The 144,179-nt window shown below is 42.2% G+C and overlaps 1 protein-coding gene across 8 annotated transcripts; it reads left to right on the top strand.

Moving 5' to 3' along the window:
• The first annotated feature begins 25,649 nt into the window (after positions 1-25,649).
• On the top strand, positions 25,650-78,926 carry TRIM36 (tripartite motif containing 36). 8 transcript variants are annotated; one of them, XR_006281464.1, is made up of 11 exons: positions 50,304-50,663; positions 51,477-51,714; positions 63,965-64,308; positions 67,136-67,282; positions 68,868-68,963; positions 71,324-71,577; positions 73,114-73,238; positions 74,181-74,474; positions 74,803-75,100; positions 75,611-75,835; positions 76,505-76,641. XR_006281464.1 is itself a non-coding variant. In XM_038403128.2 (10 exons), the coding sequence occupies exons 1-10, from the start codon at positions 25,960-25,962 to the stop codon at positions 76,857-76,859; spliced, it is 2,214 nt and encodes a 737-aa protein (XP_038259056.1). In that variant the 5' UTR covers positions 25,650-25,959; the 3' UTR covers positions 76,860-78,926. The 8 variants fall into 8 exon arrangements, 7 of the variants coding, with proteins under 7 accessions (XP_038259056.1, XP_038259057.1, XP_038259059.1 ...); XM_038403128.2 differs by lacking the exons at positions 50,304-50,663; positions 75,611-75,835 and adding an exon at positions 25,650-26,022 and having other exon boundaries at positions 76,505-78,926; XM_038403129.2 differs by lacking the exons at positions 50,304-50,663; positions 75,611-75,835 and adding an exon at positions 25,684-26,022 and having other exon boundaries at positions 63,983-64,308; positions 76,505-78,926.
• Positions 78,927-144,179: the final 65,253 nt, after the last annotated feature.

The raw sequence follows: 144,179 nt of genomic DNA, 5'->3' as shown, positions 1-144,179 counted from the left end.
CTGGTTCCGAGACAATTAAGTAAACTGGAAAAAAATTTTAAATGACAGGCTTAGTTCAGCTAATTTAAAGGTGTTTTGTTAGATACAGCCCTGTGTTTACATGGTGCGCCACAGTAACCTTTATTTTAGCAAAAACCTCCCTTCAATCGTGATTTTTGTTTTACAAAAATAAAACAACTTCTCACTCTGGGGAATCAACCTCCATGTTGACTGTTACGGTATTTTAAAAAAACAAAAATAAACACCCTTTAAATGTAAACTCTCATTGCAGATGCTCATCAGTGTTTAAACGCCATATCATCTTATCTTTGTAATTTACTTTTGGTGCTTGGTCTGTCTATTCCTACACTCAGTATTTTTAAAGCTAGTCTAACTGCTGGTGGGGGTGTTCTTCTTCTGGGGGAAGGGGGTTATGCACTACTGAACTAAACAGCATCTAGGAATGAATATGTGAGTAGTATTACAAATGGGAGGGAGATAGTTTAGAAAAAAGCAGCCATCTTGAAATTACAGTGTACAGTCTGAGCATACAGCCTTGAGAGCAAGTTAATCTCCTGAGGCTCAGAGGCATGCAGGCTGTGCAGCATCCTCCCTAAATAGCCTCTCAAATATGCAGCTGCCCAGTGGGGCCAGAGACAGGCTGTGTCAAGAGCTGAATCCGTAGGAGGATTTTAAATATAGTCCCAAGGCTTTCCTTTATACACAGAGCTACCACAGTGTGGTGGTAACATTTGGCCCAGGGTTGCCTTTCAGTTTGCTATATTGAGACATATATGGACCATGCAAACTATTAACGCTACCAGGCTTGAAGTTCCTCTTTGCCTGCTGTTCCTCTCCAATGACTCCATGCCTTGAGGATTTGTTTTCATTGTAACTCCACTAGCAAACCGCTTCTAGTCACAGAGCAGGGGAGCTAAAGTACAAGCAAAACCTGTAGTGTGATTGTGGCCTGATTTAAAACAATAAAAAAGTATATACAGTTCTCTAACAACTAGGGGGCAATTTGCCAGTGTACCATACCCTCCCCCATCGCACCATTTGTGAACCCCACATTTGAACTGGTTGGGAATTTTTCTACACCAATTTGTCAAAAGCAAACCTTTGTGGGAACAAAAAAAGAAAAGGAGTACTTGTGGCACCTTAGAGACTAACAAATTTATTAGAGCATAAGCTTTCGTGAGCTACAGCTCACTGCATCCGATGAAGTGAGCTGTAGCTCACGAAAGCTTATGCTCTAATAAATTTGTTAGTCTCTAAGGTGCCACAAGTACTCCTTTTCTTTTTGCGAATACAGACTAACACGGCTGCTACTCTGAAACTTTGTGGGAACATGTCAGTTTTGATTGAACTGTCTCAGGTCCAGGATGCATCCGATGAAGTGAGCTGTAGCTCACGAAAGCTTATGCTCTAATAAATTTGTTAGTCTCTAAGGTGCCACAAGTACTCCTTTTCTTTTTGCGAATACAGACTAACACGGCTGCTACTCTGAAACAGGTCCAGGATGGAATCCTTGTGACAGAATGCAGCTACCAAAGGTAGTTAGGAGCCCAGTAGTTAGGGACCTCCCCTAGGATGTGGAAGACCTAGGTTCAAGTCACAAAATCAGGGTGTTGAACCTACTTTTTCTACAGCCCAGGTGAGGGGGCTAATCACCAGACTATCCTGGGATGGCAGAGGCCTCACTGGAGCTCTCCTGGGCCCACTCCCACATACTGTGCTGGGTAGTTTGTTCCTATTAAAACACAGAATCCAAGGGCACATTAGGGCCAGCCGTAACTCTGGCTAGAGGGTTCCTGTATAAAATATTAAGTAGGGTGCTATCCACTTCACTCTTCTGCTATGCCTGGATGCCATTAATTCTCCATTGCCATGAAAATTCCCTAGCAATCTCCTCCCTGCAACCCCTCTCCAGGTGGTAGCATGCCCTCGTGCCTACCTGTGACACCTGGTGACCCGGCGCATAGGCCAAGAAGCCATAGTAGGGAGCGTGCAGTTGCCCATAAAAGGAGTCAGGAAGGGCAGTTAGGCAATTCTTGTCTGTGGCTTGCTGGCTCTGGAGGCAGATGGGGCTGTGGAGCAGAAACCTGGGCAGGCAGTCTGACCAGCATGTGAGAGGTGTGTAGCGTGGGTCCCCAGAAAGTGCCCTGTCTAAGGGCACCGGCAAGCTGTGGAATGCTGCTGGAGACCAACAGTTCCCAGAGTTTCCCTTCTAAAAAAGGAAACAAAATTCTACAGCAGCTGTTGAGCAGATACCAAGTCTGGCCTGGATTCCCCTCTCGCTCATTCCTTCTCACCAGTCTGCTCTCGCTGCAGCTGGAACAGCTTTGCTAGGCGTCTGGGCTGATGCCATGCTCTGTGGCGACTTGAAGCAAATAGGCAGGTGAAGGAAGGGTTGGTTTTTTTCCATCAGAAACAAGTGGCCTGATCACACTGGCTGTGCTAAAAAGCTTCTTTGTCACATAGCACTAACAAAAAAAGTTTCAGACACTGCATAATGGCAAGAGCCTCCACGGAGATATTTAGGGCAGGTCTGCATGAGAAACTTTTGATTTATGATTTTTTGCAAAATTTCTATTCTGGAAAAAAGTTCTAGTGCGGATGCAGTTACACCACCATAAAAGGGCTTTAGCCTGTACAGCTTATTTCAGTAACTGAACTGTTATAAGCTATACCAGCACAACCTTCTTTTTTCTCTTTTTCTTCTGATATAAGCTATTTACACTAGGAGGCTTTGCCAACACAGCTATCCTGGAAAACCTTTTCTAGCACAAACCGGACCTGTGTAGAACACACCGCTAATATCCTGGTCCTTTAATGTTCGTCTTAGTTTGCATTGGAAGCCCAGCACTTTGTCACAACTATTCAAAGAATGTATGTTATAAAAATGTTACCGACGATCAAGCAAGAGAAACGTCGTTGTTGTTTTGTCCCGTTCTGTAACCTGTTTAACGCCTTTGTTTTTGTGTGGTGCTATGAGAGCCCTGAGGGAACAAACCCATGCGGAGCAGTTAATGAGTCTGACCCACACACAATCAGGCCTAACACCTCTGAGCTTAGTGGAGTTACACTAGTGTCAGCCTGAGGTAAGTCAGAGGAAAATCAGCCCCATTAAATCTGGCTCACTTGTCAGGCAAACTTTTGTATGGGCGTTGGAAAGGAAAGTTGATGGCAGAAGAGCACGAGGAAGAAAAAAAAGATCTTGGATGCACAACATGGTATCCTGGGTGAAACAAAAGGATTATTCAGCCACAAAGAGCGTAGCAGAGAATTGCACAGAATGGGCTATCATGGTTGCAAATCTCTAGTAATGGAGATGCCACATAAGAAGAATACAGTCTGTCCAGTTTTATTCAATTAATATTTTTTAAAAGCCCTATATACCTGATTTTCCCTTTATACTGGCAGACTTTACAAGCTAAAGCTGCCACATAAAATGGTTACATATTCATAGTATGCATGGTTACATGCTTCGGCTGGTTCCTTATAAATATATAATGACATATTGAAAATAATGCATAAAATATTAATAACAGTCTACATACTTAACCCATATTTCTGAAATGAACTTGTTCCCAGGAGCATGTGATACGGCACGGCAATGTCACATAAGACAGTCTCAGAGGAAACCACAGACCATGTTTCAGTGAAGGAAAGGAGCAGCCTTTACAGTGATTTTCCTTTTCATAGATTCATAGAATCATAGAATCATAGAATATCAGGGTTGGAAGGGACCCCAGAAGGTCATCTAGTCCAACCCCCTGCTCAAAGCAGGACCAAGTCCCAGTTAAATCATCCCAGCCAGGGCTTTGTCAAGCCTGACCTTAAAAACCTCTAAGGAAGGAGATTCTACCACCTCCCTAGGTAACGCATTCCAGTGTTTCACCACCCTCTTAGTGAAAAAGTTTTTCCTAATATCCAATCTAAACCTCCCCCATTGCAACTTGAGACCATTACTCCTCGTTCTGTCATCTGCTACCATTGAGAACAGTCTAGAGCCATCCTCTTTGAAACCCCCTTTCAGGTAGTTGAAAGCAGCTATCAAATCCCCCCTCATTCTTCTCTTCTGCAGACTAAACAATCCCAGCTCCCTCAGCCTCTCCTCATAAGTCATGTGCTCTAGACCCCTAATCATTTTCGTTGCCCTTCGTTGTACTCTTTCCAATTTATCCACATCCTTCCTGTAGTGTGGGGCCCAAAACTGGACACAGTACTCCAGATGAGGCCTCACCAGTGTCGAATAGAGGGGAACGATCACGTCCCTCGATCTGCTCGCTATGCCCCTACTTATACAACCCAAAATGCCATTGGCCTTCTTGGCAACAAGGGCACACTGCTGACTCATATCCAGCTTCTCGTCCACTGTCACCCCTAGGTCCTTTTCCGCAGAACTGCTGCCGAGCCATTCGGTCCCTAGTCTGTAGCGGTGCATTGGATTCTTCCATCCTAAGTGCAGGACCCTGCACTTATCCTTATTGAACCTCATTAGATTTCTTTTGGCCCAATCCTCCAATTTGTCTAGGTCCTTCTGTATCCTATCCCTCCCCTCCAGCGTATCTACCACTCCTCCCAGTTTAGTATCATCCGCAAATTTGCTGAGAGTGCAATCCACACCATCCTCCAGATCATTTATGAAGATATTGAACAAAACGGGCCCCAGGACCGACCCCTGGGGCACTCCACTTGACACCGGCTGCCAACTAGACATGGAGCCATTGATCACTACCCGTTGAGCCCGACAATCTAGCCAGCTTTCTACCCACCTTATAGTGCATTCATCCAGCCCATACTTCCTTAACTTGCTGACAAGAATGCTGTGGGAGACCGTGTCAAAAGCTTTGCTAAAGTCAAGAAACAATACATCCACTGCTTTCCCTTCATCCACAGAACCAGTAATCTCATCATAAAAGGCGATTAGATTAGTCAGGCATGACCTTCCCTTGGTGAATCCATGCTGACTGTTCCTGATCACTTTCCTCTCCTCTAAGTGCTTCAGGATTGATTCTTTGAGGACCTGCTCCATGATTTTTCCAGGGACTGAGGTGAGGCTGACCGGCCTGTAGTTCCCAGGATCCTCCTTCTTCCCTTTTTTAAAGATGGGCACTACATTAGCCTTTTTCCAGTCATCCGGGACTTCCCCCGTTCGCCACGAGTTTTCAAAGATAATGGCCAAGGGCTCTGCAATCACAGCCGCCAATTCCTTCAGCACTCTCGGATGCAATTCGTCCGGCCCCATGGACTTGTGCACGTCCAGCTTTTCTAAATAGTCCCTAACCACCTCTATCTCTACAGAGGGCTGGCCATCTCTTCCCCATTTTGTGTTGCCCAGCACAGCAGTCTGGGAGCTGACCTTGTTAGTGAAAACAGAGGCAAAAAAAGCATTGAGTACATTAGCTTTTTCCACATCCTCTGTCACTAGCTTGCCTCCCTCATTCAGTAAGGGGCCCACACTTTCCTTGGCTTTCTTCTTGTTGCCAACATACCTGAAGAAACCCTTCTTGTTACTCTTGACATCTCTTGCTAGCTGCAGCTCCAGGTGCGATTTGGCCCTCCTGATATCTTTCCTACATGCCCGAGCAATATTTTTATACTCTTCCCTGGTCATATGTCCAACCTTCCACTTCTTGTAAGCTTCTTTTTTATGTTTAAGATCCGCTAGGATTTCACCATTAAGCCAAGCTGGTCGCCTGCCATATTTACTATTCTTTCGACTCATCGGGATGGTTTGTCCCTGTAACCTCAACAGGGATTCCTTGAAATACAGCCAGCTCTCCTGGACTCCCTTCCCTTTCATGTTAGTCCCCCAGGGGATCCTGGCCATCTGTTCCCTGAGGGAGTCAAAGTCTGCTTTCCTGAAGTCCAGGGTCCGTATCCTGCTGCTTACCTTTCTTCCCTGCGTCAGGATCCTGAACTCAACCAACTCATGGTCACTGCCTCCCAGATTCCCATCCACTTTTGCTTCCCCCACTAATTCTACCCGGTTTGTGAGCAGCAGGTCGAGAAAAGCGCTCCCCCTAGTTGGCTCCCCTAGCACTTGCACCAGGAAATTGTCCCCTACGCTTTCCAAAAACTTCCTGGATTGTCTATGCACCGCTGTATTGCTCTCCCAGCAGATATCAGGAAAATTAAAGTCACCCATGAGAATCAGGGCATGCGATCTAGTAGCTTCCGTGAGTTGCCGGAAGAAAGCCTCATCCACCTCATCCCCCTGGTCCGGTGGTCTATAGCAGACTCCCACCATGACATCACTGTTGTTGCACACACTTCTAAACTTAATCCAGAGACACTCAGGTTTTTCCACAGTTTCGTACCGGAGCTCTGAGCAGTCATACTGCTCCCTTACATACAGTGCTACTCCCCCACCTTTTCTGCCCTGCCTGTCCTTCCTGAACAGTTTATAACCATCCATGACTGTACTCCAGTCATGTGAGTTATCCCACCAAGTCTCTGTTATTCCAATCACGTCATAATTCCTTGACATCACCAGGACCTCCAGTTCTCCCTGCTTGTTTCCAAGGCTTTGTGCATTTGTATATATATATCTATGTATATTCATAGATACTAAGGTCAGAAGGGACCATTCTGATCATCTAGTCCGACCTCCTGCACAGCGCAGGCCACAGAATCTCACCCACCCACTCCTATGAAAAACCTCACCTATGTCTGAGCTATTGAAGTCCTTAAATCATGGTTTAAAGACTTCAAGGAGCAAAGAAGCCTCCCTCAAGTCAACCATGCCCCATGCTACAGAGGAAGGTGAAAAACCTCCAGGCCCTCTCCAATCTGCCCTGGAGGAAAATTCCTTCCCGTCCCCAAATATGGCAATCAGCTAAACACTGAGCATATGGGCAAGATTCACCAGCCAGATACTACAGAAAATTCTTTCCTGGGTAACTCAGATCCCATCCATCTAATATCCCATCTCAGGGGATTAGTCCTATTTATCCTGAATATTTAAAGATCAATTACTTACCAAAATCCCATTATCCCATCATACCATCTCCTCCATAAACTTATCAAGTAGAATCTTAAAACCAGATAGATCTTTTGCCCCCACTGCTTCCCTTGGAAGGCTATTCCAAAACTTCACTCCTCTGATGGTTAAAACCTTCATCTGATTTCAAGTCTAAACTTCCTGGTGGTCAGTTTATACCCATTTGTTCTTGTGTCCACATTGGTGCTGAGCTTAAATAATTCCTCTCCCTCTCCTGTATTTATCCCTCTGATATATTTTTTCTTTTCTTTTGCATCTCTAAGGTTGGCAGTCTAGAAATGGACCAAGATCAGAACAGTGGATCCAGACGGTCAAAATGATCTGGATCCAAGGTTCATGGCTGACCTTTATCTAGAATAGGTTGAACCAGAATTCTGGATCCTGATGCTCCAAAACTTTACGTATTTTCAATCCAGCTGTTAATTTTGCAGCACAAGTCCATCTTTGCTTTGAACATGTGTAAATCAGGATGGGGAGGGGAGGTGTCAGAGACTAGGTATCAGAATGTTCATGTCTAAACAGGAAACATTTCTTTCTATTATGTGCCATCAGTAATATGAGGGGGTAGAAAGCACCACTGATGCATTATTTCATTAGCAGTACTTTAGTATTACATGAACCGGAGTCCTCATTTCCAATGTTTAATGTTCTTGCTCTTTTTGCCGGTTCCCATCAGGGTGAAATTATGGGTCTACCCTTACACTGATGTGTAGAATACAGACACTCCACTTCCAGCTAACCTGGGTGTAAATAATAGAGTAGACAGTGAGGCATGGCTTAGGTGAGTAAAGTAGCATGTCCTACACACATGAACCCCCCATTCACCTATCTATATGCCCAAGCAGTGCCTTCCACATCTACATTGCTATTTTTAGCAGTGTCGTGTCCAGCTGCCACACCACAACACAGTCTTTCCATACTGCTGGAGCTTTTCACTGCAGTGTGTAGTGTGACAAAGCTCTGTCCTTGCCTCCGTGGGTCCCACGTTTCCTGGCGGATTTCGCTAGCCTCAGAGGCTCACTGTGACCCTCCACGTAACCCTTCTTTCTCTAGAGACAAGGGTCACAGTCTACTGAGCCATTTTCATCATAAGCCAGCGAGGGAGGTGAGGAGAAGTTATCCTTCCTTGCACAGTCTCTGTTGTCTCCCAGTCTCAGTGATTAAACAGGGGGCAAAGGTGGGGGGGGATCCCGGGCCCACCCTCTACTCCGGGCTCCAGTCCAGGGACCCTAATAGTATCAGCTATGGAAGCTGACCTTTTAGAAACATGACATGTACAATTCCCTGGGCTACTTCCCCCACAGCAGCCCTCACTTCCTCAAGCTCCACTTTACCCTTACCTCAGGGCCTCCTTCCTTGTGCCTGATATGGTGTGTACTACTCAGCCTCTTCAACCGCACAACTTCTTCCCACAGCTCCTGACATGCACACCCACCTGACTGACTGGGAGGCTTTGAACTAGTTTCAGCCAGCCCCTGATTGGCTTCAGGTGTCCCAATCAACATAGCCTTCTCCCTGCCTTCTGGAAAGTTCTTAATTGGCTCCAGGTGTCTTAATTGACCTGGAGCAGCTTCCATTTCACTTAACCTGGTACCAGGGATTTGTTTATCCTCAAGTTAATATATCTATCTCCCACTACTTTTCTATAGCCATCTGGCCTTGCCCCGTCACATATCTCCCCCTGCTCAACACCATAGAGTTGGGCAACTTGGGATGCCAGGCAGTATGCTCATGACAGATCATCAGCATTGCCATGGTGGCATCCAGCCCTGTGCCATATGTGGAACTGGAATGGTTGGAGGGATAAGAACCACCTGGTGACCCTTGCATTCTTTTCCTTATTCCACTGCATCCACTGGAGGGGTGCATGGTCCGTCACAAGAGTAAATCGCCGGCCTAAGAGGTAATAATGCAGTGTCTCCAAAGCCCATTTGACAGCAAGGCATTCTCTCTCGACTACTGCGTATTTCTGTTCTCTTGGGAGAAGCTTTCTGCTTAGGTAGAGGATTGGGTGTTCCTCTTCTCCCACCATTTGCGACAGAACTGCTCCCAACTCCACCTCGGAAGCGTCTGTTTTTAAAATAAATTCTCTGTTAAAGTCTGGGGCTATGAGTACGAGGTCATTACAAAGGGCCATCCAAAGGTCTGTAAATGCCCCCTCTGCTGCATCGGTCCACTTTACCATGTCTGAACCTTGGGCCTTCACCAGGTCTGTTAGGGGACTTGCCCTAGTGGCGAAGTGGGGAATAAACTGTCGGTAGTAGCCTACCATGCCTAGGAACGCACGGACCTGCTTCTTTCAGGTCGGCTGGGGCCAGTTTTTAATTGCCTCTAGCTTATTCGTTTGGGGCTTCACTATGCCTCTTCCCACGATATATCCCAGGTACTTAGCCTCTGCGAGCCCTATGGCGCATTTAGCGGGATTAGCAGTGAGGCCAGCCCACCTTAAGGTGCGCAGTACTGCCTCAACTTTCTCCAAGTGGGTTCCCCAGTCTGGCATATGGATGATGACATCATCTAGGTATGCAGCTGAATAACTAGTATGGGGGCGCAGCAGCTTATCCATGAAGTGCTGGATGTTGCTGAGGCCCCATGTAGCCCAAAAGGGAGGACGGTGTACTGGAATAGCCCATCCGGGGTGGAGAATGCTGTCTTTTCTTTAGCTTCTTTTGTCAGATCCAGTGTAGTCAAGAATCGGGCACTACCCAGTCAGTCAACCAGTTCATCGATGCGTGGTATGGGGTATGCATCAAACTGGGATATTTCATTCAGTTGGTGAAAGTCATTACAGAATCTCATGGTACCGTCAGGTTTAGGCACAAGAACAATTGAACTGGATCACTGACTGTAAGATTCTTCAATAACCCCTAATTCTAACATTTTCTTTACTTCAGCCTTGATTTCCTCTGTTTTGGCTGCTGGGATTCGGTAGGATCTCAATGTTACCTTGTCTCCGGGGGTCGTGTGGATATGGTGATAGGTCTCAGTCGTCTGCCCTGGTTTTGTAGAAAACACATTTCTGTTGCGATTAATCATGTTGGCTGCCTCGATCTTTTGGATCGGCGTCAAGTTGAATGATATCCTCACTTGCTCGTATAAGTTATCCTCCTGGGGAAGGGTCTCCTGCATGACTAAGCATGCCTCTCGATCATGCCAAGGTTTTAGATGATTGATGTGGTAAATTTGCCCCACTTTCTGGCGGCCTGGCTGCCGCACCTTATAGTTCACCTCTCCCACGGCTTTGATTATTTCGTAGGGTCCCTGCCACTAGGCCAACAGTTTACTTTCTGCTGTGGGCACCAGTACCATCACCTGATCCCCTGGTTGGAACCGTTGAAGCTTCGCTTGGTGGTTATAATGGGTTCATTGGGTCTCCTGTGCTCTCTCCAAGTGTTCCCGTACAATGGGCGTAACTCGGGCTATCCGATCTCTCATCTGCAGTATATGCTCAACTATGTTTCTTCCGGGATTTGGCTCCTCTTCCCAGGCTTCTCTGGCTATATCCAATATGCCCCAAGGGTGGTGCCCATATAGTAGTTTGAACGGAGAGAAACCCATGGAGGCTTGCGGAACCTCCCGGATGGCGAACATGAGGTAAGGCAATAGGGTATCCCAATCTTTCCCATTCCAGCTCACCACTTTCCTGATCATGGCCTTGAGGCTCCTATTGAACCTTTCCACAAGGCCATCTGTTTGCGGGTGGTATACAGAAGTCCACAGGGCTTGTACATGGAGCAATGAACGGAGATCTTTCATCAACTTGGACATGAAAGGTGTCCCTTGATCAGTCAATATCTCCTTGGGTAGCCCAACCCGGGCAAAGATCTGTACTAGCTCCTTAGCCATTGTCTTGGAAGCTGTGTTGCGCAGGGGAACAGCTTCCGGGTACCGGGTTGCATAGTCCAGTACAACAAGCACATGTTGGTGGCTCCCAGCTGTCTTCTCTAGGGGCCCTACCAGATCCATGGCTATCTGTTTGAAAGGAACCTCTATTATTGGAAGAGGCATCAAAGGAACCCACAAGTGTGGGCGAGGGCTATGTAACTGACACTCCGGACAAGAGGTGCAGTATCCCCAGACATCTTCATGTATTCCTGGCCAGAAGAACCTCCGCAGGATCCGTGCTTGGGTTTTCTCTACCACTAGGTGTCCTCAAAACAGGTGACTGTGGGTGAGACTCAATATGGCTTTTTGATTTTTTATGGCACCAGAAGTGGTTGTATCTCTTGCTCCTGCATTTGCACCACGCGGTACAGGAGATCTTTCTTCACTATAAAGTAAGGTCCGGGACCCTGGACCTTCCCATCCACGGGTATCCCATCGATCTTGGCCACCTCTTTCCTGGCGTTATCATATCTGGGGTCCTCCACCTGGTCCTGCCCAAAAGTCTCTCTCCAGGGACTAACTTGCCCAAGCTCCCAGGGGCCGGCTTCTGCTTCTTCCAATGGCTCGCCGCCGTCATGGCTGGGGGCAGCTTCTGGCTCACCTTCTGTGGTGGAAGTTTTTCTGTTGGCTGCTCGCATCCATCTGCCTACTAGAGAGGTCTTCTGGCCCTGGGTCAGGATCCGGGTTCCCAAGGCCTTCCTCTCTCTTTTTTGTCTTCCAGGTCTTTTGGGGGACTGAGAACAGATCCTGAGAAATCTCAGCGAACATCAGGGGTTGACATTCCCCGGTGACAAGTTGCTGTCCTCAGGGTCCCCACCTCCCTCCAGCCTCTCCGGGGGGAGTAAATTATCAAACCCTGGATAATCCCTCCCAATGACTATAGGATATGGGAGTTTAGGAACTACGCCCACAGTCACCTCAATGGGGTTTCCCTGAACCTGTATCTCCGCTGGGATGGTGGGGTAATGGCTCACGGCCCCATGCACACACGTCACTGCTACGCATTTGGCTTGTAGCAGCTGACTCTTTTTTACCAGCTTACCCGATATGAGGGAGATAGGACTCCCAGAGTCCACAAACGCTGTAGTCTCTGCTCCATTTATCCTAACTGGCCTGATGTAATTATGCGGGGCTAATGCGACCCCCACTAGGTGGATAAGGGAGCATGGAACCTCCCAATCCCCCAAGTTACATTGCATAGGCTCCTTGGTGCTGGGATACTGTGCTGCTATGTGTCCCCACTCCCCACATGCATAACATCTATAATTGCTTTTAATCACTCCCCTATCCCGGGGGTTAGGGGGTTTAGTCCCAGAGTTCCCCCCACTCAGGCCAATCCCTTCCTTCTGGGGTCCCTGCTGGTTTTTGCCCCCCCCCTTCTTCCACCTAGGACTCCCCAGTGGTTTGGCTGCCCAACCTTCCAGGGTTGGGGTCGGGTGTTTGCTTCGAAAGAGGCCTTGCTTGGGTAGTCAGGTCAGTTCCCTGGCTGTCATTCGTCTTTCTACCAGTGTGATCATCTCGTCGTACGTGGACGGATTGTTCTGGCCTATCCATTTGCGGAAATCTGGCGGCAGTCCCCGCATGTAATGGTCTATGACCAGGGTTTCCAAAATCTCCTCCAGCCTGCACATCCCCGGCTGTAACCACTTCCATGCAAGGTGTATGAGGTTGAATAGCTGGGACCTCGGGGGTTTGTTCTCCTGGTATTTCCACTCATAGAACCTCTGGGCCCTTACCGCTGCCGTTACCCCTGATCGTGCTAGGATCTCTGCCTTCATACGGGTATAGTCAGTGGCATCCGTGGCAGACAAGTCAAAGTAGGCCTTCTGGCCTCTCCACACAAAAAGGGGTGAGAATGCTGGCCCACTGTTCCTGGGGCCACGCCTCACGCTGAGCAGTCCTTTCGAATGAGAGGAGATATGCATCTACGTCATCTCCTGATGTCATCTTTGGCAGACAACCAGTGGCCCTCAGGATTCGCGTCCAGTCGGACCCCCGGGCCTGGGTGGTGAGGATCTTCAACTGGTCCACCACCTCTCTCAAGAGGGCACGATCTTGGGTCACCTGGCTCATCAATAACTGATTGGTTTCCTGTTGTAGTCGCATAGACTCCTGTTGTGCCATTGCCTGAACCCAGGTGGCCTCTTGCTCGGCTGCTGTGGCTTGTACCAGAGCTCTTACCATCTCCTCCATTGTGGTATAAAGCAAACAAACAAAAACCAAACCAAAACAAAAAATCCAAAACCCCAGTGCACTTTTTTTTTTAAACCTCTTTCTTTCGCCACTCTGTGAACGAAATCCCACTTCTAAAACCAGCTGTGACCAAGCTCTGTCCTTGCCTCCGTGGGTCCCACGTTTCCTGGCGGATTTCGCTAGCCTCAGAGGCTCACTGTGACCCTCCACGTAACCCTTTTTTCTCTAGAGACAAGGGTCACAGTCTAGTGAGCCATTTTCATCATAAGCCAGCGAGGGAGGTGAGGAGAAGTTATCCTTTCTTGCACAGTCTCTGTTGTCTCCCAGTCTCAGTGATTAAACAGGGGGCAAAGGTGGGGGGGGGAGCCCGGGCCCACCCTCTACTCTGAGCTCCAGCTCAGGGACCCTAATAGTATCAGCTATGGTAGCTGACCTTTTAGGAACATGACATGTACAATTCCCTAGGCTACTTCCCCCACAGCAGCCCTCACTTCCTCAAGCTCCACTTTACCCTTACCTCAGGGCCTCCTTCCTTGTGCCTGATATGGTGTGTACTACTCAGCCTCTTCAACTGCACAACTTCTTCCCACAGCTCCTGACATGCACACCCACCTGACTGACTGGGAGGCTTTGAACTAGTTTCAGCCAGCCCCTGATTGGATTCAGGTGTCCCAATCAACATAGCCTTCTCCCTGCCTTCTGGAAAGTTCTTAATTGACCCTCGGTGTCTTAATTTACCTGGAGCAGCTTCCATTTCACTTAACCTGGTACCAGGGATTTGTTTATCCTCAAGCTAATATATCTATCTCCTACTACTTTTCTATAGCCATCTGGCCTTGTCCCGTCACAGTAGCTACACCTGTAGTGCCTGTACTTTACACACCATGGCAAGTATAGACCTAGCCTAAAAAAATAAGCTCTTACTGCCTTCCATGGTAATTGGTGTTGAAGGTTAGTTCGAGTTTGGTCCCAGGTATCCTTCTGGTTGAAACTTGCTTCATGTCCACACATGACATACCGTCAGAAGCTGTTTGAAGTGTGTTCAACAGCTGATGTCAGGTCTTGCTCATGGTCTAGGCTCAACTCTGGGTGGTGATGGGACAAGTGGCTCTAGGTGGTGATGGAACAAGTTGGCTTTCTTCTCAATGTGGATGGGAAGTCCAACCCATGTCAACTGACTTGATTTATCTGTATCCCCCATCTGTACTATATACCCCATGGCATGTGACCTGCAGAAACAGGAAGTATCTACTGGTATTTATTAAGTAGACACAGCATGTAGCTAATTGTCAGCATTCGCTTCTCTTTGCAGCTGATCTGAACTTAACTGATGAGCCAACTGACCCAAGATCGAAAGAAAGACCCTAACTGTGCTGTGGAGCAATATGATATCCACAAGCAGCGAGCCTATAAGAAAATTTTAGATGCAATGCCTGGTTTGTGGAGTTTAAGATGTGCCAAGCACTCCTGGGAGAAGATTAAAGCATTGTAGAGTTGGTGCAAGAGATTCCCTGACACATTAATCATGGCTCCAGTATAGAAAGATCTTTCTTTATGTCATTAACTGAATGTAATTTGGGGACTTAAAATACCAGCTAAGTCTTCCTGCATACTGAAGAGCTCCCAGCTCCTGACCTCTTGTGGGAGTGTAGCTGGGAACTTGTAAGAGCAGGATTTTATAATTGCACTGTAAGAATTAATGTACGATTTGATTTCATCCTGCTAGCCACCCTTGTTGAATAGCAAAAAGGAATAACCCTCTGGGACTATGAGATTCTGTTTTCCATATGCATTAAAAATTGGGCCCTCTTTAATTCTTTGTTTTAAGGTTTACTTAGTAAGAGACAGGATTCTGTATTGTGTCTATGTTAAGTAGATTAGAGGAACATTGAAGGCCTGGGTCTCAATGTAAATTGTCTTGGTTATTGGTTATAAAACTTAGCAAGGCTTAATTTGCAATGCCTTTTTGCTAAATATAAAATACTGTACTACTGTTTGTATTCTCAAAGTCTCTGTAAACGACGGGTTGGTCTCTGTAAAAGACTGTTTGTGGAATGCATGCATCAGGAAAAGATAAAGTGTGAAGGCCATTGTTAACCAGATGGTCAAGAAAGGAGGAGTGAAGACACTTATCGAGATTTGTTGATGCCAAAGAACCATCAACAAGCATCCATGATTGAGGAAGGACAGATTGATGACCCTGAGGTGGAAGTTGGCACCCCTAAAGACAATTGATTAAATCGAAACCAGGACAGGATGACTCTCTCAGAGGTGTCTGAGTGCCTTCCATGTAAAATCAAAGTGCCCAATGGACTTCTTTTACTCCATTTTTGGGGTAAAATCTCTGCTTGGAGTTGGGTTCTTGCTTTGGATTTTTTAGATTTTTACCTAATTTCCTTTTTTGGAGGAGTGTGGCAGGAGGGGCTTGGGTCGAAGGGGAGTGCCAGTGTTGGGGGTGCCATTTTTATGGTGGAAAGGGCTTTTTGAAGAGATGAATCTTTAGGAATTGATGTGTGAAAAGCACAGTAAGATCCTTACATGAAAGTCACAAGTGTTAAATATTGTACATATCCCCAACTGATCCCTGCTCCAGTAAGAAAGGGATTTGGGGGGAGGGAGAAGAAGTAGATGCTAAAGTAAACAAATGGCTACTCTTAGCTTCCTGACAGAAGATAATGTATATGCATTGATTGTTTGCTGAGAGTCTCAAGTTAAGTGTATTGCTTCCCCCTTCTCAGAAGCATGGATCAGATAGAAAAAAATAAAATCTGACTATGGCATTTAGAAGAGATCAGTATAGAGCAATAGCCAAGGGACTGCACTGCTGGTGGAGTTTTAGGCTTGCCCACCTGAACACTGAGCTTTTGATGGAGAATTTGGGCAAAAAGCACATCCTGTATTTGTAAAACTTCTCCTGAATGTAATGGGGGCTCTTTATGTGCCATTGACTCTTGTTTCAGCTGCTGGCAGTTTCCATCTACTCCATTCCCTGTGGAAGGGAACAGCTTATGTAAAATTCATAAACCATTTACCTCATTCTTTTTAGTTTTGCTTGATTTGGACACAAACCCATAAAATCCTTCTTTGAATGTATCTAGGAAAATAAAAGCAAGTTCTGTTTCTCACCAGAGGGATCAGCTCTTGGCTGTGCGTAGCTCTTTTCGATGGTTTCTAGTGTTTGTTGGTCTAACAGTACAGTGTAATGCTGAGGTTGTTCCCATTGTACATTTAAAATATTGTTCTACCGTCCACAATCTGATCTTTCTTGTTGTATCTCTTTTCCTGGTATTTGAACCATTAACAGCATTTTCTTGCTGTGAGATGAAGAGCTAGTACCTCATTGTCATATCTGTCTCCATCTTTCAGTTTCATTCTCAATTCCTTCCTCCCCTATTCAGTAACCATATAACTACTTTCCATCTTTCCTTAAATTCCTTTCCATGACAGTGGATTGTGTATATTATGTTGCTGCTTGCATCACTGGTTCCAGCCACTCTCTTAAAGGCTCCTCTTCCCCTCTCCTCCCTCATGTAAGGACTGCTAGCGACATGAAGCCCTTTGTGCAGATTTATATGGGAAGACCCGTAGATGAGAAATGAGACCTATATAATGGGTATGTGCACGGCTGGATTCACAATCTAATGAAAAAGGGCAAATACCTAAGAATCCTAGGAGACTAAAAAAGAAAATAGTATCAAGCTTCACTGCCCAGATTTGGTTCAACAGCAGAAACTCAAGCAATGGAGAGACCACCAGCAATCCAGAGCTGTCCTTGGAAACAAAACATATTTTACAGGTCAGGAAATACACATTCCCTTTATACATTAACTTCCACATTGATGCACCGGGACACATTACTACTTTATGCTACACTCGTAAGATTATGATAAGGAGGCAGAGCTTCAGATGAGGTAAATTAGTTTATCACAGCTGAGGATCTGGCCCATGGTATTTATTTGTATGCATGCCATTTCAAGGTCTAAATGATACCAAGCAAAGTGAAACAGTTCACTGTTGATTTGTAACATAAATTTGTGTGTGTCAAGTGCTAATGAAAGGTGCTGGATTATCACCCACAAAGCTTTTGAAGAAAATTAGGACGCCGGTTCCACAGAGGGGAAGAGTTCCTGGGGACGAAGCAAAAGAACGAAAAAGCTGAAAGACAAATTCCTACTTATCTCACAAGTCAGTTTCTATGGAATTAGGTTGGGGTTCTGACTCCTCAACCATTTGCATAAGGTGGCCCTGCCCCACATCTGATTGGCTCATGGACACCTCCCCTCCCACCGAGGAATAAACAACAGCTAGAGCAAGTGATATTACGAAACCACAATATTTTTAGCAGCTGGAAATGAGACGATCCAGCTCTATGTGAGCACCATTGAAAAAGCTTCCAGCTCCAGTAGAGAGCCACGGAGCTAAATCCTGCTGTTTGCTGTGCTGGGTATACTGAGGATGAGGTTGTGCAAGAGGCCAGAAGGTGTTTTTTCCACCCCAGCAAGCAGCAGGTTCTAAACACCTGATCTGAGTGTTCTTAACAGGTAATAAGCATGATAGAGTAACTGCAATACCTGAGTGATGTTTCCATTGTGCAGAAGCACGCAAGTGAGTATTTGACTGCACAGCTTTGCTTACATCATCCTGATCTCACTTGCATATGAATAGGTGTGCATGGGAAATTTTTGGTCTCTTTCAGTATTCTACTGTATGAGTCTATTTGTGTCAATGTAGTGCTTGTGAAAGGGGTTGAACTGAAAACCTAAGACACTGACAGTCTCTCTTTAATCAGAAACCAGATATATCCTTGCCATCTGGCCAGGACCTGCCCTGACAATATAACTCAGCCTGGATCTGGGTCTCCCACCGCTCAGGTGAGTGCTCTAATCTCTCTGGCCAATGATTTTTTCATTATTTATTCACAGCGGAACAGCTTCAACAGGAGAGACTGAGGCAGCCCCACATCAGACTATCCCATAGCTCAGTGGTTAGGACACTCGTCTGAGAGATCATAGAGCCCTGTTCAAATCCCTTCTCCCCCTTAGAAAGAGGAGGGATTTGAACAGGGGTTTTCCTCACCCCACATGAGTACCCTAACCACTGGGTGAAAAGTTATGAGGGAGGGCTGTCTCTCCCTCCCAACCTCCATTTTGTGTAAGCTCACCTACAAGAGCCCAATCAGTAGGTGAGCTCTAAGCATGCTTACAGGACAGGCTCTACAAGTGAGTTAGGCAGAGGAACACCTATCTTCCCCAGGTTTGTGCATTGCTGTGGGGCTTAGGCATGTGGACACTTGGCATGGGGCTGCGGTGTGCACAGGCACAAACATTGGCACCTAGGGAAATTTTACTGCAAATGTTTAGGTGTCGAGCAAGTTTAGGTACCTACAGAGATTGGGGCAAGTGAGCGGGAGTTTGGCAACTCCCAGCGGGGCCTGATTTGGGATTTAGGCACCTAAAGTGGCAGGTGCCTAAGTCCTTTTGTGAAGCCAGCCCTAGGAGACTGACTTACTGCAGACAGTCGGCTCCCTTGAATCAGTGCTGAAAATGGTTTGTACTTGTGCAGAGAGAGTTCTTGAAGCTAGTCAATCTCCCAATATAGATAGGACTCAGAGGCAATTTCCTAGCATGGGTAAGGCTTAAATGACAGTTATGGTGGTAATTCTTAAAGGGTGGATGCTTCTTGACTGGGAACGAAGTCTTTTCAGACAGCTGATAGAAACTTTCAGTCATTACCAACCTGGGCCAGGTTTAAACCAGCAACTTATAAGTGAAAGCCTCTCTAGCCCATTAGTGATCCTTTGATTTAACTGGTTCCCTGATCCCCTTAACCAACCAGGCCTTTTGTTTTCATTGTATTGATATTTTGACTTATTTCCTGGGACTTTTTTCAATGTCATTCAATTCTGGAAATCAAATTGAATAAATATTGCAGCTCAACTGAAAAATGCTCAAGGTAAGAAGTAGGTATTTTGTTGTAGAAAACAACTGGTAAGAGGAGATTGTAAATTATTGTCTTCAGTATTCTGAAGTGGTAACAGCTGTAAATTCCTTGGCTTTTCCCAACGCTTATCATTACTAAATCGATCAAAGGTGCATTTTGATTATCATTCTGGACACAGACAGCCATGACACATTATAATCTTCCACAGCCCTGCATTTATTCAGTACTTGCTTCAGGACGAAATTAATATCCGAAGGCTTGATCTACCTGGAAAACTTATATCAACATAGCTACAGCCCTCAGGGATGTGGAAAATCCACACACCCCCTGAGCACTGTAGCGATACCAACTTTACCCCCAGTATAGATGCAACTAGGCCAATGGAAGAATGCTTCTGTCAACCTAGCGACTGTCGCTCATGGAAATGGGGTTCCTACAGTGATGGACACGCCCCTTCTGTTTATGTCTATGCTAGGGGGCTATGCCGGCAGAGCTACAGTGCTGTAGCTATGCTGCTATAATCCCCATAGCGTAGACATGGCGGGAGTCAGAATGATGGTTGTATTACCAGTCAGGTGTCCTTTTGAACAACTTGCTGTCCTGGGAGCAACATACTCAGTTTTTAACTCCATGTAATGCTTAGGAAAAGGAACTATAACAGAAGGTGGAAGTTTGCCATGGAGATGGTTTTTACTACTACTTACTGAGTTGCAGGGGCAGCGAGTTGTATATGGAGGGAGGAGGTGCGTGGCAGCAACCCACCCTCCTCCGGTAGGCGACTCCAAGTTGACTCCGGGGGGCTTATCCTGGCTGGACCTCCTGAGCAGCAGCCTGGGGGGGCTTGCGTAAGTGTTGGGCTGGGGAGGGCCCCTCCTCCCCCAGAGCTCACTGCTGCCAGTGGGGAGAGGGCTGGGGGAAGTCCTCCTCTCTGGCCCCCCACCCCAGTGCAGCCTGCCTGCTGCACCCCAAACTCCTCATCCCTGGCCCAGCCCCATGACTTACACCCCCTCCTACACCCTAATCCTTTGGCCCATCCCAGAGCCCAGACCCAGAACCCAAACTCTCTCCCGCATCCAGCACCCCACACCCCCTCCTGCACCCTAACCCCCGTCCCAGCCCAGAGCCCACACCCAGCACTCCCTCCCAGAGTCAGCACTCCTCCTGCACCCAAACTCCCTCTCAGAGCCCACACTCTGCACCCCAACCCCCAGCCCAGAGCCTTGCACCCAGCACCCAAACTCTGTCACAGAGCCCACACCCCTCCTGCACCCAAACTTCCTCCCAGAGTCTGCACCCCAAACCCCCTTACACACCCAAACTCCCTCCTAGAGTCTTAGGTGGGTGGGGGGCAGGACTTGGACCCATTTTAGGCACCACCAAAAATTATACAAACCTGCTGCCCCTGCTGAGTTGTAAAGAAGGTACTTGCTACTTAGTTAGATCAAAGAAACAAAATACCTAGCATAATGTTAAATTATGTATCAAGTGCTTCTCAGCTGTATTGACTGATGACAGCTCTTTCCTCCCTTTCCCCCACGTTGTTCGTTCCTAAACTACAGTCACAAAACAAATACATCAGATGCTGAAAGTACATGCCTGTATTCAAATAACAAGCTATTTGCTTCATGAGTTATCTGATATACACTATCTGGTAAGAGACACACCTGATATTTATACATGTGGCCTGGTTCCTGAGAAAGAAAGGATATATTGTTTCCATGAGTAACCTGTAGAAAGGACTGGGATCATGTTACTACAGGATCAGAAAACACGGAAAATACAGCTTCTGAACAGATACATTCTAAAGGGTATCTGATAACAGTGCAGTATTTGCACCACAGAGGGGCTAGATGGGCTCGGTGGTATACAAGGGCCAAAGAGCTCCTTTTGGTGTGGAAGGGAGCAAAGGTGAGCGAATAGGCCCTTAAACCAGCCAAGAGAAGGATGTGTTGGTTACTTATTATGCCCTCCTCCCTGTGATCTTGGGGGGTTGGAGGCAGGAGGGATATAAGATTGGAGAGGAAGGAAATGTGGAGCCAACTGCTCTCTGCAATGTGCTCCTCTCAAAAAAAAAAAAAAAAGGAGTACTGGTGGCACCTTAGAGACTAACAAATTTATTAGAGCATAAGCTTTCGTGAGCTACAGCTCACTTAAATATCAGATTTACTAGCATTTAAATCGCCACTGGCTCCTGCTTACCTTAGCAGAGGGGGAGACAATGGCAACATAATTGCTGGCTGACTACATGAATGCTCCAAGCGCTGTGGGCTTTGGGAGCTGATTTCCAAAATCCCCTGGGGCTCTGCACCTTGCCTGTGCAGATATATTCCCAGAAGGAGATTCTGTTGGGTTTTCTGCAGCTTTGTAGTAGCAAAGTTTTCCAATCACTCTTTCCCCTTCTATGAGGGCAAAATATAGGCCTGTCTGTGGTATCATTGGGATATCTGGGTTGGGAGCAACCTCATTATTTCTATGCCTTGGGGCCAAGACAGTTGTAGCAATCCAAATCTGATGGAAGGGGAGATTGACATTACATTACGCTTTGACAGGTTTCAGAGTAGCAGCCGTGTTAGTCTGTATTCGCAAAAAGAAAAGGAGTACTTGTGGCACCTTTAGAGACTAACAAATTTATTTGAGCATAAGCTTTCGTGAGCTACAGCTCTCACAAAAGCTTATGCTCCAATAAATTTGTTAGTCTTTAAAGGTGCCACAAGTACTCATTTTCTTTTTGCCATTACTCTTTGGTATCCCCTAGCAACTGATTGTTCACTCTAACTATGGAATGGGTGCAGGGATTGTTCATTGCCTCCATGTGGGAGGAGTTATGCAGAGAATTAGATTGGAGCAGTGGGTGAAAATGCTACAGACTCTTCTCTGCTCTTGAACCTTGACTATCACCTTTCAACAAACAGAAAATGTGTAGCCAGGTTCCAAATAACTGACAGCTGGGTTATTACTGAAATTCCTGGCAGTGTTGGCCCAACTATAATTACAACTTGGTGAGCTTGTGCACATTATATTATTGAGAAAATGAACATTTGGACATCAAATTATTTATCTTAGGCCAAATCCTCAGCTGGTGTAAATCAACATAGCGCCATTGGAATCAAATTGGAGCTAGAGCAATCTACTTTAGCTGAGGATCTGGCCCCCATGTTTAATCACATATGAGACTGCTCCACCATTTATCATAGTAAAATAAATGGAGTGATGCAAAGTTTTATGGAGAGCTCCCCCACATCTCTTTTTGGTGTGTCCTGGGCCTGTCTGCGTCTGTGGGTAAAGAGAAAAAAGAAGCCAAATTTCCAGACCTTCCAGGCAGCCTACCCAGCTGCTGCACAAGTAGAAAGGAGTGACCAATCCAGCTGATTTCCCATTCCCCTCCAAATGAGAGGAAGAGAGAAAGGTACTATTGCTAATCTAACTCAAAAATCACCTTGAAGTTCTGAGAGACCAAGCTGATGGCATGTTGATGTATGCACAGATGTTACTCAGTTAAATGTGCACTTGGTTACAGTTACTGAGGCTGTGCAGCAATCTGAACATATTAGCAGCCAAGAGAACACTAAGTTGCTGGGAAATAACCCATGTAGCCACAGAGGATGCTTCTGAAAACATGTCACACATGCACCTTACCTGTTTTAGACAGGAATACTGTCTTTCCAGGTATCAGAGGGGTAGCCATGTTAGTCTTATGCTCAAATAAATCCATTAGTCTTTAAGGTGCCACCGGACTCCTTGTTGTCTTTCCAGGACATTGCAATTACCTCTGGCTCTGATTCAGCAGAAAATATCCAAGCCCTTCTGACTTTTGCAGACCTCAGAACACAACGGCTGCTGGCTTCCAACAAAGCTAAATTACCCAGCAGAAAAATCAGCCTTGGGATGAATAATTAACCCCCCTAACTCTTGCAGGCCAGTACTGAGGAGTTCTAGACTTCTGCTTAGAGGAGAACAGCTCATAAATCTCCATTTCCCAAGCTCTGTGACTACCTATACTAGGATCAGTCCCCACCTCATCATTGGAGTGGCACAGACTGGAGGAATTCCTATAATACTAGAGCAGAAATAATTCCTCTACTTGGAGGGGACTAGCACTCTGAGCTTTCATGTGAGGAGAATATAGGGAAGATCTTTCTGCCCCATCATAGTTCTGCTGCTGGTTAGAGTTCTGCCTATAGCAGTGGGAGGGTGAAGTGGGGCTTCCCCCATCAGAGGTACTGCAGCTCCTGTGACAGTTTGAGTTATGGAAGGTCACCCTTCTGGCTTCCTGCTCCCTGGATCATGAGTTTTACAAGGTGGAGGAGATCTTTAAGGCTATTTCAAGCCATGTATCTCCTTTCCATTTATTTCTTTGCTAATGTAATTTAACATTCAGTCAGCCAGGGAAGAAATCCCCTATGTTCTGATATTCTCAGTGAGACACCCAATGCAATTCTAATGAGCCTGATTACCCAATGTGAACATTTCAGCAGACCTTGCAGAATCCATCTTAAGCAATTTCAAAACACCCCCTGCTCCCCGGTGCCAAGATACAACATAGTGGGATCTCAGTTACAAAAAGGAGCTGCTTTTCCATCTCAGTAATGGACAGGAGTGCAGCATCCCTCTGGGCTTCCTCCACGGTGACAGAAATATGAAAATTGTGCAGCCATCAGCTGAATTTTGGGACACAGCAGGGAGGATCATGGGAGTCTTACACCTCCACCCACAGTTCCTCCAGCCTCATAGACCTATCACATAAACTGGCATGAAAATTGCCTAAACTGACACGAGTCTGGGATCTGTGCCCAAATTGTAGTATGCTGCAATTAGTTCAGCAGAGCCCTGTGTGGGCCTATGGCTCAAATACAATAGTTTACACCAATACAAGTGTGGTCATGCACACAATTAGTATAAATTACATCCATATATGCTATATCAATTCAGTTTTGGGTATAATCAAGTCCTCTCCTGCCTTCTTCCCCCTTTCCCCCCAAAGGCACAGATTTTGGAAAACAAAGTAGAATTGTGGGAGAGCTGCTGTTATTTTGTACCCCCACATACCGACCCACTTTAAACCTAGTGTCAAGTTACTCCCTTTGAACAGAGGCATATAAACATCAGGAATATATACTATGTCTTCGTAAATCACACCTGGATCCGTTTTACAAACTAGGAAAGAACATCGGTAATTTCTCAGGCGAAGAAAGACAGGTGAGATTATAAACTGTCATTATCAGATATGTCACTATCAGATATTTTTTAAAAATCACAAATATTTGTTCTTGGAGGCACAAATGTTTTGCAAAACTCATCAATAGAAAAAATTGTTAACTACTTTTTAACTTAACTGAAATATTTTTGTTTAGATTTAAACATTACAGAGTTTGCAGCTTCCACATTGCAACAGGGTTCTACAATGCAAAAGAACCAGAAAGAAAAGCTGATTGTCCTTCAGGAGTTGTCTACATGGGGAAATTGATCCTCCCAGAATAGTCCCCCATGTGCATACTCTATTCCAGACTAAAAATCACTTTATTCCCAAAGAATTAGTGGGTTTTATGAGTGCACTAACTAATCTGGAATAAAATTACTTTTATTATGGAATGAGTGTCCACACAGAAACATCCAAAGAGTTACTGTGGAATAGCTTTTACAGAATAGTTTATTCCACAGTAATCATTCTTGTCAATTTCTCTGTGTAAACAACCTATTAGGTCTTGATTCTGTAATCAGATTGATGTGAGTGATCCCCTGCTTGTGTGTAGTTCGCCAGGGAGCAAGGTTCATTCTGGTAGATCTAATTGCAGCACTGGGGAAAAAGGGTTTTCAAAGCTGCCTCACACTTTAATATCTAAACACAGCTTAAGGTATGCTTTAGGCCCTGATCCTGCAAGAACTTATTCACATACTTAAATTTATGCACTCCGAGAAGTCCTGTGACTTTGGTGAGACTGCTTAGAGTGTGTAAAGTTAAACAGGTGCATATCTTTGAAAGCTGAGGGCGTTAGTTTATTTTCCTTGTCCAAGGTGAATTAAATGCTAAAAGTAGAGAAACAGTATTAATGTAAAAAATAAATCCCATTTAAAAACCCTCAGTTCTAATTACCCAATGTAATACAGATAATTAATTGATTTTTAACCTGACAATGTCATTTAAAAATAAACTGTTCAGGAATATCTTTGAAATCTTCAGTCTGCTCTTGCATGTAACTCTTTACTTGAGTTTATAAAATCCCATAGTCTATTACGTTTTTTAAAAATTAACCTCTCTCAGTTTTCCAAGCAATACTGCCTTTGATGTAAACGATTAATACAAACCTAGCTTCATTCATTAGACAGGCCTAATAGGCTGATTTCCAGCGATGTCCTAGTATTTGCTGGACCTACTTTCCAGATGCCCTGGCCTGTTTCATTTGCTTTGCGGTGCATCGTTCCTTTCTTTTGTTTGTTAACCTAAACATAGGCTGATTGTTTTCGGGGACAAGCCTTGGAAGACATTCGGAAAGTTCCAAACGAATCAAAGGGCTGCTAGAATAAACCAGATCTGAAGACGAGATTAGACACATTTATTCATGTTACCCTCTGGAAATTGACTGGCTTGGAGATTTGTTGTTCCCAGCTGATGAGATATACCCCGCGGGGGGGGAGGCGGGAGAGAAAACAGTCAGTCTCTGTAGGCGGAGCTTGCATGTCCCGAGATCGAGTTCATCTAATGACATTCTCACACCAGGCAGCGTCTCACGTTTTCCCCGTTAGCTCATCTTCTCCTGGAGCGCAGCGCACATAGAATCAATGAAGAGAGCGCAGCTCCCTCCTTTCTTCATTCCTCGATAGCGCGCCGGGCGCTCTCTCTCTTTGGCAAAACTCCGGCCAAGACCAGCGGCGAAAGTCAATGGTGTCGAAACCCGTTTGCCCTTGAGGAGTTTGCTTCCTCGTTTGTCTTTGTTTGCGTGCGTTTACTAAGCATGTGTGAGTCAGATGCAGGGAGTGAGTTTGCCTACATGATGAAGTTGATAGAAAAAGGCAAGGTAAGGAAAATGGGCCCCGGCCACGACGCCTCGGAAGGCTATTTTGGGTAATCCCCCTGCTGGGAGACCCTGGGAAGGCACAGCGTGTCGGGGAGGCGGCTGTTTCCCCCATTAGAGCTCCACTGGGGATGGCGGATAGATTTGACTGTGCAAAGTCAGGACATGTAGGCAGGGCTGGGTTTCGACTCGTCAGCCGTAGCTTTGCCTTCGCTCGCAGAGCATGCAAAGCACAAGGTGTGGGGTAGGGTTATTTGCATTCCAAACGCTTCACCTGGCGAGTTGCTGCTAAAGCCTGGATTAGCTCCAACTCCAGCGGCTGATTTCCGTGGGGGCTTGAGCGGAACGAACGGTCTGTCCGAGCACAACCAGATCGCGACTCAAGCGTGAAGCTGATGGGATGAAACTCAGTCCCTCGGGCAATGGGTCCGAGGTCTCCTCAAAGCCCGTGGACAACGGGGACCCCTCTTGATGGGCAGTCGCAACCGGCACCAAGGCTTGCACTCCTTACGAGTTCACGCGATCGGGACGCCTTTTTTTCTTCCCCACGCTTTCTCTGGGCGCTGCATGGTGGCGCCTGACGGGGAGGGCGGAGAAAGGACCCCTCCAGGGCTGCCGTCTAAACTCGACTCGCGCCTATCGAGCAGCTCAATTAAATGCAGCCGTGCCACTGCTTTGCGAGCGTGAGCGCCCAGCGCCGCCCGGCCAGCTGCTGCCTGGGGCAGCGTCCGCTCCGCCTCCGGCTCCGGCTCCGGGCTCGCCCTTAGAATCCGCACCCAGGCGTCAGCCCCGCTGGGGGCGCCGCGGTGCGAACAGGCCTTCGGCCGCTGCGAGGTGACTCCGCGAACGAGGGCTTCCCCGCCCGCTCAGCGGCTCTCCCTGGAGGGAGGCTGGGCGCGGGTCCCCCCCCGGGCTGAGGCAGGCGCGGGGAGGGGGATTCCCCGGGCTGACTTTCTTTTCAAACCGAGACCGCGCGGTTGAAACTGCCGTGGGTCCGCCCCGACTCCCCCAGCTCTGCGAGCCGCGCGTCGGGCGCAGGGGCAGGAGCTCGTCCCCAGGAGCTCAATGGGAATGACGGGAGCTGACACAGCGGCCGAGAGATGCCGTCCCGCCCAGCGCCCGGGTGGCGCCGGAGGCAGCTAGACCCTGGGTGCCCCAGGAGATCGGGGTCACGCATGCTGGATCTTTCAAACCCCCGCAAGCTCCCAAGGTGTCGCCTCATTTTGCTGTCGTCTGACTGATGACGCAGGAGGACTGAAAAGATGTACGCACATGCTTCACTTTTTAACCCTGTGACTAGTCCCATTGAACTCAATGGCCGTGCCTACACTGGGGGGCAAGGTGTGTTTTTAATGCTTGTTCTACTCCTAGGGTGGACCAGGCAAGCTGTCCTTTTCATAGGCTGGCCGGGGGCGGGTAAACCCTAGGCTCTGCACTGGTGTGCACCTTCCCTAGCTAATGTGTGAAAACTGCAACTTGCCTTGTCTACGCTAAGAGTGTAGCATGCATTAAAAACACACTTTCCCCGTCAGGTAGACATGGCCTGTGAGGGCACTCACATGCTTGCAGTTAAACGTGGATAAGCCTTTTCAAGATTGGGGCCTAGGCCATTAGTAACACACTAAAGTATTTGGTCTCTGAGGGCTGATGGACCCAGCTACATGCTCAGGGGTGTGAAAAATCCACACCCCTGGGCAGATTGTTAAACCAACTTAAATCCCCATGTAGACAGCAACAGGTCGAATTCTTCGTTGACCTAGCTTCTGCCTGTCAGGGAAGTGGATTACCTGTGCCAATGGCACAGCCCCTCCCCTGGGCATAGGAAGCATCTGCACTGAAGCACTAGAGTGGCCCAGCTACAGTGTTTTAAGTGTACGCAGAGCCTTAGGCTTTTATCTGGACTAGTCAAAATTCTGACATTGACTTGCTGCCTCATCATTCCCTTACTGCAGTGTGTGCAGTGTATAATCCTCAACGGAACAAAAAATGAATGTGGAATTGTCAGGGATGTTCTCATTTCAACCCTTTGGGGGAAAAAGAAAAGGAGTACTTGTGGCACCTTAGAGACTAACAAATTTATTAGAGCATAAGCTTTCGTGAGCTACAGCTCAATGCATCCGATGAAGTGAGCTGTAGCTCACGAAAGCTTATGCTCTAATAAATTTGTTAGTCTCTAAGGTGCCACAAGTACTCCTTTTCTTTTTGCGAATACAGACTAACACGGCTGCTACTCTGAAACCTTTGGGGGAAGGGGCACTAAAATTGGTGAATTCTTCTCTGAAGCAAATGGTTGTTAAAGATCTCTGGAAGAAAAGTCTGTGTAATGATTATAGCGGGGCGAAGGGAGCTGGGAGTTGGACTTTTTGAATTCTATCTGCCTGTGCCAAATTGTGGCTGTGTGTGAGATAATGCAGATACTAACAGTGGCAATGCTTTTTTTAAATGCGGTTGTTGTTTTTTTAAGGCCACAATTGGTGTGGTAATGCTGTAGTAGAAAGATAGCCATGCAGCGGGAAATGATTCAGAACTTGCAGATATGGCTTGGGAGACATGGCAGTGTCTGCATCTTCTAAAATTTTACAAAACAAAAAACCAAACCCCTCCTTGTATGTGATTGACTGAGCGATCCTTGCATTATCATCACATCTGACTTGCTTTCCCCAAAAGCCTATGCCATGTTTTATGATAGTTTAACTATCTAAAGTACTGGGTGTGTTTCAGTCTCTGGAGGGGATATTTTTCAGTCTCTTCCTCTTTTTATTCTTAAGGAGTGTTCGACTCTTTGTACATACTCAAAAGTTTTGTTTCAGTTATCTTTATGGCATTATTTTTTTCTCTGGTATGATAGCTGTAATTATTAATGTTTGGGGTGAGGGAAATTTCTCTGCCTCTGGTACAGTTTCCATTTCTCTGGCCAGTACTATGAGCCCAGCTAAGGGGGATTTGTGCCTGGTGCTCTATGGCTCAGAAAGATAATTCTGAAGACAAATATTTGCCGGTCATGGATCAGATTGCTCTAAATGATGTGCATAATAATTGTTTCCAAGGGAAGGAATCGCCTCCTACCCTTGAACTGTCCTGTAAGCAGTGGTTTCCCCAGGAATTGAAATTTGGGGGCAGGGGGGGCGTCAGGGCCGCTGAGGGGTGAGACTGAGGGTGAAGATGGGCTGTATAGCACCATAGTAAACACTGAAAAATGTTTCATGAACATTTTATTAGATTTAACTCCTGTTTTAAAATCATCACACAAATTAAAGTTGGCTACTCTAGCCTTCTGTGAAGCACTACGTCTACATCCTTCTTGGTTTCTTGCTATAATTTTGCACAACTCTGTTAATGAACTTCTTGAATGCAGTGGGTTCATCTTCAGTGGCTTCTCATGTGTCAGGTACTTCCATTCCTTCAATTGATATGGTCATTAGTTCACTCACATGATCAGGCAGAAGGTGACTTCTTTCAGAACACACAATTCTAGTCAATGATGAAAAAGAATGCTCAACTGTAGCTGTTGTGACTGGAAGTAGCAAGAGATGAATTCCTACTTCTTTCATCCCAGGAAACATAGCACAAAGATCAGGTCAAGCCACTAGTAATGATGGTAAAGAAGAAGTTGAAGTCAAATCTTCATTCATTTGTCGTATGATATTCCACTCTGTGTTCAAATTCTCTATTCTGTTCTGGTCACATGGCAGCCTCATTGCTGGTAGTGCCTCACTCCACTCAACTGTCAGTGTTTTATAGGACAGGCATCTGTAAAAGCTACATAGAGGTTGTGTAGAATCTAGAAGTCGCGGTTGCAGATTTTTAAGAATCAAGTCTGTGTACTTTTTCAGTTGTCTTAACAAACACTTCTTGTCCTCTTCACTTAAGGATTCAATATAAATGCCTTCATTAGTCAACTTCTGGATTGAAGTCTTTGCTTCTTCCAGTACTTCTTCAATGGATAGCTCTCTGATTGACCCAAATGTTGCTTCTGTTGCTGGACAAAGGTCTACTACTGTTTTAGCAGATGCCTGGATGGCATTGTTTAATGACCCAAGTGGTCTCAAGAGTAGACTTAAGAGAGCGAGAATGGCAATAGTCTTCTCTGAATGTAGTAGCAAAAGTAATCCACCAGCCTCAATCCTTAGATCCATGCCATCTTGGTAGATACTTTCCAAAGCCAGTAATAATGGCTGGATTAATTAAGATGACAGCCAAGGATCGCTCATGAGAAAGCCAGAAGATTTTTCCAGGTTGGACTAATATGAACTTCAGTCCCAGTGTATCTTCTATATTTTCCAAGATAGTCAGTCTTTTTGGATTCTTGCTGAAAAAAAGAATATAATGAAGACATTAAATTTATAGCTTTTTAAATGTCTTTTGAAGATTCTGCAGCTTGTACTAGTACTAATTGGAGTAGATGGCCTCTGCAGTGTGTATAGGAGAGACTAGGGTTACACTTTTCTCTGAGCAAAGCTTGTACTCCACCTTGTCTTCCAGTATTAAGTTTGCAGCTCCATCAAATGCACAAGCAGCCAACTGTTTGGGGTCCAATTGACAAGCATTTAACTCTAAGATGTGGGTTGTCACAGATGCAGCCAATGTGTCTTCTATAACTTGCACATCTAGAAATGCATCTACTGGCCTACCACTGACATCAACATAATGTACACACTGACTTGAATGCACCAATGCAAATAGGCATCATCAGCCATGTATGCAAATTTTTTGAATGTGGTGAGAGAGTTCTTCACTTTTTCAACTGTTGAGTTTTTCCACTGTTGCACCGCATGTTTCTAGCCAGTCAGTTGAGTTTCTTGCAGAAAGATAGTGAGCATTTGCTGGTCTTGTTCGGAACCAGTGTTCAACGACAGGATGAACAAGTGACAATGCACTTAACATTGGCCTCCAGTTTGCAGTGTGTGGTATCTCTTGCTTAAATAGAAAGTATGATGCCACAGCCATGTCTGTTCGCATGAACTGTGTTGTGTTTCCAGCATTCTTAACAGCATCATTAAGTACTCCTTAAGTGGGCTTTGAAAGTGGGCTTATAAGGCTTTCTGCATGTTGATGCACTCCAGAGGCCTGATGTTTTGCTGCCCTTTCATGTAGCTTTGCTGATCGGTCTGACAAACCAAGCTCCTCCACTTTTACCAGTTATAGCATTGGGAAGCTTTCCTTCTTCATAAACTTTTTTGCAAGAGGTGCACCAGGAGCCATCTTTTGTAACTTCAATAAATGGGAGCACTTTGACCAAGAAAGGTCGGGAACTGCCTGTAGGTTTTGGAGACACTGTTTCTTCAGTAGGTAGCTGTATTTGTGCTTCGGGCTGGTCGAATGTAGATACGCCACTTGAACCTTCAGATGACATGTTGCTATATTCTTGGTTCTTGATGTGTTCTTCACCTTGGTTAGTTTTTGAGGCCTTCGAGTGGAAAAATTGTTGTATTGTTTTTTGTCTTTTCATTTTCACTTTGACCTGTAACATTTTAAAGAGATATGAATAAATTAAATGTTTTGTTAGGATAATACAAATTTAACATAAGGATAATGCAAAATACACCAAAACACATAACAGATCTAGATTTCTAAAAAAATATACATTTAAAAAAATATATTTAATTTAAATTGACTTTTGAAAAGTAAGCCATCATGGGATAAGAGGGAAGTCCTCTCATGGATCAGTAACTGATTAAAAGATGGGAAACAAAGGGTAGGAATAAATTAACAGTTTTCAGAATAGAGCAAGATAAATAGTGGTATCCTTGAGGGGTCGGTATTGGGACCATTACTGTTCAACATACTCATAAATGATCTGGAAAAAGGGGTAAACAGTGAGGTGGCAAAATTTGCAGATAGTTAAGTCCAAAGCAGACTATGAAGGGCTACAAAAAGATCTCACAAAACTGGGTGACTGGGCAACAAAATGGCCGATGAAATTCAACGTTGATAAATGCAAAGTTATGCACATTGGAAAACCAGAATCTCAACTATACATACAAAATGATAGTGTCTAAATTAACTGTTAACACTCAAGAAAGATATGTTGGAGTCATTGAGGATGATTCTCTGAAAATATCTACTCAATGTGCAGTGGCAGTCAACAAAGCAAACAAAGTTGGGAATCATTAAGAAATGATTAGATAATAAGACAGAAAATATCATAGAGTCTCTATATAAATCCATGGTACATGCACATCTTGAATACTGTGTGCAGTTCTGGTGACCCTATCACAAAAAAAAATGTTAATTGGAAAAGGTACAGAGATGGGCAACTAAAATGATTAGGGGTATGAAACAGGAGGAGAGATTAAAATGACAAAAAGAAAAGGAGTATTTGTGGCACCTTAGAGACTAACAAATTTATTAGAGCATAAGCTTTCGTGAGCTACAGCTCACTTCATCGAGCTTATGCTCTAATAAATTTGTTAGTCTCTAAGGTGCCACAAATACTCCTTTTCTTTTTGCGAATACAGACTAACACGGCTGCTACTCTGAAACCTGTGATTAAAATGACAGGGAATTTTCAGCTTAGAAAAGAGACTACTAAGGGGGGATATGATAGAGGTCTATAAAATCTTTACTGGTGTGAAGAAAGTGAATAGGGAAATGTTATTTAATCCTTCACATAACACAAGAACTAGCAGTCACCCAATGAAATTAATAGGCAGCAGGTTTTAAAAAAACAAAAGGAAGTACTTCACACAACACAAAGTCAACCCATGGAACTCTTTGCCAGGAGATGCTGTAAAGACCAAAACTACAACAGGATTAAAAAAATAACTAGATAAATATCTGGAGAATAGGTCCATCAGTGGCTATTAGCCAGGATGGGGAGGGATGCAACACCATGCTCTGAGTGTCCCTAGCCTGTTTGCCAAAAGCTGGGAATGGGCAACAGGGGATGGATCACTTGATGATTACCTGTTCTGTTCATTCCCTCTGGGGCACCTGGCCTTGACCAGTGTTAGAAGACAGAATACTGAGCTATACGGACCATTGGTCTGACCCAGTACGACTATTCTTATGTAAAAATTAATTTATAATAATAAAAATGTTTAGTTCAGAAACTCCCCAACATAATGATCTGTCAAGATAGCAACAATGTGAGATAACAACCTTGGCAAATAATGCACTTTAAAAACCTTGGCCTACTAGGAAACCTACTTATATAAGTTTCCATTCCCAGTCACAAATCTAGCATTCTGGAGCAAAGTCACTAAAATTTAGTTCAACAAACAAATATTTATTTAACGTTCCCCTCACTTTTCCCTCTACCACACCCCACTCACCGGTGTTGTCTTTGGTCAGTGGAGACTCAGAGTTCAGAGGTGCTTTCATGTGACTACACCTCCGAGGTGGGGGACAAGAAGGCACCTTGCACATTCCTCCAGCTGCTCACTGTTCGTTCTGGCCACTGTTGCTCGTTGTGCCACTGTTCACTCTAACACACTCTTGCCAATGGCCTGCGCAGTCACCTTCTGCTGCCACTGTGACCTCTGTGAGTTGGTCTCTTGAGGTTGACTCAGTGATTTCAGCTGAGCTCTCAGTGGGGGAACCTCACTGCTAGTGCAGTTTGGGCTATCTCTTCCATAGAAACACTGTCCCAGAGCAGGTCTAAGCACTTAGATCTGATTATCAGTGATTTTAGCTGTAGCGGTCACTTAACAAAACAAAAGATTATCTATGGAGCCTAATCAGCTCTGTTTTTAAACAGTGGAGAGGGGCAGGTCAAATCGTACTTGTGACTCAAGCAGACCATCAAGCAAAACACCTGTCCCCACCCTCTCTTGATGCCCTCAATCAACACAGGCTAAGTACAGTTCTTCTGCCCTTTACTCATACAATAGGAATAACAACATTTCATTACCTCCCTGCATTCAAGTGATTTGTAACCCAACCCCAGCCAAAAACTATCACTTTGGCAACACAGCTGTGTTTGCTGGATACCTAGGTAGATTAGGTGTGAATGTAAATACAATCTGGTCTTGAAGCCTTCCCCCCCCCCCCCCCCAGCTCATCACTAGCTGTCAGGGAGAGCTCATTTAGACTTTGCTTACAAATCATAATTTCAGGTTTCAGAGTAGCAGCCGTGTTAGTCTGTATTCGCAAAAAGAAAAGGAGTACTTGTGGCACCTTAGAGACTAACAAATTTATTTGAGCATAAGCTTTCGTGAGCTACAGCTCACTTCATCGGATGCATTTGGTGGAAAAAACAGGTGCCACAAGTACTCCTTTTCTTTTTGCGAAATCATAATTTGAAATTGTTAGGTTGGCCAACATCACCGAAATGAATGCACTGACATTGTCATAAAAAAACAACAGCTGTATAAGGAAGCTAGTCTATGTTCATACTTTTCAAATCTAATATATTTTTTCAGATACACGTATTTTATCAGACACTGTATATGCTTTTAAAGTGTGTATTAATGCTTCAATTTCAATTCAAATTTCCAGTCCGTCACTAAATTGGCATGTAACTAGTTCACAGAACTGGGGGGAGAGCGTTGGGGAAATCACTGCCTGTAAGGGTTTCATTTCTATCCCCTCCTCCACAAATGATTGTTCTGTGCTGGTAACTGGTGCCAAATTGTCCCATTACATCTATGCAACATGTACTTCAGTGGGTAGCATAGCGTTGAGTGTCAACATAGAATTTGATGGCTAATTTCACAAAAAGTCGTTTTACACACATTATACTTGACTTACATGGGGAGTTGGGATTCGTGAAGAATGTAAGATTGGTAACTTTTCATGCATCCTCTGACCTCTTGATTTACAGGCTTTTCTATGACAGGTTTCAGAGTAGCAGCCGTGTTAGTCTGTATTCCCAAAAAGAAAAGGAGTACTTGTGGCACCTTAGAGACTAACAAATTTATTAGAGCATAAGCTTTCGTGAGCTACAGCTCACTTCATCGGATGCATTTCGATGAATGCATCCGATGAAGTGAGCTGTAGCTCACGAAAGCTTATGCTCTAATAAATTTGTTAGTCTCTAAGGTGCCACAAGTACTCCTTTTCTATGGTAGTCATCACAATCTCTGGGTACCTCACAATATGTCTGTAAGGTCGGGAGGCTAAGCAGTCTCCTCATTTTACAGCAGAACTGTGGCAGAGGGGAAATGGTTGATCTTCCTCCAGATCTCTTGAGTCCTGGCTCAATGTCTTAATCACAACACCATCCTTCCTTGCTGTCACCTGTCTCATCTTCAGTAAACATAATATGCTAATGATATATCAAATCTCCTTTTTGTTACTGTCCATTATATGAAATACCACTTAGCAACAGTGGCATGTGAAAATATTTAATAAAAACAAATCTCCTCCCCTGCCCATTCACAAAATTGTCTCCCATTTATAGATCAGTTTTTTTGTTCTTATCTGGAATGGCTCTTGGAGTTCACATGGTGCCAGTTCTCTAATGCAGCGACATAAATGTTTAACACTGAGTAATGTAAAAAATATATTTTGTGTAATGGCATAACTAACGTCAGTGCAGCTCTGGAAATAGTGTTTAGTGCTGACCCTGCTCCAGTTAATGTTTTCTTGCCTGGTTCTATAAGAGGAGACTATAAATCAATGAAAAATGTAAATTATATTTTAGCTTATCCATGACTATTTTTAACTGTAGATTTTTGTTGTTAATAAGGGGCACAAGATATATAACACTTTTTGGTCAATTCCCCAGGCTCTTTTCTTCACTCCTTTTTACTCCACTTTTTTCTTTCTTTTATCTGACTCTCCAGAGAGCCTGTGATTCATAACAAGCAGCTTTAAAAATATTGGTTCTAGACAAAACACTGTACAATAAAGAATACTTTTAAAAAACAAACCAGAAACCTTATTAGAACATGATCGCTTTAAAACAGTTTAAAAGGCATTTGGACATCAGGAAACTCATAATTCAGGCTCTTCAAATAACCTAAACTCTGCCTCTGTAGTCCTGTCTATGATCCATTCCTGAATAGTGTCTGTATGTACATTGATAACTATTTTATGGTGCAGTTCTTGCTTAATTTTAGGAGAAGATATAGTTATGGCTCTGTACAGTGGTACAAAAACTGAGCTGTGTGAGGAATTGACAAGAGGAAGTGTAATAGGGTTTATTAGCAGTCATATAGCTCAAGCTTCATAGCGCTCTCTTGTACAGCTATTTTTAGAGTGTAGTGCCAGCCCTGCTAGCCAAGTTTGTTGACTCAGTCTGGGAGGCTTGCTCCAAAATTCTGTGTAAACACATTGACTTACTTGAATTCAACAGGAGTTACTGTTTTGTGTGTGTGTATGTGTATATATGTATTATCAGACTTCAGATGTTTCTTTCTATCAGTGGGTGAGTGTTTGAGTTGGTGGCCTGTATGTGATGAGGGTTGGTGCTTTATTTTAGAAGAAGTTATATTATTTTAAACAGCACCCAAAGGAGCATTAGTCACTTCCCAGATGGATTTTTGTCCTGTTCTGAAGCGCTTACAGGAGCTAAGGACATGATGTGACAAGGGAAGACAAAACAAGGATGAGGTAGTAGGAATAGAAAAGCAGTGATAATCCCATCAGTGGGTATCTGTTGTTTGGTGATTTATGCACATTTTATGTCTGGTTTTATGAGGTCAGGATTAAAGTTGCTTATTAAACCTTAGTTATGAATTTCCCAGGCTTCAAAATGCTTTTAAAATAACTACAATGATATAAGTGCCATTACTTCTTGGCAGATCGAATTCTGCCTTAATGAAGTGTATTTTGGTTTGGATGTTTTCTTAAAATTAAAAGTGGCTGCGTTTTCACAATATCTCTTACATTTGTTTGGCAAGTGAGCACATCAAGCTCCAGGTGATGTGTAGAGAAGCAGCAGCCCCAGCAGATCTGAAGCTCTCGTCCATCGGACCTGTTGTATTCTACTGCTCCCTGGATCACTTGGCACAGCAAAGTGAGGCAGCTGCTGCTGTTCCCTGGGTTGCCCTGGATGTGAAGCAGGATGCTACAGGTTTGGAGCAGAAAAGATGTGCTGAACTTCTCTTTTTTCTTCAGAGTAGTAGAAGCATACGAGCCAGTGATTAATTTGTAATGAAAGAGATGCCTGGGCTCAAACAATTAAGTACTGGGGTTCAAGCAATTTTTTTACATTCATAACGGATACAGGTTTCAGAGTAGCAGCCGTGTTAGTCTGTATTCGCAAAAAGAAAAGGAGTACTTGTGGCACCTTAGAGACTAACAAATTTATTAGAGCGTAAGCTTTCGTGAGCTACAGCTCACTTCATCGGATGCAAATGCATCCGATGAAGTGAGCTGTAGCTCACGAAAGCTTATGCTCTAATAAATTTGTTAGTCTCTAAGGTGCCACAAGTACTCCTTTTCTTATAACGGATACAGCAAGCCCAGAGGTGCTGGGGCTATGAACTGCCAAACCTAAAGATGCTGTGGCTCATCCCTGGCTCAAATTAAGCCCTGATACCAGCTGCATTACTTTCCTCATAGTTGAAGAGGGTCATAACATTCTGGGACTTTGGGAAGCAGAGACCTTAGTAACTGTGCAGGTTCCATGGTGCTGTATCTGCACCAGTTAAGAATGTAACCTTGAACCTGTGCAGTTCAGATGAGAAAATTTAGCAGAGTTTGTAAGACCAACTAGGGCTCAGGTCCTGTAGCACATCTCTGCTCCTAGAGATTGAGTGGCCAGACCCAAGGAGAGTTTAGAGCCTATAAATGGTTTAGTACACTAAGAGAGCCATAGAAATTAAAACCTTTCCTGGCCATGTCTACAATATGGTGCCATAACTATGTCAGCATAACTCCCAGCATAACCTCCTAGTGTAGATGAAACCTACAATGATGAAAGGGGTTTTTTCATTGCTGTAGGAACACCACGTCCCCAAGCAATGGAAGTATTTTTCCACCATCTTACCTGTATCTACACCAGGGGTTAAGTTGGCCTAACTACACCACGCGAGCATGTGGATTTTTCACACCCCTGAGTAGTGTAGCTATGTTTATCTAAGTTTTACGTGCAGTCCAGAGCTCTCATTCTGTAGATCTCACATTTTTCCACCTTGTATTTCAGAAGATGGCAATTCTGGGAAAGGGTGAAACTGATGGTTTTGGTGGTTGGCTGCATGTATTAATCAGAAATCCATTGTTGCCTTTAAATTTTATTTTAATTTTGCAGTGCCTGATAAAAACAAGATCCCTGCCCTGAAGAGCATGATATAATTCAGCATGATACAACTAGTGAGGGTCATAAAGTGAGGAAGAGGAGGATGACTCCACAACACTTGAGCTGTTTTGATGGTTAATTTTTTAAGATTGTCTATCCTCCTTCTCATTAGCCATAGTCTCCATCGCATTCAATGTGGTCAGTGAGGTAGCTTGGCAAATGGACTTTGGGCATGTTCTAAGTGTTAGGGACAGCATGGAAACAACTTTTGAAGGGAGAAGCTGCCCAGTGTAGGGGCTTGGCAGCAAGGACAAAGTATTTGACTCTCATGGTGCATTGCTGTGGGAGGCAATGAAGTAACTCAAAGGTAGGTGGATGAGAAGGTCGAAGTAAGGAGCAAAAGAAATTACTTTGGTAGCTACAATTTGGATGGAATGGAGTGGGAAGATGTTAATATAAAAAACAATCTAGGATTATGTTTGGTTTAGTTTGTTTGTTTCTACAAAACATAGCTATTGCAAAGGCCCTCTGAACTTTGGTTGGGTGTTTTAGACTCTGATAAACTAGAAATAAAGACCTAAGCACTGCATCTGTGCTTTGTGGGTGCCGCTATTCCTTCTGGAGTTCATAAAGTCACCTGGAAAGAGCTTGGAAATTAAAATTTTATATATATATATATATATATATAAATCACTTCTAAATTAAGAATACCATCTATAACAATTTCCAGGCACAATGGCTTTATTTTGAAGAAAAAAATTAGAGAAGATGAAAAAAATTGCATGGTTAAACTTTGAGTTATTATGGGAAGCTAGTTACAGCCTTCACGTGACAATGGCTGTGTATGTATAATAATAGACTAAGCAAACATTCTCTAGAACAGTGATTCCCTTTCCTCTTAACAACCAAATAATGATATTTATCTAAATATATTTGTGTGTGTATGTTATAGCAAAACCTTATTCATTCTTCTCTCCTTATTTTACAAAGCACTTGTCCACTCTTCAGAAAAACACAACTGAAGGATAAATATCTAGAATACAAAGACTAGCCATACTCCCCAAACCAGTTATATCTCCCAGACTAAAAATAGCACCTTTAGCAAAGCCACTCTAAATAACTTTCCTTGCTAGGTTAGCCTGCATCCTGAAACCCCTACATTTAGGAAAAGCCCAGGAAAACAAATGAGCTTTGATGTATATTCTGAAGCTCAACTTCTTTGGACCTAGGGATGTAATCAGCAGAATTGACAATTCGCAGAGAACACTAGCCTCCTTATTTTTAACCAGCGAACTCTGAGCTCAGACTCTATCACATCCATCCTGATTGCAAATGCCATAGTATTGCACAGAGGGAGAGGTGTGTCTCTAGTAGCCAAGTCACAAACTGTTCTAAGATCTCTGGGGCAGGGACCATCTTTGTGTTGCATGTAAAGTGCCTAGTCATGGACAGAGGTCTTTAGGCACTATCGCAATACAAATGAAAAACAACGTAGCTAAATACTTTAATTTACTTAAAACTAGTACCGCATATCTTACCTGAAAGCCAGTGCAGACCAGTGCTTGGGAGACCTATTGTGAATTAGTGAACAAGTTAAGGACATGGGAGGGAAGAGCGAGGATAATGGATCATAAAATGTATTTCAGTTTAATTGTTCTGCCAGTCAAGCATCATGGGAATACAAGGCACTCTGGCTATACCTCCTGTGCGGAGGGGCCAGCATAGCTAACTCTGTGCTGCATAGGGATTCCCAAGCCCCAGGGACTCCCATTAGGATAGCTTTCCAGTTTTTGGTTGGCCTTTCTACAGAGACAACTAACGAAGCCACCTACTCTGGTGGTGGTTTTCTGACTAATTTATTTAGTGGCCCTTCCCTTCCCCTGCCCCTTCCTTTTCTTTCTCAGTGATGCAGGAATATGAACAAAAATGGTGCAGGGGAAACTGCCCTGATAATGCAGTAGTTCTGGAGTCAAGGGATGTCAAAAAGACAGTAAATTAGGTGTCCGGAGGGGTTAAAGGGAGAACATGTGCTTCTCCTTTCCATATCTACTAATTGGAGCCCAGGCCTCTCAGACCTTTCATTCATGCAGTATCTTAATAGGCTGGGGAGACCCGGCTAATTAAAATCCTGCTCTCAAAAGCACTCTGAAGTCAAAGTAAACAAGCACACAAACAAGTTAATACCTTAATGATCTATGATAGGATTGAACAAATAGTCACTCACAAAATCATGACAATAACAATTGTTGGCACTACAATGCAATCCCGAGGTGGGGTATAGCCTTATCTACGCAAGCAAAATTAACAGTTGTTTGTAACAGGTGTTGGCAAGGGGTACCTGTGAACTAGAGTGGACTGTGTTGTAAGTGCAAGCGTTGCCAAGGCCAAACCCTGTTCAGTACAATTTCAGAGATGATGGCAGTGCTGAACAAGTTTTGTTCTTGGCTGCAGCTGATAGTTGAACCGATTTCAGTCACAATTCAGTCACAGCTGTTGTTAGCAATAAGTACTCTTGCTAGTGTAGACAAAACTGGGTGATGCTTTCAAAGACTAATTCAAAGCTCTGATGGAATATGCCTATAGAGTCAAGGAATTCTTAAATTGAAAGGATAATGCAGTTATTCATAAATTTCAAAATTAAATCTTAATTCATGGTTTATTAGCCTCTTGGAAGCTTGACAATAAAACATTTCCTCACTAACCTGTTTTTCCTTCCTTGTCTGTGCTATAGGACTACATGAGATTTGGCCAATTGACATTTTCCAGTTAAAAAAGCATATAAAAATTAGTAACAGTGTCAATGTCGGTAACTTTAAGTACAACATTCTGGATTTTGTTAGGAGGGTGGCTTACAAAGTGAACTTGAAATAAAATGGCTGTATTTGTCTTTTAAATAAATAAACCATTTCCCTCTGTTTTGAATGTAAACATTCCTTTGCAATGCTGAAAATGCAAAAAGATCACCGCTGTGTTCACCATTTCCAGCAAATGCAATTTACCAGTCAAATTTCATTGTTCAAGCTCCGTAAAGTAAAAAGTAAATAATGATGAAAAGCAAATTACTCTTTAAATTTTTTTGGTATTAATGAATCATCTCAAGTGGCATTAGTAAAATCATTAAAGAATTTTTGGGAAAAAACTTACCCGACTATCTTGATTACATTCTTTTAAACTCACTTTACTTTGTGTTTTTTTGTGTATGTAACATATAGGTCAAATGTAGGGCTTATCAAACTTGACAGCCTTTTACCATTGAAACTCGGGCCATAACTCAATCTATTTAATTAACTAAACCTCTTTTTATTGTGTGAATTAAGGACATTGTATGTCTTAACTTTGAATTTCCTAGCTAATGCGTTTTTTTTTCCAGAAGCTTAATTGTACATGATCACAGATGGTATTGTTTCTGCCCCTCCCCCAATATCTAAAGATGCTAATCCATATTATGTAGGGGTTTAATTTATTTTTTTTTTGTCCTGGATATGGGTGGAGAGGATGTATTCTGCATATTTTCAAATGGAAGCATGTTGGAAAAGGAGAAGGTGAGAAACACACAAACCTCTGGGTTTTTCAGCTATTTATCTGAAAGGCTCTTAAGTAAAGTAAGCTGTCATGGGATAAGAGGGAAGGTCCTTTCATGGAGTGGTAATTGGTTAAAAGATAGGAAACAAAGGGTAGGAATAAATGGTCAGTTTTCAGAATGGAGAGAGGTAAATAGTGGTGTCCTTCAGGGGTCTGTACTAGGACCAGTCCTATTCAACATATTCATAAAAGATCTGGAAAAAGGGGTAAACAGTGAGGTGGTAAAATTTGCAGATGATCCAAAACTACTCAAGATAGTTAAGTCCAAAGCAGACTGTGAAGGGCTACAAAAGGATGTCTCAAAACTGGGTGACTGGGCAACAACATGGCAGATGAAATTCAGTGTTGATAAATGCAAAGTAATGCACATTGGAAAACCATAATCCCAACTATATATATAAAATATATAAAATCTCAACTATAAATATAAATTAGCTGTTATCACTCAAGAAAGAGATCTTGGAGTCATTGTAGATAGTTCTCTGAAAATAGCCACTCAATGTACAGTGGCAGTCAAAAAAGTGAACAGAATGTTGGGAATCCTTAAGAAAGGGATAGATATTAAGACAGAAAATGTATTGCTGCTATATAAATTCCTGGTATGCCCACATCTTGAATACTGCGTGCAGATATGGTCACCTCATCTCAAAAAAGATCTATTGGAATTGGAAAAGGTTCAGAAAAAGGCAACAAAAATGATTAGGGGTATGGAACAGCTGCCATATGAGGAGAGATTAATAAGACTGGGACTTTTCAGCTTGGAAAAAGAGATGACTAAGGGGGGATATGATAGAGGTCTATAAAATCATGACTGGTGTGGAGAAAGTAAATTAGGAAGTGTTATTTACTCCTTCTCATAACACAAGAACTAGGAGTCACCATATGAAATTAATAGGTGGCAGGCTTAAAACAAACAAAAGGAAGTATCTTTTCACACAACATATAGTCAGCCTGTGGAACTCTTTGCCAGAGGATGTTGTGAAGGCCAAGACTGTAACAGGGTTAAAAAAGAACTACATAAATTCATGGAGGATAGCTCCATCAATGGCTATTAGCCAGGATGGACTGGGATGGTGTCCCTAGCCTCTATGTCTGACAGAAGCTAGGAATGAGTGACAGGGGATGGATCATTTGATGATTACCTGTTCTGTTCATTTCCTCAGGGGCACCTGGCATTGGTCACTGTCGGAAGACAAGATACTGGGCTAGATGGATCTTTGGTCTGACCCAGTATAGCCATTCTTATTTTTTTTATCCATCCAACTGCCATTAAAGAAGAGAGAACTCCTGGCCTGTTCCTCCCCGCTTTTCTAAAATTACACTCCACATTTCTTTCCAATGCCTTGGATGACATACATTTGATGCTCTTTGGGGCAAGGACCATGTCCTTTTTTGGTGACTGGAAAACACCCAGTACATTTTTAACACAGAGTGCACCTTAATATTTGTACATCACATTGAATATCTATGTTTTAAACACCCTGAGGTTTTTTTCTGCAGTAAACTTTTTGGGGGAAATCTCCCACCAGAGGTAGCAACAGCAAGCATAGGTGAAAACAGGACACAGGTTTCTTTACCACTGTTGTCCAGGCTTGTTCTAAGCAAGATGAGCTGGCCTGGCACAGAGTGCACCCTCTGTTTTTTCCTAATCTATCCTAATGCAGCAATGGTGGGAAACTTCCCAAAATAATCTAGCATGGGCACAGCCTATGAGGCAGATAATCTTATCCCCTTATCCAGATAAGAATTAGGACCTTTTCTATACCAGAAAAATGACCTAGTTTATTATTTTTTTTAAATCAGTTTAACTAGACTAGTGCAAATCCATAATGAAGATGCACATAAACCAGGTTCAATCCCACCTTAAATTAATTAAACTACTGATTTAAGATAAATTGATACGAACAAGGGTCAAATTGGATTACATGTCTCTACTTTAGAGTTTAGCACTGGTTTAAGTAGCTCAGTGTAAAAATTAATTTAGTTTAAACGGATGCACTTTTCTAGTATACAGAAGGCTGAAAACACAGTAGTTAAGTGCTTTTCCCATTGTCACAAAGGGAGTTAGTAGCAGAGGTGGGATTAGGTGGGAATTCTTGATTTCTAGTTTTGGACACAATCAGTTTAATCACAGGTTTCAGAGTAGCAGCCGTGTTAGTCTGTATTCGCAAAAAGAAAAAGAGTACTGGTGGCACCTTAGAGACTAACAAATTTATTAGAGCATAAGCTTTCGTGAGCTACAGCTCACTTCATCGGATGCATTTGGTGGAAAAAACAGAGGAGAGATTTATATACACACACACACAGAGAACATGAAACAATGGGTTTATCATACACACTGTAAGGAGAGTGATCACTTAAGATAAGCCATCACCAGCAGCAGGGGTGGGAAAGGAGGAAAACCTTTCATGGTGACAAGCAAAGTAGACTAATTCCAGCAGTTAACAAGAATATCAGAGGAACAGTGGGGGGTGGGGTGGGAGGGAGAAATACCATGGGGAAATAGTTTTACTTTGTGTAATGACTCATCCATTCCCAGTCTCTATTCAAGCCTAAGTTAATTGTATCCAGTTTGCAAATTAATTCCAATTCAGCAGTCTCTCGTTGGAGTCTGTTTTTGAAGCTTTTTTGTTGAAGTATAGCCACTCTTAGGTCTGTGATCGAGTGCCCAGAGAGATTGAAGTGTTCTCCAACTGGTTTTTGAATGTTATAATTCTTGATGTCTGATTTGTGTCCATTCATTCTTTTACGTAGAGACTGTCCAGTTTGGCCAATGTACATGGCAGAGGGGCATTGCTGGCACACGATGGCATATATCACATTGGTAGATGCGCAGGTGAACGAGCCTCTGATAGTGTGGCTGATGTGATTAGGCCCTATGATGGTATCCCCTGAATAGATATGTGGACAGAGTTGGCAACGGGCTGTGTTGCAAGGATAGGTTCCTGGGTTAGTGGTTCTGTTGTGTGGTGTGTGGTTGCTGGTGAGTATTTGCTTCAGATTGGGGGGCTGTCTGTAAGCAAGGACTGGTCTGTCTCCCAAGATCTGTGAGAGTGATGGCTCGTCCTTCAGGATAGGTTGTAGATCCTTGATGATGCGTTGGAGAGGTTTTAGTTGGGGGCTGAAGGTGATGACTAGTGGCGTTCTGTTGTTTTCTTTGTTGGGCCTGTCCTGTAGTAGGTGACTTCTGGGTACTCTTCTGGCTCTGTCAATCTGTTTCTTCACTTCAGCAGGTGGGTATTGTAGTTGTAGGAATGCATGATAGAGATCTTGTAGGTGTTTGTCTCTGTCTGAGGGGTTGGAGCAAATGCGGTTATATCGTAGCGCTTGGCTGTAGACAATGGATCGAGTGGTATGATCTGGATGAAAGCTAGAGGCATGTAGGTAGGAATAGCGGTCAGTAGGTTTCCGATATAGGGTGGTGGTTATGTGACCATCGCTTATTAGCACCGTAGTGTCCAGGAAGTGGATCTCTTGTGTGGACTGGTCCAGGCTGAGGTTGATGGTGGGATGGAAATTGTTGAAATCATGGTGGAATTCCTCAAGAGCTTCTTTTCCATGGGTCCAGATGATGAAGATGTCATCAATGTAGCGCAAGTAGAGTAGGGGCATTAGGGGACGAGAGCTGAGGAAGCGTTGTTCTAAGTCAGCCATAAAAATGTTGGCATACTGTGGGGCCATGCGGGTACCCATCGCAGTGCCGCTGATTTGAAGGTATACATTGTCACCAAATGTGAAATAGTTATGGGTCAGGACAAAGTCACAAAGTTCAGCCACCAGGTTAGCCGTGACAGTATCGGGGATACTGTTCCTGACGGCTCGTAGTCCATCTTTGTGTGGAATGTTGGTGTAGAGGGCTTCTACATCCATAGTGGCTAGGGTGGTGTTTTTAGGAAGATCACCAATGGACTGTAGTTTCCTCAGGAAATCGGTGGTGTCTCGAAGATAGCTGGGAGTGCTGGTAACGAAGGGCCTGAGGAGGGAGTCTACATAGCCAGACAATCCTGCTGTCAGGGTGCCAATAAATCAGTTTAATGTATTTGTTCCTTTTTTCCTCTCCTCCCCCCCACCCCCCTTTCATGCCACTCCCTTTTTGTTTGCCCCTCTTCCCTTTTTGGGACAATCTTGAATTCCAGTCTCTCACTCCAGGATACCAGCTGAGAAAAGGTACCTCACAGTGCTCTTTCAGATGGTTATACAATGACATCTAGTGCTTTTCTCCCCACAAACTTCTGAGTTCTTGCCAAGCTATTTTTTCAGCACAATACTCAGTCTTGAACTTCCACTAAACCACAGAAGGCCCATCCTGCTGTAAAGAAGAATCATTCCTTTATTGCTAGTTGTTCCTTAGCTACAATGATAAGCGCAAGGTAGTGCTTCTGTACTGATGTTAGTAGGATGAAACTGAGAATTCTATCACTATAGGCATCACTGCTCTGTGATTGGTTCACACTAAGGACGTACATTGATCATAGAACCATGATGCCTACGCTGGTAGAATTTTCAGTTTCATCCTAGACAGTCTTTATTTAAATGCTTTTGAGATGTATGATGACCACTAGAAAGTGTACCTGTGTCTCTCTTCCTCCATAATATAGTATACCGTTTTCTTGGAGAGAAAATGTTCTTTATTTGTCTCTGTTGCTGATAGAGCCTCAATTCTATCAACATAAGGGTTTTTTTGTGTTTGTTTTTACTGCACCCCATCCCTGCAGTATCTTAGCACTTTGCTGTTGTCACTCTAATTGATACAAAGTCTCTGAACTCATAGAGTGGCTACTCTCCCTTTTGGTGTTCTTGAAGTCTGCTTGGAGTGGGGTTCTATTTTTTTTTTTGAATGGGGAAGGAGAGAAAAAAGTAGGTGAGAATGGTTGTTGAGAATGTCGGTTTTGGTCATGATGGAAAAATGTGATCAAGGAGAGAGGTAACTGCAGTTACCTCAAGATGGTCAGACTCTAGTCACCTCGTCTCCTGATTTTTACTCCACAGCTGGATACCTTTGGTAAAGGCCCTGTTTACACTAAGGAATTTTACTTTATTAAGTTGGGTTTGGTATGTTAAAGGATCAAGCTACACTAGTGTAAGCACTGCTTTACACCAATGCACCATGTTTATGGTGCAAGCCCTTAATGGTATAACCAACATCAATATCATTAGACTGGTGCAAGTTTATTTAATATAGACAGGGCTTATGGGCTAGTTTACACTGGAATGAATTGGACAAATGAATTGTAGCTCTACAGTTTTTCTTTGAAGTCTGTTTTTGAATTTTTGTTGTCGAAGGATGGCTACTTTTAAATGTTACTGAGTGTCTAGGGAGATTGAAGTGTTCTCCTACTGGCTTTTGTATGTTACCATTCCTGATGTCTGATTTGTGTCCATTTATTCTTTTGAGTAGAGACTGTCTGGTTTGGCCAATATACATGTGCCAGCAATGCCCCTCTGCCATGATGGCATATATCACATTAGTAGATATGCAGGTGAATGAGCCCCTGTTGGTATGGATCATATGGTTCAGTCTTCTGATGGTGTCGCTAAAGTAGATATGGGAATAGAACAGGCAGCGGGGTTTGTTACAGGGATTGGCTCCTGAGTTAGTGTTTCTGTGGTGTGGTGTGTAGTTGCTTCGGGGTGGGAGGCTGTCTGTAAGTGAGGATTGGCCTGCCTCCCAAGGCCTGTGAGAGTGGGGGATCATTTTCCAGGATAGGTTGTAGATTGTTGATGATGTGCTGGAGAGGTTTTAGCTGGGGTCTGTACGTGATGGCCAGTGGTGGTGGTGGTGGTTTCCTTTTTGGACCTGTCCTGTAGTAGGTGTCTCACCTACTCTACTACACTACTGTCTCACTCTGTCAATCTGTTTCCTCACTTCCCCAGGTGGGTATTGTATTTTTAAGAATGCTTCAAAGAGAAACTGCAGAGCTACAATTCATTTGCAAATTTAACACCATTAATTTGGGCTTGAATAGGGACTGGAAGTGGCTGGCTCACTACAAAAGCAATTTTCCCTCTCTTGGTATTGACACCTCCTCATCAATTATTGGGAGTGGAACACATCCACCCTGACTGAATTGGCCTTAAGAAAAGGAGTACCCGTGGCACCTTAGAGACTAACAAATTTATTAGAGCATAAGCTTTCGTGAGCTACAGCTCACTTCATCGGATGCATGAAACTGCTCACGAAAGCTTATGCTCTAATAAATTTGTTAGTCTCTAAGGTGCCACGGGTACTCCTTTTCTTTTTGCGAATACAGACTAACACGGCTGCTACTCTGAAACCTGAATTGGCCTTGTTAACACTGGTTCTCCACTTGTAAGATAACTTCTGTCTCTTCATGTGTCAGTATATTTATGCCTGCATCTGTAATTTTCACTTCATGCATCTGAAGTGGGGTTTTTTGCCCACAAAAGCTTATGCCCAAATAAATCTGTTAGTCTTGAAGGTGCCACTGGACTCCTCATTGTTTTTATCTATTCCAGAATAGCTCTCTGTGTGTGGACATTCTTACACTGGAATAAGTGTGTCCACTTGGGGAGCTAATCCAGTCAATTTCCCATGTAGACAAATTCTATTTACCTTGTCTTCAACTCTCACCTGTATTTCCCCTCAGTTTTATGATCTGCATTGTCCCAGCGAAGTGCTGTTGTCTTGATGGTTCATAAATAGAGATGTTGAGTAAAACTTTTGGAAGTGCATAAATGCCATTTTCAAGAGTGAGATTGATATTTAGGTTCCTAAAGCTAGATTTCACGTGATGTAGGCACTTCTGATAGTGTTACCTGTGTACTCTAATAATGCAGCTGGAATCTGATCCATTCCTGGCTCTAAAGATTATGATTAAAGCCTTGAACAGGCAAGGGTGGTGCAGTAGGAGGGAGGTACTGGAGTGCAGGCTGGATGTGCCCCTGGCAGCATAAACTATGCAAGCACTAGGCAGCTGCATTTTGCACCAGCTGGAGCTTTCGCAACCTTGGCAAATCTGCAAGCCTGCTACCACCACCTGGAGAATTTGGCACTGAAACACAGTGTTTTTGACAGGTTTCAGAGTAGCAGCCGTGTTAGTCTGTATTCACAAAAAGAAAAGGAGTACTTGTGGCACCTTAGAGACTAACAAATTTATTAGAGCATAAGCTTTCGTGAGCTACAGCTCACTTCATCAGATGCATTTGGTGGAAAAACCAAAACCAAAACCAAAGTTTTTCCACCAAATGCATCCGATGAAGTGAGCTGTAGCTCAGGAAAGCTTATGCTCTAATAAATTTGTTAGTCTCTAAGGTGCCACAAGTACTCCTTTTCTTTTTACAAAGTGTTTTAAAATGTAGATGGGAGATGTTGTTTACTTTTCCTTCTGGCACAAGGTAGTATTAAGGTTTTTCTAACTGTGTGCAGAGTCACAGATTTAGGTACTTTATTGTAGTGTACACCTGGAGTATGTTAATATTTAAAGAGTTGATACTGTGATTAACTGAGTAACATTTAAAGTTTGTATTGTTCTATTTGAAAAATACTTAACCCTTCCCCGCCTCCGCTGAAAACAAATACTCAAGAGTAAACGGAGAGGTTGGGATATTGAGGTGTGACTGTCCCATTCTGTACCTAGGGTGACCAGATGTCCCGATTTGATAGGGACAGTCCTGATGTATGGGTCTTTTTCTTAGATAGGCTCCTATTACCAGCCCGGCTCGATTTTTTCACATTTGCTGTCTGGTCGCCCGCTCTGTACCACCTCTTCCAGTGTGACTTTTCATTCTTTTTAACAACCTGTTGATCACATCTCACTTCTTCCCTTGTTGCTGGAGTTTAAGTCCACTGCCAAGTCTCTCATTTACAGGGGGAGGAGGGGGAAAATCCTTCACCCAGGATGGCTTTTAAGGGAAGCCAGTCTGGCCTTGGTCTCCTGCGGGGGGGGGGTGTCTGAGGCCGGGTGAAGCAGAGATTCTCCTGCCCTCCGCCTGCCTGGCGGGGCGCGGCACTGGGGCCGGTCCCTGCTGGACAGCGCCGCTCCCCGCCCCCCCGCCCTCCGCTCGGCTGGGGGCGGCTCGGGTGAGGCGAGGGCCGCGCTCCCTCCTCCCGGACAAAGGTGCCAGGTGTCGCCCCGCCCCTCATTGTGCGGTGGGCGCGTTGCCAGGCCGCCCCGCCCCGGCCCGCCCCGGGCAGCTGCTGCACTGTCTGGGAGCCCGCCGCCGCCGCCGGCCCCGCCCGAGCTCAGGCGGCTCCAGGATGGAGGGCGATCGGCTGGAGCCCGCTGTGAGTGCGGGGCGTCTTGCGGCCCTGGCTGCCGGCTCGGGGTGGGGGCCGGGGCGGACGGTGGGTGCCCGGGCGCGGTGAAGGCGGGAGATTCCCCCAGCCCGCGGGGCTGGTGGACGCCCCCAAACTTTCTGCCTTTAACACCGCTCCGCCCCCCCCCCCCCGGAACTGCAGCGGCTGCCCCGCCGCACCCAGCCCGAGAGCTGCAGGCGGCGGCGGCGGCGCTGCTCCCTGGAAAGCTGGGCGCGTGGATTGCGGGCTTTCTGCAGACTCATCCGGCTGCCGGTCTCCGCTGGGACTCTGCCCCCGGGAGGCGCTGTCAGGGCCGCCCGGCCTCGCTCCCGTCTGACAGCCCTGCCCGGAGAGCGCCCTCCAGAAATCCCCCCCCCTCCCTGCGGGGTGGCAGGAGAAGCCTTTGTTTTGGGGGAGCGAAGAAAGGTTGCCCATGACTCGCTGATTCTTTAGCAGCCGAGCTCTCTCCTTTCCCCCACCCCACCCAGTTCCCAAAGCGCTATTGCGAGGGCGTTGCAGAGCGTTTCTCCTAATGCATTCAACCAGGCTATCATGCACTTTGACTGGACTGGAATTGGGACAAGAATCTTCTCGCTCCCCCCCCCCCGCCCCCGCCGCCTCCTTGGAAACAATGTGCTTTCGTGTGTTCTTCGTGATTGTCAGGGACTTGGAAGAAGGGTAAACCCACCTATGGAATGCACGCTAGAGAAAAGCAAGCTTAAGTAGATGTGTGAGGAATAGTTTGTCCAGAGCTACTTATTGAGAACTTGGATCTTTCTTAGGGAAGACGTTTTTGTAACCAAATATACTGAAATGAATTGAATAATGCAATTGATTAACAATTCTTTATAGTAAAGTGATGATACTTTCAGGTAGTTAAAGCATAAATACATGGCTTTTACTTTTTTTTTTTTTTTTTAAAAAAAGCCCCATGCAAAACCTCATGTTTTCAGGATTGTTAAATTTTTCATTTTTTTTTAAATGTCATATTACAGCTCTGATGCAGATTATTGTGTAAAGCAGGAGAAGTAGAACTAAAAAGTTGAAATTGACTCCACAGTTTCACTTTTGCTTACTATATTTACTCTTTGCACTCCTTTTGGATAATAAACAGGGTAGGTGTGGTGAAAGAAATTTAGTTTCAAGCCTTTAAATGTTAATCTGTGGTGTTAGCAATGTAGATAGGGAATCTGGTATTACAGACTTTTATGCCCTTTTAGAAGATGAACTTCAAAGCCAAGAGACAGGAACTTTATGATTAATTTAGAAAAACAACTCCTCTACTTTGTTTTTACAGTAGACTTCTCATTTTTACTGAGGACCTGAGATGCAAGCCTTAGCTTTGTTGTGCTTATATTTTTGAAGCCATGTTCTTTTTCTGATGTAAGATGTAAAGGTAGTTTTGAATGTTTGTATATAACGTGAGCCTTACTGGCTCAGTTTCTGATCTTGTCTTAATTTTGCTTTCCTCCTCACCTCTCTCTTTTCAAGGTTACCATTAAGAATATTGAACGAGAGCTCATCTGCCCATCCTGCAAGGAGTTATTTACCCATCCACTGATCCTCCCTTGTCAGCACAGTATCTGTCACAAATGTGTAAAAGAAATTCTCTTCTTCACGCTTGAAGACTCTTTCACTGATCTAGGCTCTGAATCCTCCAATCAAAGTAGCCCTCGTATTCGAATCCATTCTCCTAGTTTGGATAGAATTGACAGGATTAATAGATCAGGTATGTACCAGAATATTGTGTGTGCTCTGGGAATTTCATGTAGAAGACTGATTTAATATGAATGATCTTTGCCTGAGTAAAGGTTTTCATCTTGATACTTTTAATGTTGAATGTTGTCACGTGAATAACTTCAGAATGGTTTAGTTTTCAGTCTTTGTTTACAGCACGCACAAAAAAATATTGGACATGGGAATGTTCTATTGTAAAGTTGTTACTCTAGTGGACATATATAAAATTGTTTTTTAAAAACAGTATCCTGTAAATTGGTTCATAGCTATTATTTTTCTGATGCTAAGTTACCCTAGTCACTATGGCTGTTTAATGTGACATAATCTTAGGTATCTTTAGAAAATGCCATGTTTTTTGTTTGGGTTGGTCTCCAGACTTTATGCTGCTCACAGTCTGGTGGCTTAGGTTTCATTTGGAGTCTTTGGTGCAGCCTTTCTAAACTATATATCTCCTTTTAAAAATAATAATAAAAGGAAATTCTTCTTCACTTAGAGCACAATCACCCTGTGGAACTCCTGTCCTGAGGAGGTTGTGAAGGCTAGGACTATAACAGGGTTTAAAAGAGAACTGGATAAATTCATGGAGATTAAGTCCATTAATGGCTATTAGCTAGGATGGGTAAGGAATGGTGTCCCTAGCCTCTGTTTGTCAGAGGGTGGAGATGGATGGCAGGAGAGAGATCACTTGATCACTCCCTCTGGGGCACCTAGCATTGGCCACTTTCAGTAGACAGGATACTGGGCTGGATGGACCTTTGGTCTGACCCAGTATGGCCATTCCTATGTTTGTTTGCTTCATTCATTTCACTAAGGTATATTAGTAGATTACTTTCCGTATGTAATATCAGAACTCTTCAAGCACACAACTTTGCAAGAAGATTGAACCAGAGTTCTCTGTGTAAAGTACCAAGGAATGCTTAATTTCCGGTAGCTCTAACTGTTATTTCATGTCTGACTTTATCTTGAAGATACTTACCTTAATCTTATTATTCAATTAATTAAATATTCATAGATATTAAGTGAAAGAAATACACCTTATTAAATGTAAATTTAAGTAAGTGTAAAGCTTGAGAAAAAAGTTTCAAGGCTTGGCTACGCTTCAGCTATTCTGGAATAGCTAACGCTTTGGAATAACTCTGCGTGTGGACACTCTTATTTTGGAATCAGAGCGTGTCTTCTTGAATTAGCTTAATCCACTTCCAAAGTGGATTCCCTTTAAATTCAAGCCCTACCTTATTACTGAATAACTTTCATGTGTAGATAAATCCTAAAACTTGCATCTCAGGTTTTAGCAATGTTAATTCCTTGTCTTTCATTTCTCAAGAGCAGAAACTCACCATCATCTTTTAAAGAACACTTCAATTGGGACTATGGCTAGTTATACCTCTTTGTGTCCTCTTTCCTGCCCCACCCCCAAAAAGTGTAGAGTTTGAGCAATATGTTGCACACCTGGATTCGCTAATTAAAAAAAATCCTAGTTTGAGATTAGTTACCCTCTAATATTTTATATTTTGGCTTGCTGTCGCCCAGGAAGTGTCCAAGATATTTAGTCTTGGAGACATTCCTTGGTGCTTGTTTTGCAGGGACATGTGAATTATAGTACCTCTTTACTGGCACATTGTGTTCACTATAGATTCGTTGAAAATTGCCTTCAGTGAGACATTATCCTGCACTTCAGTGGCTACCAATCCTGTTAGTTATAGTAATACAGTAATTTACCATCTTCACATTTTGTGTACTATTGTATCCACACCAAACACAAACAAAAACAAACTTTTTAAAAGAACACTTGGGTTGCAAAATCAAGCATGTGGAAGATAAGAAATGGCAGAATGAAGTGTTGACCATACAACCTTCATTGGGCCCCCTTGTGCATATGTACTATGATACTGTCCGTAATTACATGACCACATACTATTTTATCCATAAGATGCCTGCCTCGTTCAATGTGCAGGATGAACAGTGCTCATTGAATGGGTAGTTTATTCAGTATATAACCTCGTGCACTATTTGCCACGTGCCATCCAAACTCTGCACTGAACACAGAATTATTAATTTCCTCTGGAACATTTTCTGTGGTACTCTCATCATAGTACCTTGGTTCTTTAAAAACATCTTAGTTATTTACAAATATTAATTAATTTAATCTTTACAACACTTATGAGGTGAGAAGGTATTTTCATTCCCATTTTACATATGAAAGTCTGGAAACACAGAGATTACAGTTTTGTAAAAAGTGTAAAAAAGTGACGAGTAATTTAGGGTGCCCAATTTGAGATGCCTAGGAACTGATTTTTCAGAGTACTGGGTACAAAATGCTAATTTATATGCAAAACTTCCATTGACTTTGTAATGCTCCCAACGGTGGCCCAAGAGCATGAGTACCAAGCTCAGGGCAGACTTGAAAAAACAGGACACAAACCCTAAATTGGTTGCGAGTTCTAAATTTAGATTTCCCCAACCAACTGTACCATGTGCAAACTCTTCAGGCACATTAACAGCCTTAAATAGATTCACAGACAGTCCCCGGGATATTCCGGTCTGTTTTGTCACCCTGGTGAGTGAGTCTATTTCCATGATAGATGGTCCTTAAGACCAAGAATCACAGCAATATGAATTCCAAGTCCCGAAGGACCAGTCACTTACCCAGGTCAATTGAGCCTTGGATCTCACACCAAGGACAACACTTATAGCCAGTCCTATAATAACCTATATGAAGATTTATTAACTTGCCAATAAATTTCACCACGCATACACAAAGCAACGAAAAAACATTTTCATGAGCAATAATAGAAATTGAAAGATAAGCAAAGTAAGAAAAATAGTGCCTGAGAACTTACTAGAGTTTGACATAAGGCTATTTGTATATTTTGACATATGATGTTGATAATGTTGTGAGTTAAAGCTTTAAATTTTAACTTTTTTGAATCTCGGCATCTACAGTCACTAAATAATTGTCTGACCCTCCCCCATAATTTCCTGCAGCTGTGAAAACTTAAATAAAAATAAAAAAATGCTCAAAAAATAACATAAGAACAGCCATACTGGGTCAGACCAAAGGTCCGTCCAGCCCAGTATCCTGTCTACTGAAAGTGGCCAATGCCAGGTGCCCCAGAGGGAGTGAACCTAATGGGTAATGATCAAGTGATCTCTCTCCTGCCATCCATCTCCACCCTCTGACAAACAGAGGCTAGGGACACTATTCTTTACCTATCCTCGCTAATAGCCGTTAATAGACTTAACCTCCAGGAATTTATTCAGTTCTCTTTTAAACCCTATTATAGTCCTAGCCTTCACAACCTCCTCAGGCAAGGAGTTCCACAGGTTGACTGTGCTCTGTCTGAAGAAGAACTTACTTTTATTTGTTTTAAACCTGCTGTCCATGAATTTCATTTGGTGGCCCCTAGTTCTTATATTATGGGAACAAGTAAATAACTTATTCATTTTCTCCACACCACTCATGATTTTATATACCTCTATCATATCCCCCCTTAGTCTCTTCTTTTCCAAGCTGAAAAGTCCTAGCCTCTTTAATCTCTCCTCTCATGGGACCTATTCCAAACCCCTAATCATTTTAGTTGCCCTTCTCTGAACCTTTTCTAATGCCAGCATATCTTTTTTGAGATGAGGAGACCACATCTGTACGCAGTATTCAAGATGTGGGTGTATCATGGATTTATGTAAGGGCAATAAGATAGTCTCCATCTTATTCTCTATCCCTCTTTTAATGATTCCTAACATCCTGTTTGCTTTTTTGACTGCTGCTGCACACTGTGTGGACGTCTTCAGAGAACTGTCCACGATGACACAGAGATCTCTTTCCTGATTAGTTGTAGCTAAATTAGCCCCCATCATATTGTATGTATAGTTGGGGTTATTTTTTTCCAATGTGCATTACTTTTACATTTATCCACATTAAATTTCATTTGCCATTTTGTTGCCCATCGCTTAGTTTTATGAGATCTTTTTGAAGTTCTTCAGAATCTGCTTTGGTCTTAACTATCTTGAGCAGTTTAGTATCATCTGCAAACTTTGCCACCTCACTGTTTACCCCTTTCTCCAGATCATTTATGAATAAGTTGAATAGGATTAGTCCTAGGACTGACCCTGGGGGAACACCACTAGTTACCCCTCTCCATTCTATAAAAAAAACAAATTCTGCCAAGCCCCCCCCCCAATATGGCTGTGACAGGGTCGGGCTAGATGGCTATAGGAGAGTAATAGAAGGCAGATATATTAGCCCCAGACTAAGTAGGTCCCTTTTCCCTGGGTAAGGTAACAGGGAAGGTTCCAGAACAATCAGAAACCTTCAGGAGACAATTAAGACAGGCTGATTAGAACACCTGCAGCCAATCAAGAAGCTGCTAGAATCAATTAAGGCAGGCTAATCAGGGCACCTGGGTTTTAAAAAGGAGCTCACTTCAGTTTGGTGTGCGTGTGAGGAGCTGGGAGCAAGAGGCACTAGGAGCTGAGAGTGAGAACGCGGACTGTTGGAGGACTGAGGTGTACAAGCATTATCAGACACCAGGAGGAAGGTCCTATGGTGAGGATAAAGAAGGTGTTGGGAGGAGGCCATGGGGAAGTAGCCCAGGGAGTTGTAGCTGTTGCACAGCTGTTCCAGGAGGCTCTCTAGGCAGCTGTATTCCACAGGGCCCTGGGCTGAACCTGGAGTAGAGGGCAGGCCCGGATTCCCCCCAAATCCTCCCAACTCCTGGTCAGACACAAGAGGAGTCGACCTGGACTGTGAATTCAGAAAAATGGCCAAGCTGAGGGCTGCCGTGAAGCTCCAAAGCGAGCAAATCTGCCAATAAGCGCAAGACCCACTAAGGTAGAGCAGGAACTTTGTCACAATGACATAGTCATGATTAATTTAATTATTTATTAATGTGAAGTAGTAAAAATTAGTTGCTGTCTTGACCTTCTAACTCTTTTTTAAATACCAAAAGCAAATTGGTTTCTATTATGGAGCTATTATCTGCACAACTTACTTTTTACAAATGCTGTTTGCTATAATAATGCCAAAAATGTCTGAAATTGGTAAATGGTTTATCCTCTAACTTAAATAGTACACAAATGCTTACTTTAAAAATTCTGGCCTTAATTTTATGGATTGGAGAGTTTATGATAATTTAATGACTATAGGGGTGGCTTATAATTTAAGTGTAATGCCATTATACTACAAAAATCCTATCAAGTGTTTAAGGTTCCAATGCTGTGTAAATGATGAATGATTCTGAAATACAGTAAAAGAGAGCTTGATTTTTGTTTTTCTCTCCCATTTATGCATATTAGGAAACTAAACATTTTTTAATTTCACCTGGGCACCTGGCAACTGCAGTGCAGAAGAAAAGAGTTGCTGCTTTATCTTTTGTAAACCAATGTTGACTTTATTCTTTGTTTCTAAAAACAGCTTTCTGTTCATTGTTCACAGCCACACAGCGGAGGTCTTTTGGGTGGAGAGGTAGAAATGCTTCACTTCTTGTATGGCTGTAGATAGTGTAGTATTTAGATCTTAATTTAAATAGAATTGGTTAGCATATAGTTTTTAAATATCAGTGTCCATCGGCTAAACTTTTGTGGACTTGACCAAAGTTATGGAAGATTTCTATCTGAAAAACTTTTAATTCTTTTCTGCAATTGATCTGAAGGTCAACTGGACTAAAACCTGTAGAATGTTTTTTTTTTGTCGGTGTTGCTCTTAATTTCTGTAATTTAGACAGAAATTTTTGGATGGTATATTGTTTTTGTTTTCCTAAGGAATCATTTCCCCAGAGGCTACAAAACCAGTTTCCAGTAAAACTGATAGTATTTTTACTTTAATCTATCTACTATAAATTATGGTCAGTTATAATCTTTTCTTTAAAGGAAAAATAATGGCAATATAAATTTGTAATCCATCACAAAGAAGAATGAATAACTAAACAGTTTTTTAAAGGTTTCTTATGTATAGGGTTGCCACTTTTCTAATGGCTGGTAACTGGACTCCCGAGGTCCCACCCCCTGCTCCGCTACTTCCCCTTCCAGCTGGGCGCTCTCTGCTACTGGGCTTGGATGAGAGCTGCTGTAGCCTGACAAGGAGCCTGCCTGCAGGTAGAAAGTAGCCCTGGCTGAGCAGGGGCTAGCATGGGTTAATGACCCTGCACCTCTCCCCGCCCTGTGGTAACTGAACTTTTGGTGTCCGGTCAGAGACTGCCAGGTCCCCTTTTTGACCAGACTTTATGGTAGAAAACCGGGCACCTGGCAACCCACAGTAGCACCGGGACACACAAGCCAAAAACTGAACTGTCATGGGTGGCAACCCTACTTAAATGTAATACACAACTACTAAAGAGGAGGCTGCCATCTTGCCAGTCTGATGAGGTAGTTTTGGGACCCAGGGAATGAATCTCGGCCAAGGAAAATAGGAGACTTCAAAATGATATACCAATATCCAGTGGTGTATGTCCTTTTGTTTGTTTGTTTTTTAGAAGGGCTTTGGTTATACAACTTCTTCAGACATTCAAATACTGAGATGACTATTCCTGTCACTTCCAAAATGTTGAGCGGAATTAATGCTGGGAAGTAGTAGTGTAATAGTAGCTTTTTTTGTGATATACCAACACTCATCACCGGGACACTGAAACATTGACAAATACTCATTATAATTATGAAAATTCACTTGTAGCTTTCTTAAAGATACTACATGTAGGTGATAATTGCAAATTGCTGTTTGTAACAGTACATTGTTATTTAGGAATTCAAGTTTTTAGATAGTTTCCTTATCAAGCTCTGCTTTAGTTTCTCTATATACCAACCCCCCCCCCCCAACATTATTATCATTATTATTTAAGTTATAATATAAATATAATATTATTTATATTATTATTATATAAGTATTATTTTATAAATGTTCAGAGTGTTTAAAGGAACACTGTGAATCCCAAGTATAACCAATTTATAAAAAAATATATAGTTTGTTACTAAACCTGCTCCCTAGTTTCCCTACCAATTTTTGTGGTTTTATAATTGCACTTTCCTGTCTTGCTAAATAATCCTTTTTGTTGCTGTGTAACAGACCCACACACACGGGAAGCACTGAAACTCGCTTATTTAAATATTGTCAAATGCACAAAGTAAACAGAAAAATGGAGAAATAATTTGTTGTTCTTGCAAATTATAGTACACCTTTTGTAAGAGATTAAATTGGGTATATACTGTTGAAAGAGAGAGAATGAATGGATTTCACGAAATTATGAATCGAATCCAAACATCCCATTAAACACACACATCTAAAAATCAAACTGGAGGAAAAAATTAATATAACTTATTTCACTCAAATGTTTAGAAATAAGATATGGAATAAATTATGAAGGATCTATCAAAACAGAGATCACCATCAGTTTGCAGGCAGTTCAAGTCTGCAAAAAAAAAAAAAAAAGCAGCATTGTCAAAAATCATAACTGAAAGATTTTAAATTTATGCAGTACCTAATATGAGTGAAGTTATGTTTTCTAAAAAGAAAGGAAAGTCAATACTTAAAACTTTTTTTCTAAGAATCTTACAAAAATGCTAACTGGGTGGGAGGTAGAAATATTAATTCATTTAAGAAGTTTGTAGCTGAATCCAGTTGACCTTTAAAGTATCTTTTAATCTTTTTAACCCCTCCACAAATTCAGTCTTCATATCCACCATAATCACAGAATGCTGGTGATATCATATTTTATTTGAAAAACACAAACAAGCAATTTATATTTTTAAGGTGCATTATCCCTTTTCTGGTTTAACTGCCATATATTATGCTGTTCCACATTGTGGAGTAGCACGCTCTCTTAGAGGAAAACATTATTTTAAAAAAAGATTTAGATAAAATGTGTGCAATTTTAATGCCTTGACTTACTACTCATGTTACTAAACATAAGCATGTGCTTAATTGTTGGCAGGATTTGGGCCTAAACTGCTTGCTAAGAGAACCATATTTTTATCTTTTTAATGGAGTTAGAGAATCTGTAGAAGTTAAACTCTAGCCATGGGACATGTGAATTGGTAGGATATCGTCTGCTTACAAGTAAGGCTATTTATTAGTAGTGCAGGGTTCTGTTTGTATAGTATCCTGAAAATGTAGAGGTAGAAAATAATAATCTTGATAGTGTATGAATATAAGTAGGAGGTATGTGTAGAATTGATGGGTAGAAGCTGGATTTGTAACATGTAAGAGATGGCATAGAGCATTCTGGTTCGCTTTAAAAGAAGTAATCACAAAAGTTGAAGTGTTTTTATGAAATTATTCTAGGCATATTCTACCTTTTTGTATATCTGCAAAATTTAACTTTTTGCTTTTGTGAATGAGGGTGGAAGAGGAACAGAACCCATCTCATTAACTATAATCTATTTATCTGCCTGGTTATTCACCACACATTGCTGTTTCAAAGATGGAGTAAATTTGATCAGAATCTTACCTTTGTAACAACTATATTGACTTAAAAAAAAAATGGAGAGAGCAGCCATTAGTAGTGATGAGGCTAATTCTTCATGTATCTAAACCTATTTAGCATATGGTGCTATTTTAACTAGCAAAAATTCTCTTGTTCCCCTCTTAAGAGGGCTTAAATGCCATGTAGTCATAAGTCTGAGAAAAATCAAATTATTGGAGTAGATTTAACAAAAAGGGATGAAACATCTTTTTAAGATCTTTTGGATTTCCTGGACACTGAATGTGGTGGTCTAGGCATGGTGTCACCAGTATATGTGTAAAGCATGTAGTCATTACCATGCTCTGATTTTGTGTTTTAAGTGACAAAATGAAAGGCCACAATTGGTTGGCAACTAACTCGCTGTTGGGTTAAACAAATATTAACCCCACTTCTGTGTGTCACTTGGTCCAGACTTCAAAAGCATGCTATTGGATAAGAGTTTGATTGTTCTGATTTTAAACTTGACCACTGCACCATGGTTTTTTCACCTGCTCTTTTGCTTTTTGTCATTGTACATTTAGCTGGCATGTTAAATTGCTCATGTGCTGTGTTTGTACAAGCTACCATTATTTTTCATTATTTATTTGCTTTATTAGTGAGCATAAGTATTATCTTACTTTTAGCGGCTAATCTTCACTGCATGGTTTGAATGCTAAATAATCCTCCTTCTCAGGCCTTTCCTTGAAATGTCTGGAGAAAGTGTATTATTCAAACTTGTGTATATGTCTGGGCATACATTTAAATAAGGCTTTTAAATCAGTACTGTTTTCATCCATTACATGTGTGTGTTGCTCAACTGTGCCAAGTTACAGGTGTTGCAGGGCATCCAGCTTGGGTTATTAAATTCACTTCAAGTAAGTACCCAAACACTTTGGATTCCTTTTTTGGCCAGAAATCTATGTTTGCCTTAACTACACTAATCAGTTTAATTGTATTTATTCATAAATCTGAGTTGGCTATCTTTCTGTAGGCTCTCTAGACAGAAATACAGAACCTACTGAATTGGAGATCACTGTCTGCTTGTGCACACTTGCTCACTATATGGGCCTTTCACTTCCTGAAGCGAATACATACCTGCCATACCGAACATGTTTTGAAAAACAGTTCCTTCACCCTAAAGCAACGGTTATAAAAAGTTCCTGGTGTGAATAGTTTTAAAGAAAGATAACAGAATGCTGGAAGTTGCGAAGAAAATTCTGACTTGGTTGGTATAGTAGGGGCAGCTATAGATCAGCACCACTAGATAGCTTTGCATGTAATGGAATCTTAATACTCGAGGAAAACTTTCAAAATTCTGTGAAACTATATAATTTTTTCTGAATTAAGGCAGCTGACAAAATTCAGATATTGTCTAATTTCCTTTTAGAAAATAGTTATTCTTGAAAAGAATTAAACACTTTAAAAGAGCTTAATAAATGACAAGACACAGAGCATGAATACTATACTGCGCTACATTGGCACAGCTGCACATCTGGTGAAGAAGTACTATGCTGTCCGGAGAGCGCTGTCCCATTAGCATCATTATTCCACCTCTGCGAGAGGAAGAAGCTATGTTGGTGGGAGACACTCTCCCTTAGAATTTGATTGTATGGCATCCAACATATGCATAAGAAGAAAAGAGGAAATTGCCTTAATTTACAGTTGCATGAGCCATAGCAACACAAATCTCAGAATTTGAAAACATTTTTGAGAAAAGGGTGGCAATGCCATGCTCTAGTTACAGAAGCATCACTTTCAAGCTTACTGGCAGGAGAAGGAGGGAAGGATATGCACCATGCCTAAATGCCAGTTTAGTCAATTTTGAATTTAAATAAATTGCCTCCTTTTGACTGATGCTCCTATTTCTTTGTTCAAGAATGAAATCAATTAAGTACTTCCGGTCTGAGGTTTTGTAGGAGTGTTGAGCTATCTCCAGGTTTTGCAGACTCAAAATGGAAACCAGCTGTGTATGTGTGTGTTTGGTGAAGTTAGCCACTTTATCCCAGTCTTTGAACAAGGGAAGACTAATAGATATGGAGAGAAGGAGCAGGGGAATTCTTGGGTTTTGTGTACAGTTATTTGATGCCATACACTATATTCCCTGACTAAAAGTAGAGCAAAATTCCTTTAAGCCTAAGTAAGCTGATATATTCTTTAATACAGACTAGATGAAACTATATTAAACCTGCCAAAAAACAGATACCTCTTCTTGGTGCTGGGGTTCCCCTTGACTGGTAACTGAAGCCATGAAAATATCCAATCGATTGAAACTTCTATCATTATAGGACAGAACATTACTTCTTGCCAGTAAGAACTCCTTTTAGCTCTCTCTCTCCACCCAGGGACTTGGAGCTGTTGTTTCATTTAACCTTACTGGAAGTAGTCTTCCTTTCACAGAGATGGTTCTGACACCCTTGTTTAAAAGTGCTATATTCTGAGCGATTCAGCTGGGAAAAGCCAAATCAGTCTGTGCATGTTGTGTTTGACTGGCGATTTGGTTGGGATTTCCTAGTGTTCTAAATGTCCAGCTTGTCTTGTTTTGTATTTGTCTCTCCACTTGGGATATGTTGCAGCCATAACAAAACTTGTAAAAGCTCAAATTCAACTATATACATCTGGGAACAATGCAATCTCAACAATGCTTTAATCTCAAAAAGTGAGAATAAAATCTCCACTTTGAACATTTTACAAAAAATCCCACATCTGTATTTGGACAGAGTCACCCAAACACTAATGTGGATTCCAGAAAGCGTCGGAGAATCTAATCCTGTGGTATCCAAAACTAGATTTATTATCGTAACTCTTGGTCTGTTAGTGATTGGGTTTCAGCTTGTCACATTCATGTAATTACCATGTAAATTTGTCAAATTTAATAGGGTAGATATGCCCTTCCCGTGTAAAATCAGACAAGTTTAAGTAACTGGATGGAGTGCATTTGTGCCAGAATGACTTGCCACCAGGAATGAATATAGACCTATTAGGCCATTTTCCCCCTCATGCATAGTTCTGCTGAGATTAATCACTGAATCTAACTGGTATTGTCTTTCAGAATGACTGGAGCATACAGTGCCTACTTAGAAGAAAAAGGCATGAGTATAGCACTATTGACATATTTTACTGTAGCAAGAGACAAAATTGCAACATTGCAGCGCTGGAGTCAAAATTGTTAAATATTTTTGCCACAAATTCATTTGGAATTAATTTTTTACTTACTATGTCTTCTGAATCCAACCAGGGCCATGCCTTGTTTGATATTAATTTAAAAAAAAATTGTCTTTGGCTTGACAGAATTCACCTGAATATGTATTATGCCACTCTCAATGACACGTGTGCTAAAGTAGCTCAGAATTTAGGCTCGTGGATTCCTATGTTAGGTGACAGGTTTCAGAGTAGCAGCCGTGTTAGTCTGTATTCGCAAAAGGAAAAGGAGGACTTGTGGCACCTTAGAGACTAACAAATTTATTTGAGCATAAGCTTTCGTGAGCTACAGCTCACTTCATCGGATGCATTCAGTGGAAAATACAGTGGGGAGATTTATATACATAGAGAACATGAAACGATGGGTGTTTCCATACACGCTGTAATGAGAGTGAACACCCATCGTTTCATGTTCTCTATGTATATAAATCTCCCCACTGTATTTTCCACTGAATGCATCCGATGAAGTGAGCTGTAGCTCACGAAAGCTTATGCTCAAATAAATTTGTTAGTCTCTAAAGTGCCACAAGTACTCCTTTTCTTTCTGTCTTAGGTGCTGTCTTTTCCCCCTTTCCTGTCCTAATCATTCTTCCTATTATGTTGTAACTAAACTAGGACTTGCCATCTATGCAGGCTGGAAACGCAATTCACTGACTCCTAGGACAACCATTTTTCCTTGTCCTGGCTGCCGGCATGATGTGGATCTGGGAGAACGTGGCATCAATGGCTTATTTCGAAATTTCACCCTGGAAACTATTGTGGAAAGATACAGGCAGGCAGCCAGGGCAGCTACTGCTATTATGTGTGATGTCTGCAAACCTCCACCTCAAGAATCTACAAAGAGTTGCATGGACTGCAGTGCAAGCTATTGCAATGAATGCTTCAAAATATATCATCCTTGGGGAACTGTAAAAGCCCAGCATGAGTATGTAGGACCAACCACTAACTTCAGGCCCAAGGTAAGTGGTTTTTAATCTGGCATACCTTGCAGATCTTTTCATCTCTTGTATCTGACCTGATGCTGCAGAGCAAATGTTGCCCATAAAAAGTAATTATCTATCAGATAATCTTACATATTGATTTCCATCACAATCATCTATTAAATGAGTTGTAAGATTTTTGCATTAAAGTTATTAATCTGGTGCCAAAGAAGTAGGTGTTGACAAATGCAGGAGTAACATATTGGAAGTGGACCATAGACTTTGACTGCATCAAATTAAATGTGTTGGGTGTGAGCCTATCAGATGAAGGTATGGGGCTTTTTAAGAACAAGGTGTTAATAATTTTAGTCTGTTCGTGGTCTTAAATGTGTTTTTTAAAAAAATCATTGCAGCGGGTCTTTTCTAGAAAAACAGCACAATAATAATAGAGTTTTGTAGCAATAGTTCTTTCTTTCTCTCTCCTCCTCTGCTGCTTTCTTCCTGCACTCTTAGTGGTAGCAGAAGTGAGTCCCTGGCACAATTTTGTGGTAGGTGTGTGGTGGAATGTGTGGTTCCTGTGTTGAATTTAAAACCTAAACTGTGTAAATGTCCCCATTTGATGACTTCGATCACAACTGCCGTCCTTCCAACATAAGACAGCTGGACAGCACGTAACAATCATCTTTGTAGCTTATTCGGTCCCTACGAACACAAAAAATATTGCTGAATTTGTGTAGCTCTTGTGTCTGTGTACCCAAGGTAGTGTAGTACTGCTTTCTTAAAATATTAATCTACTAGTTCAGATATTAATCTTCTTTAATTTGGTTCACTATAGGCTGAAAGGCATGTCTAATTTGGTCCAAATATGCATGCGTCAAGTAATTGATCTAGAGAAAATGTAAAGTACTTATAAAATCAGGGAGGCAAATAGACTTACAGGTGTGGATTTGCTTTTTATGTAAAGGTTTGCATCATCTGCAGGCTTTATGCTAACAGCTACATATTTTCTATTAGCAGCTCTTTTAAAAATATATGTTTAAACTTAAGCAGGACTCTAAGGTTAAAATCTAGTCATGTTTCTATATTCTAGAAAGTCAAGGCTTAGCAGCGAAGCTGAGTTATAGTTCTGCAGAAGTTTTGTGTAATTTGAAACCAATTAATGTTCTTTCAGATTCTCTTGCTATCCAGACTACTCTAGCTGCTTCTATTTTGTTATAGTTGTTTAATCTTTCTCCTTTAGAGAAGCAGACTGATCCAAGTTTAATGCAGATGGAAATCCTGAAATTATTAAAAATTCTGTTTTTAGTATTGTAGGGTTAATTTAACTTAATATGATTTTTTTAACAAAATAGTCTCTCCAAGATTAATTTACATGAAAAAAATTAATAGTATTCCTGCAATCTAACAGAAAATCCAGAGGTACAAAACTATGTAATTCAAATAATAACGTAAAATAGGTAATTGAATGAAACAAAACTTTGTTTGCATGTTTCTTACTATACTTTTTTTTTTTTTTTAAACTTGTAAAGACTTTGTGAATGTTGGGAAGAAAAACTCACTCTCTTTAAAGCCAAAGTGGTGGGTTTTTTTGTTGTGTTTTTGGGGTTTTTTTGAGCGAGGCATTTTACTGATTTAAAAAAAAAAGTTTTTATTTGTGATGTCCATTTTAAAAAAAAAATAATCTTTGGCTCTCTAGACTTGGTATTCTGATCAATAATCAACAAATGTTACTTAACTCTCCTCTAATACAGGATATCATTGCATCAAATTCTTGTCATTTATCTAAGTTCAATAGATGTTTTAATTTATTTAAAAAAAAAAAGACTTTTGACGTCTTTCTGAATTCTTCCATATGTTCTGATGAGTATAACTGTTTATAAATATTACATTTTTGTTTTTTAAAGGATTTAAAGTTTAAACCAGATCTCTCTTTTGCAGGCAGAGGCAGTAAGTGGGAAAAGGGTGCTTTTGGGCCTCTAGCCCTTGATATATTGTGTGCGCATATGGTTGTGACATATAAGAAGAAGCTTTGACAATGAAGATAGACATGTTCTTGAAATGTTTTTTTAATATAGTTTAATGACTCTGGCTTAAACACGTCAAATTATTCAGGCTTCCCTCTGAGAACAGACCAACATAGCTACATTAAAGCTTTTGTGATGGCCTTGTTGAGGGGTGCCAGCACTTTTATGTAAGATTTAAATGTGCACTTGCATCACATGCTTTGTTAGGCCATAACCTTAATGCGTGAAGTATTAGTCCGCTAAACAATGTTCCCAGTCATCTATTTGATTAATTTAAAAGTAGACTTGATAGCACTTGGTGATGTATGTGGTGGGGATGAGAGAAGCATATACTATGATTGTTCCTGAATTGGGAACATCCGGCTGCTAATGTCCTTATGAATTCAATCCTCATATTTTGAGGTTTCTTTAAAAGAATTTTATTAGGGCTTCCCTTCTTTTTGCCAGCCCAATAGTCTGTAACCATAGAATCCTGAATATTCATACTTCTAGCCTAATGAAATTGTCTCAGTAGCACCTTTGGTAAACAGGTTGCCCTCTTCAGTGAAAAGACTAAAGAAGATCAAAGTTGATACTTGGAATTCAAAAGTAAAAGTTTGCTTCATTTGAGGACTGCACCCCTTGCTTATTTCACCTCTGTTCTTCTATTCACAGGTCACTGGGTAATATTTCTTTTCCCTCCTCCTGATATCACTTGCAATGGATTATAAATAAGATGAATGCAAATTATTTGAGTTTGCACTAAAGTCCATGAACGATAGGATTGTTGTTCTGTTATACTGTATCTTAATGATCTGTTAAATGTTTTTTCTGAAATATAGTTGCATTCTTATTTTTGGCAGATCTTGATGTGTCCGGAACATGAAATGGAGAGGGTAAACATGTACTGTGAAATTTGCAGAAGGCCAGTGTGTCATCTTTGTAAATTGGGTGGGTCTCATGCAAATCATAGAGTAACAACCATGAGCACTGCCTACAAAACTCTCAAGGTAAGACTAAATATCATTTCAGTTTGTCCTAAGAAAGCAGTGTAAGGTATTGCATGTTATAAACACTCTCAGACTTTTTTGCATTTAGAGGATGTTGTAGTTAATGCCTTAACCATGTGGCTGTTGCACAACAGAACATGATGATGTAACTAGTTTTTTCAGTCATATGAGTGGGTGTTAATGTCTATCTAAAACAATAAATTACATACTCTGACTCATTTAAAATGATAAACCTTATCTACCCATCTTTATAAAATGTTTCAGTTAATGTTTCTTTTAGCTCACTGTAAAGTACAGACTTCAAAAAAGTTAAGAACATGGCACTACTGACCAGTTTAGCTCAGCCCGCTCTAGCTATTCTGGTAAAACAGTCTCTTGTCTTATGACTTGAGGAGGAACTGACTAAAAAAAATCAAAGGTGCAAATGGAATTTCAAATGATGAAATTGTTTCTTAAATAGTGAAAAGCAAATGTGTCTGATAGCTGAAGCAGGTTCTAGAAGCCTAAAAGAACCACAAGTTAAATTAAATCAAAATTGAACTACTTTGCATAGATGTAGAACTGTAGAGCAAATTTAAAATATTTGTTTTTCCTTTTTTGTGGGGTAGGGAAGTGGGAGTGTTGTTTCTGAGCTACGTGGCCTAAGATAGGGTTCTTTTTTCATTCAATTTCCAGCACTGGCTATTTATGTCACACTATCCTTGCAGTATTTTCAACTTTCTGGTTCTGGTGAAAAATAATGAGGTGCAGAAGCAAAATATTCAGAAACTCCAAACAGCTCAATCTTAATTAGTCTTGGAAGATTTTTATTGGTAACTTTTGGTTTAAAGTCAAATTCACTGTGTATACAAATCAATGCACAAACTTCCAGTGATGATGATCACAATTTACATGTAGGCAAAGAATGAAAAATGCTCCTTGGAAATTTACTAGAGTTTAATTTAAGGACAGTTTGTGTTTTTTACAGTTAAAAATTTAACTTTTTGAATCCCAGTGTTTACTGAAATTAAATTATTATATGACCCCCACCCCCCAGTAATATCCTGCAACTGTGAAAATTTAAATAGATAAAAATAGAAATGCTCAAAACTAAATGTTGATAGTTATCAAATAATATAAAAAAGTCAAATTCTGCCAGGCCTAATCATCTTAATTACCTTAGTGTTTTTAAGATCTTATTTATATAAATGAAATATACATTTATTAGTAATTATCACAAAGACCTTAAATCTCACTCTTCAGGGTATGAGAGAATTGGTTTCTGAGGTTGGGAAGAAATGTCCTTCAGTGGTGTGTGTGGAACAGTATAGCATGAACTTAAGTGCATTATAGAGATTTTTCACCTTCTTTGGAAATATCTGACACTGACTACAGATCACCAGGTAGGGTTGATCAGTGATATGTCGTTCCTGTAATCTGTTGCTTATATATAATCCATGGCTGGCTGTTGGGTTTCTGTAAATAGGTAAATTTAACTGAACAACCCAAATTGAGTATTGGATGTCTTGTAGATGACTTGCGTGCACCAACTGCCAATGTAGGTATATTATCCTGTTTCCTCTAACTTACTATTCTATTTCTACAGGAAAAACTTTCAAAGGACATAGAATACCTCATTAGTAAGGAGAGCCAGGTGAAAGGTCAAATTTCTGAACTGGGTCTTTTAATGAAAGAAACAGAGGTAGGAATAACTTATTGGTCAGATTTTGTTATTAGATGGTCATTCTCATTTCTTTCTCTCTCTCTCAAAAAAAAATTGTGCTCTTATGTGTTTTCTTTAGACTGTCATCTTCTACATTGTAAATAAAAATTGTATATGTTCTTCAAATTGGGATGAACAGATGCTTCAAAGTAGAACTTCACAGTGTGAGTGACATTGCACAAAATAATCAAAAGTTGCTTGGCTGGAGTTTAAACCATTTTTTGACTAATGTACTAAATTTGAATATCTGATCACATCCAGTGATGAGCTGCCAAAATCTTAACAATGGGTTCCCTCCTCACCCCATGAGGGGGTTGTTGCCCATCCCCACCCCCTGGGACTCCTGCCCTATCCAACCCCCTGCGTTCCTTGACGCTCCACCCCGGTCCCCTGACTGCTCCCAGAACCGGGCAGGAGGGTCTTGTGGGCCACCATAGTGGGTGCCCACCACCCTTAAGAGCCAGAGGACCTGCCGGGGGGTGAGGTGGGAAGTCCCGGCGGTGCTTACCTGGGGCAGCTCCCAGGAAGCATCCAGCAGGTTCCTCTGGCTCCTAGGGGTGGGGGGAGCATAGCTGAGGGGGAGCAGCCGCTCCCCCCCGATCACATCAAAAGTGGGCCTTAGGAGCCGACTCTGTGGGTGCTTCGGGGCTGGAGCACCCACGGGAAAAATTTGGTGGGTGCAGAGCCCCCACCGGTAGCTCCCCACCCGGCCCCAGCTCACCTCACTTCCGCTCTGTCTCCGCCCCTGAATGCGCCGCCCCGCTCTGCTTCTCCGCCCCCTCCCCCTCCCGGCTTCCCGTGAATCAGCTGTTCGGCGGGAAGCCAGGGAGGGCTGAGAAGCAGGCGGCGGCTTCCCGCTCAGGCTGAGGGTGGCGGAGGTGAGCTGGGGCGGGGAGCGGTTCTCTTGCATGCCCCGCCCCCCCAGGTTACCTGCTGCGGCGCGGGCAGCCCTCCTTGCGCCCCCCTCACCCCAGCTCACCTCCGCCTCCCTGGGCCTGAGTGCGAAGCCGCTGCCTGCTTCTCAGCCCATACTGGCTTCCCATGCAAACAGCTGATTCGCGGGAAGTCTGGGGGGGTGGAGAAGCGGGGTGGCATGTTCAGGGGAGGAGGCGGCGTGGAGGTGAGCTGGGGCCGAGGGTGGGCGGGGAGCTGCTGGTGGGTGCTCTGCACCCACCAAATTTTCCCCTTGGGTGCTCCAGGGATGGAGCACCCATGGAGTCAGCGCCTAAGGTGCCACTTTTGGCCGGTTAAATTTAGAAGCCCGTTTAGAACCGGTTGTCCCTTGTGGAACAACCAGTTCTAAAAGGGCTTCTAAATTTAACAACCAGTTCTAGCAAACCGGTGTGAACTGGCTCCAGTTCACCACTGATAACATTCCCTTATGCTATATATTTTTCAGGACAGGGAATGGCTTCCAATCTGCATTGGGTCCCCATTGAGCTAGAAATTTATAGGTGCTATGTTCTATAGATAAATAGAAATAATATTCAATGATTGTCCTGCAGAGAAGGAACTTGATCTAATAGGTCTCTTCCATCTTAAATTTTAGTTAGACTATAATACAGTCAAAATTAAATTTAAGGAAGTAACAGAATGAGAAAGTAGGAAGTTCAGGCTGGGGAAAAAAGCTTACATATGAGCCATAAGGGGCTGAGAAGAAGCTGGTATTTACATAAGCAGAGAGAGTGTTCAGAGAGAATGGAAAATATAATAGGTCCAGGAGTTTTCACTTACCATATTTTAGGAAATCCAGCTTTAGTGTCTGTCTTGGGGAAATATATAAACTTAAAGAGCCGCTGACACCAGGAAATTTTTTAAAAATCATGTTTCTACTCTCATATAATAGAAATAACTCTCCATTTACATGGGGAATATTCGTGAATATTAGCTCTAAGGAAACTTCTTAGTGTTCTCCAGGGCTTAAATTATTCCCCTCTCAAGTACATTTGTTGAGCTGCCATCACAGAAGTTGTTCACAAATCAGTTTAAATCCTTGTGGGATGATGTGGGTGGAGAAATGCCTTGTATTGGTTCAAGGGTTTGCATTGGATGAGCAGAGAAGCATTTTCCTGTCCATTCATCAAACTACATTAGAGTTGTGAAATTGTCATGACAATTTCCCTACTCAGGCACAAAATCTACTCAGTTGCTCTCTATGTTGATGATGAAAATACTGACGTCTGTTTTGCCTAGGCAAAACAATTTGCCATGAATGAGTAGAACTTTGCAATGCTGTTTTGAAAATTTTTCATAAAACATCCTATTGCTTCCCATAAGATTTCACAGTACTACAGAATGAGTTGTGTTGTTTTTTAAATGCATTTTGTATTTTGTAATAGTGCAATGGTGAAAGAGCTAAAGAAGAAGCATCTAGTAACTTTGACACGCTGTTTGATGTTTTGGAAGAGAGGAGATCAGCTGCTCTGAGGGCAATTGAGGCTTCCAAGAATTTAAGACTAGAGAAACTCCAAACCCAAATAGAAGAATATCAAGGACTTCTGGAAAACAATGGTCTTGTGGGATACGCTCAAGAAGTGCTTAAAGAAACAGACCAATCTTGCTTTGTTCAAACAGCAAAACAGCTCCATGTTAGGTATTTAATTATCTTACATTATAAAAGAGTGTTTTAAAAGTTTTGTCTTAATTCTATCATATTTTTCACATGTATTAAGATAGTGCTGTTTGTTAAATAAAATTTTGGATGTAGCTGATACTCATTGTATAGAGGTAATTTAATGAGTTCAATCTTACTGAGGTGGCAATTCTTAAGTTGCATTGTAATATAGGAAACAATTTATGGAGATGAAAAGTCAGAAATTCATCCCTTGCAAAACAACAAACAAAGTGGAACACTGTTGGATGAATACATGTCCCGCTATTGGCGGGGAGACTATATCTTGAATTTGCAAAGGTATAGACTTGATGATCTAATAAGTATCTTCTGCCTCTAATCTTTTTGATCCTAAAAGCTGATCTCCATTAGTGGTAATGAATATTCATCTTGTTCTTTAAGCTGCTTTTGTGGAGGCATGTTTACACAAACTGAAATGTGTAAACAAAAATATCAGTTTTAATTTACCTCTTTAGATTTCTCTGTCACGGTGTACAGTGTTTGAAGTTTTTGGGTGAAATCCTGGCTCCACTGAAGTCAATGGGAGTTTTGCCTAGGACAGCAAGACTTCACGCTTTGTATTTTAATGCTGTTTTTGATACACTACAGGTCAGAGTAGAGAGAGAGACGAAGGAGCTTTAAAGAAAAGTTAGGTGCCTAAGACCAACATTTTGACACTACTAGCATTCACAAAACCCCTCTTCCGTAGGTGCCTAAGTTCCCTATATGTCTAAGTTTCTGCTGGTGGGTACATGCAAAGCCACCTAAATCTTGACAGTACTGAAAAATTCAGTACCTAGCTTACACTTAAGTCCCGGTATTCCTCTGCCTATCCCTTCTTGAAAGGCCCAGTCTGGTAAACATGCTGCTTCTGGCCTGGAGTTAGGCATCTAACTCCCTTTTGAGGGGCAGGGCTTAGACCTCTCTCCTTAGCATTTGCTGTCAGCTAGCTTAGGTGGCTGCCTGCTTAGCATGCTGGCTTCTCTGAATCCCTAATTGGGCACCTAACTGTCCCCATGCGTTGTATAGGGAGTCTGGGGTAGTGAATTCCTCTAGGTGCCTTTTAGGAAGCCTAGAAGTTAGTTTATGCTGTGCTCAGAGCCTAAGAGTATGTCTACGCTGCAAAACCAAAGAAGACCCGTAACAGTGAGTCCTAGAGTATGGGTCTACAGACTCAGACTCTTGCCCATAGGGCTAAAAATAGCAGTGTAGGCATTCCTACTCGGGCTGGGATCCAGGCTCTGAAACCCCAGTGAGAGGGAAGGGTCTCAGAGCCTACCTCCAGCAGGAAAATCTATGCTGCTATTTTTTTTGCCCCATAGCATGAACCTGTTGACCCATGTTCTCAGACTCCTTGCCACAGGACCTTTTTGGCTGTGTAGGCATACCCAAAGTCTCATTTCCCCCCTCCCCCCCACCCGCCCCTTGTGAATGTAGCCCTACTTTGCTAAACTATATATCTGTCTACGTATCTTTTTTTTTCTTCCCCCCCCCCCCCCCCCCCCCCCGGCATTTCAGAATTCAAAAAGCTACTGAATCTCTGAAGAGTTTCAGGCCAGCAGCTCAAACTTCTTTTGAAGACTATGTGGTTGATATAACAAAGCAAGAAGAGGTTCTTGGAGATTTGTCCTTTTACTCCAGTGGTAAGTTCAATAAAGGGGGTTGTTTTTATTACCTCTTTCCTGAGTTGTGGCCCTGGTGGTGGTGCTAGCTCTGACGGGAGGCTAGGTTTTGGTAGGATTCCCAAGCTCTTCAGACCATGGCTGCAGAGGTCCTTGATACGCCTCCCAAAAGCTGTTTTCCATCAGAAAAAAGCTTTTTATGAAGACAGATTTCTGCACTCCCAACAATTTGTTCTGAAATGTCAAGCTTCTCAGTCTAGTAGCGCCATGTTCACTAAGGGTATGATGGCTACAGCAGCACACCTGCTAACTATGGTGCCCTGGGTGCAAAATTTTTCACAGACCTGACTGACGTACCTTGGGTCTAATTTATAAGCATAGACTAGGACTAAGATGTGGAATCATCATCATAATACAGAAAATGGAAAAATACTATTAGAGAGTGTGCATAGCAAACTTCAGTTTTGGGTAAAAATGAGATGCAATAGAAACGTAATGTAACCTGGCACATAGAACTACTTTACAAGTAACCGCAATAATTGACATTTGTGTTTAGAGGTACTGTACCAAAAACTATTTCAGTAGCTATTCGCTAATACACTTATACCAGGATTGTTCTTTGATGGTTAGAAGTATCTTTTTTAGACTGGCAATAATACTTGGTCTAACTAGAAGTTTTTGTGCCTTGCACAACATACATAGTGTGTGTGTGTGTGTGTGTGTGTTTGTTTGTTTGTTTGTTTGTTTTTTTACTTTCTTCAGTTTCTTGACATTTTAAATATATAGAAAAGGAATACTGGAAACTTGCAAAATGAGTACAGAGAACATCTTTCATCATGGGAGGAAGAACTTTCCATTACTTCATAAGCCATTTGTACACCAATGATATGTAGTTCTAAAACTAATACTAATAGCTGCTTACGTACAAAAATATTTTTTTCTTGTATCTTATGGCTATTTCAGGTCTAGATGTACCAGAGATCAATGAGGCGAGGAGCAAAATGTATAATAAAGCTTTGATCTGTTGGGAACATCTAGTGAAGGAAGATTCAGCTGATACCTATATCCTTGAATACCGTAAACTTAATAGAGAAGAGGAGAATGCAACATGGCAAGAGATTGAAGCCTGCAGCAAGAGTAAAGTCATCTCTGACCTTGAAAATAACAGCAGCTATGCCTTTAGAGTCAGAGGATATAAAGGATCTATCTGTAGCCCCTGGAGCAGGGAAGTTATTTTACACACACCTCCAGCTCCAGGTATACCAAGTTTCAGTTAATCCATAGACAACTGAATCAATATATAATGCCTACAGTTTCTCTTTAACCATGCTCATTTTCAAGTAAATTTTAAAATTGCAACCTGCTGTCATCCTTGTGGTGCATGTGAATGAATAAATAAGCATTGCATTTATTTATGAATTAAGGTTGAGACTAATTGGCAATCAGCTATAAGAGTTTTACACTGTCTTGTATTGCACTACCAGTAGTTTCTCTTATGTTAGCGCATCTTAGAAAAATTGTAAGATAAGTACAAAAAATCTTATGGTAAAATATTGACCTAGTGTGAATTTTTTGTTTTTTTTAGTCTTTAGTTTTCTTTTTGATGATAAATGTGGCTACAACAGTGAACGTCTCATGCTGAATCCAAGGAGAACCTCTGTGGAAAGTAGGGCTGGATTTCCTATGCTGCTAGGGGCTGAACGTATCCAAGTGGGGTGTTACACAACTCTGGACTACATCATTGGAGACACTGGAATCACAAAAGGAAAGCACTTTTGGGCTTTTCATGTGGAATCTTATTCATACTTGGTGAAAGTGGGAGTTGCATCTAACACTAAACTACAAGAATGGCTTCATAATCCCCGTGATGTAACCAGCCCAAGGTAAATGTGGTAGATCTTTGTATAACATTTTTTTTAAATGAGTGAATCTTTTAAAATAAATTAAAGGGACATCTTTCCATCTGGTAGAATTAAGAGTTGACCTTACCTCTAATTGGTTCCAATTAGGTTAGCTTCAGCAATTGTGTGTGGGGGTGGAGGGGTAAAAGAAGAGATGGGAAGCAATCCAGGGAACCTCTGATTTAAAAAAAAAAAAAAAAAAATTACTGTACATTTTCAGCAGTTGGTTGACTTCCTGAGAAGCTAGCAATTAATATTGGTGTCTAAATTATCCAAAACTCTAGTTTGTCCCCTGGAGACAATTGAAGTATATAGGTGTCTCACTTTACATTTCAGATATTGCAAGTGTCCAGGATATCATAGGCTGTGGTAAGGAGGCTTTCCCAGAGTTCAGTGGTCCTGTTAGGTTGTGGAATAGACACTGTAATAATGCCTGTGACATGTTTTTTTAATAGTCTACTTTATTGGACCACACAGTCTCACTGATTGCAGGCATAGCACTGCACTGGAGTAAGATTTTCTGGCTTAGTAGCAGCCAAGGGGCAAAGTACAAATGAAGGACTTCCAAATATATTCAGTCATAACTGTAATAATCATGGATGCATCTATCACGACATGGAGAATCCATGTGAAGAGGTTATACATTCAGGGCACTCTGGTCCCTCCAGGAATCAAAACTTCACAGATAATGCTGTATGAACCAGAGCACTGCAAGAGGTTTGTGCAATAAATCTTGAAACCACGCTATCTGGACCGATTTCTAAATGGTCTTGTTGATAAGGAAAGGATTGGGAATCAGGAGCTCTGGATCTAACTTCTGGCTCTGCAACGGATTATGTGCAACCTTGGTCAATTCATGACACTGGTACCAGTTTCTTTTTCTGTGACAAAAGGATAGTACTACTTTACCTCACAAAGTTCTTGTGAAACTAAATTCACTAACATTAAGGTAAGGTGAGAGACTATACTGATGAGCTCTATGTGAAACTCTTTAAAATAGAATTCCTAATTTCGATAAGATGCACCAGTTCTGAGTTGTCAACTCTGGCAAGACCCCTTCAGCCTGATGGGAATAGCTCCATCAATCCTTTATAAAAGCCAAAAATCAGAAAACCCCTAACCAATCTCTGAGTCAGTGAAGGACTAGCAGAATTGTTTGGTATGAATGCTGAGCAGTGTACACTATGTGAGGAAGTCCAAATTCAAACGTTTTCCTCCCAATGCTCATAAAACAGTTTGAGATTGGACATCCATTTTATGAGCATCTGTTGCAGAGCCAGAAGTTAAATACAGCATTATCTGTTTATAAAATACTTCAGTTTAAAATAACTGAAAGCATTCTGACTTTGATTTGTTCATTGAGAAAATTGTGCTCTTTGATTCTAGATATGAACAAGACAGCGGTCATGACAGTGGGAGTGAAGATACCTGCTTTGACTTATCACAGCCTTTCACATTGATTACTTTAGGCATGAATAAATTCTTTATTCCCAAGGCACCTACTGCTCCCAAAGATTCTGCAAATAGAATTCTTCCAATGCCATCTTGTATAGGAATCTGCCTTGACTGTGACAGAGGCAAAGTTGGATTCTATGATGCAGACCACATGAAATGCCTCTATGAGCGCCAGGTAGACTGCTCTAATACAATGTATCCAGCCTTTGCATTAATGGGGAGTGCAGGAATTCATCTTGAGGAAGCCATCACAGCAAAGTATTTGGAATACCAAGATGATATGTAGTGCAAATATCTACTAGTACTGTTTCTGAGACGAAAAATGTGAGCAGAAGGATCTGCCTTAACATTAAGTCTTGATTAATTACATCATATCTCCTACGTGCTTTTGCTGCACACATGTTTTTGGGTCATTTTTTAATCATCAAAACAAAAATTGTTGTCCAACCTCTTCTGCCCTTTTACCAACTTATATTGCCCATAAGGACATTCTTCCAGTCGCTTTCCTGCCTTTCTTTGATTGTGTGGTGAAACTTGCTCCTCAGAGTTTGATTAGCAACCTAATTGTCTTTCACAAGCTGGAAACCTGTTTGTTATATAATTTTATATTCTTACTTAGCTGGCTCTGTTGGTTTCACTTTTTTTTTTTTTTAATGGAGTCAGGGCCCACATGATGATAGTGCATTTATTGTGGTTATTTTATGTGTCCTTTTTATTTTAAAAGAAGCTTGTCTGAATGCATTTGAGTGGTCAAGCATTTTTGTAACTGACTCATGAGCACCAGTGAGATGGATTTTTCTGTGCTAAATAATGTTTGCACCAATGGAAAATGCAAAGCAGTAGGAAATCAAATCGGCACTAAATAGGTTATATTTGATGTGTGTGTGTGTGGGGGGGAATTATTGTATCTGATGTACATTTAGATTGACTATAAACTAAAATTATGACTTCCAGAAACTAGTGGATAACTGTACAAGTGGTTAATAATGAGGTTCTTAAATATCTTTACTATCCCAGGTTTTTAGTATGGACTGTATAAAGTATATTTAAAAAAGTGCAATTTGTCTTGAAACATTGGTCTTCAATGTCTATGAAACTCAGTTATCTGCATGGAAAATAATGGTTCCTGCTCTTTTGCTGGGGAAAAAAAGCAAATGAACTGGCACAAATGATTAAAATACATAAACAACTTTTTAATTAAAAAATTCAGGTCTTTCCGTTAATACATGTTTTGTAAATTAACGTCTTCAATAAAGGATTGTTTTTAGTAAGAATGTGTTACAAAAATGCACTGATTACATTTGAGACATTTTTTTTGCCTTAATGTGTCCGTTTAGCTCAAACGTTTGCTTGTTGTTGTATTAAAATTTCTAATGTTGTGGTGTTTATATGTTTGAAAGTAGTTTGTGCAAAAATGGTTTAAATATCTGCACTGTTACCATAGCTCATAAGAAACATGCATCTCTAAAATTGAAAATATTTCTGAAATATAAGATATTTAATAATTCACTGTTCTTGTTTGGTTGTGATTGTCTGTCTTATTGGATGTAAATAGTAAATATGTGAAGTACATTTATTAAGTATATAGTATTTAAGTAAATACTTAAATGGAACTTGAAAATCAGTGTTTTTTTTTTTTTTTTTTATCCAAGATTGAGGGTATTAATCATTCTGGATTATAAACCTAAATGAATGCAAGGTAAAATTAATGTTTTATTTGAGATTTGCCACATATGCCAGAACTTATTTATTAGAGAGTGACTAATAAATAGGCATGTTTGCCTTTTATAGTAGTCTGTCAACTGAACTATGATCCAGCTTCTGACATTGCTATTATATGCATCTCCTCATTATTTGAATTAAAAATTGATTTGCACTGGGAATTACTTGAATACTTTGGACACATTAATACAGTAATAAATGGTGCTTGCTCCTTCAGTGTATTAAACAGAAAACATACTACCTTGACTGTACAGAAGCAAACTGTTTTCCATTTTTCACAATAATTGAAAAAGTGTCATCTTCTAAAAACCCAGTTCAGTAACACTTGCCTATCCATATATTTTTGAAACTAATTTCTTGCTACAAAATAGCACCTTACAATGTCGACAAAGCTAAGAATTGTGTGGTATGTTTGGATCATTATGCAATATAGCTGCTAAACGAATAAAACTGTTGGTGACTACTGTGGTCTGCAAAGCTCTATACAGTATAGGTGTAAATCATGGAAGATGCTTTTCTTAACATCTAAAGTTTTAACCAGGATATTTTTGAACAAGACCTTCTTGTTCTTAAGTTTAAATGTAACTTCACTTTGGTTTTGCTTTTTTAAAATAAAAACTGAAAGGTAATGTAGCTGGGTCATTCACATTATTACATTCTAGTTCTTAAGCATTTTGCTGTTAAGATGTGGTAATTTCTTACAGTAGCTGAATGTTGGTTTTTAGATGGGGAAAAAATCATGTTCCTAGTGTAAGAAAAGTCTATTCAGTTATGCACAGATATCTTGAAGTGTGATATGTAACCTAAATACCTTCTGGGTGTGGTGTCCTGTTCCATCTAGTGGCACTGAGACCACTTAGAGAGAGATGGAGTCTGCTTTACAGCCTTAGCTAACAGCTGGTTGGTTTTAGCTCATGCAGTAGAGGTTCATGCACTAAGCTCCAGAGGTCCCTGGTTCAATTCTGCCCATAGACAATTGGAATCTGTCGGTGTTACACATATAAAATGAGATAAATGCTTATGGCATTCTTCCCCATAGTTCTCAGAGTGTATCAATCTATTTTAGAGTTAATACCACTTTATCTGCCACGGCTGTGATTTAACAGTTTCTGATAATTATTGACCTCACCTATGCTGCACCATGAAAATGAAGTTATATGAAACTTCTTAAACATGGAATTTGTTGTTTTCACAACTCCCAAGTTTCTCCTATTTTGTGGTGGTGGGTTTTCTGCATCTGTCACTTTTTTGCATACTGAGAGCTATGGTTAAGTTTACGATATAACAAATTAGTGAACTGTGAACAAATAAATGTCGGTATGGCTCAGCTGGATTCTCACTTCTGAGGCAGAAGGGCTTGGTTCATGTTTCACCCAAGGAGTTGTTGGTGCTGACATTTTGGTGCTGACGCAGTGCTGACTTTTATGGGTTGCTTGGCCATTAGGGTTGCTCTCTGCAGAGACTAAAGAACAGTCTGTCTTCCCAACATTTCATCTGTGCAAGTAAATGATCCCATATACCTTTTCAAAGAGGTAAGGGGGCAGTCCAGATTTAGCCAACACAAGTTCAAAACACTGTATTCTGTTAAAGGCAGAAATGGTGCTCTTGTTTGTATAGTGACTGCACTAATACATTGTAACTTTTTTTTGTAAAGTGCCTTGAGTGATGCTATTTAAAATAAATGTTGGTGGTGGGGGGAGAGCAACTGTGAGACTACAAGTAAGCATTCTCTGAGAGTCACTTGAGTTGAGGTAGATCTTGCTGGTACTTCCTGGAAGCACATAATTTGAGGGGCATAGTTAAAGACTTTGTGGTCTCTGACTGGAGCTGGATTTTTAATCTCTATTACAGTCTTGTTTATAATTAAATCTTACTTTAGGTAAGATCTTACTTTAGATTTAGGAAAACACTACTATAAATGTATATCTGTATGAGAAAACTCAGTGTGAGACTTCAGTGCAAATGAGAGAAGTGGCTTTGGCGTGGCCTGAGGAATATTTCTAGCTCCTTGGCACTGCAATAAGGCTTTTTTGTGTCTTTTTTTTTTTTTTTATTACCAACCATAAACATTGCACTAGGCAAGTTTAACTGTGTATGAAGAGATTCGTTTGTTTTCGCTGGCCTATCGAGTTTGACAGACTGTCTTTATAGAATTCTTAACCCCTTCCTCCCTCCCTTTTCTGCGCTGCTAGATAGAATCCTTAAGACAGAAGTGTGAGAATCTAAGGGCTTGTCTACACTGGTACTTTACAGCGCTGCAACTTTCTCGCTCAGGGGTGTGAAGAAATATCCCCCTGAGCGCTGCAAGTTTCAGCGCGGTAACAGGACCGTATGGACAGTGCACCAGCGCTGGGAGCTGCACCCTCATAGGGATGGTTTGTTTTTGTTTTTTTTAATATAGAGTGCTGGGAGAGCTCTCTCCTAGTGCTGTGGTGCAACTACACAAGCCACATTTGCCAGTGTAGACAAGCCCTAATTCAGTGCTTCTCAAACTTTTGTACTGGTGATCCCTTTCACATAGCAAGCCTGTGAGTGAAACCCCCTGTTAAAAAAGTGGTTTTAATTTGCCACCAGTATTTATAATGTTATAAAGTGGGGTTTGGGGTGGAGGCTGATGCCTCGTGACCCCCCACATAGTAACCTGATGATCCCCTGAGGGTCCCAACCTCCAGTTTGAGAACCCTTCCTCATATGCAATATCTCTTCCTACTCCAGTTTAAAAACAGTGTTTTTGTCTCTGCCTCTGCACTCGATAGGAAACTATTTGGTCCCTATTTGTTTGCATCCCTTGATTTAAGAAGGTGGCAGTCGCCCAGTGAGCAATGAGGCCCTCTCAAAGTTGTCCATACAAAAACAGATCTCTTTCCCTCACACCTCAGTGAGAGAGAATGGGGGTATATCTTTGAGTGTAACGTGTAGTAATGTCATTTGAAAAAGTTGTAAGAGAGTAAAACTAAATCTTAATTTATTTGAGCATAAGCTTTCGTGAGCTACAGCTCACTTCATTCGATGAAGTGAGCTGTAGCTCACAAAAGCTTATGCTCAAATAAATTTGTTAGTCGCTAAGGTGCCCTAAGTACTCCTCTTCTTTTTGTGGATACAGCGTAACACAGCTGCTACTCTGAAATAAATCTTAATCACTTTACTCTACAAAAAAGTGATGAAATGAAAGAGATTCCTACTAGAAAAATACATATGAGTCATAAGTGCTTTCTAAATAAAGTTTTTCAATAAAAAGATAAGAACTACATGTGCAAGACCAGCTCAAGAAATAAGCATGAGCTCTTAACGTACCTAGATGTATTTATCCAAATAACCAAACTAAGCAGTGAATTATCGAGTGTGAAGTGCCACTGCTGTTCCATCCTATATATAAATATATTTAGCCTCTCTCATTATGGAAAAAGCTTGGCTGATAAAGTAGACCACAAGCCTGAGTCAATTCATGCTGGCACATGTTCCTAGAGCCCTCCATTAGTACTAATGCTTTGAATACCAGTGGCAAAGAGCTAACATCCTTATTTAGGACTTTGCATATTACTGAATTGGATGCACCTGTAGTTGCTCTTTAGTGGCATGATAAATCAAGTCACTTGCAATATATCCTTTTGCAGAGTATAGACCCTCTTCAAATGCACACTATTCAGGTTAATGGGAGATGACTGGGTGAGGCATACACAAAGGACAATCCACATTTTGTTTTGTTCAATCTTCCATTAAACACCATTACATCATGTTACATTACTCCACCTAGAATGAGGCAACACTGCGCAACTTCTCAATTATAAGCCCTATCTGAGGATTTGCTTTCCACCTTTCCTCTGTTTCATTTGTTGGTTAAGCCAAGAAATTACACAGACCAGGGTGTGGTACCTGATCTTGTTGGTAGTGGTAAACTCCTAGCAGGGGCATTTGTCCCCTTTTTAAGGGACAGCAGGGCTGAGGCCTAACTTAGGGAATTGTTTAATCAGGTAGCTACTGCCTTTAAACAATAAAACCCAGCTGTTAGGTGACTGCCCGGAGAGGAGAATTATAGAGGAGCATACAGTCATGACAGAGGCTCTCTGGGATGGGAACTAGAACAGAGCAGAGATCGGAGGGCTGGAGAAGCCTGTTTGAGTCACTGCACGGCCCCAGGAAGGAAGGCTGTGGAATCCTTTAACCAAGAGGAAAGAGGAGTGGATCTAAGAATCATGTTGTGGGAAAGATTCCAGAGAGGCCAGAGGCTGGCAAGGCTCTCTGTCCCAGAGGGAACTGGCAACCTGAAACCTTGGGCCAAGGGTAAGGTGGAACTGAAGCTACCTGTTGCCCAGCTAAAGCTCCTTCTCTTCCACCCAAGCCTTCTCTACCCCTCCTGTGTGAGTCCTCCCAGCTGTTTTACCTCCCCCACACTACCACCATAGTTCACCTGTGCGGCCAGAAGATGTGTGGATGCGCACACACAAGGGCCACCAAAGACCAGCAGCGCTCTAGCCAGACCACACACACACGGGGGTGGGAAACAGCCTTTCATCTCATAACTTTTTTTTTTAAAATTTCAGAAGTTTCCCCATTCTATATCAGGACGAAACAATCCTGTTGAAAAACCCAAGAGGGTCCCACCCACCCCAGAATCACCATTAGCTCAGGGTATAGGGCCTTCACCCTGGCCGCTTGCTTTTTTTTTTGGTGGAGTTCAGCACTAAGCCATTCTCACAAGAAACAGCATAGTTGCCAAATGTCTCTTGTTCAGGTGAGGGTTTGCGCTTGTTGCTAGCAGACAGGCCGCTCCTTGCAGCCTGGAGGTAGGCAATGGTGCAAGTAGATTTTTAACTCTTTCTGGTACGGTGACTCATGGGAGGGACACAAAGGGGGACACCAGCTAAAGGGGCACATGAACCCCCGCACATGACTCCTCCCTACCCGGCCCCCAGCCCTCTCCTCCAGCGTGGCTGTACAGACCCCAGACAGGAGATGCAGCTGTGGGAAGGGTTGGGGGCAGGGCTGGGGGTGGTACAGCTGCACCAGAGGTGCTGCTGGCAGGGGGCCACCCGGCGGCCTCACGCTCTGCTCCTTTTGCCACTGCAGTTTCCTGAAGAGCCCTGCGGTATTCAGCAGATTTTGAATGTGTCTTTCCGGTACAGCATACCAGCAATATATGTCGTAATGGTACAGCATAGGGGACTGTACCGGCTTATTTGCACCACTGGAATTAGGTGCCAAACTCTGTGGGGGAGTGGGGCTTAGAAAACACACACCTGTTATTGTCTATCTTAGATGGCTCCCCACCTAGCGCGCTGGCTTTTATGACTCCCAGTCTCAGGCTCCTCTCTCTCACCATGCATTGTATTGAGATCCTGGGGCCCAATTCCTCAAAGGTATTTAGGTGCCTAACTTCTATGGATTTCATTGAGGACTATGGGCCTAAATATCTTTGGGGATCTGGCTGAGGTGTCTAACTCAAGCTTTGTAGATTCCAGTAATTTTTCTAGGTGTCTAAAAGTTAGATATTGCAACACCAAGTGTCTCAGACCCTAAGTCCTTTTGTGGATCTGGGCCTTCCTCACTACCTTGGAAAGGCATCAGACCTTGGGGATCAGTTCCCCACCTTTTAAATACCCAAAACTTCTGTTGAAGTCAGCCCCGAGGGAGAGAATTGTCAACAGTTTACAGTAGGTCTAAAAGGTAAGTAGCAAACTCTTTCTTTTTCTCCATTACTCTACATCGGTCAATATGGTAGATTAGTACAACCTCCCTCTCTTTCCTCCTCCTTTTTGTGGTGATTTACCTTCCCCCACATCATTTAACCTGGGAGCCTCACTTAGGATGTGATCTAACTGCCATTGATATCAATAGAAGGATCCCATTGACTTTTCTGAGAGTTGGATTAGGTTTACAGCAATCCCAGTTGCTACAAATTGCTTGCAGAGGTTGTTTTCCACAACAGCTTCATGGAGGAAGTCTTTTTCCCCTACCTAAGCTTTCTTTTTGCTCTGAGACTTTTCTCACTTTTCCTTGCACATGGAGGAAGTCACGTGCCCCACCCTGGCCACCTTTAACCTCCACCTCTCTCAAGTCCTCTGACCCAGTACATGACTGATTTCCTCTCTTTCTCTCCCTCACAGCACCTTCAGTGGCTCTGCAATAATAGCTAATGCTCAGCTAAGGCTATAGCATGAGCCCCATGCAAAACCCTAGCAGATGGTATCAGGCCTCCTTTCCATATATAGGTCCCTGTGTTTCAAGGTCATCTATATGTCCCTTTATTTTGAGACACCTGCTTCTATTCTGACTGTGGTACCTGTCTGTTCTCCCCACAGGATTCAAGCTTTGGTTGGACTTACCTAAGGGAGCTCCCCTTTCTTGACCTATCTAGGAAGAGAGAGAATTAAACTCAAGCATTCTCTTATGACCTCAGTATACCTGTATAGACATTCCTATCTTCTCAGGGCTAAATGTCTTTCTCCCTTTATTTGTACCTCCTTCCATTTAATCCTATCCCTTGCATGGTTTTCCTAGGGTCTGTGAAAGGAACGGGCCAGCCCTAAATGATTAATTACAGCTCCATAACTTGGTATGGCACTTTACAAAAAGACAACATTGTTCTGGCCCCAAAGTGCTTAAAGTCTAAATTAGACACATACATGTTATTAAAACAGAAAGGGCCAGGTAGGAAAAGGGGCAGGGGTGAGGGTGGGAGGGAAACATGGGGAGAAAATCCAGGAAACCACAATGGATGCCCTTTTAGTTTCATTTCAGAGTAAAATGATAATTTAGTACATCAGGTCTAGATTATTAATGACATTTTGAAGACTGTTTGTAGCTAACAAGATTCTGTTTTGCTTTCACACACTTGTGAAATTTGCATGCTGGCATGTGTACAGCCAGCAGAAAGCAATGTTGTGTGTCCATGAACTATTTAGACATTCAGTCTCTTGGGCTAATTAAGTGTCTGGAAGAAAAAGTTTTTAAAGTAATTAAGCTCCCCTGGAATATCCCATTCTGTTGCCATGAATGTTGTGGGAAAGATACACATAGCTTGGACTGAACTAGCAACACTCCATGGTGAGCTTTGCTGTGCCTGATAATGGGGAAGTACATGCCCGTGAAATGCAAGATTTGCCTAGGGGATGTTAGTTTCACCAGTCAGGCTCCCTCCTCTCCTCACCTGAGGTGTCTCCCTCTTCCCATGATGCTTTTCACTGCTTTCATCCCTTCCATGCTCTTCCTTTTTTAAAAAGGACACGCTATCAGTTAAGTGCTACTGACCCAGCATTTTGCCCAGTTGACACAGTCTTAGGAGCTGCTTGGCTGAGGGGAAGGAAAGCTAGTCTCCCAGGTAAAGCTCCCTCCTTGCCAGGCCTAGCTGTTCTCTGCTCTGCAGTGAGGCAAAGTGCTGGGAGCATGGACTGTGCTGGGAGAATGTACTAAGCAGGAAGCTGGCTGAGACCAGACTCAGCTGGCTTTGATTCCCTCCTAGTAAGCAGGTCAGAGCGGAGGAGATCATTAAAAGGTTTAAAGAAAGTAGCTGGGTGCAGCTGAGCCTGGAGAGCTAAAAATTGGGGATGACAAAGAATTGTAAGTATGAAAAGTATTGAAGACAATGGGACTTGTGTATGTTTTTACACAACTTTATACAATTGAAACCTAAGTGTTTGCAGGATCAAGGCCTAAGGACTTGAGCCTGTGCCATTAAAGTCAATGGGTGCTTTGCCGCTGACCTCAGTGAGTGGAGGATCATGCTGTGAGACTGGAAACTCTGCTAGGCAGGTGCTGTCTCTTATTAGGCTTGATCCAACTTCACTAAAGTCAGTAGGAGCTGGATGAAGTCCATTATATGTAAGTACAGTACCTAACACAGTGGGGCCCTAATCTTCATTAGGTAATGCTGTAGTAAAAATGTGATGTCATAAATCATGCAAACTTTGGGTGTGAACATATGCAAGAATATTTTTAACACAAGATTATCCTAGCCAATTTTTTTAAAGCTGAGTCTCTTTTTAGCATTGTACAGGAATAGAGTAGCTATAGGAATGTAAACAGGTGGCATGGGGTGGGCTGTCCCTTTAGGGAATATCTGCACTGCAGCTAGGAGCAAGTCTCCCCGCCTGGGTAGACCAACTTATGTCAGCAGTGTGTGCGGGTTCTCTGTGCAGGCTTCCTCATCTTCCTTCACCTGTTCTGCTAGGTTCAGGTCCTTCTCCCTCCATGATGTGTGGGGAACAGGATTTGCCCTCATGCAAATGGACAAATTTTAAACTGTGTAACAGGACTTTGAAACTATTCAGAATGTGCATATAAAAGAGAGAAACATATGAGTGTACAGACACAGAGGGAGGATTAAAAATGGAAGTGGGTAGAAGAGAGCAGAGTATGTAGTGTCAGAGCAGTCAGTAGCAGCATCCCAGTATTGGGAAACATGGTATGTCTGCTCTGTGAAGCCCAAGTAGAGTAAGGGTGTGTGTCTAATTTTATACAATCCAGCAGTTTCACAAGTACTTATTTAGTTTTGAGTGGAGAGGCACAAGATTTAAGATTGCTCGAGGTGTTGTTTGATATGGAGACAATCCTCTCTTTAATCTAGTTTCAGTGCTGCTGGTAGCATTGTTAATCGCTATAGGATATACATGAGTGCAAAGACGCACTGAATGATTGCTTTGGAGTAAAGCTGGGAAATGTTTCTTCTCCTTTGAAATGCAAACTGAAAAGTATTGCCATTGCTCTTGTGGCTGCCAGTTTCTTTGACATGGCATTCACAATACTGATGAATGGTAGAGAGTGGCAATCAAAGGATTTGGAGATGCAGGGGACCAAAATGACGCATTCTTATTTTCCACTTTTTTATGCTAGTTGTAAAGATGCTTTCCTTAGCTATGCATATCTGTCCAGGGCAGTACTGCTTGTTGGACACACATCAGTCAAATGTTTGTGTATCAGAAAACTTTCATCATGCATGTTAGTTTTTCTCTTATTTTAAATGACTCAAGTGTGTTGGAAAAGAGATTAGGCTTTGCTAAATTCTATCTGGAAGTGTTGAGAATTCTACTGGACTTTAACCATAAGACTTTAACCTAATAATAACTTACCTTGTCAAAAAAGTCACTTGGATTTTCTTGCTGCTGTGCTGTTGAGAATAATGAGGGTAATGAATAGGTAATTAATCAAGTAGTTAAAAATGAAGACAAATAATCAGTTCTTCTAAAGCCAGCTAACTTCAGAAGGGATTACAAATGCTTTTCTGTGAAGATCAGGAAAGCTTGATCAGTTACTAAAAATGATCAAGCTTCCTACATTTTTTGTCATTGATTTATAAAGATTCCTTAAAAGGTTTAACCCTCACCCAGACATGTCCAGGAGTAAGAAGAAGAATACATAAATGACTCTTTGTATTTTGGATGAGGTGGAACTTCCATGAACTGCTCTTGAAACTGCTCTGTGAGAAGTTTTGTGCATACAGCAAAACTGGCAAATCTCACGTTTGTGGTTGATTTTACCAAAATGGTGTAAAACCACTTTTTTTTTTTTCCTGGTGCCTTTTTCATAGCAAGCAAATGGAAATTTTAAATCTCCAAAACCATTTTTTCTTTTTTCAAAAGAATGTTGAAATTCCTCAACTGACTACAAAATGAACACTAAGGTCCCATCTATACTGCGACTAGCACTGAATTAAGAGACTAGTTACTAAAGATTATCCCCTAATTATGTTACAACAAATGTATCATTTTTAGTGAGGATAAGGCCATAACCATGTTCTGACATGGTTTTTTAACCCAGTGACAGAGTTTGGTTAGGTTTCATCCGCACTACAGATTTTAATTGTGTTTTGTAAATGGTTCAGAGGGCAATCATGTTGTAACCAGGGCCACCAACTTGGTTATAATTAAGTGGACATATCCACTGGGCCTATTACAAGGTACAGTGAAGTCAATGGGCTTAGCCTAATTAACATCAATGGACTGTGGCCTAAAGTCACTAAATGGTTGAGCTACAGGTAGGAGGGAAGAAATGGGAAATTTTCACAGGAAATATTTGAATAAATGTCACGGCTTTTGTAAAAGAGAAACTTGCCTTTTTTTCTCCTGGCTTTATTTACACCAGAATTGTTGGCTGTACCATGATATCCACACCCCATTGCTGTTGTTATTTTAGGAGGTATAAATGTCTGCAGACACACAGGCAATATTTGTTTGAAAGTCTGGGTTTTCTTTCCCAGCCAGGATGCGAAGGAGATGCAGTGTTACAACTTAAAGCCTGACTGCCACCACGTTACTGGCTGAATAGAAAGGTGGACAGCTCTATTTTTTACATGGGCACTAATCTGCTGCAAGTTGGTTCTCCTGTAGCTAACACATGATGCAATAAACATTAACAACCTTTTGCTTTCCCCAAAATTGTTCTGTGTGAGTTGCACAATTGGTCATTATGTTATGTTGGATCATATTAAAGAAGTTCTGTATTAAAATCACAAATGAGTTTGATTCCCCATAGTTTAAATTCCAGGGTATTACTAATTAAGAGGTCTCTTGGTCTCTTATTTTTACTTTTTCTCTCCCTCTGTGTGAAACCTGCAAGCTGCTAATTGTGTTAGTACATCCTAAAACAGAGTCTGTTCTCAAAGCAGTATTTTGTAACAACAGAAACAGCACACAGAGACTCCCCGCCCTTTTGTTGTATTCATCTCACTTTGTTAACAATTGTGGTTGCTGAGCTCTAACTTTATCCTCACGCACAATTATTTCAAATTTGGTGACCGTATATACCTCCAGACCAGTGGCACCGCTATGGGCACCTGCATGACCCCTGATATGCCAATATTTTTATGGCTGACCTGGAACAACTCTTCCTCAGCTCTTGTCCACTCTTGCCCCTTCTCTGCCTACGTTACATTGATGACATCTTCATCATCTGGACCCATGGGAAGGAAACCCTGGAAGAACTCCACCACGATTTCAACAGTTTCCACCTCACCATCAACCTCAGCCTGGACCAATCTACACTGGAGGTCCACTTCCTAGACATCGCGGTGCAAATAAGTGATGGTCACGTTTATACCTCCCTATACTGAAAACCTACCGACCGCTATGCCTACCTTCATGCCTCCAGCTTCAACCCGAGACACACCACACGATCCATTGTCTACAGCCAAGCGCTGAGGTACAACCGCATTTGCTCCAACCGCTCAGACAGAGACCAACACCTACAAGATCTTCACCAACCGTTCTCAAAACTGCGATACCCACATGAGGAAATAAGGAAACAGATCAACAGAGCCAGACGTGTACCCAGAAGCCTCCTGCTGCAAGACAAGCCCAAGAAAGAAACCAACAGAACTCCACTGGCCATCACATACAGTCCTCAGCTAAAACCTCTCCAACGCATCATCACTGATCTACAACCCATCCTGAACAACAATCCCCCACTCTCACAGGCCTTGGGAGGCAGGCCAGTCCTCGCCCACAGACAACCTGCCAACCTGAAGTATATTCTCACCATCAACTAAACACCGCACCATAGTAACTCTAATTCAGGAACCAATCCATGCAACAAACCTCGATGCCAACTCTGCCCACATATCAGAGACACCATCACAGGACCTAACCAGATTAGCCACACCATCACTGGTTCATTCACCTGCACATCCATCAATGTAATATACACCATCATGTGCCAGCTATGCCCCTCTGCTATGTACATCAGCCAAACTGGACAGTCCCTATGTAAAAGGATAAATGGACACACATCAGATATTGGGAATGGCAATATACAAAAACCTGTTGGAGAACACTTCAATTTCACTGGACACACAATAGCAGATTTAAAGGTAGCCATCCTGCAGCAAAAAACCACCAGATTTCAAAGAGAAACTGCTGAGCTTCAGTTCATTTGCAAATTTGACACTATCAGCTCAGGATTAAACAAAGACTGTGAATAGCTAGCCAACTACAAAAGCAGTTTCTCCTCCCTTGGTGTTCACACCTCAACTGCTAGAAGAGGGCCTCATCCTCCCTGATTGAACTAACCTTGTTATCCCTAGCCTGATTCTTGCTTGCATATTTATACCTGCCTCTGAAAATTTCCACTACATTCATCCAACGAAGTGGGTATTCACCCACGAAAGCTCATGCTCCAATATGCCTGTTAGTCTATTAGGTGCCACAGGACTCTTTGCCGCTTTTACAGATCCAGACTAACATGGCTACCCCTCTGAAGAATTGTGATTAAAATAGAGATAGATGATGTAAGTGGATGGATGCTTGGTGTGGATAATAACTGAATGATCAGGGAGGTGCCAGCCTAAGAATCCAATGTCCATTGGCCAAAGAAGGCATCAAGTGGAAACAACCAGAGGACCCCCGGAGGGCAGACTGGAATCCACCCAACAGCCCCAAGGATGGGAGAACCAAAGAACAAGATAACATCTGGCAGCATGGAGCCGTCAGGAATGTGCTATCTGCTGATTGATTCATGAAGAATGAATGATGAAGCAATTCCCATAGACTGGCATAAGAAGAAATTCCTATAAAAATGGACTCAAGAAAGTGAGAACTTTGGGGTCTGATTCTGCAAAGCAACTTCCAGGAGCATCAGATGTGCATCTGACAAGGCTCTGCTCCCTCCCCATGTCCAGGCCACCTGGCCAGTGGCTTGGCATGAGCAACTCTAAGGCTGGCAACTATGATAACAACCTAGCAGAACCTGTGTGTGTGTGTGTGTGTGTGTGAATAAATATGAAATTGAATGGACTGGTCTAGCTATAACTAACTGCTCACTATGATTCTTTCTGTATTCACAATAAATGTGGCATTTTGCCTTTTCCCCTTTAATAAGATCCTGCTGGTTTTTATTTTATTGGTATAACACTTAGAGGCTTCTTCCACGATGCAGAAGATAGTATTGCTTTAACACCATATTCAAAACATCACTGTAGGGTTAAACCCACACCATTAAAGGGATAAATGCTTCTGTGGAGATTTGTAACTAAAGTCTAATATACCCCACTATATCATCTAAACCAGATAATTCAGCTGAATATTCTATGTCCAGAACCTGGAGACATTAGAAATACTGTGATTGCTACCCTTTAATGCACAAAAAATAAGAACCACATCCTAAATGTTGCACATTTGGTGCCAAAGACAATACTATCCTTTAAAAGCAGGGAGAAAGAGAGTGTTTTGAGTCTGAATGATATTTCAGATCACCTATCTCATTTGGAAGCATCCGGCACACCATATTCTAGCTCCACGTTCCTACACCTCAGATTAAAAAGAGAAAAGTTAAAGCTTATTGTCATGCCATCCTCCCTTATGGTTGAGCAATTAGGGATGGCTGAAAGTTGATAGGTGAATAACTTATCAGGCACCTATTCACTTCTTGTCACTGACTTGAATCGCTGGTGTTGATTAACTTTGATTGTATTATTTGCCATCCTCCATACAAAAGCTTTCTGGGAGAGATCCAAACAAGTAGGACAAGGCAAAGTTTGAGAAAGTTAGTTATTTAAATCCATACTCTGCATTAGGCTCCAGCCTTTTCCGAGTGAGGCTTTCACTGAAGTCAGTGGGAGTTGTGTGTGTTTCATAAATGCAGGATCAGACCCTTGAAAGAGGCCAAAAATAATATGTTCCCACCAAGTCTAAATAAAGTTTAGGGGTTCTCCACATGAGAGCAGGTGTCTGCCCAAATGGATATTTTTGAAGAATCCAGGTCTGTCTCCTCATGACAATAAATGCCTTCCTATACTGTAGCAGCTGTGATCCATAGCATAGTTAAAACAAAATCCTAAACCCTTGAAAAGAAAGCTCCATAGCCGCCTTCATATTCGGCAAACCTTTCTTTTTTTTTTTTTTTTCTTTTGAAGGAAAGGGGTTATGCAGTAAGTACTCATGATACTTTGTGTGTTTTTCTTTTCACAATCTCTGGTGGGATTCTGTCCTACTCCAATCTGGAAGGGGTTATCCGGGCACATGCAGCTCCAACGCAGTGCACCTATGAGGCCCGCTGCACCTAGAGAAAAGCAGCTCCTTAAAAGGGAGAATCCAGGCACTGTGAAGAATTGCACTCTGCGAGAAGCAGAGCTAGAGCTCACCGAACACCCAGGGTGAGGATTGCTGGCGAGGAGGGCTGCTGCTGCAAACTCTCTGCTGCCTGGACCTTCTGGGTGAGTAGAGAAATATTTACCTTATTTTTTTCTTCTTTTTCTTTTCCTTAGAGCCTAGGAAGCTCAGCCTGGGCCCCTCAGACTGATGGGCAGTTAGAAACCTAGCTCTAGCTTGGAGACTGCTTACCTAGTTGCCTTGCAAAGAGTGGGGTGAACCCAGACTGTGTGTAGGCTGTAGGACTGTTCAGTTTTGCCTTTTTGGTTTAGACTACTGTTAACCTCAGCGGGGGTGTAGCTGGAGGGATATAGCCCCTCCTCAGATCAACTCTACAGCAAGCCCTGCTGTAAGAGAAAGCATTGGGGGACAAAGGAAGCACCCATATGCTGCCCCAAGGGGATGCTCTAGCGGCAAAGTTTATGACGCAATCGTATTGTGGAACCACAGTCCCTATCAAGTCAAACTCACTAGCTTTAGGAATACTGAGTGGGGGCTCTTGATACTTCAATTGCTGTTTTGAAATCCTGTCGCTGAGGTCTCCAGTTAGTCGTTGTTCTTTCTATCAAAGCACTCAGAGTTATCAGACTTCCCTACCTCTTCCATTTCCCCCACTTCTGCTGATACCTTACTTCTCCTTCCATGTGGTGGCCCTGGTGCCAAACCAATTTTTAAACCTGTTGCTGAATTTTGATCTACCCGGGTATTGCTTGTAGCAGTTAATATAGTCTGGTTTTGTTTTGTTTTTGTTTTTTTGGGGGGGGAGGGAGATTATGTGAAATCGCTGGTGATCTCCATAAGAGACTTTTTTTTGGTCAGTTTTGGGTAAAGTAATCTTTAGTTGAAAAGTCACGCCTCTAGCATTTTGCTGATGGCCTACTGCCCACATAGCAACCCAAACATGAAAATTGGCTAGCAGTGGCCTGCAACTGGGATGGTGAGAAGAAACTCTCTGGCTTTTAATATCAATAAGTTTTATACTTAGTTTTACTAGGCTGCAGTCATTAAACATTACTGCTGGAAACCCAGAAGTCCTATTATTAACCAATCTAGGAGAGATTTAGTTAGAGCCTCAAAACATAGCTCGTGAGATTATTAGAAAAATGATTGATTAATAAAAGCAGATCTTTTGCAGGAATGACTTCTACCCAGAAACACCCAGCCACTCATTCTATAAAGTTATTCTTTCAATACAGATGACTTAATCTCCTAGTAAAATACTGTAAAGCTGGAAATAGCTGCTGTAAGTTAATTTTCACTGCATTTGCTTATTTGAAAAATCACCAACAAATAACTTACAGCAATTCTTTCTAGGAAGAAGAGAGCCCCAGTGTTTGCCAGCAGACAGTAGCTAGGAGTGTGAGACTAATGTAGGCTACAAGCCACAGCCCAGCTCCTGGGCCAAGTAGCTATATACAGAGTGGGCAGACAGGTGGGGCTGGAGATGGGAATAGTTCATCAGGAAGGGTGAGGGAATGAAAGGATCATCCTAAATGCAGATTCCCCAGCTATGACCCTCCCAGGGCTTGTCCATGTCCAGGCCTTGGAGACTGCTGCACAGATAGTTCATGTGGCACAGGGCTCTGCTATATGGGGTCATACACTGGGGTGCAGCTGCCCCATCATACTGAGCCCTCCCCCTAGCATGGCAGAACCATACCCATTCCACTGCCTAAGAAGTCTCCATGGCCCGAGGTTGGGGTTGGATTTGCTTTTTACTGTGAACCTGTAGCCAAAGTCTCTGGTGTAAAACCAAGCACTGCCTGTGGACTGCTGTACAGCATAGTGTTTGTAAAAATGGTAACTTTTATAAAAATTTTTCTTTTTTTTCTCCATTTGTAAAGTTGAATACTGGTTATAGACCAGAGTGCCCATAAGCAAATCTGGTTAGATGACGGGCCATACAAAACCATGTAACAAAATAAAAATTCTTATGTTCCTTCACAGTATGCCATGATCTCAGATAACCACAATTAGGAGAGATGGACCTTCATTTTTCTTGTCCCAAGTAGGACACACATTTAAAATATGCAGCTATAATCAATATAATGAACCATTAAAAGTCACTTTCTAAGGTACGTCCGGTTGCAGATGTATATTATGTATGTATATGTACAGGAAACATTTTTTTGGAACAACATAACTTCTAGACAAGATTATATCATTATCTACTGTAAGGGAAGACTGTTTAGAACCTCCAGTGAGAAAGGAAAATGTAACATACTTTGAAGACTAAAGGCAACAAATATCTGCACTCTTTAAAACTGAGGGACCTAAAGAACTATTTTCTGCTTCAGACTCATGACAGATGACATCTTAAAGTCCCCAAACCTTTTGGCCTCATCAAGTAAATAAAAGGCCCTATCCCCAGCTTGAGTTTGGGGATGTGCACTTGAGACACATGGGGTATGTCTTACAGGAATGCCAAGCACCCCCAGTTTCCAGTGACCCCAAGTGAAATATTGGGAACGTGGTTAGGGTTGCCAGGCGTCCGGTTTTCAACCAGAATGCCCAGTTAAAAAGGGACCCTGGTGGCTCTGATTGGCACTGCCCACCGGGCCGTTAAAAGTCCATTTGATGGTGTGGCGGGGGCCCAGGGATAAAGCAGGGTCCCTGCCTGCCCTAGCTCCGTGTGGCTCCTGGGAAGCGGCCGCCAGCAGCCCTATGACACATTGGCAGCCAGGAAGGTTCTGTGCACTGCCCCTGCCCCAAGGGTTGGCTCCGCAGCTCCCATTGGCATGGAATTGCAACCAATGGGAGCTGCGGGAGCAGCGCCTGCCAGCACAAGGGCAGCTTGCAGAGCCTCCCTGGCTGCCCATGTGTCTAGGGGCTGCAGCGACCTGGCGGCTGCTTCCCAGGAGCCGCAGTAAGCACTGCTGGGACCCCGCATTCCAAACCCTCTCCTGCACCCCTGCCCCAGCCTGGCCTCCCCTTCTGCACCCAAACTCCCTCCTGGAGCCCACAGCCACCCCAACACCCTGCCCCAGCCCCCTCCTGCACCTGAAACTCCTCATCCCCGGCCCCACCCCAGAGCCCACACCCCCAGCTGGAGCCCCCACCTCCCCAGGCCCCAGCTCAGAGCCCTCTCTTGAACCCCTCATTTCAGGCCCCGCCTGGAGCCCCAGCCCGTACTGTCCCATCCCAGCCTGGAGCCCTCTCCTGCACCCCAATCCCCTCATCCCCGGTCCTACCCCATAGTCTGCAACCCCAGCCATAGCCTGCATCCCAACCTCCTGCCCCAAGTGAGTGAGGGCAGGGGAGAGTGAGCGATGAAGGGATGGAGTGAGTGGGGTGGGACCTCAGGGCAGGGGTGTTCGGTTTTGTATGATTAGAAAGTTGGCAACCCTAAACAAGGTACTCCTAAAAAGCAGGCCCAAAGGGTTTAAAGTGGATGCCCAAAAATGAAAGCACCCACAATCAGAGGCCACTTTTGTAAATTCTGGCCTGTCTTATCAAAGCACTGTAATTAGCATCCAGTCTCCTGACACCTGTCTCTGTGTTCTAACCATAAGACCAAGTTGCCTCTCACGTCAGGTTTCTTGCATCTGCTCAGGACAGGTTGGGAAACAGAGGGATTATGCATTCCCATAAAGACTTATTAGTTCCTTTTTTTTTTAAATATGTGTCAGAAGTTTGTCATTGAAATGAGCCATAGAGTCTCTCAGAACTCCAGAGAAGGTGGAACACTGACCGCAGTCCTGATAATACCCTCTCCAGATGGGGCTGCCCAGTAATTCAAAACCTACTCTTTCCTATGAAAAATGGCCAAATGATCAAAGTTAATTCCCAGAATAGTTTAAAAAAGCTCTTAAACCTTACAACTAGGGGCCCCTTCTGAAGCCCTTAGAGATTTTTAGCCTGAAACTTGTTTTGCACAGTTTGAGATATTTCTCAATGATTAAGGTTCCCTTTAAAGTTTTCTATCTTTCATAGTCCTTTGTTTACAATCCTGGCAGGAAGATGCACAATGAGATGTGTGTGGGGTTGTTGTTGTTGTTCCCAGTCTGGATATGGCTCTGTCCATTGAACTTTCAAGTCTCTTGCATGGTTTCAGTTGAGCCCTCTGAAAATTGGAAATGTGTTTTTGCTTATAGACTAAGCCATATAAAGTGCACTCGAATGCTATCGGTGCAATTTTTCTGCTCAATATATTGTACGGCTGCACCAGTGATGGGATGTAGAATTGTGGCATCCATACAATCTAGTGGTGTGTGGTTGTGTGGGTTTTTTTTTTTTTTAATACTTGATATATAAACCCATTATCTAGAGCTTTTAAAAAAAAAAGTTAAAGTTGCTCCTCCAGGGTCAATGATCTGGGGGAGGAGAGGGTGAGTGGGGTAAGCAACAGATTAATCGGCTTTCTCACTAGCTCCCCTTGAATCCGTGGTCTGTTCGAGCCATGACTTTTGGATAATTTCTTCTTTTTAGGGGATATATCTGTGCATTCCAGAATGAGAATCAGTCCTCCCGCTTCTTCAGCTCCTTGCTGTTGATTTGGGTGCTGATAATGCCACATTGGAAGCTATTTACAGTTTTGGAGTCACACTGCCGACAGGGGATAGATCACTTGAGGATTACCTGTTCTGTTCATTTCCCTCTGGGGCACCTGGCATTGGCCACTGTCAGAAGACGGGATACTGAGCTAGATGGACCTTTGGTCTGACCCAGTATAGCCGTTCTTATGTTATCACGGTACATTCTGCTTCTAAATATCTTCCCTTGGAATATATGCTGTGTGCCAAGATAGTTGCCAAGAACCACCATCATTTGTACAAGTTATAGGAAAACTTACACAATTCCCTTCCTCTCCTCTGTGTGTCAACAAATTTGCAGCAATTCTATTGGCAGGAATTTTGAACTACTATTTCATATCTTCTTCACTGAATTTGTCTCATTTAAAAGGTGTAGTTAGGTTACAGGCCACTTGCTAGTTATTTCCCTCCTTCTCCTTTGAATTTGGTCTCTGATATTGTTTGTGTGTGTGCATGTGTGTGTTTGCTGTTTAAAAAAAGTCCCCCAAAACAATTTGCTTTGTCCTAGCACCTGCCCCCAGCAGGATTCTTCTGTGAATTTTTCCCTTCCACTTGTCCTTGATACTACCAGTAGATGGCAATCATGGAATGGACAATAAGCAGTGAAGAGCACATCTATGTCCTTAGCTCTCTTTCAGCATGTGGTGTGGTGCAGTGCAGGTTTCCTTGAGTGAGAGAGAAACATGACTAAACCCTGCAAGACAACACACAAATAAAATGTAAAACCCAGACAAGCAGAATTGTTACATGGATATTGACTGCATGACACGACATGTTACAACGCCTGTCTTTGCTGCAGATGCATTGGACTGTTGCAATGTACAAGAGAACACAAAGTCAGATTTGTAGGACTTCCATATTTTTGGAAATAAAAGCTTGTGACTAGTTGAGTTAATTCTTAGAATAGTATCATTTTACACACTACCCAGAAAGAGAACGTGTGGCATATATACAATAGAGAGAGGACTTGGAAAAATAGGTTTGCTCACCTGCCAGTGATGAGTGCAAGTTGCTTGCTGGCAGTGGCAAGAAATTTTTCGATAGAACTGCCTTAGTGCATCCACACTGAGCATGTCGCATAACGGTTGGTGGTGTTTCAATGTATTCCTAAAACATGTATCCCTTTCAGCTCCCTCAGAGTGCCAGGCCCTATGGGGTAACTTCCAAAATGGGGCACTGCATTGTGGGATAGTTAGTGGGGCTGCTAGTCGTGCTGGAAAAATTCTTATGGCCTGATCCAGCTGGTGGATCTGTACCAATGCTTGTGTAGTGACTGCAACAGTTGTGGAGTATGGAGGCAAGGGGCTGTCCGTGTGTTTGTAAGAACAAGGAGTTCCAAACAATGTTTTACAGTAATTTTTCATTTAATGCCTGAACTGGTACCAGAAAGCTTGCTCGTAGCATAACCCACTGTTGCGGGGATGAACGGTGCTCACAACATCTGCTTGCACCTTTTGGTTCCTGCAACCATGCACTTCCCTAGGTGGAACCATATGGTCTGTAGGCAGCAGATCTATCAGGTGAGACAAAAGCCTGAGCGTAAACATGTTTCCAAACCACATATAGTTTGTTCCAATAGTCACAAGACTAAACAACAGTCACAATAAAGCAGTAGATACCAACATTAGACATTAAATAAGTATAATGCTGAAGGGGCAGGGGAAAACGATGCTATATTTTTTCTCTTGCTAGAGGCAATATGGAGCCTACTACATAACTTTCATTTGGCTGCTCAAACTGCCCCTTAGCTATCTAAAACAGTTCCTTGGGAATCTTAAGTGCCCACTGGAAAACCCAAATATGGGAGATGGTCATGTGAGTCTAGCAGCTGGACCCAAAGTGTCCAGCCACTGGGCAAGTATATCTGGGAATTTCCACTTTATTTTCTAAAGACTCATAAGTGAGGATTTCTGTACCCCTTGTTGGACAGTAATAAATAACAAGCCACATGTATCCTGCATGGATAGAAATGAGGCCAAATTGCTCTTGTATAAAGAATTATCTTTATATATCATCTGTGTAAAGTGGCAAAATCCATACTGAATAACTGCCCACAAAGGCACTCTGTTAAGAGTAGTCCTTAGACAAAAGAAGAAAACCTTTCCTATACTTCAATAATAACTTTGCTACTTAAGGAAAGTAAAACTTCTCTTCTAAAGGAACACCAGGAAACACATGGAAGTCTATGGGACACTTGGGTGTCTCACTGAGTAAAAGACATTGTAAAGTTAAAAGCTGGCACTTTTGAAGGAAACTTGGCAATTTTACGGCTATTCTTATTTTACCTCCAGATAAACAAAACTTAAATGGGCTGGCGTTTAAATGTCTAACATCCTTGGTCTCTTAAACTGCTTATTCCAAGTAGGTGCAGAAGAAACATGACTGATTCTAAGTATTTAAAATCTACTAAATGCGGCTACCAGAACAGTCATCCATCTATCAAAATCCTACTTTAATTATTGCTAAAGATCAATGGATTATTCCCTATCTCCAGTATCTATAGAGTGCCCATCACTGCAGTATCCCAGTGCTGTTTTATAGGGAATGGAAAGCAAGGAGAACAAATCTTTCTTCTCTGATTGTATAATGACTTATTATTGCCAACCCTTGCTCAGTTCCTGACTGACTCCCATTTACTGTTCTGGGCTCTACCCGCTAAGCTGGGCCCCAGCTCTAACCATTGGGAGTGAAGGGGGGGGTCACCTCTGAGGTAGTGGTTAGAGCCAGACTACCCATGTCCTGGTTAAGGTGATGACCTTTTCAAAATGATAAAACAGGACACCTGTAGGAGCCTGCCCCCTCTGTGGCCCTGCCCCCTGCTCCTCCTCTTTCCTCCTGGCCAGGCCGGAAGCCAGAGCCGGGCAGTGGTAAGAGCTGTCCAGGGAATCCAGACCACTGTGCAAAGCCCTGGGTCCTCCACCTGCCCTGGTCAGGGGCCTGGGGTGCCCAAAAGCAGCCCCTGTCCAATGTCCCCACCCCCATGAGTGTGCCACCCAGGGCAGGTGGAAGGTCCTGGACTCCCCACAGCAGCCCAGGCTCCCTGGGTGGCTCTTGCTACTGCCTGACTCTGGCTTCTGGCCTGGCCAGGAGCAGGGCCCGGGCCACGGGGTGGGGGAGGAGGGGGGGGGAGAATAAAACCTAGTTATGTTATATCAATAAAAATAAAAACCAGCAGGATCTTATTAAAGGGGAAAAAGCAAAATACCACATTTATTGTGAATACAGAAAGAATCATAGTAAGCAGTTAGTTATAGCTAGAACATTCCATTCAATCTCATATTTATGCACACACACACAGACAGATGCACACACACAGGTTCTGCAAGGTTGTTATCATAGTTACCAGCCTTAAAGTTGCTCATGCCAAGCCACTGGCCAGGTGGCCTGGACATGAGGAGGGAGCAGGGCCTTGTCAGATGCACATCTGATGCTCCTGGAAATTGGTTTGCAGAATCAGACCCCAAAGTTCTCATTTTCTAGAGTCCATTTTTATAGGAATTTCTTCCTATGCCAGTCTATGGGAATTGTTTCATCATGCTGTTGCTGAATCAATCAGCAGATGGCACATTCCTGACAGCTCCATGCTGCCAGATGTTATCTTGTTCTTCGGTTCTCCCATTCTTGAGGCTGTTGGGTGGATTCCAGTCTGCCCGCCGGGGGTCCTCTGGTTATTTCCACTTGACGCCACCTTCAGCCGATGGACACTGAATTCTTAGGCTGGCACCTCCCTGATCATTCAGTTGTTATTATCCACACCAAGCATCCATCCACATACATCCTCTATCTCTATTTTAATCACAATTGTTAACAAAGCAAGATGAATACAACAAAAGGGCTGGGAATCTCTGGGTGCTTTTTCTATTGTTACAGAGTATTGCTTTGAGTCTCTCTCTCTCTCTGTGAGTAGTTGTTGTTACAAAGAATTGCATTGAGAACAGACTCTGTCTTAGAATGTACTAACACAATTAGCAGCTTGCAAGTTTCACACATAGAGGGAGAGAATCAGTACCATAACCAAGAGACCTCTTAATTAGTAATACCCTGGAATTTAAACTATGGGGAATCAAACTCGTGATTTTAATATGGAACTTCTTTAATATGATCCAACAGTTCTTGACCTTCATCTGACTGCAGTAAACTTTCCACTTATGTTTTATAACATGGATGGCTAGATTTATTTATTTTTGGTCTGGGTCCCTGTAACATAACGTTCAAATCTAAACATGACAAAAGGGTAAGAATAATGTAGCTTGTTTTAGACTAGTGGCTCTCAAACTTTTGTACTGGTGACTCCTTTCACTTAGCAAGCCTCTGAGTGCGACCCCTGCCTTATAAATCAAAACCACTTTTTTATATATTTAACACCATTATAAATGCTGGAGGCAAAGTGAGGTTTGGGATGGAGGCTGACAGCTCGTGACCCCGCATGTAATAACCTTGTGACCCCCTGAGGGGTCCTGACCCCCAGTTTGAGAACCTCTGTTTTAGACTATAAACCTCCAAGGCCTCTTCCTAGCCACGTCTTAGATTGTCTAGTTCATCTGTAAAGTGCTGCACCTGATGGGCTTTTCCCTTGAACTTGTATGTTCACTGTTAAACACCGGTATGTTAATCCTTTCTGACTTTACTGGACTGAATACATATTTTCCATTTATTATGTACAATGCTTTAGCCTTTACCTTCACTTCTCAATACAGCTTGAACCTTTCCAAAGTTAATGTTTGAGAGTCATGATTTTCTGCATCTTTTATTTACCCCAAAGAAATAAATGTCTTGACAGCTTTTTCCTGTGCTCTTTAGTAAGCTGCCTCGGCCAATAGAATAATCATATACACTTTAATATTGTTTCTCTTTGATTTATGGTTAATATAAGCTTGTTCTTGATAAAACCCTCTATTCCTTATGTATTAAATGAAAACAATGAGCAGATGGGGTCATATTCTTAGCTGTACCAAAGCAGTGTTTGATATAGTTGAGGAGAGGTGCACGTATTTAATAATAAAAAAAAAAAAATCAACCAGCTCAGAGGATCAGGGAGATTTGATAATCTCTTTGGAAGTACAGCATATAGCATGTATCTAGTAGGTGATAATTTACTGCATTCCAGTGGGATTAGTGCAATGGTATCCCGTTATAACAGAGTGAAACTTCACTATGGCAGTGAATCAATGGGAACTAATTATGTGCTGAGGTGACCTGCTGAATAGGAACAGACTTAGGTCTGGTCTAAACTAGGAAATTAGGTTGGTATAACTATGTCCCTCAGGGATGTGACAAATCCAACCTCCTGAACAACACAGTTAAACTGATATCACCCCTGGTGTAGACTGTGCTAGGTTGACCAGAGAATTCTGGAATTCTCTGGTCAACCCAACTATTGCCGCTGAGATGGATTACCTGTGCTGATGGGAGAAGTCCTCCCCTCAGTGTAGGTAATGTCTTCACTGATGCACTACAGCTGTACCACTGCAGCATTTTAAGTGTAGATAAGCCCTTAACATGTGCTTGAAAGCTTTGCTGAATAGAGATGCCACTACTGAACTGGCCTATAATAATTACACTGTTTTTATGTCCACTGTAGAATTTATTCCCAAGAGACATATAAACTAAAATCTCTAACAGATAGAGCAGTGATTCTCAACATTTCAAGACTAGTGTACCCCTTTCAGGAGTCTCAAGACCCAGCCCCACTTCGTGGGGCTCCCTGTGGTACAGAGCCTGAGGCAATTGCCCTGCTTGCCACACCCGATTGCCAGCCCTGCACTCCATCTCCACTAAACCTATCCCATGACCAGGGCTTAAATTCAGCCAGAGCTGTCAGGAACAGAGCTCCAGTGAATATTTCAAACCTGTGGGGCTGAAGCCCTGAGCCCCAGCATGCCCGTGGGGCTGAAGCCATGAGTCCTGAATGGGGGAAGTATAGGGTGACTCTGGGAAATACTACATGAAAATTTAAACCCTTGGGGGCTGTGACACCCAGGTTGAGAAACACTGATCGAGATGAGTAGAGGTACCCCCTGGAAGACCTCTGCATACCCTCAGGCGTACACATACACCTGGTTGAGAACCACTGCTGTACAGTATTTATAAAATGCATTTATTTAATTGAAAATGCCCTAATTTTCTCTTACTGTCCATAGTCTGATCCTGCAACCACAAAATACAAGGTAGTTAAATCCATTTGATAAATTGTATTTCTACTCCCCTATAATTCTGAGTAGCCAGACAACTTTAGGTACTTTTTTACATGTGTGTGTAAAATATATACACACTTCCTTATTCCCAATTTTAATTCTCTGTATAACTACAGCATCAAAAAGCTGCTTAATCTAAATTATCACAAAGAAGACGACAAAAGTAATTTATAATTTAGAACTATCTAATTTATTTTTTTCCTAGAGACTTATTTTTGCAACATACAGTCTGGTTCAGATTGCCAGAATACTGCCTTTGGAACATATTCATCTTCATCAGGACAATTACATAACTCAAACTGTACCTAATACTCTAGCATAATAGACGTGAACAGCTTGTAACTTCTACTCAGTCACTTCACCAATTAGATTAATAAAGATATAGTACCATCAGCCGCCATCACTAACTTCATTCACTTCCACACCTACAAAAGTCACTGGTAATGACTTCTTCCATATCTTCCCGCACACACTTGCCCATTTGTCATGGTTGGCAACTCTTATACAATTCAATTTTTGATACCATGGTATATCACTCTTTCTCCCCCCCCCCCAAAACAAACAAACAAAAACAAAAAAACTAATAGAGTGCCTGAGGATCCAGGAATTAGGCAGACAATGAGCACTGGGTGCCAATAGATAGGGCTCTATCAAATTCCCAGTCCGTTTTATGGTCATAGTATTTTAAAAACCATAAATTTCGTTATTTTGGATATTTAAATCTGAAATTTCATGGTGTTGTAAATGTTGAGGTCCTGACCCAAAAGGCGGTTTGGTGGGGTTTGGGCCAGGTTATTATAGGAGAGTGATGGTATTGCCACCCTTACTTCTATGCTACTACTGGTGGGGCACCGCCTTCGGAGTTGCGTGCCTGGCCAGCAACTGCTGCTCTCTGGCCACCCAGTTCTGAAGGCAGTGCAGAAGTAAGGGTGGCAATACTGTAACCCTCCCCCCCATAGCTTCCTTTTGGGTCAGGCCCCCCAGTTTGAGAAACACTGGTGAAAGCCGTATAGTATAGGGTAAAAGTACACAAAAGACCAGATTTCACTGTCCATGACGTGTTTTTCACAGCCATGAATTTGTTAGGGCCCTACCTATAGAACACACATTACTTTTACAGAATTTAGCTTATAAATCTGATCTTACTGAATTAAAAAATAGGAGGTTGTATAGGGGCTAATTCTGCAACCCTCGCTTATGCAAGTAGTCACCATTGCCATGGAAGTGAATGGGATGATTTGTGTGAGTAAGAGCTACTTGTTTTAGTAAAGGTTTCAGGATCAAGGTCTTAACAAGTTAAGTCTCAATAGAGCGGTAAAAATCCACGCATAATAGTCATTTCTTCTTCTCCTGAGAGAATGTCTCCCTTGAGAAGTGATTTCTGTAGGACAAAGAAAGTCACTGTAGCCGGTGAAATTAGGATAGCACATATATGAGACTCATCATAAACAGCTGTGGTAAAATAAGGTATCTGTTAGACAGCTTCAAGGTTGTTTGGTATGCATATTACTGGATTAATTAAAGCTTCAGCACTGGTGTGGAACACATTTCAGTAAAATTGGCAACTAACTTGATTAGCCAAAACATACTCTTCACTGAAAGTCATGAATAACATCATACTCATGTAAGTTTTGGATCCATACGAATGGACTTGGCAAAAGGCCACTGAGATATCAAATCTTCATGAGAGGCCTTGGTAGAAAAGGCTGCTCACCTTAAACCAGGGGTCTCAAGCATGTGGGCTGCATGCGGCCCACAGAGTTATTTCCTGCAGCCCGCCATAGGCGCCAACTCCACCGGCAGCCAAGCTCCCCTCACCCCCCGCCTCTCCTCAGTGTGCCACATCCCCACTCTTCCACCTACCTCCCATTGCTTCCCACCACCAAACAGCTGTTTGGTGGCGCTGAGGACTTTCCAGGAGAGAGGGGGGAGGAGCAGGGACACGGCATGCTCAGGGGAGGAGGAGGAGAAGAGGTGGGCTGGGGCAGGGATTTGGGGAAGGGGTTGGAATAGGGGCAGGGAGGGGATGGAGTTGGGGTGGGGACTTTGGGGAAAGGGTTGGAATGAGGGCAGGGAAGGGGTGAGAAAAGGCAGGACAGGGAAGATGTTGTTAGCTGGATCAGCAAAACATAACTCGCCTCTGGCCCTGCTGCTGCCAGCTCCCCCCAACATGCTCTGGGGAGGAGGGCAGGCAGGCGGGCTCTCAGAGCTGCTGTTTAAAGCAGTGTTTACAGTCACTCTCACTCTGGGGGTGGAGATGTCTACTGGGTGCATTTCAATGAGCCATTTCCACAGTTCTCTGAAGTTTTCCCAAGTCAAACTGCCTAAGCTTGACAAACAGCCTTGCAGCTCCTCACTCCCGACCAAGCCATTGAGCCTGCTCTTCCTGCATCCCCAATCCTCCCCTCAAGCTATACCCTGACTCACACCAACCCTTGGCTAGCCCCTTCGCCACTCTTCAAATCTCCCCTCCCTCAAGGGAGGGCCAAACACACCCACCCTTGAAATCCATCCCCATTAATCCCAGGTGTAGTGTGAAATGCTGGGGGAGAAGGGAGCTGGGAAAGCAGCAGCAGTCAGTCACTGGGAAAAGCCCTTTTCCTTTAATGCTGGACGGGAGGGAAAAGGGAAGGCGCATCAGAGAGAAATGTCATGGGTGGGGGGAAGGGAACAGGGATCTTGGATTTTCCAGTTTACAAAAGCCAAGCCTGTTCCCTGTGCCTCTCACCCTCAACAATGCCTGGGTGGGAAGAAATCGCCAACCCTCCTAGGGGACGCAGACTCTTCAACACAGGTGCTGACTGCTGAGTAACTTCACTCAATAGAGACCTACAACTCTCAGCATGTTCTACTCCACCTTGCACTGAGCTGCCGCCTAAGAGGCGGAGCAAGGCATGTTGTGAGTAGTTGGGAAGAATGTTTATTAAAAGTGGCAACGTATTTTGTATGAATAGTTACTTTAAAAAGTTCCTGCCATTACAGCTATGTTGATAGACTGTTACTGACCACCTAAGGAATAGTTATAAGCTACTAGGATGATCCGAGGAACAGAAAACTTGTCTTATGAAAGGAGACTCAAGGAGCTTGGCTTGTTTAGCCTAACTAAAAGAAGGTTGAGGGGAGATATGATTGCTCTCTATAAATATATCAGAGCGATAAATACCGGAGAGGGAGAGGAATTATTTCAGCTCAGTAGCAATGTGGACACAAGAACAAATGGGTATAACTGGCCACCAGGAAGTTTAGACTTGAAATTAGATGAAGGTTTCTAACCATCAGAGGAGTGAAGTTTTGGAATAGCCTTCCAAAGGAAGCAGTGGGGGCAAAAGATCTATTTGGCTTTAAGATTAAACTCGATAAGTTTATGGAGGAGATGGTATGATGGGATAATGTGATTTTGGTAATTAATTGATCTTTAAATATTCATGGTAAATAGGCCTAATCCCCTGAGATGGGATATTAGGTGGGTGGAATCTGAGTTACCCAGGAAAGAATTTTCTGTAGTATCTGGCTGGTGAATCTTGCCCATATGTTCAGGGTTTAGCTGATTGCCATATTTGGGGTTGGGAAGGAATTTTCCTCCAGGGCAGATTGTAAGAGGCCCTGGAGGTTTTTCGCCTTCCTCTGTAGCATGGGGCATGGGTCACTTGAGGGAGGATTCTCTGCTCCTTGAAGTCTTTAAACCACGATTTGAGGACTTCAATAGCTCAGACATAGGTGAGGTTTTTCGTAGGAGTGGGTGGGTGAGATTCTGTGGCCTGCGCTGTGCAGGAGGTCAGACTAGATGATCAGAATGGTCCCCTCTGACCTTAGTATCTCTGAATCTATCTATTTTATTAAAACCCCTCTTTGCATTACATTTTTAAAAAAGTTAATATATTGACTTTTAATAGCATACTACATTACTCTTCATTTTTGACTATACTTTTGTATCGTTGTATGAAAAGGTTTCAGTGATGCAGCTCTTGGGCCAATGTACAAGTCCTCATGTAGTCCTCATGGTGATTTGAGTTTGAGATCCCTGCCCTAAACAGAAGAAAAAAAGAAACCAGAAACATCAATCAAGCTGATAGGAATCATTTAGAGCTTGGTCTCACTAGCTGCTAAACAACTGCACCTCCCATCAAAGTCAGTGGGGGTTGAGGACACTCAGCACCTTGCAGAATTGGATCCCCAATAGTGAAATATTCATGATTTGATGGCCTCATATTGGAAGATGCTGAGTGCCTCCTGAGTCAGTGTGTGTGTAAGTACGCAGCACCTCAGGATCAGATGCTAGTAAGTGGGGACCTATTTTATGGTGGTGAAGAAAATCTTGGCAAGCATGAATTGTGAGAATAAACCAATGCAAGGTTATCTTCCTAAGGCTTCAGACAGTCTGGTACAACACCTCAGTGAAGGATGAAATGCCACATTCATCTCAATGAGTCTGAAATGCTGAAGATGAATGTTTAACTCTCCTGATGGCTTTTAGTAGGAACAGCCAGCTGATTAATTCCATGATGCCAAACTGCCTCCTATTTCTCCCCAGGTGCCAAAAGACCAAGTTACTCTCTAATCAGGTACCAAAAACCTCCAGCTTTCCTCCTGGACCCCCAACAATTTATACAGTTCAGTTCTGTGTGGTTAATACAAAAATCTGCAGAAAATGTTGGGGCAGTAAAATAAATTTAACTGAATGCACCTCCCACCCGGTGATATACTGAGAGTAGAATATCTTTTCCTGGCATGGTTAAGAAGAGCTCCCTGACAGTTCCCCACTCCTTGGCTGGGGCTGTGGGAATGTCCATTCCTGTTTGTTTGCTTTATCTAGTGTGTGGGGATTTTTCTACAGCTGCTGATCCTTTGCTTTCTGAGTGTGCAAAAAAATAAAATAAAATAAAAAGAGTACCTCAAGAGTGCACTCAGTTTCAATGTTTGTTTAATGCAAATTGACTCACTTTTGAAAAGTAAAAATCAGTATTTAAACATTTTTTTCTCTTGTAAATTAACCATATGTTTTTTCATTTATATTTGCACTAAAAACGAACTCTACCGCAGCAAGAATTGAATTTAACACTAAAATATGATTTGCTACAACATTTTGAAAAGAAACTGCCTTTTCTCAAGAATAAAAACACTATAATAAGGGGTTGGATCCCTCAATCCTTATTCAGCTGAATAATTCTTACTAACATGAGTAGTGCCATTGATATCCATAGGACTAATATTTATGCCCAAGGTTTGTTGGCTCAGGCTTCATATGTAATAATCACTGAGCACATTTTTAAAGCATCTGTAGACCTCTTCACCCTGATTCTCCCCCCCCCCCCATCATTTTTCTAATGAGGAAATGCCCACACTATTAAAATTGGAGCCCTGAGAAATGTTGACTTCTGGTGATTATTTTGTAAAGTTTCACATATTTTTGCTTTGGTGGAATTTTCTTAGTTCAAACTGAAATGCCAACTGTAAATGTGCAGGGGAGACACGATGTGATGGGAGATATTACTGAGAATTATTTAACATTTATTTAGAAATGTAGTTGTGAAGTGTGATATTACCATGAAAACGTGGGTCGTCAAAGCATTGTCGAAAAGGATATTTAGCGATTAGTGCTCTTCATTTTGTGTATTAATAGTTGATGTGCAAAATGTTTTCTTTCTCCACCAGCTTTAGTCAGAGAAAAACATAAGAGGGCACTTTAATCTACCTAATTTAGCAAAGGCTATATTGTCTTGGAAAGGTTTAGGGATTAAAAGCACTAATCCAGTTTTTCTAGCACTTGCCTTTCATGATAATGGATACTGTTTGTAGAACAATCTGGGCTGGTCAAGAATGTAGAGGAATTACAAGAGAATGAAACCTACAAGAAAAATATACATGGCAGCTTCAGAAGAGAAATTCTCTTGCTAAATAACTGTGTGGCTGCAGCCACAACTCCTTGAGATGTGATCAAATAACCTAGCTTAACAAAACAGCAGATGCCCAATATTTGGAAGGGAAACTTTCAAGGAAAGCTCAGAGGCTTTAGAAAGTGGTGTAGATGGCACACTTACCTCCAAGTACTTAGCCAATGCCCCATGAAGGGAGACTAAATTGGCCAGTATATGGATGATGTGTAAGAACAAAGCTTTTCTCTCAAAACTTTGGTAGCTGCAAAGCTGTGTCTGAAATTCAAACTAGTAATTCTGCCAACTAAACTCCCTTTTTCATTTGAATGGTAAACTTTTATTTTTCATTTCCCAACTTATGCAAGATGGACAGTTTTGCTGGTGCTGGTGAATGTGTCCATGCTTCACCCTACAATTGGCTACTATATATTTAGCTTATGGGTAAAGTCAGACATAATAAAACACCAAACGGGTGCAAGTGCAGAAGCAGTAAACTATTTCCTCAAGCTTCAAATGGTCCTGAAATTGTGTTTCACTGTCTGAAACTAAATGCTGGGAGCAACACAGCACAACACAGGAACTTCCTTAATTCAAGAACAAGACTTTCTTCAACTATTGCCCTTCTGTGCTGTGGGGGCAGCCGGATTAGTCTTTCAGATTTTTTTTTTCTCTTCCACTCCCATCCCATCCCAACCTATCCTAATGACTCCATAGTTTACTTCTTGGATGAAAAAGTTCCAGGGTACCCTGTGTTCCCAGCAGGAACAATGTTTAATGGAAGAATGGCAGGCTATTGGAAATTCTGCTGTGAAGGCCAAAAGTATCAATGGGTTCAAAAAATTATTCAACAAGTTGATGGAGGATAGGTCCATCAATGGCTATTAGCCAAGATGGTCAGGGATGAAAACCCATGCTCTGGGTGTCCCCAAGCCCCTGACCCCCAAATGCTGGGGCTGGACAACGGGATGGATTACCTCTTTTTCTTGCTTTGTTCATTCCTTCTGAAACATCTGGCACTGACTAACATTGGAAGACAGGATATTGGGCTAAATGGATCATTGGTCTAACCCAGTATGACTGTTCTTATGTAACTGCACTGTTTTCTACTAGATATCCGGGAACATTCTGGTGGGAGATGTTCTCTGCTCCGCATCCTCTTCCCCCAAGAAAAGGTATATTTTAGGGCAATGGTTGGGCTGATTTTTCCCCACGGTTGCTGTTTTTAAGCAACTGGGAGCAGGGCATGGATGTAATTTGACATATATTCTTGTCCTTCATGCATGTGCACTTTCCTGGTTTGGTAGCATCTCTTGCTGGGTACAGGCACACATTCTTGGTAGGCATGTTAGTGGTTATAATTAATCTAGATTGGCTGAGTTTATAGAGACATAAACCTCACCATTTTCAGGCTGCTCTGTAAGCCTTGTTGCTTTGCTAAAGAATTTTCCTAAAGAATCAGAGAAAGAAAATGTGACAAACTCAAAGGAATCAGAGATTAAACCCTTGCATGTGATGATTTTTTTTTTAAAATAATCCTGCTCCTGTCCCACCCTGGAATACCCACTTCTGCTCCCAAATTGTTTCTTGCATTTTTATACCCCTCCCAACTGCAAAAGCCTTAGGACTTGGCTACACTTGCACGTTATACTGCAGTAAAGCCGCCCAGAGCTCTCTAACTCACTCCCTATCCACACTGGCAAGGCACGTAGAGTACTCCAACTCCCTGGCTGAAGAACTTCCTGTACTCCACCCCTGTGAGAGGATTAATGTCTGATGCATCCCCCTGGAGCACCGCAGCATCAGTGTGAACGAAGAGTTACATTACTGTGCTCTGATTGACCTCTGGAAATGTCCCATAATCCCCTTAAGTCAAGTGGCCTCTCTTCTCTTTGTTTTGAAATTGTCTGTAGGAATGCGGAAGTGCCTTTTCAAAGCTCCGTTTCAGACAGAGGGCTGCTTATCTGCTATGAGACAAAGCAAACAGTATATGTTTGCTTTGAATGAGTGAGAGGTGATGGGGCAGGGGGGGTCTGAACTCACAAGACAGCATGCTGACACACTTTCAGCATCCCCAAAAACTCATTCTCTCTCCCCGCACATACAAACAACACACTCCCTGTTACATTCCATCTCACCTCCCGCATTTGAAAAACACGTTGCAGCCACTTGAATGCTGGGATAGCTGCCCATAATGCACTGCTCCCAATGCAGCTGCAAGTGCTGGAAATATGGCCACGCCAGTGTGCTTGCAGCTGTCAGTGTGGACAGACTATGGCACTTTCCCTAGTGCACTCTCCGAAGGCTGGTTTAACCCAAAGCACTCTACAGCTGCAAGTGTAGCCATACGCTTAGATCCCACAAGAGAGACAGATTTTCCCCAAACTACTACTCCAAAAAAAAAAAAAAAAAGTCAATTGTATATTGTCACTGGGCCATAGCTGAGAACACTAGATTCAGGACAAACCCCTGAGAAATAGGTCAGACTCACCCCCAAACACGTGGTTATTCTATCATAAGATATACCAAGCCAGAAACAAAAGTAAACTTTTGTCTCACCACACTGGTTAACCAGAAGTCAAAATGCAGTCTCCTTAAGCATTCCAGCCCTTGCTTCACACCCAGACACTGGACTTAATGATGAGTAGTTATTTAAAACCAATTAAATCAAACAAAGGGTCCTTCTAATCCCAAGAGATCAACCACACAGTCAGGTCAATATATAACTCGGATTTTACCCAATAATCATGCTGTGTCCAATCCTTCAGTATCAAAAGGTTTATTTATAAGAAAAAGGAGAGAGTTAAAATGGTTAAGAAAATCATACACATACAATCATTGCAAAGTTCTTATATCAAGTTTGAAGCAGTGAAGTTACAGTCTGCTGGCTTGTAAAGTCTCTGGTAACTTCCAAAAGATTGGAAGGTCCTCAGTCCATTGATTGGAATGCTCCTTTTAGTGTAAGTCCAGAGATCAAAGCAGGGCAGAGGCAAAATGGAGATGCTTCCAGGATCTTTTATACCTTCTCCCATCTGGAGGGAACTTCACTGTCCCAAACAAAGCCCCGAGCACAGTTTGTGGAAAAGTACAGGCACAAGATGGAATCCAGGGTCATGTGAGCAGGTTACATGCCCTTACATGCTTTTGGTGACTCGCAGGAGGAGCCATTACCCATGTTCTGGCCAAAGCATCCACAAGAAGGCTCACTGGGTGGGGACAAGCTTCTTCTATCGCCCATTGTGAGAGTTAAGTATTCTTCGATGGGCCATGAACTTGAATAGTTCATTCACAATGTTCTGGCCAGGCTGGATGTAAATTACTTGGTGGGTGTTACCACAGGACAGAAACATTTGAAATACTAGGACATAGTTAATATTCATAACTTTAGATACAAAGATGATACATGTATACAAACATGATAGTCTTATTTAGCAAATCATAACTTTATCATTGGCACCTTACATGATATACTTTGTACAAGAATTGTTACAATTGTCTAATAGTGGCAATATTAATGATATAAATGGTCATGTTCCAATCATGCAGCATCACATATATAAACAGAATTCAGACAGTTTTACCAATAAAAGAATAAAACAAATATTGCTTAAGCCATGTAAATTTTTTTAACTCCTGTTATGACAGACATCAAATCTTTCTATCCTTTGCTTAAAGTTAATTATTAAAATGTTCATTTAAAAAAGGAAAACAAACCTTGCTTTACATTGCTGAAATTCTATTTATAACAAACTGATGAGATTGTTTCCCCATAAATTACCACAGTCTCGCTCTTTTTTTTTGTGATCTGACAAGTGCTCTTTATCTTGTCTAAAGAAAATTAATTTTATTTTATATTGTTTGTGGGAGGGACTCAGATGTAGTTTTGTAAAGAAACCCAAAGGCTTTGTCTACACTGGAGTTTGTTGGTGAAACTTTTGTCATTCAAGGGTGTGAAAAAAACACACCTCCGAACAACAAAATTCTTATTGACGAAAAGTGTGAATGTGAACAGCACTTCGTTGGCAAAAAAGCTCTTCTTCATAAGCTCACGAAAGCTTATGCTCAAATAAATTTGTCAGTCTCTAAGGTGCCACAAGTACTCCTTATCTTTTTGTGAATACAGACTAACATGGCTGCTACTCTGAAACCTGCCAACAAAGAGTGGCTACACTGCACACCTTTTAGCAACATGGCTGTAGCGACACAGCTGTCTTGCTAAAAGGTGCATAGTGTAGACATAGCCTAAATAAGACTATAACTTCTCACCTGGAAGAGAATAATTTGAAAACCTATAATACTGAAATTGATTTTGAACCATTTTGAAGCTAGCAGAAAGAGTGGTAGTGTAACCCACATACCTTCTGGGTGTGGCATTCTGTCCCATCTCGTGGCACTGAGACCACTTAGAGAGAGTTAAATGAATCTGCTCTCCAGCCTTAGCTAACAGCCAGTTGGCTTTTAGTTCATGCTGTAGAGGCTCATTCACTAAGCTCCAGAGACCCCAAGTTCAATCCTACCCGCCGACGATGGGGGTCTGTCAATGTTACAGTAGCAGTATTAGTCACTCACTATGCATCCGATGAAGTGAGCTGTAGCTCACGAAAGCTTATGCTCAAATAAATTTGTTAGTCTCTACGGTGCCACAAGTACTCCTTTTCTTTTTACACCTCAGCTGTGAATCTTCCATTAGCACTATTCAATTAATGGTATCTCCAAAGGCCCACTTGCTGAAACAAGGATGTGACCCTTCACTTTTTCAAATTTCATGCAGGGTGCTCTGTGTTGCTGTGACACTTTTTTTTTTTAGTGTTTCCATTAGGATAGACATAGTAACAGAACACTTTAAAAAATACATGGAACCTCTTTTTATGCTATTTTAAAGAGTCAGACAAACAAGTTAACACTGAGGGCCCCATTCTCCCTAAGATATGACAAGCCAGAAGCTTGTTAAATTTCAGTTCATTTAGGCCTTGTCTAAATGGGAACATTTTTTTTCAGTTAAAGGTGTGAATTTAAACTGACCGTTACAGCAATGTGATGGGGTAATCTGCCCCTTGCTTAGGGGTCAGCCTATCCCTCTGGTGTGACCTTTTAAGATTCTGAAAGGTCTGATTTCTCTCCCCCCCCTCCCTTAAATATAAGGACCTAGGTCAGGAGATATTGATAGAGAGGAAGTGGTGCTTGGGTGGGTAGGGACTCCATCATTGTGCCTTTAAGGGTCCAGGGCCAGGAGCCTTGCAGTATTTGTGGGACAAGACTTCTCTCTCTTACCCTGCTAACTGGGGATGAGGGGGAAGGGGACCAGTGTAAATGCTGCCTGCTCCCTGAGTTGTAGCAGGAGAGACCTGAAAAAGTGGGTTTGCTGTGCCATCTGAGCTGGCATTCATTGTGGAAAAGGGACCAGCTGAAGGAGAAGTTGACTAAGGACCCAGAGCTACTTCACTTACAACCCAGCTCTGAGAAGGAGAGCTGGGGGGGTCCTATTTGGAGAAGTGACCTTTTGAAGTTCATCTCCTCCCTCATCCCATAGCACACACCTCCAGGAAGGGGGCTGGGATGGCTTTCTAACCAAGACTATTATATGGAGCCAGAGTGTGGTGACCTGAGGCAACTAACAGAATGAGTTACATTTGGTAGAACAACTCAGTAAATCTGACCTCTTGAAGGGGCTCCTGTTTTGAATCAAGTCTGGATAATGGAAATAATCTGAGGGAGTGCTGAGTGCAATGCACCTGCAGGGCCATGAGGAGCCACAGTGGAGGCCAGAACCACCATGACAGGCATTATAACTTCCCCAAGCCCCACAAAATGTGGATGTTCTTATTCTGGGAAGAGTGTCTTTTTTTTGGGAAGAGTGTCTTTTTGATTTAGTTTATGTCACTAGGGAAGGGATTTAAGCTAAAGTGCCCAAAGCCATTCTCTTTATATTCTGGAATAAGAGTCCATACGAGGAGTTACATGATCTAACAACTTATAAAACTTTTCAGTAGACAAGGTCAAGGGGTGGTGCAGTGTGGGGGACTGTTTGCCATTCCATAGAAGAAGCCTTTAATCTATTAATGTCCTGATACCTGCATAGATCTTGGGGGATCTGCCTAGATACCATTTGCTTATGTTTGCAGCCTAGACATGTTGCGTCCTGCTTGTTCCTGGACAGCACTCTTCTGGCAGGAGCTGTACTTTCAGGGTCTCCCCTTCACCTGCCCTCAAACCATCCAAAACCAGAAGGGGTTTTATATCCTAGAAAGCAAAGTAGCGCAGGTTAACACAGCCTCAGGCTTTATTTGTTTGCATTGCTTTTGCTACTTATTGGAGAGTAGGGATAATCTGAAGTGCCCATCTGGCTGCTCTGCCTTGCCTCATCTTGCCCGGCTCTTCTGATTCTGTGAGGCTGAAACCCCTTGCTTCCCCATGAATTAGGCTTGCTTCTAGTTTGAGAGAAGGGTGCAGAGTCAGGAGGCAGGATGGTCTAGTTATAAGGTATTGGATTGTGTGTCAGGAAGCCAGGGTTCTCTTTATGGCTCTGTCACTTACTTGGCATATGACCTTGAGCAAGTAACTTTTCTTCTGAGACTCCATTTGACCTTCCTCCATTTGTCTGTCTTAGCTAGCAAGCAATGTCACTAGATGTTCTGGGAAGGGACTGTCACACTACATTTGTACATATCTAGTGCAAGGGGGACATGACTTTGGGGATTTTCAGTGCCACTATAAAACCAATAACTGCCCCCTTCAACAGGCAAAGGGGTCCCTCTGCATATGAGGCTCTTACATACAATGCTTTCTTTGTAATGAAAGAGGTGCCAGGGCTCTTGTAACCCTTCTGCCCGTCAGAGTTGGCAGTAACAACCGTGGGTTCAGTATCTAGGGGTTCCATTCCAATAACACAATGCAAAACCGGCTTGAGCCCCCACCCAGTGACCTGGGACAAATACATACCACCCCCGCTGGGCACCTCCAAGAGGCAATACTTCCCCTCTTGCAAGCACATAGTCTGAGTGTAGCAGAAAGCCTTTTAATAACAGAGAGAAACAATGTGGCATTTTGTTGGGGAAACTCCACCAACAGGATTCATAACACAACCCATGAGCAAAAAACCCACCCCAAGCAAATTGGGGCGTGTCATTTCCCTTTGGTTCTTGAGTCCAGCAACCCAAAGTCCCAAAAGTCCAACAACCCAAAAGTCTCTGTCCCTAGTCAGGGCAGCCCCAGAGTTCGAAAGTTTATCTGTAGAGTTTTACCTCCCAACCTGGGTGGAGATGGGGGGCGGAAGGGGTTAAGGGGCACCTTATGTGGTCCAAAGCTGATTGCCCCACCTCTCCATGGGGCTCCGCTCTGCCAGCCGCCCACATGAGCTGCTCCAGGCATCCAACAAATTGCTCTGCTCCACCAGCCACTCTGCTCTACTCTGCCAGCCATCCTGCAAACCGTTCTGCTCTGCTCACTGTCCCACAAACTGCTCCACCATATATCTTCAGGCTCCCCCACTACACAACAATCAGTGATTTCAGCTCTTAGTAAGTTTAGCTCTTTTGGGGGTAAGGGAGCCTCAGTGCTGGTGCACCATTAGCCCAAAGTGAATTCAGCTCAGTAGCCTATAACTAGACTCCTAATGGAATCAAAATTAGCTCTGATATTCCACAGTGGAGAGAGGAAGAAGTGTAATTAGCAGTAAGGCCCTCACCGGGGGGGTTAATGCCACCAAGTATTAATACCTATCCCCCACCTCTCTGTCTCCTCACCGGTTTTTGGAATCCATGACCCTTGCCTAGCGAGTGCTGCTTGGTTGATGGTGAATCCCTTCATCATAACAAAAGGCCGATTATAGTTCCACTGTCCTTGATTCACATAATCAGGATAATAACAATTTATTCCTGCCCCAATAACAGAGAAACTGGGGCTCTTACAGCAGCCAAAATGACCATCTAGGCAGGGGGGTTTGCCTATGCAAATGAGATCAGCCCCTGAAGTTCTTTTCCACAACCCACCATGACTCGCCACCAGATGTCAGGGTAGAGCTCATCCTGACTCTGCTTACATATACAATGCTTTCTTTGTAATGAAAGAGGTGCCAGGACTCAAGTAACTAGGTGCTGGGGCTCAAACAATTTTTTTTATATTCATAACTGATGCAGCAAGTCCAGCGGGGGTGGGGCTCAGTCCTGGCAAGCCCTGGCACAAATTAGACACTGCTTATATAGTAAGAGCCCAGCTCATTTTGATTACTAATGATTTGCAGCAAACAGTCATAAAGAGCATCACAGGTCACCTCTCAGCAACTGTACTAGATGCCAATGGAAAGTTTCCCTTGCTGGGAAATGAAAAGGAACAGCAGACTTATCAGGTAAGGGATATAGTACTTACTTAAGTTATGGTGACTGCCAAAAAGAAATATGATTGATTTAAAAAGCAGCCACTTATAGCTTGAGGAGTATTGATATTCAAACTGCCACATACAGCACTAGATGTGACTGTTACCTTTGGCACCTCAGTGAGGTCAGCTTAACAGTCCAGGGCCTTGGCTCACAATGCCCTCTCTTTTATTGTGGCTGTCGTCATACAAATCTTCTGAAGCAGTAGCCATGTAATTTTTTTAACTTTACATCTTTATAGCACTTCTTGTCTCAGGGTCTCAGAGCACTTACAAGCTTTCATTAAATCTCACTTTGTTCCTGAGGAGGAGGTGTTGTTATATTCATTGTACAGAGGGGTGAACTCAGACACAGGTCACCTGCCCAAGCAGTAAATTAATTGTCATAGAATCCAGGAGTTCAGAGTCCTAGTCCCCTTAGACTCCATGTGTTCACTGTGACTTGTATTCCTGAAAGAGCAGTAGATGAGCCCACTGAACTCTTGTTAATTTGTATTGTAGTAAAGCTGGGAGACCCGTACTAGGAACTGCACATACAGAGTGAGAGACAGCCCCTGCCCCAAACATTACAAACTAAGTAGACAATAATAAACCTCATATGCCTAGCTCTTATAGTGGTTTTCATCAATAGAGTTCAAAGCATTTTACAAGAGGTCAGAATAATTATCTTTGCTTTACAGATTTGTGTGTGTGTGTGTGTGTGTGGTAGTGGGGGGGGAGGGAATGGGAATCCTAATGCAAAGGGAAAGTAAATTACTTGCTTAATATCACCCAGCACATCAGTGGCAAAGCGAAGAACCATCTTCACTTTCACTTCACTTCATCTTCATGACCATCAGGTCATGTACATCTTGCCAAGCTGCCAGTAGTTTGCCAGGCTGCTACTAGCAGGTCAAGCTGGACTGGCTCTAGAGCTACCTTCCTAGAGAGAGAGATACCACATGTGTTCACCATAAGATCTTTTATTGCACTGCCATGAATAGGTGTTGTGAGTTTATGTAAGGCATGTTACACTCGGCCCCATTTAGTGGCTGAGCAGTTGAGTAGTTTAGCATTCCACTGCATCTCCCCCTTTAGGTTTTACATTCTTACCATTTTACAGAATGTATCCTATCATGCTATCTTTAAAGTATGGATCAGCCTGTTATGTGTATGAATCATACTGATTTTTCTAATTACACATTTGAGCTGTGTAACAATTTCAATATCTGGCTTTCCATTAGCTGCAAAAACTGGCTGTGGTCGGTCTGGAATCTTTGAGTTGTCCTTTTGTTGTTCTGCATCAGCCATCTGTAGAATTTGCTCTGTTGATAGTTTGTTCCTCCAAAAGAACAGTAGATGTCGACTGTGTCTGAACTCTCCACTGTCTGTCTCAATCACATATAGTCTGGGCAATGAATGATTTCTTTGGCAATTGGAGTTCTCTATCCTCTTTCTCCCCCTAGTATGACACAAACACAATCACCAGGTTCTAGACTCAGCAGCTCTTTGAGAGTCCTCTGTTATAATAGTGTTCATCAGCTCTTTTTTTGCCTTTTTTATCTGATCTGGCTACTCTCTTCATATCTGGCCATCTTGGAGACTGGAAAATAACCTAAGTTAGAACAACAGTTCTGAGTTGTCTTCCCATCTGGATCTGTGCCGAACTAAATGCTATTGATATTGATTTGTAACTCAGAGCAGGGAATGGCTCTTCCTGCTGCAGGATTTTCCTGGCTGTCTGCAGCTCTCTCAACCTCTCCATCCGCTTGTGGGTAATGTGGGCTGCTAGTAAGATAATCAAAATCATATTTCATTTGGAACAATGTCAATTCTGATGCAGTGAATTGTGGTCCTGTCATAAATATAAAGGGAAGGGTAAACACCTTTAAAATCCCTCCTGGCCAGAGGAAAAACCCTTTCACCTCTAAAAGAAGCTAAGATAACCTCGCTGGCACCTGACCAAAATGACCAATGAGGAGACAAGATACTTTCAAAAGCTGGAGGGAGGGAGAAACAAAGCCTCTCTTTCTGTCTGTGTGATGCTTTTGTCGGGGATAGAACATGAATGGAGTCTTAGAACTTAGTAAGTAATCTAGCTAGATATGTGTTAGATTCTGTTTGTTTAAATGGCTGAGAAAATAAGCTGTGCTGAATGGAATGGATATTCCTGTTTTTGTATCTTTTTGTAACTTAAGGTTTTGCCTAGAGGGATTATCTATGTTTTGAATCTAATTACCCTGTAAGGTATTTACCATCCTGATTTTACAGAGATGATTCTTTTTACTTTTTCTTCTATTAAAATTCTTCTTTTAAGAAACTGAATGCTTTTTCATTGTTCTTAAGATCCAAGGGTTTGGGTCTGTGGTCACCTATGCAAATTGGTGAGGATTTTTATCAAATCTTCCCCAGGAAAGGGGGTGTAAGATTTGGGAGGATTTTGGGGGGAAAGACGTTTCCAAACGGACTCGTTCCCAGTAACCTGTGTTAGACATTTGGTGGTGGCAGCGAAAGTTCAAGGGCAAAGGGTAAAATAGTTTGTACCTTGGGGAAGTTTTAACCTAAGCTGGTAAAAGTAAGCTTAGGAGGTTTTCTTGCAGGTCCCCACATCTGTACCCTAGAGTTCAGAGTGGGGAAGGAACCTTGATAAGTCCATTACGCATCCATTGTAGCAATGGAGTTAAATTCTCTCCCAAAGCTGCCAACTGCCCTTGAATTCTGCTTCAAAGGATGGATGTAAAATCAGCTTTTCCTTGTAAGAATGTTAATGAGTCTCTGCCAACAGGCACCAGAGTTTCTCAGGCTGGTGTATATAAACCTGCAGCAAAAGCACTGCAGAGAAGTGAGGCATTAATAGATTCGGGAGGGTGATTTTTGTCTTTCATCTGAGGACTAAAGCAAGTTTTGTGGCTTTTTTAAAATATTCTGGCTTTTTGGAATCTTATCTTAAGCAAGCTCTGTTTTGTGGTGTTTTTGACTGTAGCCAAGGAAAGCCCTTTTGTTGTCTTTTTACCATGACTCAGGGAATATCCTTCTGTCTTTCTGCTGAGGTTTAATAAGGAATGACCTCTTACTGTAATTCTAATATTAAATTACTGATTCTTAAACTCCAACTCAAGTATGCAGAGTCCATTGTGAAAACTATTGCTACTCAGAGTGTATCACACTTCTCTGTTATAGCTGTTGATAAAATTTTTTTCTTTATATTTATTTTTTTTAAATATAAACTTGCCAGGATGAAATACCAACGCATACGCGTAGACGACTTTTATACAAACAGTGCTGATATCTTTTGTTTGGATGCCATTGAAACGAACTGGCTGGTGCATATATGCAACTACTGTTCTCTACTGGGTGGAATTGCAGCTGCTATGCTGTGTCCCCTAAGCACTGTATTGATAACATTTCTTCATTATTTGAAGTAGCAGGGCTTGTGCTTTAGAAACAGGTGGATATGAATTCTACCCCACTTTCACAATTAAATTCTGTCTTTCACATAATCCCTTGCATGGTGACAGGTTTCAGAGGGGTAGCTGTGTTAGTTTGTATCAGCAAAAACAACGAGGAGTCCTTGTGGCACCTTAGAGACTAACACATTACTAACAAACTCCCATCTTTTCATGTGCTGTGTATTTATACCTGCCTACTGTATTTTCCACTCCATGCAGCTGATGAAGTGGGTTATAGCCCATGAAAGTTTATGCCCAAATAAATGAGTTAGTCTCTAAGGTGCCACAAGGAGTCCTCATTGTTTTCATATAATCCCTGTAATCCTAGGAGGCCACAAATCTGTTATATTATGGGTGTGGGTGGGTGATTGCATTATTTTTCACTGAATAAAGCAGGTCTTGATTCTCCACTTATGGGGGCGAATCAGGACCCATGTCTCCTGCCCCCTCTCAAACTGGTCAAAAAAACTTAGTTACCACACTGCTGGGAAACACTTTCTAATGCTGACAGTTTTTTTAAAGGCTTTCCTTCCCTGTTTGCTGCAATGACACAGCTATAATCCCTTGATTAGTAAACTTCTCTATCATACTGGAAACTCGTAAGCCCTGAAAGAAATCTTGTATAACTAGTTGCCAACATGGTGCCTGCATCAATACTGTGGAGGTACCATTCAAGGAACACACCCACAAAAGCTTATACCAAAATAAATTTGTTAGTCTCTAAAGAGCCACAAGTACTCCTCATTCTTTTCTCAAATTTATCCTGTTTTCCAAATCGTATGTCAATCTGAGAACTTTATTGCATATGTAGGGAGAAATTAACTTTCCAGTAGGATATGGCGTGATGCCCTTCAGTTCCAAATAGTATAGGAGATGGTTGTGTCCAACTGTTCATATATTGTGCAACCATTCAGAACCCGCAAATTATCTAATAAAATGAACCCTCTTCTATTGTTGCTATTTCTTCTACATAATCTCCCAGAAAAAGTAACAGCATTTGAATGCTATTTATTCAGCTGGGACCTAATGCAAAAGGCCAGTTTCTGCAGTTCATACCAGAGAGGCTGAATCAGGTTCACCTGTCCTGATTCAGAATTTGACCTGAGGGCAGAACCCTACTAGTGTTACTCCAGCCACCTTCCCTTAGCTTTTCCATTGGGCTGGGGAGTAGCTTTAACTTCCACTGGGGGCTCAGTTAGAGCCATTCCCATTGAGTCAGGCTGCTGAGAGAATGTGCTGTATCAATGAATTCCCTACTACTTGGACATGTCCCTTTCCTTGCAAGGCCCAGTTTTGGGGCTCCACCAGTCTACTTGGTGAATGAGAGGTTGTGGATGTTTTTGAAGATTGCATCCTCCCAATGGACTTTCCACTGCTTTGGGTGTCCACAAAGGGTAAACATTTAACATAAATCTGAGTGAATGTAGTCTTCATCTCTGACCTAGTAGAGAAGATAATTCTTGATTAAGCTAAAGAGCTTCCTTCCTTTTGAACAAGATCAACTTCATCTTGCCTTGATGCTCAAGTCTGAGGATATTCTATCAAGCAAACTTCATGAAATGCCTATATGCCACCTGTGCAGATACCTATCATGTAAACGGAAGCTGACAATACTAAGTCAATAAAAACATAACTAAACCCATCAAACGCTTTCATCTTGAGCACCTGACTGGAAACTGAAAACTAAAACTTAATAATCCCATATTTTTCCTCTTTTTTTTTTTTTACAGCTGTGTCCTTTGTATCAGTATTGTTCATGCTTCAGCCTAGAGAAGAGACTGTTTGTTTGTTTTTCTTGTAATAAGTCCCATTGTAACATGATGGAACAGCTCTGGAACAAAAATTTACAGCTGCCTACAAGATTTTTCCCTCCCACCCCGTACACAATGGTAGCCATGGTTGCCTATAGACCAGCACTTCACCACGTATATGTAATTCGTTCTGTCAGAGCACTATTGTAAAGGAACATAATACAAAGCAATCTCTCAACAATTCTTCCAAAGTGGGTAAAGGCCACTGCTGATTATTATTAAGTCCACTTGTGCTCTGTGTTGCAGTCAGCAGGCTTCCATACCAATACCTCCGAGATCCTGCTTTACTGGATCTCCATTCTTTTTCAGCTATCGGGGCTAAACCAATGAAGAGTTTAATTTGAAAGCCTAGAGAGACTTTGTTTGAACTGTGTTGTGGTTGGGTAATGCAGCTGGTGGGGATCAAATACAGCTGAGATGGCCACTTAGTTTATTATAATAATAATAACGAAAAGCAAAAACCAGGGCGGTGTTTAAAATTAAGATTCTTAAATGCATTTTTCATTTTGATGTCTGACAGTTATTACCATACATATCAGTTGAGTAATAACGGATTCTGAAGAATATAGTTGAGGTTTTCCAGTTGTTTATATCATCTTTAATGGACATGCATCAGTTTTTGACTGGATAATACCCATTCTCTTGTGACTAAAACTGAAATTCTTCCCAGTTCTATTGGGATATGTCACATGGATTGGGTGTCTATTACTGAGATCTGGTTGGACAATGTAGATGGCCATATTTTGGTACAACAAACTCCCCAAGAGATAATTAATGGCCCATAGTGATGATTTCATTCAGTTTGCAAAGCATAAGCTGGCCAACTGCTGAGACAAATGTTTGAGTATTTGGCCATTTCCTGTCACTTTTTTGTACACGTTAACACTTCAAGGTTCAACTGAGGTATAGACCATGAAGTTAGATGGGGAATTTCATAGATAATGCCAACAACATATCAAAGAACTTATTGCCCTCAAGGATTTCAGTGTGCATGCAGACTTCCATTCAGAAGGACCAGCATCTGTCTTAGATGTGATGGTCTTTGTTTTTGGCTTGACTCTTTCCTTAATCTAGATCCTTTAATTCCATTGATTGGTCACTGTGGTGACTTTGTTCCCTGCTGGTAAGACAGGTGAAGTCTCCAGGTCTTTTCATTGCAAGGGTTGTGGGCTCCTGATGGTCTTTTATATCCCTTGGGTTGAGCTGAGTTCTTGTTTTTGATGAGGACACCCATAGTTCTCTGTGATCGAAGAGGTCCATCACCAGTGATTCTCCCCTTTTTTGTGCTATGGCTTTGGTGCCATTAGTGTGAGACATTATCAGTGGCTCACATAACAATGGAAAGAGGACAATAATTGTTAAACATAGAAATGTCTTGATTATAAATTGCTTGACAATGTTCAACCAGTCTTGGGGTCTTTCTCTCTTGGGGAAGATGATTGAGAAAGTATGGCTGTTAAATTTCCATGGATCAGTGATATTCTGAGGAAGCTTCAGCCTGGGTTCTGAACTCCCTTTGGATTTGACACTATTATGCTCAGGATCATGATTTCCTGCTGGTTTTTATTTTGGGGTCAGATGGTCAGTTTGCTTGTACTGAACCTCATAGCAGTTTTTTATAGAACTAAAGATAGGGTTATGGTGCTGCACAAAATCTGACAGCAGGTAAACAGGGGCTTAAGAGCCTCTTCTGGTGTGCCTAGAACCCCGTCCCCAGTGTTTCAAGATAAAATATGGTGGCAAGATCTTCTCTAATCTAATCTAATCTAATCTTCTCAGTTCAGAAGATCACCAATGCCCTTTTGAAGCACAACATAAAGACAGGCCTGGGGCTGAAAGGTTGATCTCTCTTCTATTGTTCAATGGTGTTAGAATACTGGGTTCTGGTATGAATCCCCACTTCCAAAGCAAACATATTTTGGATTGTGCATGAGGGTTCTCCTTTAAATTCACAATAGATAGGAATAGACTGCTTTTTTTGTTGCAGCTCATACAAGATGGCAATAAAAAGCTTATTAAAGAAAATGAATAGTCAAAACTGAGTTCAGCCTCAGGCAATATAGACCATAAAAAAATAAATAAATCATCAACATGATGTACTGCCTCAGTAGATGCCATTTTAAGACATGCAATTTAACCTTTCATGGGTAACTGTTTAAAAAAAAAACTTCTGTGTTTTATTTATCTGCATGTGTAAAACATGGTAAGTTACAAACCCCGGGCAGTGAACTAACTTTTTGTGGAGAATTTCTTAAAAAGAATAGCACCACAATTAACAGGCAGCATTTCCCAAGATCTAACTGCCAATATATTGAGTTAAACAGACTGTCTGTCTGTAAGACTTCCTGTAATAGCATTGTCTGGTGACCTCCCAATAACATTATACCAGACTACTTGTCTAAGCCAGGTCTGCATACATAAAAATCAATTAAGATAATAAAATTAGGACAACAGAACTGGATCGAAAGATCAAATATGCACTGCAGCAAAATTGACCGGCAATCATTAAAAGTCTAATCTGAAATTTTACAAATCCTGACAGAAGTGTCAACCGTCCATCCATAGTGAAGAAAAGAGGAATGAACCTATCCCAGTGTTTGTAAGTTGTTCTGAGATTCCAGAATGCAGACTGCTATACATGAGCCAAGTGCTCTTCCTTTTCTCCTTGAGTATTAGGTTTTGTTTGGCCTTTAGAAGAAGGAGAAAGACAAAAGATATTCCAAGCAGTATTTTATGTTGTGAAGCTGTTGCCTCCCAATCTTGGACCTATTAAAAGACCACAGACCCCCCCCCATCCCCTAATACATGCATGTTTGGAAGCATATCCCATGTAGGTTTTTTGGTTTCCTTTATGGCTGTCAAGTGTTGAGTCTTTTCTTGGTTTGGTGCAGTGATGCTATTTACCTGTTTCTGGCCCTCTTTGTAAATATATTGGGCTGCTCTGACGAGGCTAGAGAAAGCTTGTTTTGATTTAAATGACCAACAGGCTGGCAGTGTTTGTCCGAACTCTAGTGTTAGCAGGTGGTTCTCCTGTTGGAAAACAGGAACCCTGCTTTATTAACTGGTTGTAGGGGGTTCATTAGCCAACCTAGAGGTGGGACTCGGGAGTGGCTCTCAGATGTAGGGTGTGAGCTGATCCTCCTTGGAGAGGATCCCTAAAGCCACCAAGCCCTGGGAGAAGTCTTGGGCTGGATTATGTACTATTCCATGTCCAAACAGCTTCTGTAAAATGTTTGGAGCAGGGTGGGGAACTACCTGCCTGCACAACTATTGCTCTTTAGCAACATTCTGAAATGCTCTATGACAGTAGCACTGATTTTACTTGCAAGTCTGTGTAGTGAGACCTCATTTATTATGCTGGTTGGGAGTATAAATAGATGTGCACATGCTGATATCCAAAGCCATGCAATATTTATTGGAGGAGATGGTGGAGGAAGGGGAAAAGAAGTAAGACTAACTCAGAGAAGATAAAAGCATGAATTTAAAGATAAAAGTGAGACTTAAAGAAGATAACTAGTGGGTTTCTGTGTTTTTTTTTGGTTTCTTTGTTTCTAGTACTGATTGAAGAGAGGATGAACCAAGTGGTATATTCAAAATGGATATTCTACAGGCAATCCCTCAAGTGTCTGGACACAGTCCTAGAGACTTCTTCTTCTTAACAACTGTAAAATGAATGCTATCACTGAGCACTTATTTTACTGAATGTTGCTATAATTAAATCCAGCTACATGTTGGTAGATAGAGTCTGAGAGAGAGAAATCAGTCAGTCCTAAGAGTACTGATGAACCTAAATCTGCATGTGTTGTAAACAGTGACTGCTAACTGGCAAATCTGTGACTATTCTTAGGGCACTTCACCCAATATTCTATCAGTAGTGACAAGACTGTCTGAAGAGTGATGTACAATGTGTATTGCACATAAAGTTTTATAAACATGCCATGTGGTGATTTTTTTTTCTTCCCTCCTGAATGTTGCTGTCTCAAGACCATAATGTGATTAGGATTCAGAAAGAAGCACTGATTATTTTCTATTCTGAGCAGGAATATTTCCAATATAGATACACCATTCAGTTGCCAAGGGATTTCTGTGGAAGCTTGTCTGTAAACCAAGACAGACAAGTATTTCCCAGATTGTTGCAGAGTCTGCTTCATCCATGCCAAAGCTCAGTGGTTGTCTAATAATCTTGATGTCAAAAAAAACCAAACAAACCTGAAGGCTTTTCTTATCTCATTGGAGATAAAGGTACTGAGATGGAAAAAAGCAAAGAGTCCTATCTAAAACTATATTCCGCCAACTTAGCTTCCCAGTGAGACAACCAATTTCCTTCACTATCCTTTCCTATCTTGGGGAATGAAATCATAGCCTAGTCACTCTAATATAGACAAGTGACACTTCCGTTGTCTCCACAATAGCTGAATGGTGGTGGGGAATGTTTCTGGCAGACCTAAGAGGTCACTGAAGTCTGTTTTAACAATTTCAGTGACTCATTCAGAGGACTGAACTTCTCATAGCTCAACTGATCATCTGGGTGATTCCAGATTTGGGCAGTTTGGCTGTGATCTGTGGCTTGCTGAATGCAGAATGGAAATTGGCTTGCATGATCTCCTTGCTCCATATTGTTAGCAGCTCTCTACCTTAATATCAGTCCAGGCACATACTCCTGGTTTCTCTTGCAGGCCAATAGGAAGCACAGATAGAGCATGATGCAACTTTTCACAAATGTTCAGTCATCCAACAGATGTGGGTGCTGAGGTGATCGCTATATAGAGAACTATAGAAAGACCAAGACGTGATAGTGGCCTCTCATTTCTTGATTACAAAGGCCTTGTCAGCTATGCCCTCTGGGATGGCTGAGACAGGGTGCAAAGGGTTCTGGGAGAACTTCATAAGAGTGTTGTCTGTATCACAAGTTACAATGCACTTTGGGATCAACTCCTGCAGAGACACTTGATGATTAGGAGAACTGGTAAGTCAGCTACCCAGACACAAGTAACTTTTCATCTACAAAGCAAAACAACTATGCCTGAGCACAGTAACTTCTATAGCCCTTCCCCTGACCAAGGTCAAAGAATGGTTCAATGACACAAGCAGGAAATAGGAGGAAAACCTGATGTGCTTACAAACACACACAACTCAATGAGTAGATGGGCCTTCGACTGGCTAACAAAACACCTACTTCATAGCACCCTGAAGTCATCGCTGGTCCCTCTGTCACTATCTATAGTGTTAGTGAACATTTCGGGAAACGATATTGTTAAATTCTGGTACTCTCTTCCCCTAGTCCAGAACACATGCAATTCCCATTGACATCACATTTTATTATATAAAAGGCTTATTTTTTGGCAACGATGAACAAGTCACACACATTCCAGCTGCACAGCCTTTTAGCAATTGATATATTCTGCTAATTGATCTGATTATTCATCCCTCAGAATAGCATAGAGACAGCACTTCTGAAGATAACTAATTATATTTTATAAAAAAAAATTCAAATTCGGGTTACCAGCATTCCTTCTCTGTGCTGATATCAACATTGAATGCAATTTAACACAAGCTGAATAATTCACCAGAAATCAAGATAATTTTTGAATCTGGAAACATTTCCCAGCCCATAATAACAAGTGAAACATAAGACATTGATATTTGCAACTCAAATTTAAACTAGCACGACAGATTATTCTAATACTTTGTGCAGGTGTCTCTTTCTCCCTCTTCCTCTCTCTCTCTCTCACTTTTTAATCTATCTATATGGAGAGAGAAAGAGGATATGTAATGTTTAAAAATTTGTCATTTAGAAAATCAGATTCAAGAGTCCTGCAGACATAGATTGGTGACAACTAATGTAATCAACTTATAATAAATGTAGATCTGTAGCTATAATATTAAATGCAGGGAACTTTGTAAATTCCAATTTCTGCTGATTTGTGTGTCTGCTAAAAGTGAGCTTTCTTCTGCATTCAGTGCTTCAGAGGTGGATGTGAAATTCCGGTAACAAGCTGATTGCTGATGCTTCAAGTACTGCAACCACAGTAAAAGCTCAAAGCACAGTCTTGCTTCTGGGCAAGGCTGAGATGATCCTCTAAAGTCTCTTGGGACTCTCCTTTCAGGAAAGTAGAGAATGGGAGGGTGGGTGGTTGGGCCTCTTTTTCTCTCCAATTCAAGAAGCAAAAGGTTCTTTGGTCAGATTACAGGGGAACTGTGGATTTCTCCTATTTTAGTGCTTCTTCAGCACAATCTTGGTAACTCAAGCACCGTTCGGTGTTTAGGACATTCACTCAATGCCCCTGCCTGCACCCCCTCGTCCACTTAGGAATAGTGTTGATAATTGCTGTCTCTGGAACTTAGGGCTAGCTTAAAACAGGACCTGACTATAGAGATATTCAGTCTACTTCCTGCTTCTTCTGCAAGAGAAAGCTAAGCATGGCCACAAAAACCATGGAATAGGTTAGTTGGAGATGAAGGAAATTCCCAAGGTATGGAACTGCTTACTCTGCTTTTGTGGCTGGAAGTTTGACAGTTTTTTGCCAGTCCCTCTCCTGCTTCTACATCTCATTCTCTACCTCTTCTGTCACTTTTCTCAGTGGAGAGCCACAGGTTCTCACCCAGCTATGAAGCCCCAGGCAAGTCTATATTTAGCAGTCTTTTACTCTGAGGAGGACCCCTTTGAGCAAAAATCTTTGGGTCTTGAACCCACATAGAAAACCTAGACCTTGCTTCCCTTCCCATCCAGATGGGTTCCCACCAAGTCCTTTGATTTCTTCAGACAGCTCTTGGTCCTCTGCCCTCATATCCACACAGACCTTATCACAAGAAAAGAACAACCTAAAGGAAGAGAAAAGCCCAGACAGTCCCTTTTGACTGACAAAAAACCAGTCAATAGTCATCTTCAAAGATGGGAAAATGTTCCACATCAGCCTTGGTCACTTGACTCAAATTGGTTCTCTTCCTACAGAACATGGTGAGCTGGTGACTCTTACTCACTTCGCCCTTAAGATCTTAAGAAGCTTACATACTTTAAAAATGCCTACCTGACTTGCATGTGCAAACATTACAATGGACAATTTATGTATGTTTCTATAGACAATCAATTAATCGTAATAACATGGTTTCCTGGTTTTGGGTGTGTGTCCATGTGCAGATACCCCAACTGGTGCATTCAAACTGCAGTAAACTGCACATACAAATTAGATGTTTCTGCATGTGGTCCTGGATTTCTGAAAATCTGACCTGTAAGGTAAAATATCTCTTAATTCTTGCTTTCAGTTATAACTGAGTTGCCTAAATGGAAAAGAGTATAGCCATCAATTAGAAATATATTTGACTGAGAAATTAAATGTACAGTAGGCTAGCAACCACTTATTAGTGTTTAATCTTTCTTGTTTAACTGAATTATCACCGAAAAGGAAATCATTCTTTCTTGTGTATGTCACTGTGTGGTTTTAACAATTTAGGTGACTCATCCAGAGGACATATAGCAAGAGACTGAACTTTGTATTCAGCTATCACTTGAAGCTATTTGAGCTGGAGGCAGTTTTCTTAAAATGCAACCAAAGAGAAATCACATTTGCTACTGTCCTGGGGCAGAAAATAGTTTAATATATCCAAAACCACGGCCCACTCATTAGATAATAGAAAATGTTTGGGATTGTACACATAAGTGATGCACTGATCCTGCAAGATGCAGTAAACCCTCAATTCAGATTGACTTTAGCTAAGTGGAGGGCGCTACCCATCACACCAAGGTTTGAGTACTAAGAGGCAGTCTTACGAGAACACTGTCCTGGATCGAGCATCTGCTAATCCAATAGATGCTATAGAAGTGCAAAACATTAGTATTTTATGATATAAAGTCAAACAGTCACTAACTGCTATTTTACATAATGATTACAATAGCAAAATAAATCACAGCTATTTCCTTGTAATTGCCAACATTTTTTCTGGTCTTTTGCTTTGCTGATTGGATGGCAGGAGTAGGTTCTTCTAGCATCATAGTAGGTATGATTACTTAGGGGTGATTATTTTGTTCAGCCCTGTTGCAAAATAAAGGCTGACCCTTTGGTCTCATGGGGCCTTCTCTGTGCTCTCCTTCACCTTAGTTTGCTTTCTCCTTGTGTTTTCACTGTTTCACTTTCTGTGTGATCCAAAGCATATGTCTTGCCATTATTTTGTTTCTCTTTGGAGAAGCCAACATTTCTGCTCTACCTTTCCTACTAACAGCTAGCAACACACAGGAGTCAATAACTTTTTGGGTTTTTAAAAAAGTCTTCATGGTGTACATTATTCAGTTTCTTATAAGCTCCTCATCCAGATGTGATTCAACTCTTTGCTACATTTGAATACCATACATCAGAGGGTGCTGTAGACACACTTATTGACAGATTCTTATTCTCTTCTATCCCTGTGGCACTTTCCCCCCCTTCCTCCATCTTTCACATTTGTGTTGAACGTAATTCTGATCTTCTAAATATTCATCTAGAATTGACACCCTTCACTTTTGTATTCAGTTCCCTGATCTCAGAACTTGCAAAGCTAATTGCAATATGACTTAGTCAGGTACATTCTGTAACAGGGATGACTGAAGTCAGGGGATACTGATGCCTGTCATGTGACAGATGTGTAGGGTTATAAAGATCTAACACAGGTCAGGTGACTGGGATCAGGAAATGAAGTTTAGTTCTTACCAGCAGCAAGGGTGTGTCACATCCTCTTATATTCATTCCATTGGTTGTCTATGCCTTTTTCTTAATATTTTAATGTTTCAGAAGAGCTTCAGGCAACAGATTTTGAATATGGCAGTGGATTAGAAGTTAGGAAATAAGGTTTATCCCCAGCTCTGCCAATGACCCACATAAGTAGCTTTAGACCAAGTCAGTTACACCTACATTTTCAAGAGAATATCCATCCATGGTACCTTTGAGTGTAAATCACTACATAAAAGCTAAGTATCCTTATTATTAAGAGCCACATTAATTGTAAACTCTTTGGGAGCAAAGACTTTTTTTTTTTGGTTCTGTTTTGTACAGCACTTAGCAGAATGAGGTCTGGTCCATGACTGGAGCTTCTAGTGCTATGATGATACCAATAATATTTAGTATTTTAATCTTTACCCTACTCCATTTCTCCATCCCTACTTTGTCCAGCAGTGAAGTAAAGTGTTAATTTCCTTTCTTGTTAATTTGTTCTCTTAATTTTTGCTTTTTTTTTTTTTGAATGGTTTTCTTCCTAAGTTCAGTTTGATAAAACTTGATCTCTTCTATCATCTCTGCTCTTATTAGGGGCATGTAGGCTGAAGTTGATGAGCTGGTGGTGGAGGGGCTATTATTGACTGGGGCAGAAGGTCAGGTCTACTTTGTTCAGTAGAAAAGCAATTGTACCCAGTATGATGGGTTGGGTCACAGAGACCCCCTTTTCAGAGTAGCAGCCATGTTAGCCTGTATTCGCAAAAAGGAAAGGAGTCCTTGTGGCACCTTAGAGACTAACAAATTTATTTGAGCATAAGCTTTCGTGAGCTACAGCTCACTTCATCGGATGCATTTGGTGGAAAATACAGAGGGGAGATTTATATACACACACACACACACACACAGAGAACATGAAACCTGGGTTTATCATACACACTGTAAGGAGAGTGATCACTTAAGATGAGCCATCACCAGCAGCAGTGGGGGGGAAGGAGGAAAACCTTTCATGGTGACAAGCAAGGTAGGCTATTTCCAGTAGTTAACAAGAACATCTGAGGAACAGTGGGGAGTGGGTTGGGGGGGGAGAAATAACATGGGGAAATAGTTTTACTTTGTGTAATGACTCATCCATTCCCAGTCTCTATTCAAGCCTAAGTTAATTGTATCCAGTTTACAAATTAATTCTAATTCAGCAGTCTCTCCGAGTCTGTTTTTGAAGCTTTTTTGTTGAAATATAGCCACTCTTAGGTCTGTGATCGAGTGACCAGAGAGATTGAAGTGTTCTCCAACTGGTTTTTGAAATGTTATAATTCTTGACGTCTGATTTGTGTCCATTCATTCTTTTACGTAGAGACTGTCCAGTTTGGCCAATGTACATGCAGAGGGGCATTGCTGGCACATGATGGCATATATCACATTGGTAGATGCGCAGGTGAACGAGCCTCTGATAGTGTGGCTGATGTTGATTAGGCCCTATGATGGTGTCCCCTGAATAGATATGTGGACAGAGTTGGCAATGGGCTTTGTTGCAAGGATAGGTTCCTGGGTTAATGGTTCTGTTGTGTGGTGTGTGGGTGCTGGTGAGTATTTGCTTCAGGTTGGGGAGCTGTCTGTAAGCAAGGACTGGCCTGTCTCCTAAGATCTGTGAGAGTGATGGGTCGTCCTTCAGGATAGGTTGTAGATCCTTGATGATGCGTTGGAGAGGTTTTAGTTGGGGGCTGAAGGTGATGGCTAGTGGCGTTCTGTTATTTTCTTTGTTGGGCCTGTCCTTGGGACTGCCACCTGATGTGCTGAGACTACCTCTGAGCCCGTTTTCCCTGCCAGCTTGGGACTTGAGTACCCTGCCTTGTTGAGCCAGACCCGCTAGCCTGCTGCTACCCAGACCCAGGGTCTGACCCGTGCCTCCAAAGCTGCAGGCTTAACTGAAAATGGCTAAAGAAGTGCTCCTGTCTCTAGCAACCAGACACCCAGCTCCCAGTGGCTGCAGGTGAAAAAAGCAGCTATGAAGAAGTTGCTCTTCCCCTCACATGCAGTGCTGTCTCCCTGCTCTTAGGATAAACAGCTTCACAATAGGGAGCGCTATAGTATGATTATGTGTAGCAACTTAAAGAACTCTACTTTCAGGGAGTGCTTGATGAGAGAGATCACTATCTGTGGAGGAAGGAATAAAGCCAAAATGTTGCACTATCTCTTTGTTTGCTCACAGAATGTGGTGTTAGCAATGGGATGGCTCTTGCAGGGATGTGAAATCCAAAACTAAGCATGTTGCAAAATCCCTGCCTTTCTCCTCTTCCCCACCCCCACTCCCCAAAAAAACCACCCCAACCAGAAAACAGTCATTATGGCAGCTTCCCAGATTCTGTTCCCAAGCAAATGGCCACGAAAGGGGATGTGTTGAGCAATTGGACATTCTTAGATTGCAATGGGAAAACTGAAATTGTTATAAGGCTGGATTAAAAAGAGAACAAAGTAAGAGCAGCCACACAATTAGCTGTAAATGTATAAAGGTACTAGGTGCTCTAGCAGCATCTGGATATGTCAGCAATAGACCTTGAGGATCCAGGCAAAATCCTGAAGTTTTCTAAAACCTTTTCATCTATGAAAGATATCTTTACGTAAGGGGACTGTTGCCCCCTTACTAACATTCCATAGGGTGTTTTAGTTGCTAGCTCCAGTACTAAAAGGGGGAAGGGTCGAAGGGAAATCAGGATCCTCAGACTGACAGCCCCAGGAACAATGGGGAGAGGCCAATGCTCCAGGTCAGCCTGAATGACGGGGCGAGCAGGCTAATCAGGGAGTCAGGAGGCCAGGGAGATCCTGTCCTGTGCGTGAACTGGATTTGCCTGGGTGAGACAGAGTGGGGCCGAGCTAAGGAGAAAGCAGGGGCCCAAGCTAAGCTGGGGAGCAGAGCTGTGCCAGATCCAGAGGGACCAGAAAAGCAGCCCAGAGAGAGCAGACTTGCCCTGGGAGCAGAGCTGCAGCAACCAGAGCCAGAGGGGCCAGAAAAGCAGCCCACGAAGCTGGTCAGAGCTGGGAGCAGAGTCACAGAAGCAGCCAGCAGAGCAGACCTGTCCTGGGAGCAGAGCTGTAGCAACCAGAGCCAGCGGGGCCAGAGTAGCAGCCCAGGAGCTGAGGCAGAGCAGCAACAGCAGCAGTGCTGAGACAGAGTGGTGGAGCTGGGGCTGGAGCAGTCTGGAGCTGGGTGCGGTGAGCAGCTGAGAAGAGCGAGGGGGATTCTGGGCAGCCAGCCCAGCACAGGGAGACACCTCAGCCAAGAGGCTCTGTAGGCCAGGCTTGGATCGTAACCCCGACAGGGCAGGGGTGACACTGAGCAGAAGGGTCCTACCACTTAGAGCCTGAGAGCGTATGGCCACCACTAGAGCAAGTATCCAACCCACAGCATCCCTACAGCCCAGCCAGGGCCTGAGAAGAAGGCCTGGGACTTGCAAGGAACAGACTGTGAACTGCCCAGACATTCCAGAGACACTGTTGTGATGGTTCCCTGCCACAGAGCGGGTTAATGTGTTTCCTTTAACCTTTTCCATGTTTCCTTATTCTTTTTAAAATTATTGTTGATTAAATAACTTGTATTTGCTTTAAATTGTATGTAATGGTCAGTGGGTCAGAGAAGTGCCAGTGCAGAGAGAGTATCCCGGAGTGGGGACACCCTAGCCCCTATCCTAGGTGACCGTAGCAGGGTGGGGGTTGAGCCCCCCAGGAATCCTGGGCCCAGCCTTGTGGGGTTACGAGGACTCTGCCAGACAGAGTGGAAGGGAAGTCCTCAAGGCAGGAAGGCCACTGGATAAAGGAAGTGGGAGCGAGGACTTGGATCCTTTCGCTAGCCCACTTCACCAGGGTAGTACAGAAGCCAGGAAAGTTCCCCACAATAGCAGGACTATTCCCCCACTTACATTAAAACCAGTGTAATCAAGAATCTGGAGAAACAATCAGTATATGGGAAAACTGCACAAATGGCGGACTCACGTGATTATCAAGTCTTAAAAGATGAATTAATTTGTGATAGGTTAGTAGGAGGGATGAAAGGTGCAGGAACTTGAAATGAGAATACTCAGAGCCCATACTGACTCTGCCAAGAGCTATAGACATGTGCAAAACGAGTAAACAAGTTTGCATCCAAATGCAGAGTTAAGTGAAGTAGCACAAGGGAAAGCATGAAACAATGGGAAAAATAAACCCAAATTAGCTCAAAAGCAAATGCACAAATAGAAAACAAATGCAAAGGAAGACCTGTGTTGAAAAACGTGAGGATGCAAATGTCTTGCATATAGGGTGTTGTGCAATAACTGTGGTAAGAGAAATCATTATGCCAAAGCTGGCACAAAAACCAAAAAATAAAATGCACCATATAGAGGACGTAAGAACTGATTCTGAGGATGAGATTTTTGTATGTATATGAGACACTAATACAGTGCAAATGAGCAAAAAATAAATGGTTGTTAAAGCTCAGACTAACACCAAATGCAAGACAAAGCGGCAGCACAGACAGGAAACTGAATGGCAAATAGATAGTGGGATATCCGTGAATGTGCTAGGCTGCAACTAGATACCAAGGCTAGAAGGGACTATTGTGATCATCTAGTCTGCAACCCTGTATAACAAAACCATAGACCTTCCCCCAAAATAATCCTTAGCCGATCTGTTGGAAAAGCATCCAGTCTTGATTTTAAAAATTGTCAGTGATGGAGAATCCACATGACCTTTCGGTAACTGTTCCCATGGTTAATTACCCTCTTTGTTTAAAAATGTACACCTTCTCCCCCATCTGAATGTCTCTAGCTTTAACTTCCAGCTACTGTATCCTGTTATACCTTTCTCTGATGGTCTGAAGAGCCCATTATAAAATATTTGTTCCCCATGTAGGAACTTATGGACTGTAATGAAGTCACCTTTAACCTTATTTTTGTTAAGCTAAGTAATTCTTTGAGTCTACCATTATCAAGCATGTCGTCTAATCCTTTATCATTCTCTTGGCTCTTCTCTGACCTTCTCCAATTTTATCAACATCCTTCTTGAATTGTGGGCACCAGAACTGGACGCAATATTCAGCAGTGGTTACACCAGTGCCAAATACAAAGGTAAAATAACCTCTCTATTCCAACTTGTTTATGCACCCAATGATTGCATTAGCCCTTTTGACCAAATCATCTCACTGGGAGCTCATATTCAGCTGATTATCCACTATGACTCCCAATCCTTTTTCAGAATCACTGCTTTTAGAAGGACAGAGTCCTCCATATTGTAAGGATGACCTACCTACTTTGTTCCTAGATGTACACATTTTCATTTAGCCATATTAAAATGAATATTGTTGGATTGCATCCAGTTTACCAAGCAATCCAGATCACTCTGTATCGGTGACCTGTCCTCTTCATTATTTACCACTCCCCCACCTAGTGTGTCATCTACAAACTTTATCAGTGGTGATTCTGTTATATTCCAGATCACTGATAAAGAAGTTAAATAGTATAGGGCCAAGAACTGATCCCTGTGACACCCAATAGAAACATGTGTTCAATGGATGATTCCCTGTTTACAATTACATTTTGAGACCTATCAGCCATCTTTTTAAATCTATTGTACACTACATTAATTTTATATTCTAGTTTTTTTAATCAAACGATCAAGGGTATAATTCAAATGCCTTACAGAAGTCAAAGTATATTGCGTCAACACTATTACCTTTATCAACCAAATTTGTAATATTATCATGAAAAGATATCAAGTTAGTTTGACAGGATCTATTTTCCATAAACCTGTGTTGATTTGGCATTCATTTATACTACCTTCTTTTAATTCTTAATTGAGTTCCTATATCAGCTGCTGCATTATCTTGCTTAGAATTAATTCAGAATGACAGGCCTATAATTTCCTGGTCATCCCATTTACCCTTCTAAAAGTATTGGCACAACTTTAACTTTTTCTGTAGTTCCCCAGTGTTCCAAGAATTATTGAAAATCAACATTAATGGTCCAGCGAGCTCCTAAACCAGTTCTTTTAAAATTTTGATGGCAATTAATTTGGATCTGCTGACTTAGTAGCTACTAAAGTTAGACATTGTTTTTAAAATCCTCCCAAAACACTAGTGGAATGGAGAGAGTGATAGTGTCGTTGTCATAATATATGATGTGACTACTTGTTTTCTTTTTTTCCTTCCATACGCAGAACAGAAATATTTATCAAACACGTTGGCTTTTTCTAAATTCTACCTTTTCCTCCAGTAATTTCCAATACCATTGTTAAGATTCTTTTTGTTCCTAATATACTTATTGTTCTATGGCCAATAGAGTTAAGATTTGTCCTGGTGTCCCTTGGTTTCTCTTATCAATTTTCTACAATTCCTAGCTTTCTGAATTATAGTTATTAGTATGATTTCCCCTTTCTTACCATTTGTTTATGTTATTCTTTACTTCTTATAGCTACCTTCATTCCCCTCTATACCAGGTTGCCTCTTGGGAGTGTAATTGCCTGTTGTTTTTTATAGTAACTAGGGCTAATCATCACAGTTAATTCAAAAAAATTAATCATGATAAAAAAAGTTAATCACACTTTTAATCACACTGGTTAAACAATAGATTACCAATTGAAATTCATTAAATATTTCTGGATGTTTTTCTACATTTTCAAATATATTGATTCACAGAATACAAAGTGTACAGTGCTCACTTTATATTATTTTTTATACAAATATTTTCACTGTAAAAATGGAAACAAAAGAAATAGTATTGTTTCAATTCACCTCATGCAAGTACTGTAGTGCAATCTCTTTACCGTGAAAGTACATTTACAAAGGTGCGTTTGTTTGTTACATAACTGCACTCAAAAAAACAAAACAATGTAAAATTTAGAGCCTACAAATCCACTCAGTCCTACTTCTTGTTCAGCCAATCACTAAGACAAACAAGTTTGTTTATATTTACAGGCCATAATGCTGCCCGCTTCTTATTTACAATGTCACCTGAAGTGAGAACAGGCGTTTGCATGGCACTTTGTAGCTGGCATTGCAAGGTATTTACGTGCCAGATATGCTACACATTCGCATGCTCCTTCCTGCTTCAGCTACCATTCCAAAGAACATGCTACCATGCTGATGACGCTCATTAAAAAAAATTGTTTAATTAAATTTGTGACTGACTCTTTGGGGGAGAATTTTATGTCTCCTGCTGTGTTTTACTTGCATTCTGCGATATATTCATGCTACAGCAGTCTCAGATGATGAACTAGCACATGTTGTTCATTTTAAGAACACTTTTACTGCAGATTTGGCAAAACACAAAGAAGGTACCAATATGAGATTTCTAAAGATAGCTTCAGCACTCGACCCAAGGTTAAGAATCTGAAGTGCCTTCCAAAATCTGAGAGGGATGAGGTGTGGAGCATGCTTTCAGAAGCCTTAAAAGAGTAACACTCTGATGTGGAAACTACAGAAACGAACCACCAAAAAGAAATCAACCTTCTGCTGGTGGCATCTGATTCAGATGACGAAAATGAATTTGCATTGGTCCGTACTGCTTTGGATCGTTATCGAGCAGAACCTGTTATTGGCATGACGCATGTCCTCTGAATGGTTGTTAAGCATGAAGGGACATATGAATCTTTATTGCTTCGGCATGTAAATATCTTGCAATGCTGGCTACAACAGTGCCATGCAAACACCTGTTGTCACTTTCAGGTGACATTGTAAACAAGAAGCAGGCAGCATTATCTCCTGCAAATGTAAACAACTATGTTTGGTCTGAGCGATTGGCTGAACAAGAACTAGGACTGAGTGGGACTTGTAGGTTCTAAAGTTTTACATTTTTATTTTGAGTGCAGTGTTTATTTTTACATAATTCTACATTTGTAAGTTCAACCTCCATGATAGAGATTGCACAACATTATTTTTATTAGGTGAATTGATAAATACTACTTTATTTTTTACTGTGCAAATATTTGTAATAAAATAATAATATAAATTGAGCACTGTACACTTTGTATTCTGTGTGGTAATTGAAATCAATATATTTGAAAATATAGAAAACATCCAAAATATTTAAATTGTATTCTATTATTCTTTAACAGTGTGATTAATGATGATTATTTTTTTAATCACTTGACAGCCCCAGTAGTAACCAATATAGCCTCCTTCCTAAATTGTGGCTTTTCAGGCATCAAGTATAGTGTTCTTTAACAATTCTCAATTGTCATTCATATTTCTGATTCACTTCTTCCTTAGCTGATTTGGTTCATTGTTTTCAGCTCTATGAAATTGGCCTTTTCCAAGCACCTAGTATATACATCACCGATCTGGACTCTATTCTATTTGCACATTATAAATTGATTGTCGTGGTCAGTTGTACCTAAGTTACCGTTAATTTTTAGTTCTTGATCAGTTTCTTTTATCAGTCAAGACAAGGTCTAATATAGAATCCCCCTATGCTGAATACAACTGAAACTGCAAGGCTACATTCCATCCACACTAACAATAAGGAGAGGGAGATGTTACTGATTTCTTAACCAGAGAATCCGTGCAGTATGAAAATACAGCAACTGAACAAGAGTATGAAGAATTGGATCGAAGAGTGTGATTTCCTCAACCTGGGAGGAAATACAGAAAACACAGATATAGAAAGCATCAGGCAAGACGGGTATGTACCAGTTTCAAGGCAGGGGCTGGAAAGACAAACCATACAAGTGATCACATCTGTCTCATTCTGACAGACTGACCAGACACCAGGGGAGAAACCCCATCTGCCTCTCAAGAATACTGACCTATTGAAACAAGCTGAGCATATAAAATAGTATCATGTAAAGACAGTTGAATCATAATGATCACTGAGGACAAAAATTCTCAGACTACTTGGCATCATTCCAGATATATAGGCTTCTATTCCAGAAAGCCAGAGACTCTGTATACTGGCAAAAACATGACCCAAGGATATCAGAGACCTGGTGGTCAGATGTGATACATGTGGAGAACTGCAGGCGAAATGGCAAAAAGACAATGGAAAATATGCAATACCCCTAACAATCTAAGAGCAAATGGACCTCTTCACCACAAACCACACACACTACCCCGTATTTGTAGAGTACTATTCTTGCTTCTGGGAGGTAGGCAATCGTCAAATGCTACTACAATGACCATCACAGGCAAAGCAAGGAGGCATTTCAGCAGGCATGGTATCCCAAAACTGTGTGCTTCAGACAATAGATCCCAGTTTACTTGCAGTGAATTTATGCAATTTACCCTGGGAATAGGTTAGTTCAGTCACATTACATCATCACACCAAAGTCTGTCAAATAGAAATTTTAACAGCCAATTTAGCCAAGACTCTATTAAGGAAAGCTTTAAAAGTAAGGAAACATATGCAAGTGATCTTGAACAGCCGGCTTTCATAGCAGCTCAGCAAAGTGCTTGATATTAAGAGTATATGTACCTTGGTGCCTGTAGCCCCACCAAACTATGACTGGCAGTGGTGGGAGGCATAACAGACAAAAAGGAAGCGAGAAACTTCGGCCTACTATAACTGATAAGCTGAAGACCTCCCAGAACTAGCCAGGAGACTGTGCCAAGATCAAATTACTTCTTCAGGACAAATCATGCCATTGAAAGCAAACTACATGTGTTGAACGGATAAGTCTGTGTACATTTAATGTAGCAGTGGTGGACCATATGTCCTCCATATGTAAATATGAACATAGAGGATGATAGAATACGCAGTCTGCTAAGACTTAATCAACAGGACACAGAAAGAATGCAGGCCAAGTGACCAATAGATATCAGAACAGACATGAAAAATAATCCTTCTAAATGCAGAGGAAAATGCCTTAGTTGTCAAGGGATCTAACAGAATAAGCAGGTTATGGTATTTGTTTAATTTTGCTGTCTCAAATAAATGTGGTATGTATAGGAACTTAGGGAATGCCACGTGATGGAAAGAATAATGCAACATTCAGGCTCTCTCTTTTATTGCTTGTACACAATACCTGCCAGTAAAACCTGCCTTGCTGTGTTCCTTGAGTGCATGGAAGGAGTACTCATGTACTGTTTAACCTTTGGTCTGCACTCTGCTGCAGGCATCTCTTCAGATAATGGCTTCAGTATGGACAAATCTCTTATACTTAGAATCTGGGACTGTCTATACTCTCATGCAGTGTTTTTCAATCCATGGGTCTGGGTCACAGCATGTCAGGCACTGGGTCGCCTTGCTCTGGTCGGCACCACCAACCGGGATATTAAAAGCTCCGTCGGTGGTGCTGCCCAGCTAAGGCAGGCTAGTACCTACCTTTTCCGAAACCGCACTGTGCCCTGGAAGCGGCCAGCAGCAGTCCGGCTTCTTAGGCAGGGGGGCCACAGGACTCTGTGTGCTGCCCCCACCCCGAGCACTGGCTCCACACTCCCATTGGCCAGCAACTAGCCAATGGGAATTGGGTGTGTGTGTGTGGTGCCTGCAGGCAAGAGTCACGCGGAGCCACTTGCGTGCCTCCACCTAGGAGCCAGACCTGCTGCTGGCTGCTTCCAGGGTGCAGCACAGTCCGCAGTGCACCCCTGACTGCACCACTGACTGGGAGCTGCTGGAGGTAAGTCCATGCCTGCCCCAGCCCTGAACCCTCCCAAACTTGAAACCCCTTCCTGCACCCAAATCCCTCATCTCTGGCTCCACCCCAGAGCCCTGACCCCGAGCTCTGAGTCCCCCACAAACCCAGAGCCCCTCCTACACCCCAAACCCTTCATCCCCAGCCCAGAACTCTGACCCCTCCCACACCCCAACCTCCTGGCAGAGACCCCTTCCACACACTGAACCCCTCATTTCTGGCCCCACCCTGCAGCCCTCACCCCCAAACCCTCTGCTCCAGCCCTGAGCCCCTCCCAAACCTCTCATCCCCAGCTCCCTTGGGTCGTGGGCATCAACAATTTTCTTCAACTGGGTCCCCAGGAAAAGAGTTTGAAAACCACTGATCAAATGGATATCTCCATGCCCTCTTAGGCTGTTATCCACTAATTCTATCTCTGCCTGGAGTCAGTCTCCTACACTTTTTGAAATAGAGGGTACTACATTAGTGCAAGCACCCCACACCCTCTCCTTCCCTCCAGGGAGGACTTTTCTCTTTACAGATCTCTGTAGACTAGATGGTGAACATTGCCCATATTCCTAAATTCTCTAATACTAGACCTAAAGCAAAGCCCTGAATTCCTAGAAGGGTCAGGTACACATTCAAAGATACCCATTACAGCTGAACTATAAAGAAGGGTTATCTGTGCAACATGGAAAAACTATGCCTCTAATTTCTGCCCATGATCTTCCTCAGCCCAGGGATGAAACATCACAATAAGAAATTAAGGGTCTTTTAACACGTCTAACTTATATAGTCTTGATTTAAACCAAATTTAGAGGAGTGATTCACTTCTTTTTGATGAGCAGAAGAAAATTTATTCTCAGTGAAAAATTTTAAAGCAAGATCACAGAGCAAAGGTGGTGGAGTGGAAAATTGTTGATACTGTGGATTCTCAGTTAAGGATATTCGACTGTCTAGAGCTGGACAAAATATCTAAAAAAGAAGACTCGCCTATCTGACTAGTAGGATGAAACTGGATTCTTTAGTTTAACAAGCTACAACGTTCTAGCCATCCTGTTTTTTGTCCTCTGAACCTTTCACAAAGCCTCCTGGCATTCTCATGTATGCTTTGTATCTGCACTGTTCAGTTCACATTAGAGGCACAATGTGGCCTAGAGAAGATCCTGGACAACAGAATTTCTAGAGTACAAGAATCAGAATCCCTTCAATAAGATGTCAGTGCTATATGTTCACATTTTATTCTGATGTGTAGGATAAAAGGTTTGTTCATCAGTCTAGGGCCACATTCTTCAATCCTCTTCCACAAAATTTTCATAGACATAGCAATCCCAACATCTAGAAAGAACAACAAAGCATGTGATGTTACAAACTGCTCTGTCTCTTCACTGAGATTTTAATACAGAAAAACAATCCATTTACCGCTGACTAGGTTTAGATAGCAAATTCACAGGGTTGGCACTTCTGATACCTGGCTAAATGATTTAGAAATAGCAAATTGCCAGACAGCTGCCACTTTGTCCTTTTGAGGAAAACACCACAAACATTTAAAAATCTTTGAGAATTCTAACATTTTTATCTGTGGCTGTTTTGTGCCTCTACACCCTTTAGCTATACGCCTTGTCTACCCTACAGGGAAAATGTGATCTAAGCTACTAAATTTGAGTTGTGTTAATTGTGTAACTCAAATCAATGTAGCTTAGGTCTACTTACCGTGGGGTCCACAGTACGCAATGTCGACAGGAGATACTCTCCCATCGACTCCCCCCATCTCTTCTCGATCCAGTGGAGTACAGAAGTCGATGGAGAGCAATCTGCAGTTGATTTAGTGGGTCTTCACTAGACCCACTAAATTGACCACCGATGCATCGATGACCACTCGTCAATCCCCTGGTAAGTGTAGACAAGCCCTAGCAGAGGAACTGGTCAGGAATAGGATAAAATGTTGTTTTTCAATAAGTTGATTCAGTGAAACAAATTTCAGGAAAAAATTCAATGAATGTCCCAATTTTAAAAGTTTTCAAAAATTGTTGAAATATCCTGTCTTTTTGACACTTTTGAAATGAGAAGGTTTTTTGTTTTCTGGTTCAAAATGATGTTTGTTCAAATGTCAGTTTATAGTAACCTTCCCAAGGTTTAAAAAAAATAGGTAAAGATTGAAATGAGCTGTTCCATACTATCAAACAACATTTTGATTTAACTCAATCAAAAAAATTAAATTATTCATTCGCAAAATCTTTCAAGATTAAGAATTTTTCCCATCCCACATTGGGTCAAAAACTCATAATCGCAAACTCTCATGGCATGGGAAAACCAGTCAGGACTAGTCAGCAGTCCAAGAAACTCAGCC

Source organism: Dermochelys coriacea, chromosome 5, assembly GCF_009764565.3.
Source record: "Dermochelys coriacea isolate rDerCor1 chromosome 5, rDerCor1.pri.v4, whole genome shotgun sequence".
Lineage (NCBI taxonomy): Eukaryota > Metazoa > Chordata > Testudines > Dermochelyidae > Dermochelys > Dermochelys coriacea.
The sequence above is the reverse complement of the archived record's forward strand: the minus strand, read 5'-3'. Positions and strand labels throughout refer to the sequence as shown.

Coding starts and splice junctions, on each gene's coding strand:
- TRIM36 (XM_038403135.2), top strand. CDS start 50,538: ATGCACTTTGACTGGACTGGAATTGGGACAAGAATCTTCTCGCTCCCC. Junction 64,309..67,135: donor CCACTAACTTCAGGCCCAAG/GTAAGTGGTTTT, acceptor TATTTTTGGCAG/ATCTTGATGTGTCCGGAACA. Junction 68,964..71,323: donor TTTTAATGAAAGAAACAGAG/GTAGGAATAACT, acceptor ATTTTGTAATAG/TGCAATGGTGAAAGAGCTAA.